The sequence below is a fragment of the Girardinichthys multiradiatus genome, chromosome 9, assembly GCF_021462225.1.
Source record: "Girardinichthys multiradiatus isolate DD_20200921_A chromosome 9, DD_fGirMul_XY1, whole genome shotgun sequence".
Classification (NCBI taxonomy): Eukaryota; Metazoa; Chordata; class Actinopteri; order Cyprinodontiformes; family Goodeidae; genus Girardinichthys; species Girardinichthys multiradiatus.
The window spans coordinates 3,996,864-4,138,615 of record NC_061802.1 but is presented as its reverse complement, the minus strand read 5'-3'; the positions used below and the strand labels follow the sequence as shown (position 1 = coordinate 4,138,615).

The 141,752-nt window shown below is 40.6% G+C and overlaps 8 protein-coding genes and 1 long non-coding RNA gene across 16 annotated transcripts; 5 read left to right on the top strand and 4 right to left on the bottom strand.

Annotated features, from left to right (window-relative positions):
* Positions 1–26,641: 26,641 nt before the first annotated feature.
* tut4 (terminal uridylyl transferase 4) lies at positions 26,642–49,116 on the bottom strand. 2 transcript variants are annotated; one of them, XM_047375138.1, is made up of 31 exons: positions 48,746–49,116; positions 44,953–45,460; positions 44,725–44,873; positions 44,169–44,285; positions 43,910–44,087; positions 43,732–43,820; positions 43,592–43,643; positions 43,411–43,480; positions 43,078–43,204; positions 41,812–41,931; positions 41,142–41,336; positions 38,401–38,575; positions 38,110–38,322; positions 37,832–38,034; positions 37,593–37,743; positions 37,329–37,415; positions 35,422–35,525; positions 35,278–35,335; positions 35,079–35,182; positions 34,894–34,983; positions 33,980–34,093; positions 33,830–33,907; positions 33,561–33,738; positions 33,431–33,478; positions 31,619–31,701; positions 31,405–31,520; positions 30,662–30,816; positions 30,258–30,355; positions 29,488–30,040; positions 27,259–27,429; positions 26,642–27,165 (listed from the first exon to the last, which is right to left on the bottom strand). In XM_047375138.1, the coding sequence occupies exons 2-31, from the start codon at positions 45,398–45,400 to the stop codon at positions 27,077–27,079; spliced, it is 4,413 nt and encodes a 1,470-aa protein (XP_047231094.1). In that variant the 5' UTR covers positions 45,401–45,460; positions 48,746–49,116; the 3' UTR covers positions 26,642–27,076. The 2 variants fall into 2 exon arrangements, with proteins under 2 accessions (XP_047231094.1, XP_047231093.1); XM_047375137.1 differs by having other exon boundaries at positions 37,832–38,322; positions 48,746–49,115.
* An 11,438-nt stretch (positions 49,117–60,554) lies between these two features.
* Positions 60,555–63,117, top strand: gpx7 (glutathione peroxidase 7). The gene is made up of 3 exons (XM_047375267.1): positions 60,555–60,766; positions 62,280–62,541; positions 62,709–63,117. The coding sequence occupies exons 1-3, from the start codon at positions 60,623–60,625 to the stop codon at positions 62,870–62,872; spliced, it is 570 nt and encodes a 189-aa protein (XP_047231223.1). The 5' UTR covers positions 60,555–60,622; the 3' UTR covers positions 62,873–63,117.
* Positions 63,118–63,319: 202 nt separating this feature from the next.
* On the bottom strand, positions 63,320–66,365 carry LOC124874072 (interferon-induced protein with tetratricopeptide repeats 1-like). 3 transcript variants are annotated; one of them, XM_047375262.1, is made up of 3 exons: positions 66,142–66,365; positions 65,944–66,056; positions 63,320–65,695 (listed from the first exon to the last, which is right to left on the bottom strand). In XM_047375262.1, the coding sequence occupies exons 2-3, from the start codon at positions 66,024–66,026 to the stop codon at positions 64,387–64,389; spliced, it is 1,392 nt and encodes a 463-aa protein (XP_047231218.1). In that variant the 5' UTR covers positions 66,027–66,056; positions 66,142–66,365; the 3' UTR covers positions 63,320–64,386. The 3 variants fall into 3 exon arrangements, with proteins under 3 accessions (XP_047231218.1, XP_047231219.1, XP_047231217.1); XM_047375263.1 differs by having other exon boundaries at positions 65,944–66,053; positions 66,142–66,176; XM_047375261.1 differs by having other exon boundaries at positions 65,944–66,364.
* A 5,208-nt stretch (positions 66,366–71,573) lies between these two features.
* reep6 (receptor accessory protein 6) lies at positions 71,574–81,795 on the top strand. Of its 3 annotated transcripts, none has more exons than XM_047375264.1 (8): positions 71,574–71,758; positions 73,755–73,848; positions 77,418–77,556; positions 78,171–78,339; positions 78,435–78,574; positions 79,353–79,375; positions 80,163–80,185; positions 81,181–81,795. In XM_047375264.1, the coding sequence occupies exons 1-6, from the start codon at positions 71,626–71,628 to the stop codon at positions 79,365–79,367; spliced, it is 690 nt and encodes a 229-aa protein (XP_047231220.1). In that variant the 5' UTR covers positions 71,574–71,625; the 3' UTR covers positions 79,368–79,375; positions 80,163–80,185; positions 81,181–81,795. The 3 variants fall into 3 exon arrangements, with proteins under 3 accessions (XP_047231220.1, XP_047231221.1, XP_047231222.1); XM_047375266.1 differs by lacking the exon at positions 71,574–71,758 and adding an exon at positions 72,820–72,952; XM_047375265.1 differs by lacking the exons at positions 79,353–79,375; positions 80,163–80,185 and having other exon boundaries at positions 71,575–71,758.
* c9h19orf25 (chromosome 9 C19orf25 homolog) lies at positions 81,634–84,142 on the bottom strand. Its single transcript, XM_047375268.1, has 3 exons — positions 83,984–84,142; positions 83,258–83,436; positions 81,634–82,168 (listed from the first exon to the last, which is right to left on the bottom strand). The coding sequence occupies exons 2-3, from the start codon at positions 83,397–83,399 to the stop codon at positions 81,987–81,989; spliced, it is 324 nt and encodes a 107-aa protein (XP_047231224.1). The 5' UTR covers positions 83,400–83,436; positions 83,984–84,142; the 3' UTR covers positions 81,634–81,986.
* A 2,567-nt stretch (positions 84,143–86,709) lies between these two features.
* On the bottom strand, positions 86,710–125,156 carry apc2 (APC regulator of WNT signaling pathway 2). 2 transcript variants are annotated; one of them, XM_047374895.1, is made up of 14 exons: positions 124,425–125,156; positions 113,978–114,139; positions 112,929–113,019; positions 111,125–111,503; positions 109,670–109,769; positions 109,477–109,584; positions 107,395–107,469; positions 98,658–98,756; positions 97,377–97,776; positions 96,683–96,787; positions 96,406–96,545; positions 95,701–95,895; positions 95,152–95,366; positions 86,710–95,014 (listed from the first exon to the last, which is right to left on the bottom strand). In XM_047374895.1, the coding sequence occupies exons 2-14, from the start codon at positions 114,116–114,118 to the stop codon at positions 89,485–89,487; spliced, it is 7,578 nt and encodes a 2,525-aa protein (XP_047230851.1). In that variant the 5' UTR covers positions 114,119–114,139; positions 124,425–125,156; the 3' UTR covers positions 86,710–89,484. The 2 variants fall into 2 exon arrangements, with proteins under 2 accessions (XP_047230851.1, XP_047230852.1); XM_047374896.1 differs by having other exon boundaries at positions 96,683–96,781.
* On the top strand, positions 98,716–107,319 carry LOC124873875 (E3 ubiquitin/ISG15 ligase TRIM25-like). 2 transcript variants are annotated; one of them, XM_047374898.1, is made up of 5 exons: positions 98,716–98,795; positions 104,022–104,807; positions 105,033–105,162; positions 105,258–105,295; positions 106,476–107,319. In XM_047374898.1, the coding sequence occupies exons 2-5, from the start codon at positions 104,126–104,128 to the stop codon at positions 107,024–107,026; spliced, it is 1,401 nt and encodes a 466-aa protein (XP_047230854.1). In that variant the 5' UTR covers positions 98,716–98,795; positions 104,022–104,125; the 3' UTR covers positions 107,027–107,319. The 2 variants fall into 2 exon arrangements, with proteins under 2 accessions (XP_047230854.1, XP_047230853.1); XM_047374897.1 differs by lacking the exon at positions 98,716–98,795 and adding an exon at positions 101,604–101,790.
* LOC124873876 lies at positions 123,687–125,301 on the top strand. Its single transcript, XR_007039652.1, has 2 exons — positions 123,687–124,126; positions 124,298–125,301. It is a non-coding gene; the product is annotated as an uncharacterized LOC124873876 (long non-coding RNA).
* Positions 125,302–130,767: 5,466 nt separating this feature from the next.
* diras1a (DIRAS family, GTP-binding RAS-like 1a) lies at positions 130,768–141,596 on the top strand. The gene is made up of 4 exons (XM_047375872.1): positions 130,768–131,008; positions 137,920–138,104; positions 138,409–138,579; positions 140,399–141,596. The coding sequence occupies exons 2-4, from the start codon at positions 137,967–137,969 to the stop codon at positions 140,687–140,689; spliced, it is 600 nt and encodes a 199-aa protein (XP_047231828.1). The 5' UTR covers positions 130,768–131,008; positions 137,920–137,966; the 3' UTR covers positions 140,690–141,596.
* The last annotated feature ends 156 nt before the right edge of the window (positions 141,597–141,752 follow it).

Here is a 141,752-nt window from a genome sequence, read left to right as displayed (position 1 = left end):
ATGGGTTTCACTTTGAATTAAGTTACATAAATAAGTGATCTTTTCAATAATATTCTAATTTATTGAATGTGACTATATATTGATTGGCTAATATTGACCAAATGTGAATTTAATATCCCAGAATGGAGTTGATCTGCTCTTCATCTAATGGGTTCAGATTGTTCAAAACTCTTAAATGAGTTGAGTGAATAAAGCTTTTAAAATTTAAATTTTTTTTTAATTATATCCTGACCCTGATGTTGACATTCTGGACCCCAGACCACTTTTTCATCAGCTGCACCTGCGATTGTGTTTCTGCTTTTGCAATTTACGGCAAACATTGAGCATGAGGATGAAAATTTCATGATATTTTTAAAGCATAGCAGCTTCAGTACAAAGTTCATTGTCAGTGCTCAAACCATCAGCGCTACTCATAAACAGCCTTCCATCGTTATTGTTTAGTTGCTGACGGATCAGCTCTCAGGAACCAGTTTTTCCAGTTTCAGCTATAAATTTCAAGTTGGATTGAAATCTGAACCGTTCAGCATTTCTAGAACAACAGTTTGAACGCCATTTGCTATGTGGACACATGTGTTACATCCTGCGTATCATCCTGAAAACCAATTTATCTTCAGCAAACCTACTTGGATTGATAGAATGAAAAAATTTCCACCTGGTCGTTTCCCAGACAGGTACTCCGACTTGGCCCGCTCCTTTACCTTCATCCCCATGTCATTAATCTGCTTGCATTTGTCAGCAATCCATCCTAATTGGACCCACAGTCTGGAAAATCTACACTTGGAGGCATTCTAATCAGATGCCCAAAACCACCTCAGGTGACCCCTTTTGAGACACTGAGGCCTTTCCTTTTGTTATTTTTTTTAAAGTGGGCCAACAGGAAGTGGGGTGGAGAGAGGCTGAAGACGTGCAGCACAGGTCTCCAGGGTTGGGACCAGAACCCTGGACCCACAGCCAGGATGAAAGGCACAAAGCTCCTCCTGAATCTGAAGTTTGGTAATCAGTTGAACCCTGTTTTCCAAAACTCTAGAGCAAACCTATCCAGGAAGGTTGAGAAGTCTGGTCCTTTGACAGCTGGAAAGATTTGGACCATCATGGCAGTCTGTTACTCTGCAGGTGTCATCACCATTACAATGTTTTTCCTTCAGTTTGTTTTCTTAAAATGTTTTATTGGGATGGCACCTGTTTGATCTTTAATTCTGGAAGCAATAAAATAATCACAAGAGAATTAAATGTAATCATTCAAACTGTATTGAATCAGAATATAGTATATTAACAGACTGTATGCACACAGTGACCTTCTTTGCTCCACTGAACGCAGTCAGCTCCTTTAAAGCCAAAAAGGGTAAAAAGTAGAGTCAGCACAGTTCCTTATACAAGTATGCACTAGGGGTGGGTCAGGAACTGAAAACAAAAACTCCCAATACCAAGCACACTCAGTGCTTCCTGAGCAAAACAACTCTTGGATGGTCACAAGCTTGGATTGAGTTGAGGCAAACATCTGGTTTAGGAGCAGATGGGCTCATATAGCCTCCTTCCAGAACATCTTTTGGGGGTGAAAACCTCTAGGATGTGTTTTACACACAACTGTCGACCCCCATGCAAACCTGGGAAGTCACTAGGACTCACGATGAGGGTTGCACTTTGATCTCCTCTTCTCCTTTAACCTAAAAAGAATTACTACATTCATCTAATAACTATTAAACACACGGAAGCTCATAAAAAATATTCTCACACACCAAACATTCCAGCATCATCTCCATGGCCACTGCAGATCCATGATTAATCACTTAATCCCATTTTCATCCAGTCATCCACAGCCTACGACTTAGGCCACTGGAACCTTGTTTAGTCCTGATAAGTTAACGTTGTACTTTTCTTTCACATGGAAAGTACTCCTGGATCAGTGCATCTGTGCTATTTTTAAGCTCTGTCTGCTTAAACTCCCATCATGGCAGATAGCCGCTCACCCTGAGCCTGGTTCTAGTTCTGCTGGAGGTTTCTTCCTGTTAAAAGGGAGTTTTTCCTCTCCACTGTCGCTACATGCATGCTCAGTATGAGGGATTGCTTCAAAGTCAACGCCGGTGACTGTCCACTGTCTCTACATGCTCATCCAGGAGGAGGGAATGCTGCAAGTCACTGATGCAATCTGCTGGGTTTCCTTAGTAAAACCTTTTCACCAATTTGAAAATTAAACTGAATTTGATAGAATAAATAAGAATGTATGTACCCGACTGGAAACCTGTATGATTCGATTGAATTTACTTTGTAAAGTGCCTTGAGACGACATGTGTTGTGAATTGGCACAATATAAATAAAACTCAATTGAATTGAAATAGATCATCATTTTTCTGGAAGGAAATCCCAAAGATACTTTATTGATACTTTATTGATCCCCGAGGGGAAATTAGAATTCCAGTACAACCCATCCAAACATACAGTACAGACCAAAAGTTTGGACACACCTTCTCATTCAAAGAGTTTTCTTTATTTTCATGACTATGAATATTGTAGCTTCACACTGAAGGCATCAAAACTATGAATTAACACGTGTGGAATTATATACTGAACAAAAAAGTGTGAAACAACTGAAAATATGTCTTATATTCTAGGTTCTACCTTTTGCTTTGATTACTTATCCGCACACTCTTGGCATTCTGTTGATGAACCTCAAGAGGTCGTCACCTGAAATGGTTTTCACTTCACAGGTGTGCCCTGTCAGGTTTAATAAGTTGGATTTCAAGGCTTATAAATGGGGTTGGGACCATCAGTTGTGTTGTGCAGGAGGTGGATACAGTACACAGCTGATAGTCCTACTGAATAGACTGTTAGAATTTGTATTATGGCAAGAAAAAAGCAGCTAAGTAAAGAAAAACGAGTGGCCATCATTACTTTAAGAAATGAAGGTCAGTCAGTCCGAACAATTGGGAAAACTTTGAAAGTGTCCCCAAGTGCAGTCGCAAAAACCATCAAACGCTACAAAGAAACTGGCTCACATGAGGACCGCCCCAGAAAAGGCAGACCAAGAGTCACCTCTGCTGCGGACGATAAGTTCATCCGAGTCCCAACCCCATTTATAAGGCTTGAAATCCCACTTATTAAACCTGACAGGGCACACCTGTGAAGTGAAAACCATTTCAGATGACGACCTCTTGAAGCTCATCAACAGAATACCAAGAGTGTGCGGAGCAGTAATCAAAGCAAAAGGTGGCTACTTTGAAGAACCTAGAATATAAGACATATTTTCAGTTGTTTCACACTTTTTTGTTCAGTATATAATTCCACATGTGTTAATTCATAGTTTTTATGCCTTCAGTGTGAAGCTACAATATTCATAGTCATGAAAATAAAGAAAACTCTTTGAATGAGAAGGTGTGTCCAAACGTTTGGTCTGTACTGTACATCATGACACAAGACAAGGGGGGGACAGGTCATCGAGGCTTTGCTGCCCACTCACAGGCGCTGCTCTTGCTAGATGAGATAAGAGACCACATTAGGTAAGTAGAGGAAAAAAATCATATTTCACACCTCATCCTTGGCAGGATACAGTTTGAGATTGCAAAAAACCTCAGCACAAAGAAGCAACATGTATGCAAAACAACATCATGCCGGGATCGGCATGTTTATATGAGCATGTGTGTTTGTGGAAGTAAGTCCAAGAAGCACTGTCCCAGAGGCCATTGTCCTTGATGGTTCGTTGGAGTGTTCATCAACCGGCCACAAAGTTCTGAGCAGCTCCACAGATGTCCTCAAGGAAGGGAGGGGGCAGAGCGTCTTGTTTACATAACTTCCAGAAGAAGTCGAAGATAACCAGCCATCAAGGCCGTGCAGGGGAGCCAGATTCAGAAAAACAATAATTATTTGGGTTAGGCTGACTCTTAATTTTCCGTCAGCCTTGAGAGTCTCGCTGGTGCTTCTCAAAGGCAAATCCAAACAGCCAAATTCCTGGTCTTTCTCCAGATCCAAGTGAACAATCCCATTTCATTCAGCAGATTTCTGACAGACCACAACAAACACAATCCGGTTTCTGCTCATTCGTTTTCCATTTCCAAGTCAGATTAAAGCATTTTCAGTCCTGGATGTGTTTCTTTCCATGTGGATGTTTTCTTTTTACAACAGGAGCATTTAGATTTTTTCAGAAACAGCTGACTGGTAGCAACCAACTTGTTTTGATGGCCTCTATATTGACTCTTGAAGGAGTTTTATAAGCTCTCCATTGCTTCAGGTGACAGCTCTTTTGCTGGTATTTGTTTCAGAATCACTAATTAAAAGCTGATACCAAATTTGTTTTCTCCTTTATTTAAAATGTAAGATGTTCAGATGTTAACATTTGGTTTTAAGGAAAGCTAGATGTTAATGATTTTTTATGAAAGGGGCTTTTTTGATTTACAAATACCTTTTGACATTTTTCCTATGTTAAAATTCTAGTACATCTAAAAATAATTAAATATTGTGAAAAAAAACTTCTATGCACTCAATACTTGGTTGGTGCCCCTTTTGCATGAATTACTACATCAGTGTGGCATAGCATGGAGCCCTGTGGTCCTGCTGAGGTGTAATGGAAGCTCAGAAGCTCTTCAGGTCATCTGCATTGTTGGGTCTGGTGTCTCTCATCTTCCTCTTGACGATATTCCATAGGTTCTCAATAGGGTTCTGGTCAGGCCGGTTTGCTGGCCAATCAAGCACAGTAACAATATGGTCACTGAACCAGCTTTTGGTACTTTTGGAAGAGTGGGTAGGTCCCAAGTCCTGCTGGGAAATAAAATCAGCATCTCTGTAAACCTGGTCAGCAGAAGGAAGCATAAAGTGCTCTAAAACCTCCTGGTAGATGTTTGTGTTGGCTGTGGACTTCAGAGCACCCAGTGGACCAGAACCAGCAGATGACATGGCACCCCAAATTATCACTGACTATGGAAATTTCACACTGGACTTCAAGCAACGTGGATTCTTCCTCCAGACTCTGGGGCCTTGATTTCCAAATGAGATGCAAACCGTACTTTCATCTTAAAACAGGACTTTGGACCAGTGAGGAACAGTCCAGTTCTTTTTGTCCTTAGCCTCAGTCCACTCCTTGTGACATTTGTTTACCAAACTTTTTCTTTCCTCTCAACTTTCTATGAATATGCTTGGATCCAGCAGTCTGTGAGCAACCAGTTTCTTTAGCATTGACCTTTAGTGGCTTCTCCTCCTTGTGGAGGGTATCTGTCCAGACAGCAGTCTTCTCTATGATTGTGTCGCCTTCTGACCCAGACTGAGACCATTTAGAGGCTCAGGAAACCTTTGCAGCTGTTTTGAGTTAATTAGTTGATTAGGGGGTGACACCAGGAGTACTGTTAGCTTCATAGCCTAAATTTTATTTGATTTTGACAAATATGACTTAGGTTAGGCAGTTAGGCAATCAGGCTAACAATATTTAGATTTTTCACGTTCAATATTCACGTTTTGTGACCCATATTCATCCAAATTACAAAAACTAAAGGCTTGAAATTTTCCCTCTGTGTGTGATGAATCTACTAACTTTTTCACTGTATTCTAATTGTTTTAGATCTACCTATAAGAAATTATGTTTGTGAAGGAAATTAATGTAGACATCAGACATACAGTAAACCCCATTCATAGCAGTAACAATAAGGTTTAACTGTCACTGGCTCACTTTGATGATGAAGAACACAATGCTATTAATTCATTTTTAAACTCACTGGTGCAATTAATAAATACAAGACATCAGCGTGCTGAAGTGATGAGAGGAATGACACTCTCTGCACTAATAACTGACAAAACACAAGAATGTATGAAGCATAGATGAGGACGTAGCATCTGGCCCTTTTACGCCTCATTGAGTTGATGGAATACTAATAAAAGCCATATGACAACAGCATACTAAGTGTGCAATTATTATTCAAAAATATTCCAGCACTGCATGGGGCAGAGACCTGTTTGAGGCTCCCAGGAAGGCGAAGTGACGGCTCTGTCTCTTCAGCAAAGAGATGTCCTTATTAACCTTTTTACCAAAGCTGCGTCGCTGACAACTTGGCAGGTACTGCGGAAGGAACAAAGTACACCCGACTGCTGTTTGTTGTCTCGCCACCTGACAACTGTCCTGACAGTGGATAAATAATCCTCTCTACAACCTCTGTCTTCTGAGCTGGGAGGCTAGAAGCAGCTGGTTGACTGAACAGAAGATTCATCTTATTCAGAGTGGTGAAGGATGGGTTTTCCTTTTATTTGCTTGTGTTCCCACTCTGTTACGTCCAAACTCTTTAGTTTACTGGACCCCCCAATAGGCAGGCGTGCGTGCGTGCGTGTGTGGGTGGGTTGGCCGGTGGGTCGGTCGGTCGGTCGGTCGGTCGGTCGGTCGGTCGGTAGGTAGGGACAAATATGGACAGTTGGACAAATAGATATTTTTAAATAAAAACTAAAAAGTGGATTAAAGATGGGTTAAAGATATGCTGTCTGGGGATCAGTAACGTGCAGTCAGGTGACGCAGTGCATCATCTGGAAAGTAAAATACTAGCATAGAAAAGAAAAAATCAATTTGTCCACTTGGCTGTTCTATAAACTTGTTTTCTGTATGATTTCAGCATTTTTATGCTGATTCAAAAATATGGGAGAAAAGCAATGTGAGGCAGTGAATAGCTGTGCCTCACCACCAATGGCGCTGTGTCAAACACACTGAATGAAGCAGGCAGTTGGTGCATGTCCATTGCTGCCTCTCTTTATACCACTAAATTACATGCTGGATTGGTCTGTCTAATATATTTAATGAATGTGTGTGACATAGTTAATACTACTACTACTACTACTACTTCTTTATTTATAAAGCACTTTAAAACAACAGTAGCTGCGGCAAAGTGCTGTACAGACAACAATCAAAATAAACATGCAAAAATATGAAAAAGACAACAAAAACAGTAAAACAACATAACAGAAGTAAGAGCAAAAGTCTCAACATGTGTTAAAAGTCAAAAAATAAAAGTGAGTCTTAAGATTAATTTTAAAAGAAGACAATAAAGGGGCACTTCTAATACAGGTCCTTCTCAAAAAATTAGCATATTGTGATAAAGTTAATTATTTTCTATAATGTAATGATGAAAATTTAATATTCATATATTTTAGATTCATTGCACACTAACTGAAATATTTCAGGTCTTTTATTGTCTTAATACGGATGATTGTGGCATACAGCTCATGAAAACCCAAAATTCCTATCTCACAAAATTAGCATATTTCATCCGACCAATAAAAGAAAAGTGTTTTTAATACAAAAAACGTCAACCTTCAAATAATCATGTACAGTTATGCACTCAATACTTGGTCGGGAATCCTTTTGCAGAAATGACTGCTTCAATGCGGCGTGGCATGGAGGCAATCAGCCTGTGGCACTGCTGAGGTCTTATGGAGGCCCAGGATGCTTCGATAGCGGCCTTTAGCTCATCCACAGTGTTGGGTCTTGAGTCTCTCAACGTTCTCTTCACAATATCCCACAGATTCTCTATGGGGTTCAGGTCAGGAGAGTTGGCAGGCCAATTGAGCACAGTGATACCATGGTCAGTAAACCATTTACCAGTGGTTTTGGCACTGTGAGCAGGTGCCAGGTCGTGCTGAAAAATTAAATCTTCATTTCCATAAAGCTTTTCAGCAGATGGAAGCATGAAGTGCTCCAAAATCTCCTGATAGCTAGCTGCATTGACCCTGCCCTTGATAAAACACAGTGGACCAACACCAGCAGCTGACACGGCACCCCAGACCATCACTGACTGTGGGTACTTGACACTGGACTTCTGGCATTTTGGCATTTCCTTCTCCCCAGTCTTCCTCCAGACTCTGGCACCTTGATTTCCGAATGACATGCAGAATTTGCTTTCATCCGAAAAAAGTACTTTGGACCACTGAGCAACAGTCCAGTGCTGCTTCTCTGTAGCCCAGGTCTGGGGAATGCGGCACCTGTAGCCCATTTCCTGCACACGCCTGTGCACGGTGGCTCTGGATGTTTCTACTCCAGACTCAGTCCACTGCTTCCGCAGGTCCCCCAAGGTCTGGAATTGGCCCTTCTCCACAATCTTCCTCAGGGTCCGGTCACCTCTTCTCGTTGTGCAGCGTTTTCTGCCACACTTTTTCCTTCCCACAGACTTCCCACTGAGGTGCCTTGATACAGCACTCTGGGAACAGCCTATTCGTTCAGAAATTTCTTTCTGTGTCTTACCCTCTTGCTTGAGGGTGTCAATAGTGGCCATCTGGACAGCAGTCAGGTCGGCAGTCTTACCCATGATTGGGGTTTTGAGTGATGAACCAGGCTGGGAGTTTTAAAGGCCTCAGGAATCTTTTGCAGGTGTTTAGAGTTAACTCGTTGATTCAGATGATTAGGTTCATAGCTCGTTTAGAGACCCTTTTAATGATATGCTAATTTTGTGAGATAGGAATTTTGGGTTTTCATGAGCTGTATGCCAAAATCATCCGTATTAAGACAATAAAAGACCTGAAATATTTCAGTTAGTGTGCAATGAATCTAAAATATATGAATGTTAAATTTTCATCATGACATTATGGAAAATAATGAACTTTATCACAATATGCTAATTTTTTGAGAAGGACCTGTATGTAATGGCAAAACGTTCCATAATTTGGGAGCGGCAACACTAAAAGCTCTATCTCCTCTAAGCTTTAGTTTAGACTTCGGTACTGTCAGGGTTTGGACGTTTTGGACTTTGTTTTTGGTTTTGTGTTTTTTGTTTACCTGTTTAGATGTTTCTTATTTGTGTTTTGCATTTATGTTAGTTGTGGTTTTCTGTTTTGGTTATCTTCTGCCCCACAGTGTGCTCTCCTCACTCCTAGTTCCCTTGGCGTTGCTTTCCTGTTTATTTTCTTAGAATGGTTTCCTTATTATGATTACTATTATTATTATAGTCCTCTGGTTCCTTAGCTGTGCTCTCGTTTATGTTCATGTTTGGAATTGGTTCCTTTGCACTCTCCTATTTATTAGTTTCTTTCCTGTTACTCCTCTCGTCATTAGTTGTCCTCCTTTAGTTATTAATTACTCAGTTTTAGTCCCCTTTACATTCATTGTCCCTCTTAGCCTTGTTTCCTCTAGTTTATCTTTATTCTCCAGTCCCTCCTTTTATAGGGTAGCTTAAGTTATTGTTTACTTTTATTCTAGTCCTCGTTTTCCTCCACTTCATTTTCAGTTTGTTCTATCAGTGTTGGTTTAGGTTTGTTTACTTTTGTAGTCAGGGTTTCCTTATGGTTTCTATTTTGCTAAGTCCTTAGATCTTAGGTTGTGTTATCTCCAGTTTCTCAGTTTCCTTTAGTTCATGTTTATTCTTGATTCTATGTTTTATTTTATTTTGGTTTATAGCTTCTTTTATGTCTGCTCACTGTCTTGTCATTTAGTTCTTTTCCTCATCCTTTAGTTTTATTAGGTTCACCTGCTCCCTTTGCCTCCTTGTCACACCTGTTCTAAGTTCCTTGATTACCTGCCTTTGTTCTCGCTCTGTATATCAGTTGGTTTTGTTTCATTGTTCTTCGCTGGTTCCTCCAATCACATTACCTGATTAAGTTCCGTGTTTGCTACGTTCCTGCAGTACAACTCAAGTAGGTTTGGTTTGGATTCATGCCTTGTACCTGCAGTGAGTTTTGCTTCATTTTGCTTCGACTTGTAAATCTCTGAATAAAGCTGGAGACTGTTTCAGAATGCTGCTGCCAAGCTCTTGTCTGCGCTTTGGTCCGACCCAAAACCACATTGTGACAGGTACCTCCAGGAGCAGCTGATCAGCTGATCTGAGGCAACGAGCGGGAGAATATGGGTGAAGCAGCTCAGAGAGGTAAAATGGGGCAAGACCATGTAAACTTTTAAAAACAAATAAAATAATCTTAAAATGAACCCTAAAATGCACAGGCAGCCAGTGGAGAGAAGCCACGATAGGGGTGATGTGCTCCCTCCTCCCGACTCCGGTTAAAAGCAGCGTTTTGGACCAACTGGAGACGCCTGAGGGAAGACTGACGAACTCCAAAGTAAACAGCGTTACAGTAATCAAGCCGAGTTGTAATGAAGGCATGAATTACTGTTTCAAAGCCTTGTCTAAAAAGAATTTGATTGATCTTTGCCAGCTGCCTAAGATGATAGAAACAGGACATGACCACTGCTCCAACCTGGCGATCTAACTTAAGATCACTGTCTATTATAAAACCCAAATTGGAAATTGTGTGCTTCAAATAAGACGTCAAGGGGCCAGATCAATAAGGGATGTTTCACAGGGGCTCCGGGGACAAAACACCATCACTTCTGTTTTCTTGTCATTAAAGTTTAGGAAATTTAAAGCCATCTAGGCTTTAATGTCTTCTCTTCTCTTCTGCTCTCGGTGGGGTCAGACGCTTTTCCACTCTCTCCTTGATCGTCCCCCATTTTTTGCCCTGCTTCAGCTTTTTGTCTGTTTTTCTTAGAGCCTCTGTTTGCATATCCTCCTAATGTTCATTATGGATTTGGTCAGCTGGTCTCTCAACGCAATCGATCAAATTTTCTCGACGGGAAGACAGGGTAAAGGGTAACCCTCTTGTCCAGATGGGACGTTCTTCTCCGGATACGCAATGAATTCCTGGCAGCAGTGGAAGATTGTGTGCCTGACAACAATGTCAGTCGAGGGCGTGGAAGATTTGTACATAATTGGATTTCTGACAACAGAATTTCTGCTTTTTGGAGTTGGCAGTTACCTGGCTTATCGAAAGATTCGTAAAACATCGACAGCTGTTAAAACAAGCACTCCAAAGCTGCCTGGGATGTTTGAAGGGATCTTTAGAGCTCTCAGCACTCAGACTGATATGTTAAGAGAGCAGAATCGCAAGCTGGACGCGATCCTTGAACAGAATCCCAGGCTGGCTGCGTTTCCCGGACTCAAAGGTGATATGATTTAATCTTGGAGAAAGTTGTTTTGCTCAGGATCTACTGAAAGTACCAGAAATTCGGCTGTTTGGATTTGAAATTGAGAATGCCAGTAAGACTTTGAAGGCAGGCGGAAAATCACAGCCAGCCTGAACCAAAACATTTATTGTTTGTCTAATTCAGGCGCCCCGATACGGCCTTCACAGGCTTCTTATCAAAACATTTCTCCTGGATGTTCTGTAAATACGACGCTCTGCCCCAGCAACCCCCCCTCATCTGTGAACTGAACTGTATGGCCGTTTGATAAAACTTCCATCTCTTTTTCAAGGACAATGGCACCTCCATCAGTGTTGACAGTCTAATTCTTTGCACACATGATCATACTTAAATATTGGCACCCTCACGAGTCCACCATGCCCCTGCAAAATCTTTGCTTATGTGTGTTGCTTTCCCATGCTCCTTATTTTTACCTAAATGTGGATATCATTTCTTCATTTCTTCTCCTTTTCATAGATTTTTTGATTTACCAGTGAAAGGAAAATAATACTAGTTTCTTAAAAATTGGAACAAAAGCTGTTTTTACACCAGTGACTCAGCTTCCTTAGTCAGAACTCAATGATTGCTTAGTTAAATTTCAATGGATGCAAATGACTGTTATTATTGGACTACAACTGCATTTATACCAGCGAACCCAAGAATCATTCTCTCTTAGCACAAGATGCTTTCCCCTACATAGAGGGAAAGCATCTATGATATAATTACCTCTCTAGAAAGATTGGTTTAGTACCAGCTCTTACCAGTAAAACCCAAAGGATTATTAATGTTTTCTGTATCATTGTATCATTGTTGGCCAGAGATCTTTAGATTTCTCGGAAGGATTGTGGTATCATTTGATTTGATTTTCTGTGTCTGTCTCCAGCAGTCTACGGGCGAGAGGCGGGGTACAGCCTGGACAGGTCACCAGTGAATCGCAGGGCAACACAGAGACACACAGGACAAACAACCATGAACACTAAAGATAAGATTATACACAGGTCTAGTTTTAATAAAAAAAGAGGTCTCAGCCAAAATCAAAAACTAATTTTAAATAATCAAATTTGACCTTATTTGAAACATTCTTTTAAATAATAATTAAAAGCTTTTAAAAATAATTGTTTCAATTAAGGTCCAAATTGAAATATGTGGCTCTGTTTTGGGTTCATTGTACATCCAACCCCAGAAGAGTCTGTGCCTCACCAGTCATGAACCCATCGCATGTCACTGGTGAGAATATAATTGGGTGTTTTTCTCTACTTTCCCCAGCTTGTCTGTCGCCATGAACAGTAATGCTTCATCTTGTTTGGCCTTTTGAGTCACTTTGGAAAGCTGGGGGCTCTTCGTGTCCACTGCAGAGGGGTCAGGAAAAAGCAATTTGCATTTTAACAGGAGGAAGAGAGCGAGCAGAGTGTCACTGCTGCTCGGGCTCCCTGAAGGGCGGAGCGGAGCCCTCACATCAAGTCTGACACCTTCTTAATAGAAAGCCATAACCATGCTGCAGGCTGAGAACAATGGAAACTCGATTTATGATGTTTTTAAACACATTAATTGTTTATGGCTCTGTTAATATAACATGGGTTGACCTAGTGAGGAGTCTCACTCAGTGTTGATCTAACTTTAACATCTTAAAAGAAACGTTTTTTAGAATAGCTATAAATGGACAATGATTCAATTCAATTCAAAGATACTTTATTGATCCCCGAGGGGAAATTCCCTTTAACAGTTTTGATGCATTTATCATCCACTCGGATAGCACGCAGTGTTAATTATGGAAACATATAGAACTTGTAGTAGAAGATGATGAAAATAAAAACAGGCAATAGTAACATTCAGAAAATGCTTTGTCATTTTGATTTAGTTGCAAGAAGCACGAACAGTGGACCTTTTGCATCATGACCGATGCAGCGGCCACAACAATATTGCAGATTCTCGTTGAAAATCCATGCTTTTATTTTCTATGTTCCTCCTCAGAATCACAGGGGGAAAGCACAGTCCATCAAGACCCACCACAGGACAATGAATAAACCTGTCCTGCACACACTCATGCACAAAGGCAATGTACAATCTCCAACTAACCTGTGTCTAAAACCCACACATGCATGCATGCAGGAAACATGCAACTCTACAAAGATTTTAACCCAGAACCTCCTTGCTTCAACGCAACAGTGCCACAAATATTTCAAGTATTTCTTGCATAATGTCTTCCAGTCCATGCATGACGCTCTAGCAGAACAGGAGACCTCTATCAGTGACAAACTGCTGTGTCCTAGGTGCGCAAGGAAGTGTTATTGCAGATGTTTTTATGCACAAATATACAAGCATACTGTTTTTAAAACTATCCAAATAAGTTGCACATCGCTTAGAACCTGAGTATGGTACTTTTAAATAACTGTAGTGTGTTTTCTTATGTTGTAAATTTGCCATTCCGATACAGTCTCTCATCTTCTTATCCCAAGCATTACATTGTTTTGTTGACTGTGTGTTAACCTGCATATGACAAATAAACCAAATAATAATAATACATAAATAAATATTTCTTATTTTTTGCTTAGTTATTGCTGGTGGTACACCTAAATTTCCCTATTGAGAAACATTAAAGGCTATTTCTATTATATTTTATTTTAGGTAGTGGTGAAATAAAGTGTCCTATGCTGTATGTAGATGAGCTACAGTTGGTCCTTGTAAACAACGGCACTAAGAAATGCAGCAGTGTGTCCCCAGATAAAATGAAATTTACATCATAGAACAAGAAATGCTTGTTTTTTCAGCTGCATTTCTGTCTCTTCTGCAGGTGAAAAAAAGTCTGAAGAAATTGAAAGAATGATCCAAAATGTTCCTGGTGTCACATTTTTGATTAATCATCGATGCTTTTTTTTTTTGCAGCACCAGTGGTCGTTTTTATTTTTGCTATTTGCAAGTAGGCAGACAGGAAGTTGGGTGAAGAGTATAAGTTGCACCTATGCAACAAACGCTACAGCTCCTTAAGCTTGCAAGCTTGATGGGCCTCTTGCTAAATATTTCTGATAAGATCTTTCTTGCTGTATGATGCTTTTTATAACCCCCTTTTAGCAGTAGAGTAACAAAACGTCTGGAGCATACAGAGACAGAGAACTTTGACCATTACTGTCTTTACAGCTGTTCTAGCTCATGGGTGTGAAACTCCACTCCTCTCCTCAAGGGTCAGTGACCTGCAACTTATTTTTGCTTCAAAACATTCGAATCAAATAATTAGGTCATCTGAAGGACTCTGTAGAACCTGGCTGCATGCTGAGGAGGTAATTAGGTCATTTAATTCTGGTGAATTGGACCAGGGACATACCTAAAAGTTGCAGAACACCGGACTTCGAGGACTGGAGTTTGACACCTGTGATCTAGAGGAACTGTAAAAGAAATAATGGTCAAAGATCCCAGTCTCTGTAAGCTCCAGGTCGTCCTGGGTCCTCTCTAGTGTTCTCCACTCTTTGCTGCAGTTCTCCAACAACAGAGTTGTCAGAGTTCAAGTGGTTTTGAAAATGTTATTGCTCTGACAATGGGTAGGTTGAAGTTATAAAGATCAACACCCATTTCCCTCACTTGAATGACATTTTCTCTTGTCTTTCCCATTTTGAGGCAGGAGTAAAATAAATAGGTCTCTGTGTCATATGATGTTAATACACCAGAGAAACTAGAAGTTACCAAATAAAAGTTCCTAGACAATGTTCAATTAAAACAAAGTGATTTATAAAAATTTTCTAGTTACATTTAATCTGAAGGAAATTTGGGGGTTAATGGTGGGCAGGTGAACCATTTTCTCCTCTGACAAGGACATTTCTTTACATCTGCTGAGCAGAAAGCGTTTATAAAAACGTTAAAAGACACCAGCACCTGGAAAAGAAGACGGATTGCTGATGGATCGCCCAGAATGCAGCAGGACATCTTGACATGTTGATTGATGTGTCTGTTTACACAAGTCGGTCAGGAGCTGCAGTCTCTGACATGCTCCAACCACATAGTTTCATTAAACACAGGTGAAGGCTAACCGGAAAGAGATTCATCATTCAGAGAACTTATTTAGCTTTTGTCCTTTTTTCTGCCAAATATCACAAACAGAGCTGGAGGCAGGTGCTGCCCCTTGCAGGAGACAGGACCCCTTTTGTCTGCCCGGTTTATTCAGTGTTTCCTCCTGCTTGTTCAATTTGTCTGCCTTATCTCAGCATGGGAGTCAATGTTTAGATAGACCGGACATCCTTTATCAGTCTGAAACAAACCTGATTTACAGCAGGAGTAAAAGCATCATTCCAGAGAAGAAGAGACTGTTGGGATGCCGGCACCTTCTCCTCCACCAGACGTCCTCAATCTTGCTCCGTAATCAGACAGCTGATCAGTTCAGCTTCCAAAAGATCATCCCAGACAAGTGCATAAATGAGGCCAACGACCAGATCGACTTGTTCAGTATAACAAGTCTTCCTTCCCGCAGTTTTCTCCTAATGTTGGAGCTGTTGTTCTTTTAAGAGCTTTGAGGAAGAGTTGGACAAGTAAAGCGTTTCCCTTAAAATATATTTAGCCTTTAAAAATACCAAATGATGAAGAGCCTCAGGTATTTTTTTGTCCCATTTATCTTGCATAAGGTGTCCAAACGTATGAGGGGTCCACATTGTCATATGTCCTTAGCTATGCTCTAAGGAAGAGGAGGAAGTGAAGTCAAGTCAAGTTTATTTATAAAGCGCTTTTCAGCAACAAGGCACTCAAGGCGCTGTACATAAGGAAAAACATTACAATGATACAGAAAATCAAACAACAGAAGTACTTTAAAAAAATAAAGAGAATAGAATGATGGATAAGAAAACGAAAGGAAAATTGAACTGAAAACTTAACTAATAATGTTTAGATGGCCCAGTCAAAGGCCACTCTAAACAAATACGTTTTTAATCTTAATTTAAAGCAACTTAGGGTTTCGGCGATTTTACAGTTTTCTGGGAGTTTATTCCAGATTAGTGGAGCATAAGAACTAAAAGCTGCTTCTCCATGTTTGGTTCTGGTTCTGGTTCTGCAGAGTAGATTTGAGCCAGAAGACCCGAGAGGTCTGGGTGGTTGAAACACTGACAACAAGTCTGTAATGTATTTTGGTGCTAAGCCATTCAGTGATTTATAAACTAACAGAAGTACTTTAAAGTCTATTCTCTGAGCTACAGGGAGCCAGTGTAGGGACTTTAGAACCGGGCCGATGTGCTCCACTTTCTTAGTTCTAGTGAGGACGCGGGCAGCAGCGTTCTGGATCAACTGCAGCTGTCTGATCCACTTTTTAGGCAGACCTGTGAAGACACCGTTGAAGTAATCAATTCTACTAAAGATGAATTGGTTTTTCAAGGTCCTGCTGAGACATTAGTCCTTTAATCCTGGAGATGTTTTTTAGGTGATAGAAGGCCGACCTTGTTACTGTCTTTATGTTCCTCTGAAGGTTCAGGTCTGAGTCCATCACTACACCCAGGTTTCCAGCCTGACTGGTGGTTTCTAGCTGTATTAACTGAAGCTGTGTGCTAACTTTTAAACGCTCTTCCTTTGATCCAAAAATTATTACTTCAGTTTTGTTTTGATTCAGCTGAAGAATATTTAGGCCCATCCATGCATTGATTTCTTCTAAGCATTTACCGAGCGCTTGAATGGGTTCATGGTCACCTGGTGACATCGTAACATATAGCAGTGTGTCGTCTGCATAGTTATGATAACTTATGCTGTTGTTTTTTAAATCCGAGTTTTGGGGAGCATGTAGATATTGAATAGGAGGGGCCCTAAGATGGATCCTTGGGGAACGCCACATGTGATTTTTGTGGTCTCTGATGTAAAGTTACCTACTGACACAAAAAAGTCCCTGTCCTTCAAGTTGGATTTAAACCAGTTGAGTGCTGTACCAGAAAGGCCGACCCAGTTTTCCAGGCGCTCTAATAAAATGATCAACAGTGTTGAATGCTGCACTAAGGTCCAATAATACCAGCACTGTGGTTCTTCCACAGTCTGCATTTATACGGATGTCATTGAACACCTTGACAAGAGCAGTCTCTGTACTGTGGTGAGCAGGAAGCCTGACTGGAAGACATCGAAGCGGTTGGTCGTTGTTAGGAAGTTGTTTAACTGCTGAAACACAGCTTTTTCAATAATCTTACTGATGAAGGGGAGGTTTGATATAGGCCTGTAGTTCTGTAGTAGCAGCTTGTCCAAGTTGCTCTTTTTCTATAGAGGTTTGATAATTGCTGTTTTCAGGGCCTGGGGGAAAACACCTGACAAAAGGGACGTGTTTATTATTTGTGTTAAATCAGATGTTATTACAGGCAAAGCTTTCTAAAGGAAAGCTGTGGGCAAAAGATTGAGACAGCAGGAAGAAGAGTTTAGTTGCTGTACGATTTCTTCTAAGATTTTGCAGTTTATTTGGTGAAATTGGAAAATTTTGTCAAAATCAGTTCTAGTTGGAGACAACTTTGGTACTGGAGTTGATGTGGATGTGCTGACTGCCTCTCTGATCTTTTGGGTTTTTTCAGTAAAGAATTTAGCAAATTCATTGCAGGCCCCGGTAGAGTGGAGTTCAGATGCTACAGTTACAGGAGGGTTTGTTAACCTGTCAACCGTGGCAAATAAAGCACGAGTATTGTTAATGTTTTTACTGATGATCTCAGAAAAGAAAGATTCCCTTGCATTTTTTAGTTGTAGGTCATATCTGTATTGTCTCTCTTTATAGTTCATATAATGAACCTGGAGTCCAGTCTTTCTCCACCTGCGTTCAGCTTTTCAACACTCCTTTTTTTTCACTTCTGACTGGTGGAGCACTTCTACATGGAGACATTTTCTTCCCAGAAACGACTTTCACTTTAATTGGACCAATTGAATCAATGATGTCTGAGATTTTAGAATGAAAGTTATCTACCAGTTCATCTACAGTGTTGCAGGGCAAAGTGGAGGTAGAAGAGTAAATCTGGTTAAAGGTTTCAGCAGCACCGTCCTAAAAGATGCGTTTTCTTATCATGTCTCTTTGGCAAACTGAGTCATTGCAGATGATGCTTTCAAAAATAACAGAAAAGTGGTCAGATAGAGCAACATCAGTTACAGACACCTTGGAAATGTTTAGACCCTTAGTGATGATCAAGTCCAAAATATGTCCCTGTTTGTGCGTTTGCTGTTTAACATGTTGAGTCAAACCAACATTTCTAAGAGTGTCACATAGATCTATTGGACTTCTGTCTTCAGGATTGTCCATGTGAATGTTGAAGTCTCCCACAATAATTAAACAGTCATAATCAACACATATCACAGATAAAAGCTCATTAAAATCACTGAAAAAGTTTGTTTTGGACTTAGGAGGCCTGTAAATACTCAAGAACATGTTTTGGACCGGACTCTTTACCTGGGGAGCCAAATATTCAAAAGAGTCAAATTTGCCCAGAAATACTTTTTTACACTCTAATAAATGTATTGTTGAATGGAGAAGAGGTCAGAACCATTTGGGTCCCGATCTTAAGAGCTCCTTTCTTGTTATCAGAATCCAGTAAAGCAAAAAGCGGGCTCAGTGGGGAGATGGAAGAGTTCTGTGCGGTCTGGGTCGGGGTCTGGGGTGAGGGGGGTTTAACGGGGATGTCGGTCTGGGTCTGGGTTTGGGGGGATGGGGGTATAACGGGGGGGGTCCACTTCTCCTGTGGATTTTGACGGGGAGACCTTTTGTGATGACCTCTCTTTCTCAGCCAACTGGCTGATTGTTTCTGCTGGAGCTGTTGGAGGCATCGTTATCATTGTTGTTGATACTCCATGTTTTCTGCTGAAGGTCGAAGCTGCTGGCGGATTATTTATTGAATAGAAGAGATTAGTTGTGAGACGTCTGGCTCCTGGCTTGTTCAAACAGAAACCATCTTGCTTGAAGAGTTGTCTGTTTTCCCAAAAAATATTAAAGTTGTCAATGAAGTTCACAGGTGTGGTGGCACATGTTTTTTTCAACCACTTATTAATCATCAGGAGTCTCAAAAAAACCTCATCTCCACAGAAAATCAGTGCAAAGGTTCCGCTGAGAAACACCTTGATATTGAGACCTCCAACAATATTCAGAAGACGAGTGAAATCCTCCTTCAGTCTTTCTGATTTTTTCTTAGCCACGTCATCCATGGCTCCACAGTGTATAATAAGGTTTTCTAGAGACGGGCGCTTTTCTGTGATTGTAAGAATATTCTCCGAGATATCGGAGACCACGTTACTGGTACCAATCATAACGTCTGTGTTTTTCTTGTTGCAGAAGTTTTTAATCCCATCCACAGCTGTGTTGCCCACTATTAGGGTTCTTGGTCCGGTGGAGTACTTTTTCTCTGGCAGTTTAGGAGAAAACTGTTTAGAATGAAGGTTGTTCTCAAACCTTTTATTGTTCTCAGAAGATGGATCATTTTCCTGGTTTTCATTCTGTAGTGGGGCAAATCTGTTTTGGAGGGAACTCCATTATTTCCAGCTGTCTCACTCCTATTAGTTATTGTGACAGCAGCTCGCTGTCGAAGTCTCCTTTTCCCAGGGGAAACGGGGGCATTTCTCTGTAATTCTGGCCATTCTAATTTATTCAATTGCTGAGATCTTCCAGTGAGTCGTCCACCTTGATTTTTTGGGCATGCCCCTAAAACATGCCAGGGGGGTCTGCCGGTAGGTTTATTCTCAGTGTTCTGATTGCCGGCTGAGTTGTTGAGCTGGCTGTCACTGTTTGGGATCACAGGCAGAGTTGAATCATCGTTGTACCTCATATTCACCTCCACATTCATTTCTAGTCCATGGATTTTCATCTCCAAAACAGCCAATTTCTGTAAAAGTTTGTCAAAGTCCTCTGTGGTGAAGGGAGGCATTTTATGCTGATAAGCTGGCATCAACTTGTCCTTCTTTCGAGTTCGATTATAAAAACATCAAAATCCTTTAGAATAAAATTAAATAAAAATAATAATAATCCTTGGGAGTCGCTGGTTAGAAGTAGTTTTAGTCCAATATTTCGGTAATTTTGGCTAAGAGATAAAAAGTTAGGAGTAAAAGATTGCAAGCAAGCAGGGAGCTTAGGAGAAAAGCGTCTCGAAGTGTTTTTTTCATGGTGAAAAATGCATGGATGTCCCTGGAAAGAATGTGGTACTGAAGGCAGCGTATGTTGCTCTCAAATCTCTACTGAACCTTTCTGCATTAATGCTGCCATCATGGTTGCAAAATGGGCGGTACCAAGGGCACTGATGCAGCCCGGTACCATCAGAACCAGGCTGTAGGGACTTAGGGCTAACAAAAGGCTTTTACTCCTTACTTTAAAAGAAGATCTGGAATACTGATGCGACTGACCACGGATATGATGGTGACTGTGACAGTGTAGTTTGACACAGGTTTCTCCTGTCCATGTGGTTCTATTAGCTGTTGAATGATGGTTCTTGATCTGGTTGGAGATCTCATCTTAGTGTTTGTTTCTTTGTCCTTTAAGCACTGAAACATCTCCTTTAATGCTTCGCTGATATCGGAAATGTCAAAACTCTAATTATTTCCATTTTGTTCTTAGGGGAAGATCAACTTTTAGGCAGTTCATGGATTTCCTGAAACATTGGTCTTCAAATTTGAGATCCTCCGAGCTTTGCTCCCCAAAGACTAATATACACCGGCTGGATTGACGGACTGATGGGTAGATGGATAAAGGGACAGATGGATAAATGTTGCTGCCTTTTAAAATGCAGGAATAGTTGTAAAGGGACATAATAAAGTTGAGAAGGTGATTGTTGTTGATTCTGTCTGCTATAAAATAAAACTAAAGAAAAAACTATTTTCTGCAATAATTTCCATACCATCTTCATCATTTTCTTCAGATTTGCTGTTGTACATGAGGTACAAAGTTAAATCAGCCCTCAGGATGATTGTTTCACACTGATGTCTCAGTTTCAGCGGGATGAAAGTATTTAACAGGTGAAAAAGGTTGACTGTTGTTATGACTGTAGGTTGGTGTGTCTTTAAATACCCAGTAATAAGAACTAAGGGCAATTACTCAGAACGTTGATATTTTTAATGAAAATTACCAAGTCAAGTACCAGGAATTAATAGCCAAACAGCTCCCAGTCTCTGCTGTGCATTCTGGGATTCAGAGTTTTTATCAGTCTCTTTTGTTTTTCTGTGTGCAGTTCAGTCCTTGTTCCTCCCATTGCTGGTTCCAACACTGTTTTGGAAAATGTTTGCTGGTTTTCTAGAGATATGAACTCATTGTAATTCTTTGCACTGCTCGTCTCCTGATAATGTTTGTGGGCTGCATGTTTGCTCTAACACAGCAGATGTTATTTTACCAGATCACAGGACGGGCCTTTGAGGACTCTCCTGTGGGTTTGGTGCCGACGCCTCTCCCCTCAGAGCTTCAGATGTCCTGTGGCAACACCTCTCGCTGCTCTTCTGATCATTCAGATCTGCACGTTGTGTTTGACTTTCACACATGAGCTGCGGCGGGACATTTAAAGGGGGATGCTGGCGTGTTAGGACTGAAAATCCCCAGAAGAAGGAGCGGTCATTTCCACAGCTATTAGGAGCATTTAACAACTTAATTTTCTGCAAATCAGATGTGGAGAATCCGATCTCCTGTGGTTGTACGTTGGCAGCGAGCTGGACTCAGAATAAAGCTGTGCTGTGCTTCACCTCCTGCTTTTTTAAAGATTAAAGTGCTGCAGACGTTACAGACTCAGCTTTCTCCTTCTGGTGTTGAATGTAATTAGGAAGTCTATCTCAAGCCACGCACCTTATCAAAGCTGTTTCCTTATCACTCCTGGAAATTTAATTAGGAGATTCCTTCTAATTAAAAGGTTTTGAAGAATTACGTTAACTGCAGCCAGATGATTCTCTTGTTAATTGTTGTCTAGAGAACATGTAGATGAGTTTGAGACAGCTACAATCTGAAACTGTGCCGTTTAAAAGCATATGTTTCTTAATTTTTAGGCATAAATTTGTTTAACAATAAGATAAGGGTGTTTTAAACCTCTGTGATAAAACGGTAATGCAGGAACAGTTTAATAGGAATGACCCAGTGATTTACCCATATCAGGTAGATATGGGGCTAAAAGACGAGGGCCATGATAAATGGATGGATGAACAGGTGGATGAACGGATGGATGGATAACTGGATGAACAAACGGATGGATGTAACAGATTTCCATAAATATCAGGTTGTGTTTTAAAAAGCCTTTTTTTGCTGTATAATAATCAAGTTAAGGCGTGACTAGTCTAAAGATACAAGATACTAAAGATCTTTAAATGAGCTCCATATTTCCTAGAAAATGAAATCTATGGTGCATATCACTGTTTTCTTACAGCTGTGGGACCATGCACCACCTGAGGCTACCAACTCCCTGTCGACTGGTCATGCAAATAGGCAATAGAAACTTGTTTGAGGCGCAGCTAACTTTTTATTTCTGCTTCATGGCAACCCCCCAGGCCATGCCGCCCGGGTTAGAAAGCCTTATCACCCGTATCGTCACCTTCCTAAAACAATGGCATGAATTCATTTTTTGTCCAAAATGATTTTTTTTTTTTTTTTGCCTAAATCATCTCCTCATGAAGCTAGTCACCTCCTGTAAAATTGTCTAAATCCTCAGTTGAGGAGGTCATGCAGACCCATGCCTGTCGTAAAATGGCTAATGTCAAGAGTGTGACTTACAGGCTTTTCGAAACGGCGACCACTTCAGAAAAAACCTACATCTGCTCAGCCACTGAAGCTATTTCGATAATTCAGGGCTCATCCTCTATTGGTAAGTGAGAATGATTACCACAATATAGGTTAGGCATTAAATATTACATAGATATTTGGTATTTTAATTCTTTCTTTCAGTCAGCATTTTTGTCCACAAAGTAGCTCCATTCATGAAGCCATTTAGCAAAGAGTGGAAGAGCTCCAGAACCTGTGGTTGTAACAAGTAATCGTTTTTATCAACTCTTCTTTTTTTTTTAAAGATTACTTCATCAACTGTTTTTCTTTTAAATTTCCACATTAAGTGATCTAATTGAGAAACATATGTAGCTTCATAAAAAGACCATAAGAAATGACTATGTCAACACTAATCTGTTATTACCTTTTTTAGGGTGAAATTGTTAATATTATATATATTCTGTAAAGTTTTTTTGTGAGTTAGGCCATTATTTTAGGACGGTGACGCTATGAAAAACAGGCAGCGCTAACATTTTTCTTCCAGTGTGATAAACCTTTTTTTCCTGAGGAATACTGCAGAAGTGTAAGTGTTGGAATGAGGACTGAGATGTCATACTTCAGCTGGTGCTAGATTTTAGTTTATTTTTCCTTTTTCAACTTGTGAAAGTGCATTGTGCAAAAACAGGTTAGAGAAAAATATTTACAAAAACAAGAAATAAAAAAATTAAAAGGTTCTGAAGGAAACGTGATTCAAAAACGTAAACAAACCACCATTAATTGGAGGTCAATCCCCGTTACAACACAACCCACACAAAATATTCATCAATACCATAAACCACACAACTATGATGAAAAAAAAATGGTTTGTTTACATAGACATGCATGTATTCTTTCCTAAAAATGGTTTGGCAACCCCAGACACCCCCAGGCAACGCACCTAAAATGGAACATCCCACAATCCATGCGTCTATATAAGGCTTTGGAGGCCTCCTGCTCTGGTTTGATATTCTACCTTGAAAAATACCTGCAGGTAGGATGGGTTACACCTTGACAAATACACTCTGAGACAGGGTTGCTGCTGTGCGAAATTCGGTTACAGTTTACTTTCACAAACTCACAAAATACTTGAAAGAAGCCAAGAAAACTGTGAGAAGACTCCATGTTTGATAACTGCTTTCAGATGAAGGCCAGCAGCACTGGAGGAACAGATCATTTGTCCTCCTGCCTGCAGGTTTAGATGTATTAGAGGTCACACTTCCTGACTCAAAAATAGCTTGTTCCCCAGAGCTGTGACCTCCATCATGTCCTCTGTACTCTGCTACAACTGACACACACTGCACTTTGCCTTTCCTATCGCTCCTTAATGTTTTAGTATGACTGATGTATTTGTTTTTATGTTTTTTTACACTGCTTAAAAAATAAAGGAACAATGTGAAAACACATCAGTTTCATTTGGAGAAATCCTGCCGGATGTCCTCATGGTTTGATGGGATTGAACCCAAAAACCAGTGTGAAAAAATGCTGCGACAGGCTTGTTCACTTGGCTGAAATTCTATTGCAACTGAAAATGGTAATCAGCAGTTTGTATGTACCAGATCTTCTTAATGCTTTTGTTCATCATCACTTTCCTATTCCGGTACACTTTGAGCTGAACATTAAGATAAAGGTGTCCTGAAATCTGAATTAATGGTTCACTTTCATCCCTGCTCCTGTTGGAAGGGGTCAATTTTATCCAGCAGAGTTAGATTCAGTTAACTGATTGCGATCTTTAAAAAGTGTGCCCTCTGGTGGTCGCTTGCGGTGCTACATTCACACATAAACCTTAAAATACGGTTTTAATTACAGATTATGCCTGACGGTTGTCACAACGTGCTTTATTTGAAAATAAATGCATACAACTAGAGAATCAAAGTATTTACTGACGAAGCGGCCCTGAGAAATGTTCTGTTATCTGTTATAAGGCCACACTTGGAATGCAATAAAGAATTATTTAAATTATAAACGCAAAATAAATGCAACGTTTTGTCTTAATAAACCTGGAAAATTGACAGGTGCTAGCTACATCGTTTCATTTGTGACTCACACACAGATTTATACTGCAGCTGTTAACTGGACGTGACTGATGTTAACCTCACCTTTCCTTGTTGCTTTCCAGAGAAAGTTATCCTGAGGCAGAAATCTGAGCCCTCTGCTGTCAGAGCTGGCGTCTGACTGGCAGCTCATCTACCCGAGGTCAACACAGGATGGAGCATCAGCTGATCCTTCATCTAAGGGGAATTTAAATCACCATCATCACCATCATCACCCACGTTCTCCAAATGTTTTCCTCTCAGAATCATCCCTATCCATATATATCCATATGAAGGAAACCTTCATAATATGAGCTATAACAACATTTAATTTCCCTTTGGGATTAATAAAGTATTTTTGAATTGAATTTGAATTGAATCATCTAGAAAAAGCCTGACCGGAGCCTTATCGATATAACTGATACCACAATTAACATGCAGGTTAGAATTGCTGGACTGATCTACGCTGGTGCAGATGAAGCACCTCCTACAGATCAACAAGTCATCTATGTTTTTGTTCTATTATTACAGAATCATTCTCATATGTTCCTAAATGCTCTAAATAATAAATAAAACAGCAGTCTGGAACCAAAGCACTCTTCAACACCTCGTTTTTCGAGCTCTTTTCTTTGAAGCTGATCTTTATTTGTATCAGTGCCACGCTAAGAACCTTTGAAGAGAGTACAGGGAGTTCACCACTCAGACTAGAACAGTTTTAGCTTCAAGTACTTACATTACCGAGGTCTCCTGCTGGATGGAGGGTGGATGAACATGACTGCCAGAAGAAATCTCCTGACTGGGAATGCTGAAGCATTCAAGCAGACAGCTGGTCCAGTTGATACACCAGTTTAAAACCAGTGTGGTTAATATTAGGATGCAGTGGGACGCTGAATGCTTTCACCCTGCAGACTGAAAAACAGACAGCGCCTTAAATACATACATGATGTATTTAAATGTTTGCTGTGGGGATTTGTACAGCAGTCAGCCTTTAATGTGGAACCTAAAAACCCAAAGACTGGAACAAGGCTTGATGCAACGTTTACAGAACAGGAAAGGGAATATAGTCTTGAAATTAAGCTATATTCTGGGTTTTAGACCTAAAAAAAACCTTGATTCAAGATCCATGTTTTCAGACTGCCTGTAGGAACCATGAAGATCAGTGGTGTGCAAGCTTGTCCCCATGCAGGCCGAAATTGTAATGTGGAAAGAACATGCAGGCCAAAACATTTGATTTTTAAATAAAAAGCAAAGATTTCACAGATATTTTTCTTTACTTTTACATGCTCAACAATAAACTAAACATTGAATATTTTAATGAAATAAAGAAAGTGGTCTGATTTTTGTTAGACCTGAAATATAGAAAGGGTTTTTTACCTTATTAAAATAAAGGATCATAATTTCTGAAAACTTTGGGTCAACGGTCATCGATTCGCCGCAGCAACAGGAAATGGGTCACTCTTTCTTCAGAAACCATTGCTGCAACTTTTCAACTGCCCGTTTGGGTCGGTGAAATTTGTACCATTCTTCATTTGGAGTCTGGGGGCCACACAAAATGATTCAGAGGGCCACAAATGGCCCCCGGCCCGCACTTTGGACTCTTCTGGTAAAGGATTGGCCAAACATCTAGTGAAGTTTCACATAAAACCTAAAACTTTGGACCTCGTTATTACATTTGTTAAATTATCACTTCTCGTTTTTTTTTTTTTTCCTACAATTTGGATTGTAAATAATTTATTTAATTCTGCCATCAAATGTAAAATTTTACATCAGCATTTAATAAAACGCTGCTGCTTGAGAGGTAATTTAAAATAAACCACTTCGATCATGGAGATTAAAACCTTTCTGTTTTGTCAGATGATGAGGAAGCTGAGGGTCACGGTGAGCAGAAGACACCTCTTCATCCTCCAAGTCTGCATTTCTGTTTCAGTTTTCAGATCCTGACCTGTTGTCCAATAAAGTTCCTGGTCTGTTTTTGTGAAAGTATTTCAGCATAATTACCTTTTCTGGTAATCAATAACGAGCCACACCAGATCTGTTTGCTTTTTTCTTTATTTTTTTGGAGTTTTTTCTTCATGTTTTCCTTTTTTTCCCCTTTTTTCTTGCTTTTGGAACTACATACTGACACGTTAGGGTGTTTTAGAAACAAACATCTACTCAAAGCCTTCATCTTTCAGCAAGCGAAGTATGAATACAGCTAATAAAAATAAAGGTTTACAATTTTTCCTCCTTACTTTACACATAAAATAAAAACACTTTTTTTTGGACCCCCTCAAAAATGGGGGTATTAAAATATTTGACATTTGTATCACAAATCAATGCAATGAGACCCAAAAATTAAAACGTATAAACTGTACAAAAATGATAAAATTCATTTTGTCATCTTCTTAAAATTGTCCATATGATCAATTGATTCAAAGAGTACATGAATATGTTCTATTATTGGCCAGAGATCAAATTAAAATGGGATTATTTCTTCTGCTGGATAAAATTCAGGTTGACTGGATGCCGAACATGAGGAACCAGTGGGAAGTTCGGATTTGGATGCACCACAGAACCTTTTAAATGAGAAAACAAAAAGCGGCAGAATCAGTACGACAGTACATGCTTTTCCCCCATCAGTGATCTGAAACCTGTTCCTCTGGTCTGACCTGGGCCCATGAAGGTTTTTCCAGCTTGGAAGTCTCCATTGCCCTGCTGGATGAAGTTCTGGGGCATCCTGTAGGGCCACGATGGAGAGAGGGTGTACTGGGGGGGTTTGTTGTGCTCCCATAATCGCGAGCTTTGGCTCCCACCTTCAAACTGGACTTGGTGGCCAGGTTCTGTGAAGAAAAACAAAAGTAGAAAAATAAAGAAATTTGGCTGCCTGTTTTTTTTTTCCTCTGCTGGCTTGTCTCTTCTCATCAATCTTTCCTTATATTCTCCCTCCAAGCATCTGTCTTTCTTATCTTCTTGATCAACAGTTTTTCTGGGTATCTGAACTGCTCTTTTCCACTTAGTTTTAATCCACAACCTCAACTGTTGAATCACTAGGGCATAAAAAGGTTCCTAAACTCAAGGAGGAACCAGCGCTACAGACAGCCTGCCACAAAGTTCAAGTTTCTTTGGTATTTTCTTAGATTCAACTAAAGTTACCACCATTTGAAAAGAAGAGCTATGAGGTGAAAACTTTGTCAGTCGATGATCCAGAGAAGGATGACGCATCTCTCAGGTCCGGTGTTAGCCACAGACAGCCAGCAAACTGACTTCAGTTGATGAAGTCTAAAACTCAAACAATGATAAAGTATTACATGCATGCAAAAGAACCGGTGCTTTGGTGGTACAGTGGGCCCAACCGGATACGGAGGCTGTAAGTCCTCGATGTGGATGTCTGGGGTTTGAATCCTAACCTCAGGACCTTTGCTGCATGTCTTCCCCAATCCTCTCTCTGCCCATTTCTTGTCTGAATAAAGGCCACTAAATATTATTTAAATAAAAATTACAAAGCTATTAAAAAACAAAATAAGCTAAAATCAATTTTAACTGAAAAATGCAAAAGCTGGAATGTTTGTGAGCGTGATTCATTAACTTGCTCAAATTTGAATGTGTCTTACAGACAGAACATAGCAAAAGTTTTAATGTCCCTCAAAATGTTTCTCATTTTGTCACGATACAACCACAAGGTTCAATGCATTTCTTTTGGGGAGCTGCAAAGATCAACAGCTCAGGTGGGACACCTACTGACAGGACAACTATTAGCAGTGCACTCCACCAATGTGGTCTTATGAAAGAGTGACAAGAAAAGAACCACTGCTGAAAGAAAGTCATTAGAAGTTTGTCAACTGAGACCAAAACTGAACTCCATGTGTGGTAGAAAACGTACACCATGAACAAAACATCCGTACAGTGAAAGAAAGGAGGGGCAGCATCATGCAGTGGGGATGCTTCCTTCAGCAGGGATGGAGGCGCGGGTCAGAGTTGATGGGAAGATGGATGGATGGAGCTAAATCCAGGGCAAACCTGGAAGAAAACCTGTTAGAGGCTGCAGAACACTCAAGACTTGGGTGGAGGTTCACCATAGCAGAACAACAACAGACAATGGTTTAGATCAAAGCATGTTCATGTGTCAGAATGGCCCAGTCAAAGTCCAAACCTAAATCCAACTGAGAATCTGTGACAAGACTGAGCCTGAGGCTGTTTTTTGTAAAGAAGAATGAGCAAACATTTCAGCCTCTAGATAAACAAAGCTGATAAAGACAGACCCCAGAAGAGTTGCTGCTGTAATCGCAGCCAAATGTGGTTCTACAAAGTATTGATTGACTCAGGGGAGCTGAAAACAAATGCAAGCCACAACTAAGATTTCTATTTGTAAAGACATTTGAAAAGCATGTATTTGTTTCCTTCCAACTCACAATTATTCACTACTTTGAGTCCGTCAAGCACCTAAAATCTGAATGAAATGCATTAAAGTTTATAGCTGTAACAAAAATAAATTCAAGGGGTGTAAATACTTCTGCAAGGCCCATTAAACAGACTAAAATCTGTTGGTCCAATAACCGGCACTCATTTTTCCTTCCTCTCCTTCTCCCTAAGAGCTTGTGGTGAGCAAGGCGTCATAAATATGCAGGAATATTTCAGACACGTCTCATCCGTCAGTCACTTCAGGGCGACTTAACTTGTCTGCAACAAACGCCTGGAAAAAGAAGCCAGCTTGCTGTCGTATGATTTCAGTCTCAAACTGATTGTTTTCTGACTGAACAAAGTCTAAAAAGACAAACCAGGACTTTTCTGTGAGCTGAGTCTCAGGAAAGTAGGTGTAGAATTAGCATGAAGGTGTTCTTTAAAGGTAGAGAAACATGGAGACAGACAGACCGTGCCACCAAACATCCCCCAGTGAATACCTGACTTCACCACCGTGCCGTTGCCCATCAGTGACCCAGGCTGGGCCATGTGGTTGTGCCAGAGCCCGTCCCGTCCCGGCCCCCCCACGCCTATTTGTCTCCCCGCCGGCTGGGCGAAGATGATGCTTGGGTCGTTCAGGTTCATGGAGCTGGAGCTGCCCCCCGTTCCTGTGGGGCTCCTGTTCCCCGACACAGAGCGCAGGGCGAACTTCAGCCCGGGCGGGGAGGGGACGGCGGCGGAGGGCGAAGTGAGGACAGGGCCATGGATGGGCCAGGCGGTGGAGGGGATGTGGACAGGGTGGTGAGGCTGCCCCTTAGATTGGTGGGAGGGAAGAAGCCCCAGTGCAGTGAGCGTCGCGGGATGAAACTGGCCCGGATGGGAGGTGGGAAAGCTGAAGAGAGGCAGCGGGACTTGGGTGTGGGCGAGCGGCTTCTGCGGACCAACACAACCGGTTTTACCGTGGGCGGTCTGAGGGGAGCCGGAGGAGAGGGGGGAGCACTGTGGGACAGCGGTGGGCTGTGGGGAGTAGGGCGGAGTCTGTCGACTGTCCGACTGTTGCCAGGAAGACAGAAAACAAAGGTCAGACATCAGACGAGTTGTAAGATGAGACGCTGTGCTGACCAGATAACGAACATTACTAATTATAGCAACATATCAGGTGGTGAAAAACTTAAATTAATCAGCAAACATCCAAGGACTGACAAAATCTACAGTTTCTCCTTTTCTTTACAGGAAAACTGACTGTTTGGGGTGTAACTAATGAACTCACACATTCAGAAGGTTGTCTGGTCCTTCCAGGAGAGTCGGCAGCAGCCTGAGGGATCGGGATGGATTGGGAGTTCGCCATACTTCGCACCATGTGAGGAACTAAGCCAGAAGAAGCAATACAAGCTCTTTACTCATTTCCAGTCCAACTGATAGACGCGACAATATAATCAGAGTCAGTTTTTAATGTCACTGTTGAAACAGATCAGAACACATCGATGTGACATGGATGTGGTGAATTAACGGACTCCAATTAACCATTATGTGGATGTGGAGAGAACCAGTACACTTCGAAACTGGTATCCATTTAGACAAGAGCCGCTGGTAGGGATGCACTGTACTGTAACATACTAAAGAGAAAATAATAAATGTTGTCATATTAAAATAAAAATGAAGTTCTCTGCTTACTCGGGGCCCCGGCGTTCCTCTGTTTGAGGTGGCGGTTCTCAGGACAGTCTCTTCGTACGTGACCCATGTCCCCACACTGGAAACAACGTCTGTCCTTTGGTTCCCGATCTTCCTCTTTGGTGTCCTCATCCTTCTCGTTTTCCTTCTTCTTGACCCTGCAGCAAAAACGGGGACAAAAAGCACAAATAAATGCCTGCGGTTTGTTTAGGTCCTTTTTCACCTGAGGGCGCCGACAGGTGTGGTAACTTAACAACAAATAAAAGTGTACTCCTGGATCAGGGGCCATCAGTTCTTTGTACAAGCGAAGCAGGTGTTTGGACTCCAGCAGGGCTGCCCGTTGTCACCGGTTCTGTTCATAACTTTTATGGACAGGATTTCTAGGGCAGCCAAGGACTGGAAGCGGTCTTGTTTGGGGACCAGTGGATTTCGTCTCTCATTTTTGCAGATGACGTAGTCCTGCTGGCCCCCTCTACCCAAGACCTACAGCATGCACGAGCTCTCCCTCGGAGGAGCTGGAGAAGGTGTCTGCGGAGAAGGAAGTCTGGGTGTCTCTACTGGGTCTGCTGCCCCTGCGACCTGGTCTGGGATAAAGTGGAGGACGACGACTTCGAGAACGAGGTTTTATCTTTCATGCATAATTTGATTAACTGAATTTTTTGTTATATTGCGGCTGCAGTTTGATATGAGATAAAATGCTGTTCTATCCCACTGTTGACAAAGGAACTAAAAGAAGAGGGGACAACCTGCGTCTCTTTGGACAGTCCTTCATGTAATGCCCGATCTTCCCACAGATCCTGCAGCACCGGTCGTTGGGCGCCAGCTCGCCGTCTGTCAACACCTTCGAGTCAAAAAAGTATTCCTGCAGAAACCAAAAGTAAGGCATGCACATTTAAAACAGCGGGAGGTCAGCAAATGTCATCATGTTATTTGAGAAAAACCGTGTCATGAAGGACGTACCACTTCAGTACCGGGGATGGGAAAAAAGGGCGTTCCAAACAGCTTGCGTCCGTTAATGAAGGCCTTCATGATGAAGTTGGTCACTGAAGGAGGAAAAATAAGGGTAGAATAGGGCAGCGGTCAAATCTTATGTGTGATCAACCAGCATGCAATGATTTGTAAAAAAAAGTTGTCCTGTGACTCCAGCTTTTGGTTTTTGTCTATCCTCATGCTGCTTGAGAGCAAAAGCTGAAGATGCTAAATGTACTTTCCCACAATTTTTGTTACACATCTGCACAGAACTACAATATTAATAGGTTTATCAGAATATATCTGATAAACCTGTCATCGGTGTTGAATTGGACCTCAGGTTCTGGTTCAAATCAAACCATTTTATGTCATTTGGAAATTAAGTTGACCAAACAAAAACCAGATGTGAGGTTCCTCAGGGCTCCGTTCTCAGGCCACTTTTATTCTACATCAAATTGGGTGACTACATTAAAATATATCCTGCCAAACCAATGCTAAAGATATTTTGGATTTCTGTGTCACCACAGAACCAGTAACTAAGACTAATTAATATCAATGAGTGGTTGGACCTGATTGATTTATTGTTGTCATTGTTTTCAGTCCCAAACACGTAAGGTTAGAGGATCAAGCACTCAGCTAAACTCAATGAGGCCTAAAAAATACCTAGGTGTAATTATGGACTCAACCAAAAAGTCTATTATTAAATAAATCAGCCTATTGCAACCTTAAAAATAATGTCAGATATAAGGAATTTATGTCAAGGACAAAGAAAAGAATAATGTAACAGTGTTTTACTGTTCTCTGTAAAAACAACAATCTGGCAGCTGCAGCTAATGTAAAATGTTGCATGACTCAACTGATTTTTGGATCTGAAAGGACTGCTTTTAAAAATCTCAGCCCACAAAGCACCAACTGTTCTCAGACCCGAGGTACCTGTCAGTTCTGACCCAACCTCTCAGGTTATCTAAGTTCTGTTTACTGAAAAACTAAACAATGGAAGGCCGCATTTTGTTCAACTGAAGAAACTGTTGGCTCCTTTAAAATCAAGACTGAAATCACTGTTGTTTAAAGCAGCTTTCTAGCAAAGGTAAAATCTTAAATTAAATTTTAATTTTGTTTCTTTTTATATGCAATACCCAAGTTTTAACATAGTTCAATTCAATTATTGTTGTTTTTCAATGAGTTAAAATTTTTCTGTAAAGCACTATGGATCATTTTGAATATGGATGATGCTCTATAAATAAACTTGCCTTACCTTTATTGTAATAATGTTGGTATAATATATAATACAAATAGAGTAATACATGTATATTATGTGCTATATATTGAGGCAAAAAAGGATAATTTGCTGCTAGAAATCTGTGAAAACATATTTGAAACATTAAGAACTGTGGGGGTTACTGCAATTTTATTCCTAAAATGTGTCTACAAACTAAACACATTTTATTTCCGTTTTTTCCCTGAAACGCCCTTAAAACTGGATTTTTGATGAAGATTAAAAGGTTAATTTCCTTCGATGTGCTAAATCTTTGGTTTTTACACACCAAACTTGGAATGTATCTGTGCTGCTTTAACAGGGACAGGCTGGTGGCTGTTTGGTGCATTTTTACTTTCCAGGACCTACCTCCAAAACATCTCAGATGATTTAAGGTTGCCATTGATGAACTGCAGATTTAATGTCTTAATTCAGACAGTAATGATTAAAAAAGGCGGTAAAGTGTTTTTTCTGAGTGGCTTTTGTTGCTCAGCATGTACATTATTTCATGAAATACCCAAACATATAAATGAGCCCTTAAGACTTACTTTTACGGGATACTCCAGCACCAAGATTATGATTCAAATCAAAGGGATCTGAGAAGAGAAAACTTGATTAATACATTTGTGAGCAGACATTTAGGCAGGAGATGCTGCTGAATCAGAGCTGCTCGAGCACCTTCGATAGCGATGCATTTACTAGTCCACTGCTTCTCGAACGTGGTGAGACGTTTCTGCTGACGGATGCTGATGACGTGCTCCTTGAAGTCAAATTCTTCCGTGTAAAACCGAAGCAGCCCGAGCCACAACTCCCCTATCGACTCTGTGTTGGGCTGGTGGTCGGAGAGGCGCTGACGCTGCGCAAGCAGAAGAAACAAACATCACAAATCTGAAGCCTGAAACCGTACGCCAGAGAAGAATCGTCAGCCTGCTGTTCCTTAACCTCACCAGCTTGTCGATGTCATCAAAAAAGAACGCGTTCCAGCCGTCTACCATCCGCTGAGGGACTGTCTTACCATCAAAAATCTGGAAAATATCTTGTTTAAACTCAAAGGAACACAACACTTCATGTTTCAGGCACTAATCAGAGGAGGGTACCTCCTGCAGGACGGGAATAACTGGCGGCTGTCTCTGCTGCAGGAAGTAAAGCACCATCAGGATGTAGGCGTAGGACGACAGGCTTCCTCTGGAGGCATCTCCAATGTCGCAGCGCTGTGAAGACAGACAGGTTAGTTTCCAGTAACTGCGGCACATTAGAAGACATCTGGATTTACACAAGTTAAGACAAATCTCTGAACAACTGCAAATGTCCAGAAGCAAGGCTGTGGCTGTCCACAGGGAATCAGTTTTAGTTCGCCCCGGACTGAGTAGGTTCTGACCAAAATCAAGACCTTCAAGCCGGACCAGGGAGCACAAATGATCTGCAAATGTTGGCCGCCTTTTGGAAGACTGACACAAGACAGGAATATTGTTCCGCTGCTACAGGTAGCAATGCTAATGATGCCAACTGTGCTAGTTGTAAAAGTTAGAAGCCGTCGCTCTTATTTGTTCTTTGCTCTGTGACTTAAATAAGAAGTAACAAAAACATGAGCAAGTATTTAAGTAAAAGGCAGAAGTAAAAGTTTCTGAACCCAATACCCGGTATCTGCAAAGGTCTAAATTCAAAAATCAGGATCTGGTTGGAATCCAAAAATCCTGGACTGGAGCGTCTCTACTAAAAAGCTGGCTCCATTAACAGAAACCAGCCAATTTAAAATGAACTCAACCAAGTCTGCAAAGAACAGTGGAAAACTATTCACCAGAATTTAGAGGCCGACATTAATAAGGAAAACACAGATCACGGATCATGACATGATGGTTTTTTTTCTTGGAATAAAAATAAAAATGAGTTGATTTCAGTCAGATTCCAGCATTACCAAGTATTTTCTTACGGATATTTGAGCGTTTTAGTATTTCCACACAATGAAATTGTGTTTTATCTGTTTTTAGTAAACTATTAAAGTTTGACACACCTTTGCGAAGACCTTCATTGTGTATCCCAGGAACTGGACCCGAGGATCCAAAGCTGCATACGTCGCCAGCATTCTGGTGTTGTGTTGAGCCTAAAGGGATGATTGCTCCAAATTAATTCCAACTGGAAACTTGGTAGAAGGTATAATGCTGTAAGATTAATGCAGATGATGCATCCCTCACTAACCAATGTGTTATAAAGGCTGATATCTGCTTCCAGACCGCTTTGTCTGTGTTCAAATTTCACAATAGGCACTTTAGCTGTGGTGATAGGCAGGATGTTCCTCAGACCTGAAGGTGAAGTGAAATTTGGGAGAACATCAGTGGTTCTTGTCACAAATTTCCAAAATTTAGGAAGCGCCAACGGGGCAATCAGCTCAACTCACCTGCATGCTTCTTTAGCACCTTTGCGAGACCTTCGATGATCTCCTTACAGTTCAGCTTCTGCAGAGAAATTAAAATTCAAACTAGATTATGACGCGTGATTGGCTGGTTTAATGAAACGTTTGTTCTGAGCGCAGTCTACCCACCTCCGCGGTCTCATGACCCTCCAGAGTCATGCAGATGTCGAGGTCACTGTCGCGGAAACCAAAACCATTCTTGGAAGAGCCAAATAAGCAGAGCTGGGCTTTATCTGCAGAATAAACGGATCAGAAAAGATGAGTCTTATTTGCACCTAAATGTACAATGATCAGCTGTAAGACTAGATTAATGAAGAGAAGGTTACAAGCAGTGTTTGTCACGTTGCAGCCAGGACGTTTCTAATTGGATTTGTTGGAAGAAGAAATATGTCCAAAGTTTAGGGAGAAACTCTGACCAGGTTCAGACTCTGATCTGGGTCGACACATTTCTAAGGCCTCAGATCTTCTGTGATGTTCTCAGGCTCCAGAAGTCCCAGTAAAAAAAACGAGTCAATCTGCTACTGGGTCATGGGTGGATTCTGATTTGCTGACCGGGTCAGGATCATTTCACCACCAAAACAGAAGAACCTGATTCAAAATCTGCTAGAGATAATAATGCTGCTGCATCAGTCTACAGGTACATCTAAATACATTAGAATATTGAAAATAGCTCAATATTTTGTGTCACTCATTTCAGAAAGTCAAACTCATATGTTGTATAGATTTATTACACAGACTGAAATATTTCAAGCCTTTAGTTCCTGTAATTCTGACCATTCAGTGTCTCAGAAAATTAGAATATTGTGAACTCCTGGTGTCACCTGCTAATCAGCTAATTAACTAAAAACATCTGCAAAGGTTTCCTGAGCGTCTAAATGGTCTCAGTCTGGGTCAGTAGGAGACACAATCATGGAGAAGACTGTGGACTGGACTGATGTCCAGTAGACAGTCATGGACACCCTCCGCAAGGAGGAGAAGCCACAAAAGGTCATTACTGAAGAAGTTGGTTGTTCACAGACTGCTGGATCCGAACATATTCAGAGAAAAATGAGTGGAAGGAAAACATTTGGAGGAAAAAGGCGCACCAGCAACAGGGATAACTGCAGCCTTGAGAGGATTGTCAAGCAAAATCTGGTCAAGAATTTGAGAGAGTTTCACAAGGTGTGAACTGAGGCTGGAGTCGGTACATCAAGAGCCACTAGGAGCAGATGGATCCTACAGATGGCCAACAAGCACCTCACCTGGACTAAGGAGAAAAAGAACTGGACTGTTCTTCAGTGGTCCAAAGTCCTTTTCAGATTAAAGTAAAGTTTGCATTTAATTCGGAAATAAAGGTCCCATAGTCTGGAGGAAAAGTGGAGAAGCGTAGAATTCACGTTTGGGAGCCATGTCATCTGCTGGTTCTGGTCCACTGGCTTCTATGAAGTCCACAGTCAATGCAGCCAACCTATCAGGAGGTTTTAGATGACCTGAATGCTGCTATCAAAGCAATCTGGGCTTCCATTACACCTCAGCAGAACCACAGGCTGATCACCACCCTGCCACACAGCATTGATGCTGTAATTAAAAGGAGCCCCAACCAAGTACTGAGTGGATAGAAATGAACATACTTTTCAGAAGCCTGACATTTCTGTTTCAAATATAATGTTTTATGAATCTGTAATATTCTATTTTCTGAGGTGCTGAATTTTGGGTTTTCATTCTGTCATAATCACCAAAATTACAAGAAATTAAGGCTGAGATATCTTATTCTATATGTAATGAATCTATAGGAGTTTCATTTAAAAAAAAAAAGAACTTTTGACGATATTCTAATTTGCTGAAGTCGCGTTAGCCTTAAATAGACGCAGTTACAGGTGGATGCACTTTGAAGGACCTGCAGTAGTAAATACAAGTTAGCGTAGATGTGTGTAACTTGGCTAGATGTTTACATGCATAGAAAAACACTCTCCAGATGTTCCCAATAAATGCATGTGTCCTCTCTCACGTCATGAAGCATAAGGTGAGATTTTTGTTCATGGTTGTAAAACACTCACCATTGTACTCCTTCCTTATGAACCTCTCCAGACCAGCCAGAATCTGCTCCCTCTTCTGCTGCTCAATATGTGAAGGTGAGAGTTCATCTGCAACAAACAGACTCAGTCACACGGAGCAAAACAGCAAACGCCTCAAATCTACACATCCTCCTGAAGTCCATGCACTATTTGAAAAGGGAATCATTTTAAGCGAAAGAAGTTTGGCGTCGGATGAAAGAAAGGAAGTATAGATATGAAGAGGGATAAATGCAGCGTTGTACGCACAATAGCAGAATCTGCAGAGCCCGTCCAGAATGTTCCTGAAGCGGTCGTTCATGGGAGGCAGAGGTTTCAGCTCGATTTTCTTAAAGTCTTCAGGACACTCGTCTTTCAGGTGGCCGTCCCGCTTGCAGATGCTGCACACGACAGTCGGAGGCTGGAAAAACAAATTCCATCCCTTTACTGGATCACACAGACAAACATGAAACGCTGCTTATTCTGAACCAGTGAAGTGTGGCATTTACCTTCCCACCAGTGAAAATCATCTTATCGAACACATAGTGCAGGTCATCCGATGCAGCAGGCCTATTCCTGTCCTCTTCTTCCTGCTCTTCCTCCTCACTGTCCAGCAGCCCGTTGGGGGAAGATGAAGGCTTGCCTCCATCATTCAGGACTATATCCATTATTCCAGCATCTAAGCTCTTCTCACCGGATCTCCCAGACAGATCTGAACCATCATCATCATCGCTGTCAAATTCGCCGTCCTCCTTTGACACCAGAACCCCCCTCTGACTTGTTTCACCTGTCTTGTTGTCCCCGTCTCTGTTCCCCTCAGCCTCGTCCAGTTTCACACCTTGTCCCCCTGTCGTCTTCTTCCTCTGATGTCCCCCGCCTGCACCTCTCTTCTGAGGACAAGCGAAGTATTTGTAGGTGGTCCGGAAGCGCTCCTGGATGTACTCGAATACCATCTGGCTGTTCAAGCTTCGTGCAACATTTCTCTTCGAGGCAAATGGATCTGGAAAAAGATGAAACGTGAATTCCTGAGACTCTTCCCGACCACTATGAGGGGTTCTGCGACTTAGTTCTTCCTTACCTTCAATAGCGAGCCTGCGACGGGGCCAGTTCTTCGCGTCCCTGGAGAGGAGCTCCTTCAGGCGGATGCTGATGATGTACTCCTCCAGAGCAAACTCCAGAGTGTAGAAACGTAAAAGCTCCAACCATAACTGGCCCAGCGACAGTCCTTTTCCAACATCCAGGGTTAAACGGCTCTATGAGAGAAAGTAGCTGGAGTCAGCCTGAACCAGAGACACAGACCTGAGTAAAATACGATAATCATGGTAAAATGAAAGTTCAGCTTCTAAGTGGAGGTTTTATTCACAAGAACACAGCAGGGAATCACCAGGTCACCAAGCATCCCTCAGCCAGTAGCACCACCATCAGCAACAATAACTCAGAGCTATCGCCCGTCGTCTTGAAGGACTCGCTGTTCTATGAACATTGCTTCAGTTCACTCAGGCGTGCTGACATTTGTTCCTGCACTGCTCTGTTAAGCCCCTACCACCTAGCGTTTAAATCAGGTTGAGGTCTGGACTTTGACTAGGCCATTGCAGCACCTTGCCGTACAGATGGTCTCACATTTTACATGAGGAAAACTTTGTAATACAGAGGAGTTCACGGTCATTTCAGAGATGATAAGGTGCCAGGTTCTGTGGCTGCCATACAAGCCCATATCATCATCCTTCCACCACCGTGCTCGACAGCTGGTGTAAGGTGGTTGTGCTGTCACACTGGGTCTTGTTTGTCCAAAAGGACATTATTCAAGAAGTCTTGTGTTTCATTCAGATCCAGCAAACCGAAGTCGGGCTGCCATATTGCTTTTAAAAGCAGGGGCTTTCTCCTTCAACCTCTCCAAACAAGCCATATGTGTTCAGTCCTTTCTCCAACTGCCCTGTCATAAACATTAACATTTAACATGCTAACTGACGCCTGTGGCCTAAGAAGCATTTTTCTGACCCTGGGGTGAATTTCCTGGGACATCCACCTCTGGGCAGATCAGCAGCTGTCTTAAATATTCTACACTTATATTAATTATATTTTCAAATGTAGAAAAAACAACTTAAAATAATTTTGAAATAATCTAATGATGCTTCCCAGATTGGTAAACAGCAACAGTTTCTCCTCCAAGGTCATTTGTGTTAACACACAGATGTTTGCTCCAGAAACTAACCGACCCTTATCTGTGTAAGAATAAGCCTCAGATTACTGATTCATCTGGACCTGCTGATGGATCACAGATCACAGGAGGACAACAGTTTAGTAAAATACCAGTAGGTGGCGCTAACCGAAGATTTTCTCACAGTTTGGACAGGTTATCTTTCCGTCCACTAAATTTAATCTGTCTGTTAAATATTTTATTGAGAAATGTCTAATTATTCAGTTAAGCCCCATTACCTTCATGTTCACCATGAGAACGGTTTGGTTTATTCCAGCAAGGGTCTTCATTATGTACTGAAAATATATCCTATATTTTTCTCACTAAGATTATAATTTGTTTATGTATTATAGCTGCTGCTGTTTTGCGTGTATGTTTATAATGTTGTCACAAATAAAGTCTTGTATCGTCTCGTCGTCTTCCGCTTATCCAGGACCGGGTCGCGGGGGCAGCAGACTCAACAGAGACGCCCAGACGTCCCTCTCTCCAGACACCTCCTCCAGTTCCTCCAGGGGGAGCCCAAGGCGTTCCCAGGCCAGCCAAGAGACATAGTCCCTCCAGCGTGTCCTGGGCCGTCCCCTGGGCCTCCTCCCGGTGGGACGTGCCTGGAACACCTCCTGAGGAAGGCGTCCAGGAGGCATCCGGTATAGATGCCCGAGCCACCTCAACTGGCTCCTCTCGAAGTGGAGGAGCAGCGGCTCTACTCCGAGCTCCTCCTGGATGGCCGAGATCCTCACCCTATCTCTAAGGGAGTGCCCGGCCACCCTACGGAGGAAGCTCATTTCAGCCGCTTGTATCCGGGATCTCGTTCTTTCGGTCATGACCCAAAGTTCATGGCCATAGGTGAGGGTAGGAACGTAGACCGACCGGTAAATCAAGAGCTTCGCTTTTCAGCTCAGCTCTCTCTTCACCACAACGGACCGGCACAGCGCCCCCATTACTGCGGCAGCCGCACCGATCCGTCCGTCGATCTCCCGCTCCATTCTTCCCTCACTCGTGAACAAGACCCCGAGATACTTAAACTCCTCCACTTGAGGCAGGAACTCCCCTCCAACCTGAAGAGGACAAGCCACCCTTTTCCGGTCGAGTACCATGGCCTCGGACTTGGAGGAGCTGATCCTCATCCCAGCCGCTTCACACTCGGCTGCGAACCACCACAGCGCATGCTGTAGGTCTTGGCTAGAGGGCGCCAGCAGGACCACGTCATCTGCAAAAAGAAGAGACGAAATCCTCTGGTCCCCAAAACCAGACCCCCTCTGGTCCTTGGCTGCGTCTAGAAATCCTGTCCATAAAAGTTATGAACAGGACACATAAAGCTTTCAAGAAAAAAAAATAAAAAGTCGGCTTGTAGCTGGTGCCGTTTTCCCAGCCTCTCTTTCATTGGCTGTCGGCAACACACCTTTGCCTTTGGGTCGGTTATCAGCTCAAACTACCCGGCTGCATCCAGATCCACCTCAGAAAGTTTGGACATGTTTGACTGAGGTCGGGTCAGGTCGGGTTCCCTCTCCCACTAACTAACTACCTACCTGTGCCAACTAACCAGAAATCCTGCAGACTGAGGCAGACTTCCCCGTCTTTTACCTGCATGTGAATGCGAGTTGATGGGTGCTTCACTAACTCACCAGGCCCTCTGCATGGTGAGCATCATCAGATTTTTTCTGCTCTGGTTTTGATCCTCCTTCTGCTTTGGCCTCGTTCCGGTTCTCCCCTCGGCCCTCCGTGGAGCTCGGGGGTCGGTGCTCCCACTTGACAAACATGTCCAGAAAAATTCCAGTGAGATGATACTCGTCTACTCGCTTCACGTCGAAGCCTTCGACCTGAAAGAGACAAATTAAATGCGTTAGTGGGGAAACCAGTTTGGCCTGCCTGAAAAATCAACCTTCCCTCTGCAGGTTTCCTGCATTCAGCTGTTAAAAAGGAAAACTGTTGTTTTGAAAGTTAGACAGATGACGTTTAAGAGCAAACATTTTTCATAATTTATTTGTTAAACTCAAGAATTTAAATAATTAATATATTCGCAAAATGCATTTATTTCCAGCAGCGTCAAACAGTTCTTACTTATTAATTCTGTGTTTGCAAAAGAGAGCTCAAAAAATGAGATTTCCTCAACAATTTAATCAATTATTAGATCTTTATTAGTTGTAAGAAGGAAGTGAGGGGTTTTCCCAGACCTCTGATGTGTTTTTATCTAAAGGTTTCTGGCAAAGCTTTAGATTTACAGCTAATGCACATTTTTACAATGTACCAAACTGCTGAGGAAACTGCTTTTAATAGGTGAACAGATGCACTCACCCAGGATCCCAGGTAGACGGGGAGGACGGGCTCCTTCCTCTGCTGCAGGAAGAAGATGACCATGAGGGCAAAGGAGTATGATGGGATGCCGCCTTCGGCCTGGCAGTCAATGTGACACAGCTGTATGCAAAAAAAACAACAAAAGTATTTCTTTTTAGGCCCCTGTTGAAAAGTTCACATTTAGTCTTTCTTTCATCGTCTGATTTTAAATTGATTGTATCGAGTGAACACTGAGTGCATCATTTAGTGACTTGTTTACAAGGTTTTATTTGCAGGCCCATGTGTTCTTGGTCCATTTTTGCTACACAACACAGCACCTCACCAGAGTTTTGGTTAAAATAATATAACCGAAGAAAAAAATGTTGAAGTTCATCAGTAAAGATTTCTGATCAATGAAGTCTCTGTGGCTTCAAGTTTATCTTCCACAATACCCCATCATTCTGTCAAGGTACCGGTTTACTGAAGCCGCCTGCAGCTGGACCTTTGGTACCGACAAAGTGAATCTGTTCCCGCCTCAGAGATGTTCACTGAAGCAGTCGTTGATTTATCAGAATTTCCTGTAATCTATGACAAGGAAGGACTGAAGTGATCAGATATCGCTGATGCAACTTAAATGAACTTCCTGGTTTATGGTGTGATGTTCACAAGTAGCTTAGAAACAACAGGAAGAAAGACAGGAAGAAAGACAGGAAGAAAGAAAGAAAGAAAGAAAGAGAGGAAGAAAGACAGAAAGAAAGAAAGAAAGAAAGAAAGAGAGGAAGAAAGACAGACAGAAAGAAAGAAAGAAATACATTTACTTCTTCACCTCATCTATAAGGCAGAGCCAGGACACCTTACTAGAAGAAGCTCATTTCAGCCAGTTTGAAGACAGAACCTGCTGCACCTGAAAAGGCCCTCACAGAGCAAGCTAAAAGCTCCCCAGAAAGAGAAAAGTCCCATGGTGGGACCAGTTTCACTGCTGATAGTCAAACTCTCCTGATTAAATGTGATCTCAATATACTTTTGGATCTTTGCAGCGGTGAAAGCTGCAGCTTCGATGCATCCATCTGCTGAGAGCTGGACTGCAGTTATACCAGGAAAACCTCCAAATTAATGCAGATGAGGTCCTGGTGCGTCTATTCATCTCCTGCTCCATCCTTCCATCATGAACAAGATACACAACATCCTCTACAAGACAGAAGCTCCTCCCTGAATCCGAAGGGATCATTCCACCTTTATTTGCTGTGAACTGTGATCATATCCAGCTGAGCAGTTTCTGAGCCTTACCCTAGCCCAGTAGCGGAAGGCCAGGACCAGAGGAACCAGTCTGGGCTCCAGTTTAGCCAGGGCAGCCAAATGATTGGTGGTGAGACATGCGACATCATTTCCTGCACTCACTTTACAAATCAGGCCACTGAGCAAAGAACAGAGACAAAGACAAAGAACAGAGAAATCAGAGGAAGGTAGATTTCTAGGAGGTGGACACTAACTGACCTGCAGGTCTCTAAAACACCTCAATCAAACTCTCAGCAGTCAGTTCATGGTGTGTCTTAGAAAAATTAGGTTGCAGGAAAAACCTCAAGGTCAAATACAGATTTACAGCCAGACGGCAGTACTGACCTGCTTCGATCCCGGCAAAACACAGCAGGAACTTTGGCATGAAAGTCCGACTCAACTTCTGAATATTCAGCTAAGAGGAAAACACTTTAGTTAAGTTAAATAGCATGGATCAAACCAGGATTAAAAAGCAAGTCTTTATATGAGTTTCAAAAAAGAAGGAAAGGAACAAATCCAAACTTACGTTGGTTTTTGAGGATTTCCAGCACCTGGATAAGGACTTCGGGTTGCGTCATCTGAACAGAGAAAGTAGAGACTGAGATGTCTGACTTGCTCATGTTGAACAAAAACACCAAACATGTGTAAAAGCAGAGGCAGACTGACTGTGGAGGGATAGGTGACATCAATGTTGATATCGCTCGTCTTGAAAGCGAACCGTGTGAGACACGAACCGTAGAGACGGAGAGAACAAGCTGGAGAAGCAAAGGTCAGATTTCAATCTCCTAACGGAAACATTAGATGAAGATGTTAGCATCAGGGTGTAGACGCTGCAGAGTCTAACCTGACAGGTGCTTCTTTATGATCTCCTCCATCCTCATCACAACAGCCTTCCGTTCTTCAAAGTCCTCCTCAGAGATCCCCTGCTGGCTGGCAGTTTCCAGGACGGCTGAATCCACCGCCTTCAGCTGGACAGCAGAGGGTGCCGGCAGGGCCCGAAGCTCCGTCTCCTCCTGCTTCTCCTGGAGTCAGCCCCACCAGAAGGTGTCAGATATCAAATAAATGACCCATACTTTTCACAGCTTAAAAAAACTGATACAAACCATCATGTTCTTCTTGTGCCGCTTCTCCTTGATGTGTTTGTAAGCCCCATGGACGTTCTCAATGTGCACAGAGCAGACTTTGCATAAGTATTGATAGTTTGGGTACTCAGGGGACGGCTGGGGAAAAGGAAGGGAAAGGCAGGTGGTTTATGTTGGGGATCAGGGTATTTACTTGGGATGCACAGTTAGCAGAAGACAAACTTTTCTAGGCTGAAGAACTAATTCGTATGTTGTACATCTACAAAACAATTGTTATCTAGAGATCCTGGCATAAGTAAACCAAAAAGAACAGCTGACGCATCTTTTAAATGCATTTGTATCCTGTTTGTTTAATATTATTGGTCGGGTGGATCTGCTGCCTCGTGGTACAAGGACTTAAAAAGGTTTTTAGAACAGCAAAGATCAGATCATTTCCATTTTGTCCTGAAACACGACCTCTTAAACCTGGAAGATGGACAGCTTTGTTTATTCCCCGACATGTATTCGAAATAATGAGTAAGATAAAGGATAAGACATGGCTGGCTAGAGCACAGATGAGGTCACTCCTGGGTCTTACTTTGACCAGCCGGTGGATGTGGTCTCTGAGGAGGCGCTCCTCGACCTGTCGCAGGCCCAGCTGCTGCTCTGTAAGTCCTTCCTCCTCAGCCAGCCTCACCTCCTCCCCCTCTTCAGCAGATGGATGCATCAGAGCTGCAGCTTTCACCGCTGCAAAGATCCAAAAGTATATTGAGATCACATTTAATCAGGAGAGTTTGACTATCAGCAATGAAACTGTGTAACCCACCATGGGACTTTTCTCTTGCTGGGGCCCCTGGGGAGATTTCAGCTTGCTCTGTGAGGGCCCTTTCAGGTGTAGCAGGTAAAACAGGAGTGTTTGTCTCTCTGTTTGCTGACGAGCTGCTGCCGCCTGCAGGATGAGGCGTTTTGGACTCAGGATGCTGAGGTTGAGAGTTCCCCACCTTCCCTTTGCCCCTCTCCCCTGAACTTGTTCTTCCAGTCAGCCTGGAGGGCCGTCCTCTCTTCTTGTCCTGGGAGTTGTCTGGAAAAGTGCTGCCTGGCCCGCGGCCCACCAGGCTGCCTGCGTTCCGCTCATCTTTGGCAGCGGTGAGGTTTTCTTTGCTGCGCGGCGTAGACTTGAAGCCCTCTTTGTTTGGCTTCTGGCTGCACGAAGCCTTCGCTCCTCTGGACTGAGACGGTTTGACCGCTTTCACTGAACTTACAGAGTCGTCCATCCCTCGGGTCCTGCGGCTGTTGACCCACCCGTCCCCAACACCAGGCAGGCCACCTAAAGGCTAGATAACGACACACCACAGAGGTGATTTTGATTTGTCTCTGAGTCTTGTTCTCAATGTTTCAGGTTCAAACTAAGATAATTTAGGACAATATAAATTTACATCAACAATTATATATGAATAAAAGTACAGAACATAAAAAATGCAATTACTATGCAAACTGATGGGGTGTTTTTTCTGCTTTGTCCCTTTTACTTTACTTTTAATTCTAGGGATGCACAATATTTTCTTTATTTTTTATTAAATTCATCCATCTTGATGGTATCTGTCGATGTTCGTCTTTCATTAACATACCGGCATAGGAGCCATAAATAAAACTGGGTCGATATTAACAACTGATGATTGAGTACGTATTTTTTTTTATGGGGGAGGGCACAGCCATGAAACAGAAGCAATGTCAGCTATGTGGTTGTTTATTCAGTATCAAAATGGTAGGGAAGTTTATATATCAGATATCAATATTGGGCCAAATTTTCATATCTGTGCATTCCTACTTAAAACCAGAGATGAACAAATAAATCAAAGGAAATGATAATCTGACCATTTCTATTGAGCAGCAGTTCAAATTTAATTCATGAAATGCAACAACATAAAGAGTTCCCACCCTTTGATGCATAAATGGGGATAATTCCTTTATTTTCTGTTGGATTCAAAACTACTACCTTTATCTAAGACGCTGCAGCACATTTTTTATGTGTCATAGTCACAAACAAATACTGAAATTAGTTGACATGGAATCAACAAGTCGGACCTAAAAAACAAAACAATAAAAAGGGATATTGGTATCGTCTTGGGTATCGGTCGGATCGTTGCATCGGTTTCTGATGTGACCTGGACAGCATGTTGGACCAAAGTGAGCTGGAATCCAGTTTACTCAAACCAGACTGTGACATTACTACACCGAAGCAACTGCACCAAAGAGAACAAGCTCTGATTGGTCATTGAATGATGCAGAAAATTGGCAAATCCAAGATTTCATTTCATCAATCAAGCAGTAAATGGCCTTAAAGAATAAAGAGCAATTAAACTATTACCATATGTGAACTTGATGTGTTTTTTACATTCCTTTATTGGTAGTTGAGAAAAAGTTACTTTTTTTTACTTCTTTACTTGAAATCCATAATGTCACACAATGCTTAAGCATGTTGTGTGTTTTGAAAATGATGAGGGCTCCGGTGGTAGGAGTTTGTCCTGTAACTGGTGGGTTGCCGGTTCAAACCCCCGCCCTGTCTGTCTCAGTCATTGTGTCCTTAGGCAAGACACTTCACCCTCCTTGCCTGCTGATGGTGGTCAGAGGACCCGGTGGAGCCGACTGTATGGCAGCCTGGCTTCTGTCAGTCTGCCCCAGGGCAGCTGTAGCTACACTGCTAGCTTACCACGGACAGTGTGTGACTGGGTGGATGACTGGGTGCTTTGGGGTCTCTGGGGACTTGATAAAACACAGGCCAGTAAATTTTCTTCCCCACAACTCAAATTTCAAAACAAATTGGTCACAAAGGTTTTTACATTGCAGGACGGTGCGTAAATTGACATAAATTACTTTAGTTGTTCAGAATCTGAAAGTTTTCTTTGCCTCTAATCACTGATCGATTGGTCCAAAAACCGAAGGATCTGATTTTTTTACCTTGTCATTTAACACATTTTTTTCCATCAATAAAAACATCATCAGTTTGTTTTCAGTGTAGTATAAATCAGCGAGCGTTAACAGACATGTGCTGTGATGTATAAAGGGGCCAAATCGTAATGTGATCCATTCAGTTACTATTACTTTCAAAACTTCTGACTTCAACAAGAAACCTGCAACACTTTTACGTTTCTGGTCAATGTTTTAAGCAGTAAAAAATAATAAAGCCAAACCAGGTGAAAATGTATTTATAGAGCAACACACAGCAGCACTAAAAATAAAAACAACTGAAGCTGCAGGCGTAAAAGTCACAAAGTTTTGTTTTATATAAAAATATAAATGTCAACACATGCATATAAAAACCTAACCAGATACTTCAGAGTTTTACTTTTGATCCATTTTTTAATATTTAGACTTCTCTTTCAGATCAATAGGAAGTGCATTTTATTTCATCACCACTGCTATATAAAAGGCAGCTTCTCCTGATGTGAACAAAGTAACGACCACTTCTAGTGGACCTGAGATGTTGCAGGTGAAAACCAAGTTAACATACACAGTCAGTATATTGCCAAACGTATTTCTACTTTTACATGTACATGAACTTTGATGACATCAATTATTAATCTATAAGGTCCAATTAGTTGCAAAAGCAACTTGAACTACTCTGTAAACGTCTTCCTCAAGGTTTAGGAGTGTGTTCAGAGTTAGAAGAGTAAACCCGAACCGCAGCCTCCACTCTTATGCCTCCCAAAGGTGTTCAGGGAGGTTGAGGTCAGGACTCTGAAGGCCGGTCTAGTTTCTCTGTACACCTGCAGCCATGGAAGTGACTGGGACACCTGGATTCGTTGATTTGGTGGTGGGACCCATAACTTTACACAATATAGAGTATCAGTAGCGCAGAGATTTAAGAATTGTGGCCCTTTGAAATTATTGACAGGAGAACCGAGTTCACTCTAATTAGATGAGGTGAGAAAACTGGAAGTGGTGGGTCAGAACTTAAAGAAAACAGGAAATTAGTCCCCAGTGATGCAACTGAGCGATGAAAACCACAGCCTTCAGTGATGACGTATCTGCACTGAGCAGTTTCTCTAGAAAGTTTGACAAAAAATTACAAACAGAGGTGGTTCAGAAGTTCAGGATAAGCTTCCACCTCCAAAACGTCTTTCTGTCTGTAAGAGATGTTGAAGACATTAGTAGTTTCATGTGTTAAAACAGCCTAAACAAAACTGATTTCCATGGAAACGAAAACGAAAGCAGCGACCGTTGATGGCTGACTGAAACAGACGTCATCTACGCGGATGGAGTAAAGCATCGGTGTGGTGCTAGGTAGCAGTTTTAACACCATCTGGGTTCATCTCGGTGTTTAGGACTGAAACTAAGAAGCAGTTCGTTGGAGACGGGGGGAAGCAGGAAGCGCTGGTTGTGGTCACAGATAATGTCTGGTCCACAAGAGCAACAAACACACCTAAAAGGAGACATTAAAAACAGAAAAGGTTTCCTGCTCATCTAGAACGGATTAAACCGACTCCTTAGAGACTCTTTGCGTAGCCGAGTTAGCTAACAGCTAACCGAAGCTAACTGTTATGTCCGGGTCGTAAATAACACCCAGCATCAGGTCACCTAAGAATCGGGAAGACCTTCAACATCACGAATAAACTTACTCTGAGCTCTAAAGCTGATCTGGGATTATTGTTTAGTTGGATCCATAGTTCTGTTTTACATGATGGTGTTCCAGTCCCACGGCCCTGATCCAAACAGCGACCACTGACGCCATGTTAATACATTACCCCGTTGCACTGTGGGAGTTAGCGTTGTGCTGATGGCGACCGAGCTGGCTTTTCGTGCCGACTCGGTTAGGGAGCCGACTTCTTCAGGTACGAAAAGGAGCCGTGTGCCACAGGACGTTTCGTTGTCGCATTGACAACCGATTAAGTAAAGTATTTTTTTTTACAGTCTGCTTCTCATCTGCTGCATTCTGCTAAAATCGCTGCAGACCCCACACACCCTGCACATAAACTGTTTAGAGTTTTACCTTCAGGCCGCCGCTACAGAGCACTGTTCACTAAAACCAGTTGCTACAGAGACAGTTTCTTCCCCCAGGCTGTTTCTCTGTTGAACATTCAATAGAGTACAAAACAACAGCATACAGATGTTGCAAATGCACCTTTTTATTATATATGTGTATATTGTACATTGTAAATATGTATATTCTGTAATGCAAAAACAAAACAAAAGAGCAAAGTGTACCGGAGTCAAATTCCTTGTTTGTATGTACGAACTTGGCAATAAAGCTGATTCTGATTCTGATTCTGATGTAGGTTCGGCAAGAAAGTGCAGATAATATTGATTTCCCACAACTTGTAATTGATACTAAGCGGTCAACTGTGTCCCAACATGCCAAAAAACTGCTCCGGGTTGGACTTTCGCAAATAGAATAAAAATTCCACATTTTACAAACAGTGTTACAAAAGCTCAGTATTTAGTTTAGTAAAAGCCTGCTACGTTTGGACTTGTCTAAGCTATGTGGGTTTTTATGGAGGACCGATCCTGAGAAAATATATACATTTCTTGATGAAAATGCATGTCTAAGGAAAAGGAAAAACAAAATATATACATTTCTTGATGAAAATGCATGTCTAAGAAAAAGGAAAAACAAAATATATACATTTCTTGATGAAAATGCATGTCTAAGGAAAAGGAAAAACAAAATATATACATTTCTTGATGAAAACGCATGTCTAAGGAAAAGGAAAAACAAAATATATACATTTCTTGATGAAAACGCATGTCTAAGGAAAAGGAAAAACAAAATATATACATTTCTTGATGAAAATGCATGTCTAAGAAAAAGGAAAAACAAAATATATACATTTCTTGATGAAAACGCATGTGTAAGGAAAAGGAAAAACAAAATATATACATTTCTTGATGAAAATGCATGTCTAAGGAAAAGGAAAAACAAAATATATACATTTCTTGATGAAAACGCATGTCTAAGGAAAAGGAAAAACAAAATATATACATTTCTTGATGAAAATGCATGTCTAAGAAAAAGGAAAAAACAAAATATATACATTTCTTGATGAAAATGCATGTCTAAGGAAAAGGAAAAACAAAATATATACATTTCTTGATGAAAATGCATGTCTAAGGAAAAGGAAAAACAAAATATATACATTTCTTGATGAAAATGCATGTCTAAGGAAAAGGAAAAACAAAATATATACATTTCTTGATGAAAACGCATGTCTAAGGAAAAGGAAAAACAAAATATATACATTTCTTGATGAAAACGCATGTCTAAGGAAAAGGAAAAACAAAATATATACATTTCTTGATGAAAATGCATGTCTAAGGAAAAGGAAAAACAAAATATATACATTTCTTGATGAAAATGCATGTCTAAGGAAAAGGAAAAACAAAATATATACATTTCTTGATGAAAATGCATGTGTAAGGAAAAGGAAAAACAAAATATATACATTTCTTGATGAAAATGCATGTGTAAGGAAAAGGAAAAACAAAATATATACATTTCTTGATGAAAATGCATGTCTAAGGAAAAGGAAAAACAAAATATATACATTTCTTGATGAAAATGCATGTCTAAGAAAAAGGAAAAACAAAATATATACATTTCTTGATGAAAAGGCATGTCTAAGGAAAAGGAAAAACAAAATATATACATTTCTTGATGAAAATGCATGTCTAAGGAAAAGGAAAAACAAAATATATACATTTCTTGATGAAAACGCATGTCTAAGGAAAAGGAAAAACAAAATATATACATTTCTTGATGAAAACGCATGTCTAAGGAAAAGGAAAAACAAAATATATACATTTCTTGATGAAAATGCATGTCTAAGAAAAAGGAAAAACAAAATATATACATTTCTTGATGAAAAGGCATGTCTAAGGAAAAGGAAAAACAAAATATATACATTTCTTGATGAAAACGCATGTGTAAGGAAAAGGAAAAACAAAATATATACATTTCTTGATGAAAACGCATGTCTAAGGAAAAGGAAAAACAAAATATATACATTTCTTGATGAAAATGCATGTCTAAGGAAAAGGAAAAACAAAATATATACATTTCTTGATGAAAATGCATGTCTAAGGAAAAGGAAAAACAAAATATATACATTTCTTGATGAAAAGGCATGTCTAAGGAAAAGGAAAAACAAAATATATACATTTCTTGATGAAAATGCATGTCTAAGGAAAAGGAAAAACAAAATATATACATTTCTTGATGAAAACGCATGTCTAAGGAAAAGGAAAAACAAAATATATACATTTCTTGATGAAAACGCATGTCTAAGGAAAAGGAAAAACAAAATATATACATTTCTTGATGAAAATGCATGTCTAAGGAAAAGGAAAAACAAAATATATACATTTCTTGATGAAAATGCATGTGTAAGGAAAAGGAAAAACAAAATATATACATTTCTTGATGAAAATGCATGTGTAAGGAAAAGGAAAAACAAAATATATACATTTCTTGATGAAAATGCATGTCTAAGGAAAAGGAAAAACAAAATATATACATTTCTTGATGAAAATGCATGTCTAAGGAAAAGGAAAAACAAAATATATACATTTCTTGATGAAAATGCATGTCTAAGGAAAAGGAAAAACAAAATATATACATTTCTTGATGAAAACGCATGTGTAAGGAAAAGGAAAAACAAAATATATACATTTCTTGATGAAAATGCATGTCTAAGGAAAAGGAAAAACAAAATATATACATTTCTTGATGAAAATGCATGTCTAAGGAAAAGGAAAAACAAAATATATACATTTCTTGATGAAAATGCATGTCTAAGGAAAAGGAAAAACAAAATATATACATTTCTTGATGAAAATGCATGTCTAAGGAAAAGGAAAAACAAAATATATACATTTCTTGATGAAAATGCATGTCTAAGGAAAAGGAAAAACAAAATATATACATTTCTTGATGAAAATGCATGTCTAAGGAAAAGGAAAAACAAAATATATACATTTCTTGATGAAAATGCATGTCTAAGAAAAAGGAAAAACAAAATATATACATTTCTTGATGAAAATGCATGTCTAAGGAAAAGGAAAAACAAAATATATACATTTCTTGATGAAAACGCATGTCTAAGGAAAAGGAAAAACAAAATATATACATTTCTTGATGAAAATGCATGTCTAAGGAAAAGGAAAAACAAAATATATACATTTCTTGATGAAAATGCATGTCTAAGGAAAAGGAAAAACAAAATATATACATTTCTTGATGAAAAGGCATGTCTAAGGAAAAGGAAAAACAAAATATATACATTTCTTGATGAAAATGCATGTCTAAGGAAAAGGAAAAACAAAATATATACATTTCTTGATGAAAAAGCATGTCTAAGGAAAAGGAAAAACAAAATATATACATTTCTTGATGAAAACGCATGTCTAAGGAAAAGGAAAAACAAAATATATACATTTCTTGATGAAAATGCATGTCTAAGAAAAAGGAAAAACAAAATATATACATTTCTTGATGAAAAGGCATGTCTAAGGAAAAGGAAAAACAAAATATATACATTTCTTGATGAAAATGCATGTGTAAGGAAAAGGAAAAACAAAATATATACATTTCTTGATGAAAACGCATGTCTAAGGAAAAGGAAAAACAAAATATATACATTTCTTGATGAAAATGCATGTGTAAGGAAAAGGAAAAACAAAATATATACATTTCTTGATGAAAATGCATGTCTAAGGAAAAGGAAAAACAAAATATATACATTTCTTGATGAAAAGGCATGTCTAAGGAAAAGGAAAAACAAAATATATACATTTCTTGATGAAAATGCATGTCTAAGGAAAAGGAAAAACAAAATATATACATTTCTTGATGAAAACGCATGTCTAAGGAAAAGGAAAAACAAAATATATACATTTCTTGATGAAAACGCATGTCTAAGGAAAAGGAAAAACAAAATATATACATTTCTTGATGAAAATGCATGTCTAAGGAAAAGGAAAAACAAAATATATACATTTCTTGATGAAAATGCATGTCTAAGGAAAAGGAAAAACAAAATATATACATTTCTTGATGAAAATGCATGTGTAAGGAAAAGGAAAAACAAAATATATACATTTCTTGATGAAAATGCATGTCTAAGGAAAAGGAAAAACAAAATATATACATTTCTTGATGAAAATGCATGTGTAAGGAAAAGGAAAAACAAAATATATACATTTCTTGATGAAAATGCATGTGTAAGGAAAAGGAAAAACAAAATATATACATTTCTTGATGAAAATGCATGTCTAAGGAAAAGGAAAAACAAAATATATACATTTCTTGATGAAAATGCATGTGTAAGGAAAAGGAAAAACAAAATATATACATTTCTTGATGAAAATGCATGTCTAAGGAAAAGGAAAAACAAAATATATACATTTCTTGATGAAAACGCATGTCTAAGGAAAAGGAAAAACAAAATATATACATTTCTTGATGAAAAGGCATGTCTAAGGAAAAGGAAAAACAAAATATATACATTTCTTGATGAAAATGCATGTCTAAGGAAAAGGAAAAACAAAATATATACATTTCTTGATGAAAATGCATGTGTAAGGAAAAGGAAAAACAAAATATATACATTTCTTGATGAAAATGCATGTCTAAGGAAAAGGAAAAACAAAATATATACATTTCTTGATGAAAAGGCATGTCTAAGGAAAAGGAAAAACAAAATATATACATTTCTTGATGAAAATGCATGTCTAAGGAAAAGGAAAAACAAAATATATACATTTCTTGATGAAAATGCATGTCTAAGGAAAAGGAAAAACAAAATATATACATTTCTTGATGAAAAGGCATGTCTAAGGAAAAGGAAAAACAAAATATATACATTTCTTGATGAAAAGGCATGTCTAAGGAAAAGGAAAAACAAAATATATACATTTCTTGATGAAAAAGCATGTCTAAGGAAAAGGAAAAACAAAATATATACATTTCTTGATGAAAACGCATGTCTAAGGAAAAGGAAAAACAAAATATATACATTTCTTGATGAAAAGGCATGTCTAAGGAAAAGGAAAAACAAAATATATACATTTCTTGATGAAAACGCATGTCTAAGGAAAAGGAAAAACAAAATATATACATTTCTTGATGAAAACGCATGTCTAAGGAAAAGGAAAAACAAAATATATACATTTCTTGATGAAAAGGCATGTCTAAGGAAAAGGAAAAACAAAATATATACATTTCTTGATGAAAATGCATGTCTAAGGAAAAGGAAAAACAAAATATATACATTTCTTGATGAAAATGCATGTGTAAGGAAAAGGAAAAACAAAATATATACATTTCTTGATGAAAACGCATGTCTAAGGAAAAGGAAAAACAAAATATATACATTTCTTGATGAAAATGCATGTGTAAGGAAAAGGAAAAACAAAATATATACATTTCTTGATGAAAATGCATGTGTAAGGAAAAGGAAAAACAAAATATATACATTTCTTGATGAAAATGCATGTGTAAGGAAAAGGAAAAACAAAATATATAAATTTCTTGATGAAAACGCATGTCTAAGGAAAAGGAAAAACAAAATATATACATTTCTTGATGAAAATGCATGTGTAAGGAAAAGGAAAAACAAAATATATACATTTCTTGATGAAAATGCATGTCTAAGGAAAAGGAAAAACAAAATATATACATTTCTTGATGAAAATGCATGTCTAAGAAAAGGAAAAACAAAATATATACATTTCTTGATGAAACGCATGTGTAAGGAAAAGGAAAAACAAAATATATACATTTCTTGATGAAAACTGCATGTCTAAGGAAAAGGAAAAACAAAATATATACATTTCTTGATGAAAATGCATGTGTAAGGAAAAGGAAAAACAAAATATATACATTTCTTGATGAAAATGCATGTCTAAGGAAAAGGAAAAACAAAATATATACATTTCTTGATGAAAATGCATGTGTAAGGAAAAGGAAAAACAAAATATATACATTTCTTGATGAAAATGCATGTCTAAGAAAAAGGAAAAACAAAATATATACATTTCTTGATGAAAATGCATGTCTAAGGAAAAGGAAAAACAAAATATATACATTTCTTGATGAAAATGCATGTCTAAGGAAAAGGAAAAACAAAATATATACATTTCTTGATGAAAATGCATGTCTAAGGAAAAGGAAAAACAAAATATATACATTTCTTGATGAAAATGCATGTGTAAGGAAAAGGAAAAACAAAATATATACATTTCTTGATGAAAATGCATGTGTAAGGAAAAGGAAAAACAAAATATATACATTTCTTGATGAAAACGCATGTGTAAGGAAAAGGAAAAACAAAATATATACATTTCTTGATGAAAATGCATGTCTAAGGAAAAGGAAAAACAAAATATATACATTTCTTGATGAAAATGCATGTGTAAGGAAAAGGAAAAACAAAATATATACATTTCTTGATGAAAATGCATGTCTAAGGAAAAGGAAAAACAAAATATATACATTTCTTGATGAAAATGCATGTCTAAGGAAAAGGAAAAACAAATATATACATTTCTTGATGAAAATGCATGTGTAAGGAAAAGGAAAAACAAAATATATAAATTTCTTGATGAAAATGCATGTCTAAGGAAAAGGAAAAACAAAATATATACATTTCTTGATGAAAACGCATGTCTAAGGAAAAGGAAAAACAAAATATATACATTTCTTGATGAAAACGCATGTCTAAGGAAAAGGAAAAACAAAATATATACATTTCTTGATGAAAACGCATGTCTAAGGAAAAGGAAAAACAAAATATATAAATTTCTTGATGAAAACGCATGTCTAAGGAAAAGAAAAAACAAAATATATACATTTCTTGATGAAAACGCATGTCTAAGGAAAAGGAAAAACAAAATATATACATTTCTTGATGAAAATGCATGTCTAAGGAAAAGGAAAAACAAAATATATACATTTCTTGATGAAAATGCATGTGTAAGGAAAAGGAAAAAACAAAATATATACATTTCTTGATGAAAATGCATGTCTAAGGAAAAGGAAAAACAAAATATATACATTTCTTGATGAAAACGCATGTGTAAGGAAAAGGAAAAACAAAATATATACATTTCTTGATGAAAATGCATGTGTAAGGAAAAGGAAAAACAAAATATATACATTTCTTGATGAAAACGCATGTCTAAGGAAAAGGAAAAGCAAAATATATACATTTCTTGATGAAAAGGCATGTCTAAGGAAAAGGAAAAACAAAATATATACATTTCTTGATGAAAATGCATGTGTAAGGAAAAGGAAAAACAAAATATATACATTTCTTGATGAAAATGCATGTCTAAGGAAAAGGAAAAACAAAATATATACATTTCTTGATGAAAATGCATGTCTAAGGAAAAGGAAAAACAAAATATATACATTTCTTGATGAAAACGCATGTCTAAGGAAAAGGAAAAACAAAATATATACATTTCTTGATGAAAAGGCATGTCTAAGGAAAAGGAAAAACAAAATATATACATTTCTTGATGAAAACGCATGTCTAAGGAAAAGGAAAAACAAAATATATACATTTCTTGATGAAAACGCATGTCTAAGGAAAAGGAAAAACAAAATATATACATTTCTTGATGAAAACGCATGTCTAAGGAAAAGGAAAAACAAAATATATACATTTCTTGATGAAAAGGCATGTCTAAGGAAAAGGAAAAACAAAATATATACATTTCTTGATGAAAATGCATGTCTAAGGAAAAGGAAAAACAAAATATATACATTTCTTGATGAAAATGCATGTCTAAGGAAAAGGAAAAACAAAATATATACATTTCTTGATGAAAATGCATGTGTAAGGAAAAGGAAAAACAAAATATATACATTTCTTGATGAAAATGCATGTCTAAGGAAAAGGAAAAACAAAATATATACATTTCTTGATGAAAACGCATGTGTAAGGAAAAGGAAAAACAAAATATATACATTTCTTGATGAAAAGGCATGTCTAAGGAAAAGGAAAAACAAAATATATACATTTCTTGATGAAAACGCATGTGTAAGGAAAAGGAAAAACAAAATATATACATTTCTTGATGAAAATGCATGTGTAAGGAAAAGGAAAAACAAAATATATACATTTCTTGATGAAAATGCATGTCTAAGGAAAAGGAAAAACAAAATATATACATTTCTTGATGAAAATGCATGTCTAAGGAAAAGGAAAAACAAAATATATACATTTCTTGATGAAAATGCATGTCTAAGGAAAAGGAAAAACAAAATATATACATTTCTTGATGAAAATGCATGTCTAAGGAAAAGGAAAAACAAAATATATACATTTCTTGATGAAAATGCATGTGTAAGGAAAAGGAAAAACAAAATATATACATTTCTTGATGAAAATGCATGTCTAAGGAAAAGGAAAAACAAAATATATACATTTCTTGATGAAAACGCATGTCTAAGGAAAAGGAAAAACAAAATATATACATTTCTTGATGAAAAGGCATGTCTAAGGAAAAGGAAAAACAAAATATATACATTTCTTGATGAAAACGCATGTGTAAGGAAAAGGAAAAACAAAATATATACATTTCTTGATGAAAATGCATGTGTAAGGAAAAGGAAAAAACAAAATATATACATTTCTTGATGAAAATGCATGTCTAAGGAAAAGGAAAAACAAAATATATACATTTCTTGATGAAAATGCATGTCTAAGGAAAAGGAAAAACAAAATATATACATTTCTTGATGAAAATGCATGTCTAAGGAAAAGGAAAAACAAAATATATACATTTCTTGATGAAAATGCATGTCTAAGGAAAAGGAAAAACAAAATATATACATTTCTTGATGAAAATGCATGTCTAAGGAAAAGGAAAAACAAAATATATACATTTCTTGATGAAAATGCATGTGTAAGGAAAAGGAAAAACAAAATATATACATTTCTTGATGAAAACGCATGTCTAAGGAAAAGGAAAAACAAAATATATACATTTCTTGATGAAAACGCATGTCTAAGGAAAAGGAAAAACAAAATATATACATTTCTTGATGAAAACGCATGTCTAAGGAAAAGGAAAAACAAAATATATACATTTCTTGATGAAAACGCATGTCTAAGGAAAAGGAAAAACAAAATATATACATTTCTTGATGAAAATGCATGTCTAAGGAAAAGGAAAAACAAAATATATACATTTCTTGATGAAAACGCATGTGTAAGGAAAAGGAAAAACAAAATATATACATTTCTTGATGAAAATGCATGTCTAAGGAAAAGGAAAAACAAAATATATACATTTCTTGATGAAAATGTATGTGTAAGGAAAAGGAAAAAACAAAATATATACATTTCTTGATGAAAACGCATGTGTAAGGAAAAGGAAAAACAAAATATATACATTTCTTGATGAAAACGCATGTCTAAGGAAAAGGAAAAACAAAATATATACATTTCTTGATGAAAATGCATGTCTAAGGAAAAGGAAAAACAAAATATATACATTTCTTGATGAAAACGCATGTCTAAGGAAAAGGAAAAACAAAATATATACATTTCTTGATGAAAACGCATGTCTAAGGAAAAGGAAAAACAAAATATATACATTTCTTGATGAAAATGCATGTCTAAGGAAAAGGAAAAACAAAATATATACATTTCTTGATGAAAAGGCATGTCTAAGGAAAAGGAAAAACAAAATATACACATTTCTTGATGAAAACGCATGTCTAAGGAAAAGGAAAAACAAAATATATACATTTCTTGATGAAAACGCATGTCTAAGGAAAAGGAAAAACAAAATATATACATTTCTTGATGAAAAAGCATGTCTAAGGAAAAGGAAAAACAAAATATATACATTTCTTGATGAAAACGCATGTCTAAGGAAAAGGAAAAACAAAATATATACATTTCTTGATGAAAACGCATGTCTAAGGAAAAGGAAAAACAAAATATATACATTTCTTGATGAAAACGCATGTCTAAGGAAAAGGAAAAACAAAATATATACATTTCTTGAGGAAAACGCATGTCTAAGGAAAAGGAAAAACAAAATATATACATTTCTTGATGAAAACGCATGTCTAAGGAAAAGGAAAAACAAAATATATACATTTCTTGATGAAAACGCATGTCTAAGGAAAAGGAAAAACAAAATATATACATTTCTTGATGAAAAGGCATGTCTAAGGAAAAGGAAAAACAAAATATATACATTTCTTGATGAAAATGCATGTCTAAGGAAAAGGAAAAACAAAATATATACATTTCTTGATGAAAATGCATGTCTAAGGAAAAGGAAAAACAAAATATATACATTTCTTGCTGAAAATGCATGTCTAAGGAAAAGGAAAAACAAAATATATACATTTCTTGATGAAAATGCATGTGTAAGGAAAAGGAAAAACAAAATATATACATTTCTTGATGAAAACGCATGTCTAAGGAAAAGGAAAAACAAAATATACATATTTCTGCTTTTATTTTTAATTTTGTCAGGATCGGTCCTCCAAAGGTTTTACGATGGATCCAATTAAATGTGATCTAAATAACCGAATCATTTTAGTTAGCATAGCTAAATGAATCGAATCCCAAGAAAGGACCGGAACTTTTATACAAAGTGGGCGTATTGATATGAAGACCGCTGTGTATTGCGCTGCGTTTAGGTACAGTTTGGAAAATAAACTACTGCATCAACTCCTACTTTTCATCTTAAAACAAAATGATACTACGAACGTTTAAACATAATGCTGGCGCAGGTTTGTTTTAGTTAACAACTGCAATTTGTTTCTATCACAACATTTAAACTTTAAGTTTTAGTTAAGTGTTTATTTACAGCAAAAATAATCTGATTCAAAAACGGTTTAAATTTTTGCTCACGTTAAAACAAGCAGAAATCAGTCTTGTGGGTATAAGACAAGACGGACAACTTTGAAGGGTAGCTTGGGACCAGTTGACCTCCGGTTCTGACGGTGTTAAAAACAAGTCGAAAGAATGATTAAACACAATAGCAACGAGTGTCACAATAAAGAGGAAATAACAAATGGGAACAGATTCATCACCATATCTATCTATCTATCTATCTATCTATCTATCTATCTATCTATCTATCTATCTATCTATCTATCTATCTATCTATCTATCTATCTATCTATCTATCTATCTATCTATCTATCTATCTATCTATCTATCTATCTATCTATCTATCTATCTATCTATCTATCTATCTATCTATCTATCTATCTATCTATCTATCTATCTATCTATCTATCTATCTATCTATCTATCTATCTATCTATCTATCTATCTATCTATCTATCTATCTATCTAAAATAAACATAATAATATAATAAAAAAGAAATAATACAAAGGTTATAGGAATCTTTTATTTTGTAGGCATTAGCAGGCACCGGAAGTCTTGTCCTGACTGTTCGTACCTTGACAGAGGTTCGGAGTTGGACTCTTCTCTCTCCTCTGTTGAGTTGTCGGTGTAGTTTTATGGTGAAGATGCTTCCCGCTGCGCTCTCCGTGACATTTTTATTATTACTGGGCCTGACAGAAAGCAAACAGAAAGACTTGTATACTTTTAAAGTGGTCAACAGCAGAGGGAAGCTGGTTTCTTTGGAGAAGTACCGCGGTTCGGTGAGTCCGGTTCAGTTTAAACGGACAGCCTTCTCACTCAGCTGCATGCCTGAATGTTGCATGTGAAAGCGTCCGTTGTCTGTAGATGTAACTAACAGTAGCTCCGCTGCGGTTCGGTTCGGTTCGGTTCGGCTGCAGCCTGTTCGGGTCGTCCCGGCCGGCTGCAGGGCAGCCTACGTGGCAGGAGGCCTGCAGCAGCTCCATAGATTCCATTCAAGCCAGGTACGGATCACCACATCTGTCCAAGCTTCACCTGCAAGCACAACACTAACTCCTACCCGGAACCATTTAGGAATAATTCACTTTGCAGGATTAAGTTTTGCACTTTTTATTCATTGCAATTTTAGATTTTTGTTACAAAATGCACATGTCAGATGAGGACTGTGAAGATAAGCAAACAAAAACAAAATCCAAGACAAAATATTTCATTCATTCATCAAATTTAAATACGTTTAAATTTAAGGCGAACAAAAAATTTAAAATAAAAAAAAATTTTCCATGTGGTTCCATTGCGGAGCTGCTTTGACTGTTAGTCTTGGCATGAGGTTGTTGCATGTTTTAACGTGTAATAACTGGAGTCTTTGCTTCTTTTCCAGCATTTAATGTGGTGTATAAACAGTTAGGTTCTGTTTTTACTGCTGCTTGAACAAATCTTTTATTTTCTCTTTAAATTGAAAGAAAAACATTGTTTTAAATGTTTTCTGTGTGGGGATGTGCTGGGTAGTTTTTAGCAGTCAGTATCTTTAGACCTCCAAACACTTTTTATGTCCACATGCAGCATAATTTGGAGATACTTTCATTTTGTAATTCCATCTGCTTTGTGAATCAACACCAATATTGTTTAATTGGCAGTGAAACAATGCCACAGCATGATGCTACCACCACCATGCTTAACAGTTTTAACAGTGCTCTTTGAAGACTGGCCTTGACTACTGCAAGCATTTTCTTGTCATTACGACCAAATAACTTGGGTCTTTGTCTTGTTATACCATAAAAGCTTTGTCCAGTAGCCATTTTGCTTTTTCATGCAGTCAGTTGCACATTTCAGTCCATCTTGAAGGTGTTAATTTCGAGGCAAGGGCTTTATTTCTGGTGCGCACCCTCTTGGTCCATATGGATTCAGTAACACAGGTGTTCCAGCAGCTTCCATGGATGTTCCTGGGTTGTTCCTGGGTTGTTTCTGAAGCATCTTAAACCAATGTCCTTTCATCTGAGCGTGACAGTTTGGGTCAGAAGGTTGAAACCCGGACACGGTTGGTTGTGATCCAGCAGGTAAATAATTTAAAACTGCTTTCGGAACAGATAAAGAAGGCCAGCACTAAGCTTCTGGGGTGATTTTCCCACAGCTTCTATCCTGATAAATTCAAACCCATGTAACTTATTCTTTAAAACAAAACAAAAACAACGAGGTCATATTTTGTACAGCCATCCACCCTGGAAAAACCTTTTCAGAATTGTAGTTCTTGCTGAGTCACATTCATTTGTCACTGATTTAGTGTTTCCGTGGACTCAGGTGTCACTGGTGGTGAACGTGGCCAGTGAGTGCGGCTACACGGAGGACCACTACAGGGACCTGCAGCAGCTGCAGCGCGACTTCGGCCCCCACCACTTCAACGTCCTGGCGTTCCCCTGCAACCAGTTCGGGCAGCAGGAGCCCGGCAGCGACAAGGAGATCGACAGCTTTGTGCGAAGAGTCTATGGAGTCTCCTTCCCTCTATTCAGCAAAATCGCCGTGGTTGGAACAGGAGCCAACAATGTCTACAAACACCTGGCAGGTGAGTCCGATATGGAAAGACCAACTGATCGCTTTGCTTCGATGACTCCGTTATTTATCCTTACTCATAAGAAAGAAAAGCATGAAATCTGTAATGTTTTAGGCATGTTTTTGAAATGTAAAAGCTCAACAATTTGTTCTGAACACTTCATGTCTTATTCTGTGCAGATGTGTCTGGAAAGGAGCCTGACTGGAACTTCTGGAAGTACCTCATCGATGTTAACGGTAAAGTGGTGGACGCTTGGGGGCCGAAGATTTCAGTCAAAGAGATCCGCCCAAAGATAGTTGAGATGGTGCGGCAGATAATACTGAAGAAGAAGGAAGAGCTTTAACTCGGCACTTTCTCCATAAACTGGACCCATTTGTTACCTTTCGGTCCTGACGGTAATTTCTCTTGACAGAAGCAGCTCCAGCTACTTTCTGAGCGCACTGATCAAACACAACTCCTGCTTTTTAAAAAACTGATGTCAGGTTCTGTTTTCAGGAATATTTAAAGCTGCAGTTTGTAACCAATGAGCTCCTTTTTAAATGGGGAGGGGGTATCTATTCTGAGTTATTCAATAAACCTTTACCGTGACTCGGAAGTTTCTACTGAGTTTGTTTTATACTCTGCATCATAAACTGTTTATTGACCCCATTTGAGCGAAAGACGTTCTCTGTCTTTTCAAGAGATTTCTCACCTAGCAATGCTTCAAACCCGTCCTATTAACTGCTGACTTGCAGGTTAGGATTAGATTTTTACATTGAAACTACCACAAAGCATAAGTGGAAGCAGAGTGTAAATTTAGTCATGAGACATTTTATTGACAAACACTATTAAAGGCTCGCAGGTGTTAATGCTGAATACTTAACTGCATGATATTGTGACATTAAGTCATTAAACATTTATTTGCTGTTAAATATGCTAAATGATATGTAAAAACGCATAACTTAAAAACAAACACCACATTAACACAAATAACAGAAAAGAGAGTGACCCAGAAAAAAATATTTGGGGATAAATAAATTAAGTTTCTGTAATTATTAATGACCATCAGTTTGAAAATAATAATAAATCAGTTAAATAAATTGAACATTTAGTTTATTTCATTGGGACTTAAAATAATTTCTTTTCCCTTTTTAGGAGATATATGCTTTTTGCTGCAACCTTTTTACTCCACTTGTATGCTTTTGACTCAAAACAATTGAGATGAGATGCAAATTATTTGTACCAGCGACCTCTGGTGGAGGGTCTAAGAATTCACTAAGGTTGCCGATTACTTCCTGAATAGTTTTATACGAAAATGTTTTTTAATTAAATGAACATGGATCATAACAGGCAGGTTTTGAGTGTGAGAATGAAATGAAAGATTGAATAAATTAGCGCAACGCTGTGTTTTTGATGCTGTAATAAAACTGAGGTCTTCAGTGTGTAATTTAAACAAAAATCTCTCAATTTTAGGCCATGATGTTTAAATGTCCATTTTTAATTGAAGCAAAAACAGTAACAACTTCTGAATGTAAACTGTCTTATAATATGAGAGCTTGCATGTGGTAACTTTGACGCAAGAATATTTTCCTGTTGGTAAAAGGAACAGTCAAAATGTAAATATCTGCAGGAAACATATGCATCGCTTGTTAAATCTGTGCAGAGTTTAGAGTCAGAAATAAGTGTAAAATAAGAGTGAAATCTCCATATCAGCTAAAAACCTACATCATTTCTTAGGATTTTTTGGTTTCTTGTATTTACCCAGTTTGTCCCACATTAAGGACCTAATACCTCTGAAACCTGCTGCAGTGAGTGCAAAACCCATCTCTCCCGTATCACAACACAGAACTTTATCTAGATTCTGTTTACTGTGGGCTCTCAGAATGACAAATTAACCAGGAAATCCTCTATATCTCTGCTCATTGGCTGCCGTTTCTCTTCACTAATCTTCTCCAGCCTTCTGATGCTGTCCTCCCGATAGAAGCTCTGGTGAGGTATCACTGCTGCCCTCTTGTAATATGTGATTGACTTGTTCCTCTCCTTCCGACTGTACTGCAAATATTTAGCGTAGAAGCTGCAAACCATCTGCTCTTCTTCAGGATCCAGGTCAGCTTCCAGCAGCTTCTCAAACAGCTCCTCAGCTTCAGCTCGCTGGTTTGATTTTGCATATATGTTCGCCAAAGATATTTGCATTTTAAGTGAAGAATGAGGGTAAAGAGCAATGGTCTCTTTATGAAGACTGACAGCTCTCTCAATCAGGTTGCGCTCAAGGTGATTGTTGCTCTGGGAGAAGACTTTCCTTTTGTAGCAGATTGCAGCACATCTCTTTATGTAGCGTGCATCCGGATGTCTTTCGAGAGCCTCTTCTGCTAAATCAAGAGCTTCATCCATGGATACGTAGATCCTGTAGAGCCTTAGTAAAGGCTTCATGCCGCTGTAGCTGCTGACTGGCTTTCTCAACACTCGTCTGGCCAATTTGTGTGCTTCATCCTGAATTCTTGCTCCCTTCTGAGCTCGTGCTTCCAGGTAAAGAGCAGTAAGGTACAAGTTTTCTGGGTCATGCTCTTTGGCTATTTTCACCTTCTCCAAGATATCAGAGTCCAGGTTTTCTTTGCGGTGCAAAAAGGCTTTTACTAATGCTAACACTCGGCTAGTTTGCCATTCCACCATGTCCGGCTGCATCCTGATAGCTCTCTGGAAGTAATCTACAGCCAGAAGCTTCTTATTGGTGCTGAACTTCATCACAGTCCAGGCTTTCTCAGCACAGATCTCCGGATGGGGGTCGTCCAGAGATGGTGACGGGTACTCACACACCAGGGCTTCAACCTTTGACAAGTATTCTCGAGTCTGTGCTTCCTCCCCCATTTGGTGGTGCAGCCAGGCCATATTTCCATAATTTACCACCAACCAGGGGCCCTCATCTGAGACGGTGTTCCTCAGCTGGCGGAAAGCCTCTGCAGCCCTGCAGAAGAAACCCCGAGCCTCTTCAATGAGGCCCAGCTGGTGGTGAATGAAGCCCTGGAGGTTAAAAATGTGACCCAGCCAGCAGTATCCCTCTTCTAAACCAATGTCCTCCAGCGTATCCTGGATACAGAGCAGTTTGGACCTGCTGATGTCCAGATCCCATGTGAAATGACACTCCAAGGACACTAGTTTCAATTCCAGGACTGACTCACTCCAAAAAGCGCTGAAATGTGATAAAAGGGTTAGACGTAAGATTATAGCACAGCAGCAAAATAGTGTTTAAATAAATATCTGAAGGAGAGAAGGTAAGGACAAAGTGGAAAGAAAATAAGAAATATAAGACAATGTAGGCTTAGAACTAGCAGAAGGACAACGGAGTAAAGAAGGCAAGAGAAATCTTTAAAGGGGGGATAAGAAAAAAGAAAATACAAAATCTGAAAGGGGTTAAGTAAGAAAAGAGAGACAACATACCTCATCCTGCAGCAGTTGTCCAGACGTAGTGGGTTTCTAAATAAGCTCAGCTTTCTGTTCTGCTTGTTTAGGTGCGGCACCATAAAAATATGTAACGTTCAACTCCTGTACTGCTGTGAATAATATCACACAAATCAGTGGTTGAGACTTTGTGGACTCTCTTTTCTCATAAATCAGAAACTGTAACATAGGACTCACCGATGAGTTGGTCCAATGACAGCAAGAACCTGCTGTCCAAAGCTGACTGAACTCTTTTTATCCTGGAATGAGGGAGGGTGCAATGAGTCAATCCGATCTGAAAGGCTAAAGTTCAGGCAGAGCTGTACATACTGCAGTCAAAGTCTTCTTTATATGCCAGCTCTAAATGACTTCACACAAGCTCACACTTATATTTCATACAAATATGAATCCCAGCAGCAAGATGTTCTCTTTACAAACCAAAAGACAACCAAAGTGCTGTACAGGTAAATAAAAAACTAAAGAAAGATAAGAAAGATAAAAACAACAAAATAAAACAGCAATAAGCAATAAAATTTAAGATTGATAATAAAAGGCAAAGAAGAAACAAGGACTGGCCTAATGGTCATGCTTTCTGCAATTAAAAGCCAGTTTAAAGATGGTTTTTTAAAAGAGATTTAAAATCAATAAAGTTCCAGCAGGCCTGACCCCAAGAGGGAGGCTGTTCTAGAGTCTAGGACCTGCGGCTGAAAAGGTTCTGTCTCCGCTGGTCAAGAGCCGAGTTCTGGGAACATTTAAGAGCTTCTGGTCTGGGGATGTATGGATGCAAAAGCTTGTTGAGATAAAGAGGTGCCAGACCATTTAAACATTTAAAAACTAAAAATGAAATCAAAAAAACATTTCTAAAAGAAACAGGCAGCCAATGGAGGGAATACAAAATATATATATAGCACTAATTCATAATGAAAAATGTTCTCAAGACACTGTAAAGTAAAGGTACACCAAAAATCCAATTATTTACAGTCTAGTTCAACCCAATTAATTTACTTGTACTCGTCGTCTTCCGCTTATCCGGGACCGGGTCGTGGGGCCAGCAGACTCAACAGAGACGCCCAGACGTCCCTCTCTCCAGACACCTCCTCCAGTTCCTCCAGGGGGAGCCCAAGGCGTTCCCAGGCCAACCGAGAGACATAGTCCCTCCAGCGTGTCCTGGGCCGTCCCCTGGGCCTCCTCCCGGGGGGACGTGCCTGGAACACCTCCCGAGGAAGGCGTCCAGGAGGCATCCGGTATAGATGCCCGAGCCACCTCAACTGGCTCCTCTCGATGTGGAGGAGCAGCGGCTCTACTCCGATCCCCTCCCCGATGGCCGAGCTCCTCACCCTATCTCTAAGGGAGTGCCCGGCCACCCTACGGAGGAAGCTCATTTCAGCCGCTTGTATCCGGGACCTCGTTCTTTCGGTCATGACCCAAAGTTCATGGCCATAGGTGAGGGTAGGAACGTAGACCGACCGGTAAATTGAGAGCTTTGCTTTTCAGCTCAGCTCTCTCTTCACCACAATGGACCGGCACAGCGCCCCCATTACTGCGGCAGCCGCACCGATCCGTCTGTCGATCTCCCGCTCCATTCTCCCCTCACTCGTGAACAACACCCCGAGATAGTTGAACTCCTCCACTTGAGGCAGGAACTCCCCTCCAACCTGAAGAGGACAAGCCACCCTTTCCTGGTTGGACTTGGAGGAGCTAATCTTCATCCCAGCCGCTTCACACTCGGCTGCAAACCGCCAAAGCGCATGCTGTAGGTCTTGGCTAGAGGGGGCCAGCAGGACCACATCATCTGCAAAAAGAAGAGACGAAATCCACTGGTCCCCAAACCAGACCCCCTCTGGCCCTTGGCTGCGTCTAGAAATCCTGTCCATAATAGTTATAATAATAATCATCTTTATTGGTCATTGCACATGTACATTACAATTAAATTTGTCCTCTGTATTTAACCCATCCCTTACAAGGAGCAGTGGGCTGCCATTGTGCAGTGCCCAGGGAGCATTCTGGGGCTAAGGGTCTTGCTCAGGAACCCAGAGTGGTAATCTGTGGGATACAAACCTGGCCCCTTGTGTCCCCTCTGGAACACAAACCTCCTATTCTAACCACTAGGCCACCACTCCCATGAACAGGACCAGTGACAAAGGGCAGCCCTGCCGGAGTCCAATATGCACCGGGAACAGGTCCGACTTAGTGCCGGCAATGCGGACCAAACTCCTGCTCCGCTCGTACAGGGACCAGATGGCCCCTAATAAAGGGCCCCCGATTCCATACTCCTGGAGCACCCCCCACAGGGCATCACGAGGGACACAGTCGAATGCCTTCTCCAGGTCCACAAAACACATGTGGACCGGTTGGGCAAACTCCCATGAACCCTCGAGTACCCTGTAGAATGTATAGAGCTGGCCCAGTGTTCCACGGCCGGGACAAAAACCACACTGTTCCTCCTGAAGCCGAGGTTCGACTATCGGTCGGACTCTCCTCTCCAATACCCTGGCGTAGGCCTTACCAGGGAGGCTGAGGAGTGTGATCCCCCTGTAGTTGGAACACACCCTCCGGTCCCCCTTCTTATGAAGGGGGACCACCACCCCAGTCTGCCAATCCAGAGGCACTGTCCCCGACCGCCACGCAATGTTGAAGAGGCATGTCAACCATGACAGCCCAACACCGCCACGCAATGTTGAAGAGGCATGTCAACCATGACAGCCCAACAACATCCAGAGACTTGAGGTACTCAAGGCTGTCCGGATCTCACCCCCGAAGCCTTGCCACCGCGGAGCTTTTTAACCACCTCGGTGACTTCAGCCTGGGTGATGAAAGAGTCCAACCCCGAGTCCCCAGCCTCTGTTTCCACCAGGGAATGCGTGATGGCAGGATTGAGGAGATCATCAAAGTACTCCTTCCACCGTCCGATAATGTCCTCAGTTGAGGTCAGCAGCCTCCCACCCCCACTATAAACAGTGTTGGCGAAGCACTGCTTCCCCTCCTGAGGCGCCGGACGGTTTGCCAGAATCGCTTCGAGGCCAACCGGTAGTCCTTCTCCATGGCCTCACCGAACTCCTCCCAGGCCTGAGTTTTTGCCTCTGCCACAGCCCAGGCCGCAGCACGCTTGGCCTCACGGTACCCGTCAGCCGCCTCAGGAGCCAACCACAGCCGATAGGACTCCTTCTTCAGCTTGACAGCGTCCCTTACTGCCGGTGTCCACCACCGGGTTCTGGGATTGCCGCCGCGACAGGCACCGCAGACCTTACGGCCGCAGCTACGGGCAGCAGTATCGACAATAGATGCGGAGAACATGGTCCACTCGGACTCTATGTCTCCAACATCCCCCGGGATCTGGTCAAAGCTCTCCCGGAGGTGGGAGTTGAATACATCCCTGGCCGAGGGCCCCGCCAGGCGTTCCCAGCAGACCCTCACTATGCGCTTGGGCCTGCCAAGTCTGTCCGGCTTTCTCCTCCTCCAGCGGATCCAACTCACCACCAGATGGTGATCAGTGGACAGCTCAGCCCCTCTCTTCACCCGAGTGTCCAAAACATGCGGCCGATGATGATACAACAACAAAGTCGATCATTGACCTCCTGCCTAGGGTGTCCTGGTGCCAAGTGCACTGATGGACACCCTTATGTTTGAACATGGTGTTCATTATGGACAATCCGTGACTAGCACAGAAGTCCAATAACAAAACACCGCTTGGATTCAGATCGGGGAGGCCATTCCTCCCAATCACGCCTCTCCAGGCATCACTGTCGTTTCCCACGTGGGCGTTGAAGTCCCAATTAATTTAATTTACCACAATTAACAGATCCATTGTGCTCAGATTCAAACTCAACTCCACATACATACAAAGTCCATACATTCATATTCAGTATAGTTCAGTTAAATCAAATTATCAAACAAACTTAATATTGTTCAGTTCATATGAGTGAATATAAAAAGCAAATCTATAAAATAAAATACTGCACAAATCTTCAGTTCAGCTCAGTCTTACATGCAGAACATGCACAATATGGCAGACAGCATTAGAGAGGAACAGATCATTATAAATCAGAAGAAACCTCCAGCAAAACCAGGCTCAGGGTGGGCAGTTTGTTTAAAAAAACCTAATTAAATAGAAGGAACACAAAGACTTTGCTACATGCTAACCACACTACTTGATGTCTAGGAGTTATAGTTATTAAATTTACTAAGCATAATAATTACGCTACATTCTAATTAAGCAAACTAACTGAGCAACATGTTGCCTAAGCATAAAAACTACATGCATACTAAGCATGATACACTTACTGCATGCAAATTAGGCATGGGGACGTTATTCAGAAATAAAGAAGAATGCTATCTACATGCTAATTACATGCTGACTATCAAAATTATGCTATTAATGCTAAGTGTTGTCTGGGCGTTATAACTTTGTGATATGGTAACCCACCATGAGAAGTTAACGAGACACCATTTAAGCATGATAAAGATCTTAATATGCAAAGAAGTGTGCTGTCTCTACTAAATGCTAAAACAACATAACTGTACTATATGCTAAATATGCACACTAACTAACTTTACACCATGCTAATTAAGATTGATAACCTTCCCACATGCTAACTAAGCTTCGTGACCAAAAAGAATAATAACTCACATAATAACACTAACAGTACTAATTTTGCTACAAATATAAGATAAGAAAAGAAAGGAAAGAATGTAAAGTTTTTTTCAACATAAATGCTCAGAAATATTTTTTTGCAGATTTTTGTTTACTTTAAGCAAATGTAGTCCCATGGACTATAAATGGAAAGAAAATGTGCTTCATCCATCCAGTCATCCACCAGTGTAACCCCATTGCTGTATAACTACAGGACCCAGCTTACTCAACCCAGCTCATGAACATGCCTTTGCAAAAATAGAAAATTATAAGCCCTGTCTTTAGGAGTAGAAAGGGTGTTTGATTCATGGTCAAAAACTGGGAGCTGCTTTCACAAGAGAGAACTTAAACATCTACCTCCCATTCTACTGGTTCCAAAATATTTCAGCTTCTGACCCACAAAATAACAGATGAGACTTGTGACCACTTCTACTACAAGCACTTCTTCTGAGTTAAAACATGGTAAAATAACAAAACAAACAGGATCAACAGTCTATTGTAGGTATTGTGTTTTAGCTCTTCTAACATTTATAGAACAAATATGCTTTACCATTTGTATTTTTGTTATTTATTTTAACTTCTGCTGACAAAATTAAACAAAGTAATAAGATGGTCTCAAGACCCCACGTGTTGATTTAAAACCATAGGTGAGGTCACAACCCCAACTTTGGAAACCACTACTTCAGGAAACACAAGGAAGACCTCCATTTGTAAATCAGAGGAATATATAGTGGTCTTTGTTATAAATAACTCCAACCTTTCACACTGGTACAGGAATCCAAAGTAATGCCCTAGACAGTAGGTTTCATCGACTCCTGCACAATCTAATCTGAAGTTGGAAATAATACCCAGCAGTTTTGTCACCAGTAAGGTATTAAAAAGGTCTAACTTTTGTATTTACTGGCTAATGCTCACGTGATCCACCTCCCTCCGTCATAGCTTTACCTCTTGATTAAAGCAGATTGTTTCTGACAGAGGATTATCTCTCAGCTTTTCGGTTGCCTCCACCACAGGTTTCTCCTCTGCTATTTCAGAGGATATCACCGAGGAACATGGGCCTGTTGAACATCTTCACTTCCATCAAGGACAGAGCCGAAAAGTTTCTCAATGAGAAGAATGTGGTCACAGATATTCTGGGGAAGGTGGAGGAGAAGACTGGAATCAAGAAGAAGTTCATCGCCATAGGTAAACTAGAAGCTGTTGGTTAATCTGCTTTGTTCAATTACAAAAATAACTTCTGGATATAGATAGGCACCAGCTCCCCCGCGACCCACTATGGAATAAGCGGTAGAAAATGACTGACTGACTGACTTCTGGATGATTCAATATTATGGTTAGATTCAGTTACACTTTACCTGAACACTATGAATGTGGAATAAGCATTTGTTGTTTGTACCTTTAATTAATGCTTAATTGTTCTTGTCCCCAACTAAACATGCTATCTATGCTACATGCTAACCAAGTATGGCAACTTTGCTGCTTGCTAACTAAGAATGCTAAACATGCTACATACTTAAGTACAATAACTGTACCACATGTAAACTATCTATGCTAAATATGTTACTATGCCATGTGCTAAATATGATGAATATACCATATGCTAACTAAATATTACAACTTTGCTGAATGATAATTAACCATGCTAAGATACATAAAGTGACATTACAAACTATATTTGACTGTTTTGTATTGTAGCATGGATTAAATTGGAATTTAAGCAATCATTTTTTTTTTTTCAAATGGTATGTTGGTGGATATGAACTGGAATGTTGAGGGTTTCAAAATGACATTTGTTGTTGATTGGTTCAAAGCTGAACAGATTGCTTTACCTACCCTACCCTAACCCTTTTTGGCACAATCCCAATCACCTCCACTATTTATTGTACATAAGTTACCTTTATTCTATTATTATGACTTGTACCCTACTTGTGTGAAGCTGCTGTAACAAGTGAATTTTTCCATTGTGAGATCAATACTCTATCTTATCTTAACAAACGAGGAACAGAAATATTTAAAAAATTGTCATCAAGTTTTGCAGAAGCCATAAAATAGCTGATAAATGTGAACCAGGTGTATTGAGGCATTTAAAGTGAAAACCTTTATGGCAGGACCATTACCAGAACAAGATTCAGGGAAACACAGACGTCAGAGTGCTCTCTGAGAGTCAGCTCTCTATGAAAATCCTGTGAGCGTTAAACAGCAGCGTACTGAGCCTGAAGTGGATCAATGACACAGTGAGCGGAACATGATGTCAGCATGTGGTGCCTGGCGGCTGCTGTCTCCCACTCTGAACAGTGGTGTTAAAGCAGATTATCCATAGAGACAGGCAGCAGAGCAGGACGGCCTCCATGACTGAACAGCAACGTAAGCTGATCAGAGGTAGGAAGGATTTCTCACTACTTATTGTCCATGAGTACGCTGCAAGTTGCTTTTTCTTTACTTTTATACAGCTTTGGTTTAGGGTTCGAACATCTGCAAAACCAAAGTTCTGTCTTCAAACAAAAAACAATAGGACCATTTACAGCTGTCTTTGCACGTTTAGCTTGTTGCCAGTAGTGCATTTCGCTATGAAGTCCCTAGACTTTCAAAGGTGTGGTGAATAAGCAACTGGTGTGGAGCACCTATAAGAAAGCATAAGAAGTAACATGGAGAAGCAGTTAATTACAGGGTCCTTAGAAGATGATGTGTGTGCGCTCAGCTTTAATCAGTGGACAATCCCCATGGATTTTATTATGTATCATCGTTTAAAGCATATCCAGAGAAGCTTCACTTGTAAAGCACCATTTGCTTAGCTGTATAAAAATATTGTTGGGGAACATTTTCAAGATATACTGTAGGTGGCATACTTTGGTATCCATGCCCACCCACTCACCGATCGATCCATCCATCCATCTCATCTTTACCCACTCATACGTGCAGGGGAGCTGGTGCCTATCTCCAGCTGTCATTGGGTGAGAGGCGGGGTACTCCATGAACAGGTCGCCACTCCATCACAGGACACATATACTTTATATGTTATGATTACTAAATCCTGTAGTTGTTTGACAAAAACGGTTTGAGAGCAAAATTATTGCACAGAAAGCATTAAAACCCAGGATATGGCTGGTTTTGAACTGAAGACAGCGATGGTTTTTAAACCCATGTCAGATGTAATGTGTTTCTTCTGTGCATCTTTGTTCAGGAGCTGTCTCACTGACTGGACTTTATCTGGTATATGGGTATGGTGCTTCGCTCCTCTGCAACCTGATTGGCTTCGTCTATCCAGCATATTATTCGTGAGTTTTCCTCCTTCCGTTTTTCTGTTGATGCTCTGACACAACATGCCAGTGTGAAGGCCTATTTATCTTAAAGTGGCAAGGTCTCATATTAGCCAGGTTACATCCAAGTGATGATTTTAGCAGATCATTTTTAACAGAAGAATGTTATATAATAGGATGAATGTGCACTATATTTAATCTGTGACATCTTTGATTGAGGTTCAGAGGAATTTATAAACTGCATTTGATTATACTGTAATTCCTACATTATTGCTAATTGTGTTTCTTTCATTACAAGGCTGGTATGTCCATTTTACTGTAAAGCTGTTTAGCATGTAAGCTCATAACTGGTAGAAACTAAATAAAACCAGCACCTTCTCTTGAACAAGGAACAATAAGTGTATTATATGAATGTAGGAGACTGTGTTTTCTCTATTGCCCTAAAATAATGAATGCCAAGGAAAAAACCCCGCAAGCTTCTGCATCAAACATCCATTCTTCTGGGCCTTTGGGATTTGGTAGCTTATAAGCTTAAAAAACTGTAGGAAAACCACTGCCTCACCTTCACACTACAATATCAATCTTTAGTTGTATGGGCACAAGGTGTGCTCTCATTGTTTCCCTCTGGAAAACCCTTCTACAACTGTAGAGGCAAGTGTCATGCTTCATCTTCCTTGAATATGTGACGATCGGTGATCGGTTTAGCTAACATAGCATAACAGGTTCATACATATGACTCCACATCCTCCTGAACTAAAGATGGCTTTGCCTTTTGTTTGAATATCTTTAAGGAATCTGCATGAAGATATCTCTAGATGTCTGAACAGGATTGAAAATGAAGATAAGTGGCAATTTCCTCATAATTTTGAAAGCAAACCTTGCTTGTTAAATGGAAAAGTTTCCCATTCAAAACACTGAAGAAGACATGCGGTTGAACCCTGATATGAAGAAAAGCCAACTGTCCTTTATTCATAAACCATTCTAAAAACAATAACATAAAACAAATAAATAAATAAAAAGCACACCAACATATGAAAGTATAAAAACAATATTTGTTGTCACACTGGGGGATAAAGACGAATGAAAAAAAGTGTTTTCAAAGATTTAAAAGCCTTGAAGGAGCAAAACGTTGCAGACTTGAGGTCTTGCAACATCAATAGATCACTCACCTCTTGACTTATTATATTTTTGGATTTCTAATAGCATCTGATCCACTTTTAAAAAGAAATCTTCTGTTCAAAATGTGGAAAAGAGATCTAACGAAGATGCGTATTAATATCTACACATCTCTACAGGGTGCTCGAGGGTTCATGAGAGTTTGCCCAACTGGTCCATATGTGATTTATGGACCTGGAGAAGGCATTTGACCGTGTCCCTTGTGGTACCCTTTGGGGGGCGCTCCAGGAGTATGAAGTCCATGGGCCTTTATTAGGGGCCATCCGCTGTCCCAGCGGAGCAGGAGTTTGGTCCGCATTGCTGGCACTAAGTCGGACCTGTTCCCGGTGTATGTTGGACTCCGGCAGGGCTGCCCTTTGTCATCAGTCCTGTTCATAATATTCATGGACAGGATTTCTAGACGCTGTCGAGGGCCGGAGGGGTCTGGTTTGGGGACCAGTGGATTTGCAGATGACGTGGTCCTGCTGGCCCCCTCTAGCCAAGACCTACAGCATGCGCTGGGGTGGTTCGTAGCCGAGTGTGAAGCGGCTGGGATGAAGATCAGCTCCTCCAAGTCCGAGGCCATGGTTCTCGACCGGGAAAGGGTGGCTTGTCCTCTTCAGGTTGGAGGGGAGTTCCTGCCTCAAGTGGAGGAGTTCAAGTATCTTGGGGTCTTGTTCACGAATGAGGGAAGAATGGAGCGGGAGATCGACAGACGGATCGGTGCGGCTGCCGCAGTAATGGGGGCGCTGTGCCGGTCCATTGTGGTGAAGAGAGAGCTGAGCCGAAAAGCGAACTCTCGATTTACCGGTCGGTCTATGTTCCTACCCTCACCTATGGCCATGAACTTTGGATCATGACCAAAAGAACAAAAACCGGGATATAAGCGGCTGAAATGAGCTTCCTCCACAGGGTGGCTGGGCACTCCTTTAGAGATAGGGAGTGCCCAGCCACTGCTCCTCCACATGGAGAGGAGTCACTCTACTATGTCTGCTGCCCCCACGACCCGGTCCCAGATAAAGCTGAAAATGACGAGTACAAGTACAAGAGTGAGTAAAATAAAAATCCGTCTTTTTTTTGTTTTGCAAAATAGAAAAGATAATTTGCTTTCAAAAGACGTCAACATGAAGACATTAATTGATGTCTAATCAAGCTTAACATTTATCATCTGTGTTTTGGCTGATTCCGTACAAGAAATATGGGATGGACAAAATAAATTCTAACTTTGCACCCATTTTTCAGGCTAAATAAGCCCAATGACTGGTTGGTCTGAAATAGCCATAAAAGATTTCCCTTGGCATTCAGAGTTTAGGGAGATCGTATGCATTCAAACATGTTTTCTAATGAAGGTTTTTATTTGTGCAACAAATGTATTGAGATCAAAACTGGCAGAAGATTATAGAAACAGTTTTCAATCAGCAATTTCCCACTGCTCAGACATTTTATGCTGTATTTGGAGATGAGGGCTGGTGATGAACTTTCACCTTTAGGGTTCCTGTTTTAGGTGATCTAGAAAAATGCAAGAGAGGATGTAGGATGCAAAGGTGTAGCTTTACTGGATTTCTGAGTTTATTTTAATTTTAATAACCACCTTGTGTCCTCAGCTGGGTTTTCCAGCATCAAACAATAACAGGTTCTTACCGTCTCTAAGAAATCTCAGATGTAATAACTGAATGTTTGTAGCCAAAAATACATTTGATCAGAAAGAACCTGCTGGTATGTGAGTGAACTGATAAATAAAATCTTTTTTTTTTTTTTAACACAACCAGAAATACATTTTGTAACAATTATAATAGGAAAAATACTCACACATATAATCAAACCTTCATATTCTGTTCAAAAAGGAGCAGGAAGAAGAAGCATTTGAGTAATACAGTATATATATTACACATTTCCATCTAGAATATCTAAATACTTTTTCACATTATAAATATTTCTAGCCATAATTACAATTATCCAGTCTGCACTGTTCACACCTATACAATAATTTATTATTACAGTCTGTAGCATCTAAACCTATATCTATAGACATTCTCCTGTAAGATATCCATAATTCCTCATTGAAAATGCACCAAAACAACCAAACGATATCCCATCATTTTTTCATTGTACGTAATCCTTTACATATATCACGCATCCAATCATATTTATTGTCCAGTACAGCTAACAGTACGTTACCCAGATCCCCACTGTGCACCTAAAACTCTGTTACATGCATGCACTTTGGAAATATATTTTTTAACATGAGTTTTTAATTAATTTTCATTCACACAGCATCAGGAAGCAGTTTTCACAATCACAGAAACATATGTTGAACCTTGTCTACTAACGTTTCCACCAGCTGTTTCCTTCAGTCCCGTCTGAGTTGGGCTTTAAGTAAATGTCTTATTCAGTAGCGGCCCCCTTTTAAAACATGTTCTGGTTTTCTGCAGAATTAAAGCGATTGAAAGTCCCTGCAAAGAAGACGACACAAAATGGTTGACGTACTGGGTGGTGTACGGTGTCTTCAGCCTGGGCGAGTTCTTCTCTGATATTTTCCTCTACTGGTTCCCATTTTACTACGCCTTTAAGGTGAGAACGCATCCAGGGAGCAATGACAGGGGCCCAACTTCTATTCCTCTGTCTGCTGAGTGGTCAGATTGGAAAGAAGATGTCATAAACCAACACTTTCATCGTGTGTCATGCAAATACAGCTCCTAAGTTTGTGTGGCCGCCAACCGCAGTTCAACACTGGTACAAATTTGTCCCTCCAGCAAACGAAGCTGATGCAAATTGAAACTTTTTTAGATTTTCAGTGACTAATTTATATCTTCTTAAATGGAAAATGTATTTTTTTTTAATCAGCCACGTTTTGTTGCTTTCGTTTTAATATCATAGTATCATATCACATCCAGCGACTCTACTTAAAAACAGACTTGGGCAGACTTGTTCCTTCAACTAAATACAGCAAAGGTTCTCCTTTTTGCTGCTGCAAAAAAAACTAAAAACATTTTCCAGACCAATAAAATAGAAAACATTCGACCTAAAAGGTTAAAAAACTGTACACCTTTTCTTTCATTAAGGCAAACCTCTGAGATTTTTTTCTGAACTAGAATAAGTACTTTTTTCTGGGAACTGGAAGTGGATGTAAAGTCCTAGAAACGGAGGACAATAATTCAGGATATATTCCTTATGTTTGCTTCCAGTGTTTGTTCTTGTTGTGGTGCATGGCTCCGATGTCGTGGAATGGCTCCCAGATCATTTACAACAAAGTGGTTCGGCCCCTCTTCCTCCGCCATGAGGCCACGGTGGACAACATGGTCAGTGACCTCAGCGGGAAGGCCATGAACGTCGCTGAGAACCTCACCAGAGAAGGTAGGACAGCCCAACACAAGTAGGACCAGTAGAAATCCATTCACTCCTATTTGTGGAAGTTAACACTTCTTCTTCATCATCATCTTCTTCCTCAGTCCTATCTACTCTGGTGAAGAATAAAACTCTGGTGACACCAATGCCACCTGTTGCCCAGGCTAAGAGTTTACCAAGTTCATCTGGACAAACATCAAATGCTAGAGTTGCTCCATGTGAGCCGAGCGCAGAAGAACGAAGAGTAAGTAGAACCCGTTTCCTCATGTTCTTCCTCAGCTTGTTTGGTCCTCACAGAACTGGGAGGAGTTTACTGCAGCTTTGAATGATAGATGCAGTTTTGCTAGCATGGAATACACACAGAAAAACTGCTTCGGTACCGGCCTGTTGGGAGCTGATGTTTGTGGTTTGGGTTTCTGAATTTTATTCCTACCAGAGTTACACGGACAGTACATCGGCAGAAAGCATGCTGGGTTAGGTACCGACTGTAGAACCTGTCCTGGCTCACAGAACAAGAGCTTTTAAGATTCCATGTTTTACTTCTTCATTGAAACGTTTATATTTTTTCCAGCCATGATGGTTATAATATTTTTGTGCATTGTTTTAGAAATATTTTAGATTTTAATGAATTTGTTGAAATGCATTATGAAATGCTTTCATTTCAAAGATATTTGTTCTTAATCTAAAATTGTATTGGGACATGCTTTTACTTTTTCCATTTTATTAATGATTTTGGGTCCTTTAAGGTTCTAAAATATTTTATTTGCCTTTGTAATGTTCTAGAGTATTTTTCTTCCTTTTTAAACTTTATTTTCTAGCCACTAAAGTCAAGTTGTAAATCACCTTTTGAGGATAAGCTGCTGTTGCTGGGGCAGTTATAGAAAACCTGCATAAATCATGAAACTTTCAGTCCTCCGTACAGAGAATTATTAATATTTTTACGTTAATTAACTTTTGATAAACATGTAAGAAACTTTTTTGCATAAATCTTGTAATCCCATGGTTTTTGTCACCTTTCCCAGCCTTTTCTTGGGTGACCAGGGTGGTAAGCGATCTGGTTTTAGCTTGAACAGATTAGTAAACGTAAAGAACATGTGGTGTGGTCAGAAAGAACTGGTTTAATGTTGGAACGACAGAGTGGGGTTCGTCTTTAGTGATGCAGAGATGAACCTCCTCCTGAATACATGTTTCTCTTCTGTAGACCAGAACTCCAACGACACCTGACGGGTCCTCTTACTGTTTAATGCCAGAACCGCTCCTGCATTTTATTTGGGCTTTAAATCTTTTCCAACTGTTAGCAGAAAGCTTAAAAGGCATAACATGTCTATTTTAGACATAGATTAGTCAGGTGGAGTTACATTTAACAATGTTTTGTTAAACCAGAGCCATTTTTCACATGAACACAAGTTTCTTTTGTGAGAAAGGTCCAAACATTAGCAGCAATAGTTTGGAGAACAAAGCAGAACCACATGTGACCTCTGCAGCACACTAGAAACTAACATTCAGGCTCACCAGCAAACCAGTATGCTCCCCCACGTAACATTATCAGTTACCATTAATGCTCCCAAAACCTGTTGTACATCATTTCAGTCTTCCAGGTTTCTCAGAAGGACGTTTGCAGGTAAAAGAAACAAAATAATCCTGCTCTTCATGTGGAAAACGGCTCTGGTAGCTTTAAATGGGCTTTGCTATCTGCTGAGAGGAACCTTATAGAGCCAGAATCTCAGAAGCTGAGCATAGTGTGTGAGTGTAAAGGCTTCTGTTTCTTCTCACTTAAATGGTTCTTATTTTACATTTTTGCTTATGTGTTTTGTTGTTTGCCTGCACTTCAGAAAGAACTTGGTGTAGATTGATGGTAAGTCATTAATCAAAGTTGCATTGCTTTCCAATAAACTGAAAATCAGGTCTGCATGATGGTTTCACGGATAACATTATAGAAAGTCGCAGGTTCAAGGGTCAGTGTGGAGTCAATCATGGTAAACAAATTTTAGGGTTTTATTTATCAGAACATAATAAAAATGATTCTAGGTTCTTGAATTATATATATATGCAAGATAAAGTGTGCAAAAACAATACATTTGGTATTTTAAAAATCCATTATTGAATATTGGACCAAGATAACATTAGTTATTTTGGTCCAATATTTAATACATATTTAAAACAGTTTGCAAAAGATTATTTTTATGTCCTGAGGAAGAAAAAGCTCAAACCAACCTTGTCCTGTGTGAAGAATACAGGCAGGCTTGGAAAGCTTTCTCTCTCTTAAACGAAATCCTTTTTCTAACTGAATTGCTGATTCACTCTAGTCGTTGCCTGATGTAAAAATGTGTTTGTCCAAAACATTTATGTGTGACAAAAAACAAAAATGTGGGAAATCTGTAAGGGAAAAATCATTTTCATAGCACTGTTTTTACCTGATTAGTTTCCGCTGCTACTTTCCCTCTTAAATCCTATTTGAAGCAACAAAGTGAGAATTAGCAGTTTCTGCATTATGGCTTTTTGGCTGAATGAGCATCCTAATTATGGTGTTCCATGACCTAAAACAAAGATTTGGCTGCCAACCAGCAGGTGGCAGTGCCATCCACATTAACAGGGTATCGAGTCAATTTTAACCCAAAGAAAAAAGATGGGTCATTAAAACATTTTAAAATCTGAGTTTCATGCCAGTCAAAGAGAAAAACCTTTATAAGGTAACAGTATGTTAGAAAGCTGCAACACGCTGGTCCCGTCTGTTTTTCTTGATCCATTTGATCCCCAAATAGTTGCATTTAAACACTATTGTTGACATTTAGAGCAACATTTGTAGAAATCCACAAAATTAATAAAGAATTTCTTGTTTGTGTTTTGCAGTCAGTCAGATAGCAGCAGAGGAAGAGGAGGAGGTTCTGTGAGGAAAAGGAGAGAGAGATGTTTTTGCCCTTCATCTTGAAACATCCAAACAGAAAGTGCTCCTTATGTTCCAGAGACTCGAGGCCATATTTCTGTAGAACAGGAAGTCTCGTTTAACAGTCTTGTGTTCGATCTGAATTTATGTTTGGAGCTAATTTGTTTGTTCTTTAGATGTAAAACTCCTGAAACTTGATCCATGTGAACCCAGTCTGGTCCACAAGCTGCAAGTCAGAACTTCAGGACATGGAATACAAAATCAAATCCTATGACTTGTGGTTCCTGTTCATTCACAAAAAGTTCAGTTCAGTTTAGATGAACCGAATCCACAAAAAACAAACCAGTTCACGCTCATTTCTTGTTTTTCACATAAATAAAAGTAAAGCAGTAAAGATCAGGATGAAAAATCCTACAACCTTATTTTCATCATCAGTTTTATTTTTGTTTTCATATATTTATTTTATGTACACTGCTTTATGCTTGAACTTTATTTAATATTCATTTAAAAAATAAAAAGAATAGAGTTCTGCACATACATGAAAATCCAATATTGAAATAAATGAATATTCTTTCTCAATATATTTTGTCATTTTTATTTGTTTTGCACTTCATGACCATTCACATGTCTTAGATGTGAGGTCAAAGGTCAGCCAACATTGTTTGTCCCACTGCATCTGACTCAAAGGCCCCTGCACAGCTCTGTCAGGGTTTCCATGGGAAGAGTTCAGTGAAAGTGTCCCGAGAGAAGAACCAGAGTCTCAAATGTTGAGTCAGCAAACTTGACCCATGACCTCCTCCACCGTTGTATACAGCTTTTCCCCCGCCGCCTGCAGTTCTTCCCTCCGTTTCTGCAAATGACCCTGAGCCTCCTTCTGTTGATCGTTCAGCTCCAAATACCGACGACACTGCTGGAAACGCAGCTCCGCCTCGCTGTATGCAGGCCGGGACGAGTCTTAACACAGAAGGTGCAAATATATATATATATCAGCAGGTTGGTCAGAAAATGGTGGAACCAAACAAACATCTCAGGAATTTATAGGGATCTTCTACCTATTAATAAGGTGCATGCTGTAACCCAACTGTCTCTGTAGTTAAGAAAAAAGGCTGATGCTGAAACAAATGAATCTGAAATGATGTAAGCGTTGTTTTGATGTGTGAATAAAAAAAAAACTTTCATCTGTGTCCCTGAATGTTTTCAAAGTAGAGATGCAGCAATAAATCAGCCAGGGGTCTGAATCAGTAAATTTCCTCTCTGACTGGTGATTGGCAGATCAAATAAAAGAATAAAAATTATAATACTAACAACAACAACAATAATAGTAACTTTTTGATGGTTTGGTTCATTAAATACATCAAAACTAAAAACTCCCACTATTACCGATCGATCGGCCGGTCGATTCATCAGCCCCGATTTCCTTACTTTTTGGTTGATTGGCCGATTCTTAATGTGAAACTGATCTTATCCACCAAACTTATCTACTTGTCTAATCTGTGGTGCAAGTTCTGTTTCTTTTTAAAATGTGAAAAATGAAAGACTAAATGAAATGCAAAGCTCTAAACTTTTCATTTGAATTTAAGAGCATTGCCTCATGTGCAGTTAAAACAAGGTTGTATAGTTTCACAGGTATTGTTCAATGTTTTTCAATAAAAATAAGTTTGGAACATTGAAAGTGTATTATGACCTTGTAACACCTGACAGCGTCAGTTCTAAATTAAAATCAGTAGCGGCCAAAATCAAAATTGGCAGGTCAGGCTTTTTTTAAGATCGGTGTTCAGCCAGAAAACTGATCAGTGCACCGCTTTTATAATGCCTTCATTTTCTGACCCAAAACAACTACATCCCTCAAAGGCCTGTGTGACATTCTTCTCTTTTATTCACTATATTCCTAAAGAAAAAAGACCAGATTAGGAAGGTCTGACCTCAAAGGAAACCAGAAATCAGTATCAGACAGGAACAGCATGATGTCTCTATAGTAGTAGCACAGCTAGAAGTGTAAAAGATGAATAAATAGTTTGTTTAATGTCTTCTGTGTGGACTCGCCTTGTTCAGTTTTCTCCAGGATGCTGAAAACCAGATCATCAGGAGCAGCTTTTTTGATGTCCTCCAGGATCTGATCCACAGTGGGTAGCTCAGGTCGGCTGGGCAGAACCACCCGTTTCTTATTTTTAGAGCCAATATTCATTTTCACAAGCAGTGGTCCACCATCTCCATCTGAAACACTGAATAAATAAAGAACTTAAAAACAGAACAACAGTGCCTCCAGCTTTCGTGCAGTTAACCTGATTACCAAAGCGATGCATTTTTGCCTGCATACATTTCGTTCTGCAGAATAAAGGAGTCGGAATAATTTGACACTTTCTAAAACCGAGGTACCGAAAATGTGAAATCGTTATTCACACCTGGTTTAACCAAGACTATAGATATTTCTTTTTTCTTTTTTTTCTTTTTTATGTTGTTGCAAGATTCCGTAAAACAAAATCTATCCAGGTATATTATAGTTGTCAAGTTACCAGCTAATCCATTTTCCAGTCGCCCCCGCAGCAACACAGAGGAAAACAAAGCTAATAGACCAGCCTAGTAGTAAAATTATAAGCCGAATTTTTGAACGAAGACGTAAAGTAAACCGTAAGATATTGTTGAATGTAGTAATTAACGTAACGTTAGGTAACAACAGATTATAGTTTGGTTCTGCAAATAATTAAATGAAGTTCTGCTTTATGTTTTAAACCACCACAGCAAACCGCAGCCTTATTTTTCAGAGCTTACCCAGGTGTATGGGTCTTTTGAAAGCTTTCCGATACGTTTTGGGTCTGGCTCAGCCCGCCAGCAGCGTATTTTTCCTACTTTATACAGAAAAACGAGCCGAGTCTGAAGAACACAAGCTAGCAATCACGACACCGGAAGCCACGCGTAACCAGCCGTGCGTCATGGCGTCACATGCCACGTCAGTAGTACAATGATGACGCTCAACAAAAGAAATCAAATTGCATAAATGATCACTTTGCATCAATACCTTTACTATTTTAATTCCGATTCATTCGGTCAAAATGAAAGTGTTGCACGCATTAGGCATAACATAATGACCATTGACAGGTGACGTAAATATCCCTGATTATCTTTTATCTCAGCAGGAATACATTTATCCTCAAAGTTGAGGTGTGAGAAGCAGGGCCCATATTGTGATGGCTGGATGAGGGCATGTTCAATAATGCAATTCGTGTAGGGTGTTCCTGGACTTTAGTGGTCGATATCTATTGAAATGGTACAAAGAGTGAACAGTAGTAAGCCCGCAACAAGGTGACAGTCATGATGCACATCACCTCAAATTGTTAAATAAAGTAATGTGGGTTCTAATGGAAAGTTGTTAAAATACATGCAGACCGGACAATGTGCCTATGCAGGCCCCAGTCTACTTTTGAAAGCACCAGCAATGGGCAAGTAAGCATCAGAAATGTGTGAAGTCATGGAGTGTGAAATGTCATGGAAGAAGTTACCTGGTTATCACTCCATGCAGAAAGAGCCCAGGGAGGGATTTCAACCTGGGATCTTCTTGCTGCAAGGCAGCAGCAGTAACCACTGCAAATCTTGCAGCCCAGTTTTATGATTTAATGTAATGGAAATCATCAAACATGGAAATAATTAGTTCATTACTGTGGCTATCCCTACATTACATACACCCTATACATATGAGAGCCATGCTGGATTTTTAGCGTCAGACAGGTGAGGAACCCGTGACTTTCAAAGTCACGATTCCAACTACATGGGGGAATCAGGTAAACGTGAAACTTCTCAGTCCTGATGTCATGTCCTAATGATTCTTCTTCATCACAAAACCCACATTTTCATCCCTGGAAGGATGTTGGGTCATTAGTCTTTCTTCTTCAAGATTGAGTCTAGAAAAACCTACATGAACATTGGCAGAACATTGGCATTAACTTTAATTATTGTAATCACCAACATATTAGTGTTTTTTCTGTTTTGTTTACCTAACTTGTAAATATAAAACTGCAGTAACCCAGGTGTTAACCTTGCATTTATTACATCTATTTGAAACAAAGACAACGCAGCAGTTTAAGGAATCCCATTACTTTTTATTGTAATGAAGAAATTTATAATGACAAGCTTCTGTTTTTTTGCATGTTTAACACAGCACTGTGATGCTTCTGAGACCTTGTTCACGTACTGACTGAGAAATGTTGATGCAGTTCAGCTACAAACTGGTCTCGGGCCAGGTGTGAACAAGACCACCAGCAGCGTTGGTGAAGAAAAAATCAGGACCCAAACAGAGCCGTTCTGGTCCTAAGGAGATGTTCAGTTGTTTCTCCACATTTAATACAATCCAACCTGACTTGCTTTGTCAGAAACTCCAGAAGGCTCAGGTGGAGGCCTCAACAATCTCCTGGATTAAAGACTACCTGACAAACAGACCACAGTTTATGAGACTGAAGGGTTGTGAGTCTAACCAGGTAGTCAGCAGCACAGGAGCACCACAGGGAACTGTACTCTCACCATTCCTTTTCACTCTGTACACCTCAGACTTCCAGTACAAGACAGACTCCTGTCATCTGCAGAAATACTCGGATGATTCTGCAGTCGTGGGGTGGATCAGAGATGGACAAGAACCTGAGTACAGGATGGTGGTGGACCGCTTTGTGGCATGGTGTGGAAACAATCATCTCATGTTGAACGTGACTAAAACAAAGGAGATGATTGTAGATTTTAAGAGAAACAGGAATAAGTCAAACACTATTTCTATCATGGGAGAAGAAGTGGAGGTGGTGGAGGAGTATAAATACCTCGGTGTTCACCTGGACAACAGACTAGAGTGGAGATGCAACTGTGAAGACATCTACAAGAAGGGACAGAGCAGACTGTACTTCTTGAGGAAGCTTAGGTCCTTTGGTGTTTGCAGCAAGATGCTGCATATCTTCTATAAGTCTGTTGTGGAAAGTCTGATCTCTTCTACCATCATCTCCTGGGGAAGCAGCATCAGAACCAGGGACTTAAAAAAGCTAAACAAGCTGATAAAAAAGGCTGGTTCTGTTCTGGGGACTCCTCTGGAACCTCTGGAGATCATTGTGGAAAGACGGATTCTTCATAAAATGAAGAACATTATGGAGAACTCTGAGCATCCTCTTCATCAGACTGTCCTACAGCAACAGAGTGTCTTCAGTCAGAGGCTTCTTCAGATCTGCTGTAAGACGGAGCGCTACAGGAGATCCTTCCTGCCCACAGCCATCAGCATCTACAACGGCTCTTTGAAGAAACCTACATAATATGAGCTATAACAACATTTAATTTCCCTTTGGGATTAATAAAGTATTTTTGAATTGAATTGAATTGAATTGAGTGTGGCGGGCGGAGGTTATCTGACCTTTTTAAATAATGCTACAGAAGTACAATAGGGTGGTTTTGGTATAACAGCCCCTTAACGTGGATTAACTTGATTCTTCCATTGACCTCTTCAAGCACGAGGAAAAGTACAACTACAGTGAATTTTCATTGTCTTTATAATCACCACCTATCGCTACTTTTACAGCAACACATTTAAGCAGATATTAACATGTACAGAGTTGCAGAGAAGAACTCTAATGAAGACCACCAAAAGACCTGTAGTATCAGGAACAAAGTTGGACCATAAAGCAGTCAGCAGAGGTAATATATCGTAATTGTAACTTAAGAGTAGTGTCCTAACAGTGAAAGATTGTGTAGGTTTCAGCCTCAGAATATGGTAGCCTATTGTGATGCTTGTCGTTACCTGATAGCTGCAACCTGTCTTGAGTCACACATTCAGTTATGCCATTAAAGTAAATTAACATCAACTGTATTATGCGAACGACTAGCCTGTATAATTGTATTCCAGTGACTCATTAGTTTAAACATTCTGGTCATTAGCAACTTCATGGGAATACAAACCCTATTCATGATAACGTTGAGCCAAGGGAGTGTGTAGTCCAGTGAACAAGTGTGCTATTTATTAGCATTACCATGGTAATTGAAAGCATATTCATGCCAATGTCAAGGATATTGAATGTGTAATACACAAACACGCAAGTTATTTCCCTGCATACATTCACAGCCGAAGGAGTGTGTGGTCCAATAAGTCATTAGCCTAAATATGCTAGTTATTAGCATTTCAACGCTAACTAAAAGCCTATTTATGCTATTTATTAGCATAGCTATGCTAACCAAAAGCCTTTTCATGCCCATGTCTAGCCTATGGAATGTGTAATACAGTGGAATTTTAGCCAAATTATGCTAGTAATTAACATTACAATGTTAACCACTATGGCTGTGATGCTTACAAATAAACCAGAACCATATTAGTTTATTGGCTGGCACTTTCATGAGTGATGGAAACAGAGTCCTAGTTGCAGACCTTTTGTTTTGCCTGAGTTTCATGAAAATGAATACACAAGCTTCTCCTTAGCTTCACTGCAGAATGAGAAGGAGAACAGGCACAAGGGAAGAGCTCAGTAGAATGAACATTAAGTGATTATTTGACTTTATTGACTTTATTGCCTTATGTGAATTTCTAGAATGCAGTGGTCGAAGGGGGCGTAGTCATTTTAAGAAGCCTGCGACTAAAAAGACTAAATGTCTGACAACATATCCAGCCTTAGATGTCTCTGCTTACTGCTCATCAGTCTTAACTTTGTACCTTCTCCCGTGGGTAAAGCCAAACCACCACTGATATATTCTTGACATACTCAATAGCAAACAGTACCTGAAAATATCAGCAAAATCAAATATCCCAATGCATTCACAGATGCCTGTGGCTATGTTGTTCATCAATGTACAGTTTGCATTTTTACATGTTTTTGCGTCACAAAAATACAGATGACATTAGACTTGGAAAATATTTCCCTTCTGAATTACATAATGGCATTATTCAGTACCTGCGATGTCTACAGGTGTATGTACACAGTAAGTATACAATGAGCATGCTGTCAGCAGTTAACACTCAGCAGGTTTTAGTATATGTGTTATGTACAATACTGATTCAGAAACAGAATTGTAGAATGCAACAGAAACAGACACTACATTTTTGTATTTTGTGGTAAAATAAACATGGTGCAGTTTCTGACATTGGAAACATTTGTGGTAAGGGCTTACTTTAAAGTAAAATGATCATCCACTCAGTCTAAGTGAAGCAGAAATCAGGACCTGTTTGAGCTACTCTGCATCATACTATTGAAATCAGAACTCCGCAAAATTCAGGGTTAATTATTGATCTCGGCAGCAATGTGACCTTAATATGACTGGTAAATACAGATATTGTGCAATCAAGAGAAGATCAATGTATGCCAATACTGTGGAAATCAATTATTTGTATTTATGAGGTGAGATTTATCCACAGCACCTACTCTAATATATTATGGCTGAAGGTGTTTTCAAAACAGTTTTTGTTATACTTAAAAACAGAAGTTGGCCTAGTTTTTACATCAACTTTGAACTTGTCGCAATGCTTTATGCCTTGGTCTTTCATGTATCATGTCTATGGCTATGTTAAGTTGCCTACATACATCCAAAGTTGTTTCAACAAATTCATAAGAAAAGAATAAAATTGTAATGTCCACCTGTGTACAGCTTGAGTACAAATAGACATTTGTAACAGCAGTGATGTATTCATTTGGAGAAATGTCTCATCACAAATGACCTCTATACGTCTACTGGTGCTGGAGCATCTTAGGTGTCAAGTGGTCAAAAGCTTTGATTTCCAATGCGTTAAAAAATACTTTACAAATTCTTGTGTGTGTGTGTGTCTCGTTGGTGAGAATTTGCATTTGTCTTTAGTCCAGCACAGTTTGAACCTTCTCAGCCAACTGAGCAGGCATTGAAAACTTTGCATAACATTGTTCAAATTGATTGTTTCCAAGAGACAGTTTGTGATTTATGTGCTGGAAAAAGTTCGTTGTCTTTTAAGCTTCGACTACAGTTCTATCAGGCAATGATTAATCTACAAATACAAAAAAAAGTATAAAAAAAATGCAATTTCCTGGAAAGATGTGTTCTGAAGGGCATCACTAAATATTTTTCGTGGTCCATTTGGGCCAGTCTGTCTCCATGCATACATCCAACTTCGTAGGAACGGTAAATGGAAGCTATGATCGGTTGTTCAGAGAAACAAACTTAGAATTAAATGTATGGGGCAGGATAAAGGGTAAATTTCTGAGGTATAGGACCAGCACACTTGTTCCATTTTAGTGCTGAGCTCCGGTCTCCAGCCATTCATGCTGATTAGTAATATACCAAATACCCTACAACTACATTTTCTCCTCAGCTTTTTCAGTCATTATAGCCATCTGGCTTTGCGGGTCTTGCAGGCAGCAGGCCATGGGACTGGGGATGTAATTAAATGGAGTGACTCTGGCAGCCTTGCTCGGGGATCCCTGACGGAAAGTGACAACTCCACCAACATGGCTGTCTGATGTACCAGTAGTGCTGAAGCTCTTCAATGAACCATCTGAATCTGCATCCTGATGGTTACTGCCAGAGGCAGCACTGAATTTCCTAAGTAGAGCCAGTCTCGCCTCTTCCTCAGAGATCACTGGTGCTGTTTCAGCTGTCAGAGAAGTGCTTGAGTTAGTCTTGTCATTGGATAAATCTTCTGTCTGGACTGTTGCGTCAGTTGTCTTACGAGATGCAAGCACTATTGTTGGCAGTTTTCCTGGAAGCGCGGGTGGCTTTGGCTTCTCCCCGTCAGGGGAAGGCACCAGAGGTAATGCATTGGCTGGCAGAGTGCTTTTCAAGATCTGAGGTACATCTTCATCCCTGATTCTCCGCCAAGTAACTCCAATATTCCGTCGCGATGTGGATCTCTGCCCTTTCTTCTTTGTGTCATCCTCGCTTTTTGCTCTTCCACTTGAATCAGATGATGACGAGCGCAGCGAAGAACGGCTGGTAACCCGACTGAGTAAATTTATGCTTGGCGATGAAGCATGACGCTTAAAGATGTCTTGGTCCTGTTGGTGCCTGACTCCAGAGATTCTGCTGGCCGCACTTCGCTGGGCTACCCTGCAGGGACTTTCAGAACTAGTTCTTCGTGCTGGCCGTCTTGCAGCAAGATCTCTTTCGCTGGATGTTGCTCTTGACAAAGTTGTAGTCTGCTTTTGAAGGCCAGGACTTGGCCTTTGGGCTTGCTGAACTTTTCCAGGATCTTTTACCTGCACTCTTTTTGGGGCTTGCACTGCAACCTTTAGCTCCTGACAACGTGATGAGCACAGGAACACAGCCGAAGTTCCAGGAGCTGCCCTTCGAGGGGATCTGTTTTGTGATCCTGGTGTATTGTGAGGAGAGCCATCTCGTCTAAATGCTGTCCTTGATTCCTTAATAAAAGTCAGCTGTCTCAGAAATCCATTTCGATCGGATTCACCACTGCTTGAATGAACAGACGTCATCCTAACCATGTCATATCGATTGGCTGGTGACAGTCTTTTGCCGTTAATCTGATTACTTCGTTTAGGTGAGGTTTGGTTAGTTACCAGTGGTGATAGAGGCCGGGGCTGCCGGGCTGAGTTCTGCATAAAAGGTATGCGGACGGGTGACTTCTGAGTTTTAGGTGGGGGAGATTTCTCATTTTTATTAACAACAGGAGAACGTCCTTTTCTTTCAGGGGGGCTACTGGCAGGAGAGCTACTACTTGATGAGCAAGTATTTTTCTGGACTGAATTACTTGTCTGAGTTGGGGATGTTATTTTCCTCTGTGACTGCTTGGATGGTGTGGAGCTCTGTGATGATCCAGAGGATGAGCTTTTTGGTATCCTTGGAGGTGGAGTAGAGCTCCTCTTTGGAAGAGACAGTTCTGTGTCTTGGGGCTGGCCTAGTCTGTGAAGGCTCTTTGACCTGTGTTGAGCAAGGTTTGGGTTCTTTGGAGCATCTGTCTTGCTTGGCATTTTTCTTTGAGGAGGTCTTTGTGATGGAGCCGTCACTTGCTGTGGTGTGTAGGTCACTGTCCTGCCTCTAAACACAACTGGTAAGTTGGGAATTGGCTTTCGTTGTGCAAAATCTAGAGGTTTATTTGCCTTTTTCTCTTTCGCAAACTTCTTTTCTTTAGGTGTAAAGCTGGATGCAGACATAAAAGACAGAACTGACTCTGTCTCTTCAGATGATGGCTCATGAGATTTTGAGGCTTGCAGCCCAGTGACAACACAGTTAGCACCTTCCTGTATGGCTCTCCACTCAACACTGTTGAGGTCAGAATCATTATCCCATCCTGTATCATCACTGTCCATTTCTTCATTCATGTCCCACCTGTCAGAGTCCTTTTGTTTATGACTATTTTCTGTTTTCTTCTTCCTAGCAGTAATTTTCCGTCTCTGCTTGGGCATAGCAGAGGTTATGCATTTTTGCAGAAGGTCATCCTCTGAGTCCATGCTGACAGAGCTCGGTGAGCTTTGTTCTTCATACTGACAGTGCATGGTAACACCCTTTGTTTGTTGTGCCATATTGAGGGTTTTATTGTGTCTGTTTTTAAACCACATTTGCTGGGCTTTTGATTTATGTTCATCAAATTCAGCATCACTGAGTGAACTGACTGAGGAGCTGAGTGAGTAACATGCCAGGGACTCGTCCCGTAAAAGATTTTGTTTTAATCTCTGAAATCCTCTGGGCTTTCCCTGGGAATTATCTATCCGGCCTATATTTGTCATGCTTCGGGACAGAGTGCTTCTATTTGCTTCCTTCATCTGTTTTCTGCTTGCTCGTTTGATTACGTCTTCATTGTTGTCACCATAGAAATCGTTACTGTCCTCTGAAGAATGCGTCATTTGTCGAAACATTTTGTTTTCTTTTTGTGTTTTAGAGTTGATGTTACCTTCTGTGTTTTGTTTTATAACTGGCAGGTCCAATTTCCTGTAGGAGCCTTGACCTTGCTGCCTAGTCTGTTGATTAGGAGATCGATCCCGATTTTTTAGGCTAGCCACTCGGTCAGCTACCTCTTTGCTCTGCATCAGCAGCTTCTGAGTGGGAATCACATGTTTGGCGGTTCGGCTCATTTGTATCTCAGGTGGGTAGTGTGTCCCGTGTGGTTTGTGGAAGTGTGAAAATATCCTCAAGTCTTCAATCCTCTTTGCATCATTGTCCATCAGATCCTGTTTGCTTAGGCCTTTAGCTGTGCAGTCTTTAGCCCCCCTGTTCTTTAGGGGATACTGAAGAGTTTCATCACTTAAAGATGTTGTGCTAGAGAAGTTAACAGGTGTACCCTCTGCAGAGTCTGTAAAGGAAGAATCGTCCAACCTCAAGTCTTTTTGTTGGTATATATTTCTCCTTCTAGAACAAATTTGGGTTTTACCATTTGGAAGCACGTTAAATTGGAGTTGCATTGGTTTTCGGATCTGGGACTTGAGTAGGTTGGAGGGAATTGTAGTCACCAGGGAAGATCTTACTTTCCTAAACTTTGAAGGCATTGCTGAGTTGATGCATTCCTTCAGGATTTCTATGTCTTCCTCTGAGTTGCCCTCGCTGTATCGTTCCCCGTTGTCGAACCCTTCTTCATCCTCATCTGGGTATGGGAGAGTCTCGTCATTTTGGAGTAGCGGGGTTAATTTCAACTCCACGTCTTTCTGGATGTAGTGCTCGTGAAGAGGCAAAGCACTCAAGCTGGAAGCACAAGAGAAGTTTTCTGTGGGTTTTTCAACTGTAAAATAGATCATGGTTTCCAGATCGGGAAGGTTGAACCTCTCCTTGGAATCTGTGATCTCTATGAACTTCCGCAGGCTGTTTTCCCACTGTCCTGGCATCCCTGTGATCTGTGTCTCTGGTACATTGGACTCAACACAGCATGGAGTTTTACTCCGACTAGGAGGCATAGTTTGGCCTGGGCTGTCTGGAAGATCACTGGGACTTATTGTTCCATCAATCATCTCACTACATGGATCACTTTGGATTGAACTGGCAATGGAGGGAGACTCAAAACTGCCCAGTGAGCTTACAGAGCTACAGCGGCTTAGAACTAGAGGTGTATCATGGATATAGTTCTCAGAGGAACTGGATGGAGATCTGTCTTCATTTATAGCAGGTGAAGCTCCCCTAAGGAAAACCTTTTCCTTTTTGGGAGTACGAGAGATCTCAATGGGATTTTTCTCTTTGCTGGGCAGGGTTTTTGAGTCTGTCATCAGCAACTGGCTGTCGCTCAGATCCTCTAAAGTTTCATCTTCTTGCATTTTCTTCACTTCTTCGCCATCATCCACCTCAATTATCTCCAAAGATGAGTCACTCTCCAGCTCATTCTCACTTTGTCCGTCCAGCCCACCGTCACCAGAAGAGAGTGAGGACAGTGAGCTGCAGCGAGAGAAGCAGATTGGAGTGTTTTCCACTGAATATTTCTGGACAGTTTCCATTGTCCCAACTGTTGGACTTCTGGTGGAATTCATTGGAGAAAATTTTGTAATACTTCCACCAGTCATTGCAGTGGGCACCCATGCTTGCCTCCTCATCGCCTGAGCAGCCTGAACATTGATGGCTGTCTTTGCAACCCCAAATTTTGCCACACTCTGAATGAGTGGGACCTGTTGATAACTAGGAGAAAGTTTAATCGATGTCATGCTTACATCAGAAGATACTTTAGTGGACGCACTGACAGGTGTTTGTACTGGTGGTTCTTGGTTCTTTTCGATGTCTGTGTTGCTGAGCTCCACGAGGTCCATAACTTTATTATCCATTGAATCTCTTTCTGGAATATCCAGCTGGTTAGTCTGATTCAGAACAGCAGATCCTACATTGAGATGTTCCTGATGGGCCACTTTGAGGTCAAGTTGGTTGGGTCGTTGTTGTTGGATTGGTAGAGCCTTTGGAGCAGGTCGAACTTGGTCTTTGCTGCCACAGTATCCATCACTGGTGCTGCCACTGTTCAGGCTATCTGTTGACACACTTGTGTGGGTGGTTTTGAGTCGTAAAAGGGCGTGTGCTCTGTTGAGGCGTCCTCTGTAGGCTAAGCTGCTCACATCAGACAGACGGCAAGGGGAACATGAATTTGCTCGGGCTTCGTTAAGCTCATTCTGTCCATAAGGCCAGTCTGCCAGGTGGTCCTCAGAGCTGAGGCTAAAACTGTCCTCAGAGGATGTGTGCATGGTGATATCGTCCACTAGTCTGTCGATTTTTGCAACTGTGTTGGTAATCTTCTTTGCGAGCTTCTCTGCTGCAGCAGAGACCACATCATCAGGAGGAGCATGTTTCTTCTCCACCATCTGAGGCAAGTCTGTATCTCTCTCAGGCTCATTATCCCTCCTAGGGGTCTGATTTTGCACAAAGTTAGAGTTGGTAAGATACATGGGCAGCATAGAGAAGCTACCAGTATCCAAGCTGCTGGAGTTATTGGGGGCTTCGTCATCATCAAAGCAACCAGAATCAGAGGCATAATCCTTTGCCAGACTCTCAATGTGCCTAAGAGGTTTGTTGAGGCTCAGATGCTTGGAGCTCTGTTTCTCAAGTGTATCAAAGGTCTCAGCTAGGTGTTTGGCATTCAGCTCAGCTTCAAAAGCTTTCTGTTTCCTCATATAGAGGGAGGGCACACAGGAGCCAGGGGAGAGCACTGCAGTATCCTTGTATTTCAAAGGTCGATTTGTGAGGAGGTTCCTTAAAGCTGCAGCACTGCCCATGGCAATCATCTTGTGTTTCGAGTGGATGAGGTTGCGCAGCATGCTAACTGCCCCTAGGTCCCATAGCAGCTCCTGGTCTTTGGGACTCCTGGCTGAAAGGTTCCAGAGAGTCCCGCAGGCATTGCTCACTATGGTCAAGCTGTGAGAGCGCAGGTGCTGCAGTAGAGTCTGGAGACAGTTGTGGTCCCGCAAGATTTGTCTGCGCAAAAAGAAACAGCCAGACTTATGTCAGCTATTATTTTTACAGATACTAAAGTAAAGCATGGTAGAAACACTTTTTTCTAGAACAGTGAATAAAAATACCCTAAAATTGAGAAGAAATGTGTTTTAACCCACCTGTAGTCCTCTCGGGTGGCAATCAGACTCGACACGTTTCGAAGTATCCCACCTCCGCTTTCAATGATGGCGAGCGAGTTAGTCTGACAGCGGTAGGTCAGCGTGCTGACCAGGAAACCCAAAGATCCGTCCACCGAACAGATCGCCACTTTGTTGTCAATGTTGTGGGCTGAGAGGTTCCACAGAGCACTCAGAACACTCTTTAAAGTTGACTCCTGTTGAATGAGCAAAAGAAAAAAGTATATTGTTCTCGACACAAGAACTGCAGGAAACGTCAAAAAAGGTTAAACCTTTAACTCCTTTGTCTACAGATTAGGTTTGCATGTCAATAACTAAACTTCACCAACAAAAACAGCAAAATAAAGTGATGTTGCTGTGATGTGGCAGTGCTTTAACCCCTTTCAATAAACGCAAAGTGATAAAAGAAATAAGAAAAAACTAGGTTACAACTCTGAGCCAGGATGCTGGTCACAGGATTTAAATTCTGCAGCTCTTTTTGGTATTTCTGAACCTGCTCCTTTCCCATTTGGGTCGTTTAGTTTTCTGTACCTTGGTTGCCTGCAGGGCACAGGTCATGAGTGCAGACACACAGCTGATGTCTCTCAGAACTCTCTTGGTGCTGATGTCGGCCCTCCAGGAGAGGTTCCTCATGATGCTGGAGACCACCTGATGAAGCTCCTCGCTGTCTGAGGACAGCTGGGCAACCAGAGCCTGGAGACAGCTCTTCCTCGAACACAGGGTGGCCTGCAGGAGGAGGGTGCCAGCGTGAGTGACAGACAAGCTAACGCTTCTGATACATTAAATACTGCTATCCCATTAAAAATAACAAGGTTCCTACACATTACATGCTGAAATTCTTTACTTTTCTGGCTCAAATTAGCAGTCCCACATTTAATTAGTTCACCATGAATTTACTTATTTATTTTATTGAGTTCAGGCTTTATTTAGGAAGCCTGTAAAAACCAAAGACTAAAAGGGTGGACTGATGGATGCAGACAGGGTATAAAGTCTGGAAATACAAATTTTACTTTATACTCTTATTTTCTTTTACCATAGGTATCCTGACCTGGAACTACAGTCAGATTCCATACTTTTCCAGCCTGCATAGGAACTCCACAGTGAGGTGCTAAAACCTTTCTTCTCAGGACTGTTTTCTTATGGATAAAACAAAGAACTGCAGGCCTTGTTAGACTGGGATTTAAGGGATCCCAGCCCCGCCTGCCTGTCTTCACCACCGCCACTGTTTGACCGTACCTTATTGACGACGTCGCCGAAGGTGAGGTTGGTCACAGCCATCCCAGCATAGCGGCGCAGAGCCATGTTGATGGGGTCACTCTGCATGCCATACATATCCTGTTCAAGGTGGATGAGATCTGCCACCACCTGCAGACAACCTGAAAAACAACAACACACTCTGAACTAAAAACTCACAACTACAGCTTAACACTAGCTACTTGTTGCTAGTATATGTCCTCCATTTTGTCCCAGATGCAAAGAATTATAGAATGACTAGCATAAGGCAAACACAAACCTAATTCATTCATAGCGCGTCTGTATTCCTCTTCGAAGGACATCTTCATGATGGCACACATTGCCTGACAGATCTGAGGGTCCACAAGTTCAGGAATATCTGCACCTCAGTGACAAAGTAAACAGAGGTAAGCTTAAATCAAGGCAAAGGTTTTTGTATCAAATACTTAAAAGGAGAATCTGGGAGTCATATAATCCGGTTTGTTGGTGCTGGGCAGCAATTTAATCTGTCTTTTTTTAATCCTGAATGTAATTTGATCAAATTTTAGGACTGGTCAGAACATTTTATATGAAGATGTAAAACATTTGCAGCCTTGGCCCAGCCATTCTGGAAGCAGGTCCCTGTGCCTACGTGGGGTTTCTTCTGTGCAAGTTATGCTAATCAGGGACTTTCAATTAGCTGTGAGTGTGTGTGCACAGTTGTGTGTCTCCATGCAGCCCTGCAGTGGAGTGGTGATCTGTCCAGGGTTGGTACCGCTGGAGATTGGTATGAACATTACATCCCCAGCCCCACGGTTATAATTGCTAACAATTACCAAATGCAGAACCTGTGCTGAAACATTAATAAAGATTTAATTGGTTAATAGTTAGTTAATGAGCATTAGGGTAATTGTTTTTCTATTAAGTCATATGGGTCTAAATGGAGCCACAGAATTCCAGTAACATGTGGTTCTTGTGAGTATTTCTAAGCTCACCAGAGGTTTTGGTCCCTCCGGGTGATGGCGTCACTGCATGATTCTCAAGCCAGTCCCAGCCACTGTCGCAGTAGGTCCGGATCTGCTCCAGCAGGTGCAGGACCCGCATCTCCCGGTGGGCCTGACCTTCATCCTGCTGCGAGAAGATGATGTTGTGGAGGGCAGCGCTCGCTCTGGATTTGGTGTCTCGGCTGCAGCCAGTTGAGGTGCCACCACCTGTCGTCTCCCCCGGAACGCCACCAGGAACTTCGTGCAAGATCTGAACAAGCAAGGGGACACAGCCAGATTTTCTCATGGCGATGCAGCTATCCTGAGAGCTGGACAGGGCCAGAAGAGTCCGGGACATCTCATCCTTGTCCCTGTTCGCCAGCATGGAGAGCAGCCAGAAGACCATCTCCACCTGAGGGGGATCATAAACAAAATTAAAACTGGAGATGCACCGATAAATGGGCTGGTGACCGTAAGCAGATGGTTTACAGCTTGATCGGTCCAGACTAGTGACAAGCCAATCAGAAATTAAAAAATAAGAATGTTTTTAGTTCAGAAGCAACTGTGGCAGGGGCTATCAGGTGGTAATGAAATAAATTTCATTCAGGCTGTGAGAGAGCGAGAGAGAGCAAACCTTCAGCAGAGAAAGGAAGGCTGAAAGCAGTGAAACCTTTTGTTTAACAGCATTTAACCTCCATCTGTTATTCTAGGTCAGGGTTCTCCAACTCCAGCCCTCAGAAGCAACTGTCTCCAACTTTTAGATGCATCCCTGTTCAAAACACACGTGAACAATATGGATGACTAATTACTAGTCCCCTGCAGAACTTGATGGCATGAGGAGTAATCCAGCCATCTGAGTCAGGTTTGTTGGAGCAGAGATGAAACTAAAGGTTGCAGGACAGAGTTTGTGACCAAGAAATACACACAGATTCATGTTTTAGTAATGCTAGTCAAATTAACTGTGCTTTATCACATATATAAGACATTAAAGCCAGTTTAAATTCCAACTTCGTAATCACTTAACTCAGTCAACCCTTAAAATTCACTCAAAACTATATCATATCAGGTGTTCTGGAATGGCTGCTCATCAGAAAAGGTCTAAACATCCTTTCTATTAATCAATAAGGCCATTAAAATGTTTCATTTTGAAGAGATTTAGTGTCTGATTAAATTAAGAACCAGCTCTTGTCCGAGGATTTAATGTGAACTTGTGAATCATCCTTCATGTCTATATATTCTGTTTTTCTGACCCTGTAATCATGCAAACCCAGAATCTAGGTGAGGAGATATTACCTTGCTGCCTCCGTCTGCAGCTTCAGCTCCTGCAGCTGCAGACGACGATGAGCCGCTGTTCTCTGGTTCTCCAGCGGGAGGCTTCTCAGCTCCAGACAGCTGCACACGAAAAGAGAAGAAGAGGGCATGAGTCACACGGTGACCCAGTTTCATTCCTTTGCCAGTTCTGCTTTGTTTGTAGAAGGAGGTTTAGAAAGTGGTAGAAATTCAGTTTTTGTTAAAACTGTCACCAGCTAGACACTGCTGCAGGTTCTCTGACTGCAGGAGTTTATTTTATTTAAAGCTGATGCAGAAAACCAAAATGTTCATGTGACAAAGAAATCAGTACACAGTTTGAGTTGTGTGTTTTTGTAAATCTGACAGCTCGTCTTTGCAGGTGAATACAGCCTGAAAATGCTCAGCTTCTTACATAAGAAAACTAGTGGCGCATGCTCTTAAGATCTCTCTGTGAACCTCATTCACATCCTAATTCCAGACATTTGAACCCGTGTGCAAACACCACATTCTTCAGGACCATAAAGACCAAGTCCTGACACACACAGACGAGAATAAAACACCGCTTCATTTGGATTCACAGGATAAAATCCTCAGTGATTTGTATCAAAGCTTTCACTCCCCCACCCTTGCCTCCATCTCATCACCATGGCAACGCCTCTGGCTGTGAAGTGTGTGTGTGGGAGAGCTGTAAATGAAGACAGCACTGACAAAGAGCTGAGATATTGTGTGTTCTCCTCCCGTTTAACAAAGGAAACCTAGATGTCTGCCGTCGGACTGCCAGTCCAAACTGCCTCCATTAAGACGAGGGCTGCAGCAGCCTTAGCAACGAGGAGCCGACAAAATGGAGGCCAGCGAGCAGAGCCCCCTGTTTGCTGTAACAGAGGATGAAGATGAATTTATTTCAATTTGTGTTGAAGTTTGAGAGAATGTCGTTTTCTATTAAATGTTTGGATCACTTACCAAAAGTTGTCTAAAAATGAGTCAAGTCAAAATGGTTCTGCAGTGAGACCTGTAGTGGAATTTTCTTATCAAAGTGGGAGAGAAGTTGACTCACAAGAGAAAATCCGGACGTTGTCTTTATAAAATTTATTCAAAGGCAGTCAGCGTTTGAATGACTCTGTCACTGAGCAAGTCAGTTAAGCAGAGCCACGAACACCAGTCCCACACATGTATTTATACTTAACATGACAGTGTTATCTCAACTTCAAAGAGTCTGTGTTTTATGGCCCTAGACCCTCCTCGGGTCAGAGGTAACAAAGTTATCTACGAGCAGACCATCTGCTCTTCCTGAGACATCACCCTAAAGGATGAGTTTCCACCATTAAACCTCCTGATAATGGATTTACAGACCAATTCCTCTAGGTAACAAAACACAGAGGTCAAAGGGGAGAGAGGTAAGGGAAGTTCAGAGCATTAAAAATAATTTTTCACAACAGACCGAACCAAAACCAGTCAGAATACGGATCACTGGTCCACAGACTTGGCATACTTACATTGACTTGAGTGGGAAAAATGAAGTGAACGTCTCTGGCATGTGATGGGGTAAACTGAACTGTTGCCACTGTTGTGGTGCAAGCAATAAAAGCCCTAAGAACGCCCGTGTTTCGCCATGCAGTCCTGTGTGGGCCACTACTTTCATAAATGCAAATAAACATTCCTGCAACTTTCACTGTGTTTTATATGCACAGCAGCCATATTGCCTTTGGGCTTGGAGTGTCAGAAATCCGACTTTAGGGCGGGTTCTGTCGGATAGTTTGTCCGATGTACAAATAAAACACACTTCTCTTATAATAAAAACAATCTGTCACGTGAAAGAACCATGGAGTTCAGTCAGCATGACTTTGCTTAGCCCCCTGACATTTAAACTGTACGTCTGGCAGCATTTTTGGGATCCGGTAGAATAAAATAAACTGAGATATAATGTATTATAAGTCCTATAGTGGTCAAACATGAACTGAATTATTTTATCCAGCTTAAAGATCCTTCAAAGCCCACTTCATTACTTCATTACTTGTTAAAACCTGTTAAAACTGCAGTAGGGAGTTCTGAGAAAACAGTGGACTTGGCCAGAAAATTTGAACAAGCACATCTTACAGGTCCCTCCATCTTGCTCTCTGCTGTGCTACAGCCCTCCCTCCACAGCGAAGCCAGCCGTGAACGTGCAGTAGCTTTTTGTCTTCTTCTGTTTAACCGTCTTTGTTTTCTGAGCAGGTGCCACTCAACAAATTGGCACCTTTCCTGCGATGTTAGGTTGCTTCTCCGCCATTAACACAGCCCCTTAGCACAGCTGCAACACACCAGCAATCTTGAGCTTAAACGACGGTACACGATGTGCGGGGGAGGGGTGTGAGCAGTGCGTACATGAGCGTGATTCCTCTTGGTTCTGATTGGTTGTTTCTGACCGGGAGCGGTGGATTTCTGCAAATGGCAGTAGGACCACTGGGAGGAGCCAGAGGAGCTTGATTTTTTCATGGATCATCTGTCATATTCTACTGTCAGGACATAGTGCCAGTTTCAACAAATATGTAAAAAAATATTTTTAAATAGTTAGGCAGCTTTAAACCTTTATTTGTGAAAATATAAAATTAAATGATTGTTTTATACATTTTCTTTGGCCATGCTGCTGAAGTCGGCATCTGATTCACATTCTATGCTTTGATGCTAAACTAAAGGGCTATTTGACTGTTTTTTAACAAAGACGTTGGACTGCACTGGATTGTCTAGTTCAAGACCTAAAACATTTAACCAGTGGTGTCCAAAGTGTTACCAAAGGACCACTTTGCTTACTAAATTGGTTATATTTCTGTGTATGATGGGGAACCTAAAGGGGCCTACCTACTGAAACTGCCCGAGGCCATTCACAAGTTAAACCCAGCCCTGATCCAAACATATGTTAAATTTGTCTTCTTTTCAAAGCAGAAACTAGAACTGCAGCTTCCTTTAGCCAATGACGTCCTCCTGTGTCAGACTAAAATATGGAGCCAAACAGGTTGGATGACAGCAGAGATAAACTGAGTGACAGAAAGTTTCTGAGAGAGACGCTGGTTCCAGTTCTGGTGTCAGTTAAATGGAGGTCTGAACTGCTGCCTTTTGGTTTTTAAATGAAGGATGAAGAAAAAAGGCGACTGAAGCAGCTGTGAGTATCTGACACGCTCCTATGGTTGCTGACATTTAACTCTTAACAAGCCTGAACACGATCAGAGGTTTACAGAAACTCCTGAACACACCTTCTGCTTTCAGTGTGACGACGTCATGCTATTTTTAAGTTTCATGATGTTCTTCTGGTAAAATCTGTTAATCTGATGGCTTATCAATGTGAAAAAAGAATAAGGCTGTTGAAATTGACACACATTGTGGTATGATCACTGACAAATGTTAGACTTGGTATAATATAAGGTGTTTTAAAGACTGACTCATTTTTAGCATACTGCCTCAAATCCTGACAAATACCTGATAGGTTTGATTATTTCTGATGACCGATGAAAGTAACCGAATCACAGTATTAAAAGGAAAGATGCACTCAAAGCTTCTATTTTGACAATAAATTGTTGATTATTTGGAGTTCTCTTCCTATGACTGATGGCTAAATGATCTGAGCTGGCTGCCAAAATATTTATGAAAACTTCAAATGTGGAATAATTTGTGACTTACAATCTTACAATTTGCTTTTGTTTTCTTAATGAACACTAAACCCATACTTGGAGACACTAAAGCATAAAGAGTGACATCCATTTTATTTTTCGAATTCTTGCAAGGTCTGTTCTGACCAGGATCACACCGTTCACTAGCAGGAGATGGAGGTTCATTATTGGGGTGGTAGTATATCAGGGACTAGGGTGGAGCATGGTGGCAGCAATGGCAGCGTAGATTGGTCAGAGAATCTGAAGCAGCACTGGTCATTCTGGCTCCATGCCACCCGAACACACACCAGGATAGCAGCTCTCTTAGTAAGTTTACAACCCGTAATTTCAATTTCCCAGGTCCACACTTTCCTGGATAAAGGTCCTGGTGTTGGGGTTGGACTTTCAGATTATCCCGGGGTCATTGAGGGGTGGGGCTGTGTGCTGAGCAACGATGATTTGTGGACCCTTTCTTGCAGACTTCCGCTCACCCACCATATTTAAGACTTGCGTGTTGTTGTTTTCTACTTTATATGAGATTCACATTTGAGCGCCGTGTTTGTGATCGAGAAAGGATCAAATGGAGAGGACACACGATTGGTGGACAAATGATGAGGTTCAAGCTCGTTTAAGCATTGTTGCTGATGAAGACTTTGAGTCGGCAACACAAACTGATAGGATGTACTCCAAAATTGCTGAAAAAAGAAATCTTATTACCGCCACTCGCCGGACTGGAGGTGTAGTGCAGTTTTATTTACAACTTTCCCGTATGTCACTAGGCTGATGTAAATAAATTTTCCATGGCCTTTCAGACCCATGGAAACAGAAAGAACACAAATTACCCAGGATTCCTTTTACTCAGGTAAAACAATTCCAGTTATTTAAACCCAGGGACTTTAGGGTGAAAAAGGGCTATTGTTGAGATTCTGGGACCACAGCTGCTGTGCAACCTGCATCTGTGCAATGGAAACTTAAATTGAAAGGATCTCAACATGCAGCTGTTAACAGCCAACCGACGCCACAAACATCTTGCCATGTTCAGGCCCTTTTTTACATAGCAATTGGTATGGGCTGAACCTCCTACAGGAGCAGGGCTCCCAGGGGAGGAGTACAAACCTTCAAATTGCGTTCAGGGTGTGATGTGTTGCTGGTAGACCAAAGGAAGCTGTGAGTTTTCAAGGCAGCAATATACTTGTTAGTCTTGGCATCATATTTACTGAGGAGGACGGAAGATGAGGAGACCAAGAAGAAGGAGGTGCAAGCAGGGGACTGATGGCTTTATAATGATTTTTTAAGAGTTGCACCATGACTCTTAAAATACTTCAGGCTTTAGAGCTTCAGCATAATCAGCTCATAGTGGTCAGTGAAAACTCCACTCATTGCGTTTTTGTGTGCTTGGCTCCTTCTGGCTGCACCTGCTAAGGTATCCTCACAAAGGTGCAAAGGACGACCATAGGCTGGTGGGAAAGGAACCTTAGCTGATGTCCACATCACTGTAAAACATGACTGTGGCTCAAGGTCCTTGGAAAATTTGAACATTTCCACCAAAACATTCCAACAGGATCAGTTTTTATTTGCATTTGAGCTATTTTTCTATAGATTTATGTAAAAGCATAGAAAACACAGCATGCTACAATCATAGGGCAATGCTTTGGCTTAATCATTCCACTTCAACGCTAATATTCCACGTATTTGTTAACGTGCAATCAATATTTATCACTAATTCCGCACATTTCTCATTGACTAGAACTCCATGCTGACTTCAAATTTCAAAGCACATCTCCAAAGAACCTGCAAAGAGGAGCTGAAAAACAAGACAATAAATATAGAAGAACAGAAGGTGTCAAAAAAATGAGCGCTCCTAAGGATCCGTCACATAAAAGTGACCAGAAGCAGCTAGAAACACAGCAGGATGATGACCTCAGGCCAGAGGAGCCAAACAGTAAAGACGACCAGGGAAAAGATTTTCCTAAAATGGGTCAAACAGCAAAAACAGCGATCAGTCCCCTGACTCTGATCAAAGAGGAAGTGAAGAAAATGTTCAAGGACAAGGATACCGATCCGAAACCGAGCCAATCGGCGGAGAAGATTACCAGCCCTTTGTCTCTTCTTAAAGAAGACTTTAATAGTTTAAAAGAGGAACTCTCCAATGTTTTTAGAATTGGTCGTTCAAGAGACCCAGAGAACAAGAATGTAGCAGAGAAGGACAACTCCAGGAACAACCCCAGGATAAACGTCTCCAGAGCAGATGAACCTTATAATAGTCTCTTCAGACAGGAGAAACCTTGCCAAAAGACTGCTCAAACAAATCACACAGAGGAAGCAAAAAGGAGCCAAGCAGAGTTAGAAATCAGTTCAATAAAACAAACCAAAGAAACTGAAAAAAGTGAGAAATCAAACAACACAAAATACAGTCTGAATAAATCTGAGGTCAGTCAGCTGCCTGCTTGTTGTTCTGAGGAGAAAACCGAGAAGACCAAGACGTTGGCTCCAACACGAAGTGAGACGATGTTTGCATCAAAAACAGCTACAGGTATGACTCAGAATAAGCTCTGAATCTATTAACAGTAAATCTGCAGTATTATTGCTGCAAATGTGATGTTACATGCACATTTGTGTAAAGTAAAAACCAACAGATGCTTAACAGATAAATTATTTCCTACAAATGCAAGCTAGCATGCATGTTTCAGAGACCTGTCTGCACTTCTGTTCAGTTTGAATTCGAGTCCAGTGCATCTAATGCCATCTTGTTCTGCAGCTCTTCAAAGCGAGGAGACTAAAAACTGTCGGCACAGCTCCCCTGATGCACCGGAGGAAGAGGAGGGTAAACCTTTAGAAAAGGCTCTATCCACTGAAACCAGTTTATTCCCTGTGAGAACTAACCTGAGGTGAGTTAAGCTATCCACACTTTTTTAATAAGGTCTGCCACACTTGACAGGCTTCATCTGATGTTTTTATCCTGGCAACTGTTTCTTATTTGCAGTAATCAGCCAACAGAAGACTTGTGGTCTCTGAAAAACTGTAAGTTAAGTTGGATTTCATATATTTCTTTTTTACGTTACTTTTTGGTTTAATAAACCTAACAATGTCATCTGCATAGAGTTCTGACTTTAGATCAGACTCAGCATTCCTTTCACAGACCTTACAGGTACCTTTTTAGGAACTTGCAGGTTAGTTTTCAGATCCTGCAGGTTACTTTCCAGCAGAGGTAAGGATTCGAGTCATGTGACTGGGAATCAAGTTCAGACAAATGTAATTACCTCACATGATAAAATCACGAAAGACTTGGGTCTTCACTTGGACTTCCACACTAATGACTCATGACTACGGCCATTTCACTTGAAAATATTCGATATCTTACAGCAAGCATAAAAAGTGTTACAATGGATCCGAGCCTTGGTGTGGAATCCAGCCAGCTGTGCGCCTCGTCCCATTGCTGCAACATACACATTGTATCTCTTATGTTGTTTACCTGCTTTTCTTCTTCATCCTATAATGACCTCAAAGAAGCCAACCATGGATGAGAGGAGCTCCCTTCTAGGGCTATCAATGAGGTGGGCGCAGAGTTGGATAAAGAAAACAGAAAAGAAAAAGTGCGCAGTATCTCCCAAATAGTCGTAGCAATCCTGCATAATTCTGCACAATAATGCTGAGGAACCTTCAGGCAGAAGCAAACTCAAGCCTTTGAGTCTGGTGTTGGACTGTGGAATGCTCTTAGATACGGAGCATCCCGCAGTTTCTCCCCCTAAGTCCTAATGTGTTTTTTCTCAAAATCTAGAAATAAATAATCATTACTCTGTGGTCAAATGACTTGTTTAAGATTCAAAAATTAAAGGTTTAAGACTTGGACTTGCATCTCTTGATTTTGGAAGTCAGGACTTTCATGTATTTATTTGGAACTCCTGGAAAGACCTGAGACTTGTGTGTGACTTGCGAAACAGTGACTTGATCTCAAGGTTTTACAGGTTATCAGGCTGATTGTTTTGTGTTTTTTGTGTTTAAATCTGCAATTATTCCAAAATGTTAAATTTTGAAAATGGAATTTTTCGACTGAACAAGATTCCTTTTCAGGAACTGAATTGATAATTAGGTGGGATCAAACTGTAGACTTTGCATAAAAAGAAGAGATTTTCAAGCTTTTTAGCAAAAATTTGCCATCAGAAGCTCATGAAATGTTTTTTTGTTCTTGTTTTACCATCAGCTGCCATTTACCTGACCTTTGACCCCAACACGGCCAACTCAGAGCTCCGCTTAACAAACGGCAACAGAAAGGCAACTCGAGACTGGTTAAAACTTCGATCTGTGCACCACCAGGAGCGATTTGAGCAATGCCCCCAGGTTCTGTGCAGAGAAGGGCTTCTGGACGTAGCTTACTGGGAGGTGTTGTGGACTGGCGGCGTTGACATTGGTGTTACTGACAACAGTATTTCCAGAGACACGGTGAGCTGCCTGCTGGGACACAACGAGCGGTCCTGGAGTCTGGAGTGCTCCAACGGATTCTACACGCCATGCCACAACAACAGAAGATTCCAGTCCTCCTCACCTGAACCCTTCAGCAATAGGGTTGGGGTTTACCTCAACTGCTCTGCTGGAATGCTGTCCTTTTTCTGCATTTCCCAGGATGCAATGGTTCACCTGCACACTTTCACCTTCACTTTCAGAGAGCCGCTATACCCATGTTTCTGGGTTTGGGCCAATAACGGCTCGGTGACACTGTGCCAGGTGGAGCTAGACTGGGAGCGACTTCTGTAGTGAGACTCTCACGGTGCGACTGAAAGACCGTCATTCACTCTTCTGTTACAGCTGAGTGATTGATGTGGGCATTAATCTATCAATAAATGTACTTCTTTCACTGAAGATACAATACGTATGAACCAAAAAAGTGTTGTTTTAAGGTTACATGACAAAGTGTAAATGTATTTAAAAAGAATTTAATTTAATTTTAATGGAAATAATGAAGAATATCTTATTAATTAGGTCATATTTACATGGTATTCTCTGCATGCAGTCGGAAACCTTTATAAAGCTGCCTTTGAACAATCGACCACCACTGTGTTTTTGGTTCTGGATCTGCTTGTGTGCTGTTTTATGAGTGTGTTACTGTGTACAGCCTGTCTGACCTGTAGCTGGCTCTCCTGACTCCCTCGGGCTTCCTGAAGCTCTTTTTCCAGCTGCTCCAGGCGAGCTGCACGCATCTGCAACGCATAAACCGCATTGAAACTACTTAGAAATGTCACCAGCAGCTTTTACTGTCAACTCTAACTGTGTAATCTGCCGTTATTTTATTAATATTTTTTACTTTGCAGCTGCACCAAGAGCTTCTTTCATTCAAGAACTAATGTACAGTAGCAGTAAAATGAACAGACAAAATGGCGGACCCCTTTGCCAGGGATGTATTCAACTCTCACCTCCGGGAGAGCTTTGACCAGATTCCGAGGGATGTTGGATACATAGAGTCCGAATGGACCATGTTCTCCACATGTATTGTCGATGCTGCTGCCCGTAGCTGTGGCCGTAAGGTCTGCGGTGCCTGTCGCGGCGGCAATCCCCAAACCCGGTGGTGGACACCGGCAGTAAGGGATGCTGTCAAGCTGAAGAAGGAGTCCTATCGGCTGTGGTTGGCTTGTGGGACTCCTGAAGAGGCTGACGGGTACCGTGAGACGGGTACCAAGAGTGCCGCGGCCCGGGCCGTGGCAGAGGCAAAAACTCGGACCTGGGAGGAGTTCGGTGAGGCCATGGAGAAGGACTACCGGTTGGCCCCGAAGCGATTCTGGCAAACCATCCGGCGCCTCAGGAGGGGGAAGCAGTGCTTCGCCAACACTGTTTACAGTGGGGGTGGGGAGCTGCTGACCTCGACTGGGGACATTATCGGCCGGAGAAAGGAGTACTTCGAGGATCTCCTCAATCCTGCCATCACGCATTCCCTGGTGGAAACAGAGGCTGGGGACTCGGGGTTGGACTCTTTCATCACCCAGGCTGAAGTCACCGAGGTGGTTAAAAAGCTCCGCGGTGGCAAGGCTTCGGGGTTGGATGAGATCTGCCCTGAGTACCTCAAGTCTTTGGATGTTGTGGGGCTGTCATGGTTGACACGCCTCTTCAACATTGCATGGCGGACGGGTTGGTTCGCATTGCCGGCACTAAATCGGACCTGTTCCTGGTGCATGTTGGACTCCGGTAGGGTTGCCCTTTGTCACCGGTCCTGTTCAGAACTTTTATTGACAGGATTTCTAGGCGCAGCCAAGGGCCAGAGGGGGTCTGGTTTGGGGACCAGAGGATTTCGTCTCTTCTTTTTGCAGATGATGTGGTCCTGCTGGCCCCATCTAGCCAAGACCTACAGCATGCACTGGGGCAGTTCGCAGCCGAGTGTGAAGCGGCTGGGATGAAGATCAGCTCCTCCAAGGCTTTGGTTCTCGACCGGAAAAGGGTGGCTTGTCCTCTTCAGGTTGGAGGGAAGTTCCTGCCTCAAGTGGAGGAATTTAAGTATCTCGGGGTCTTGTTCACGAGTGAGGGAAGAATGGAGCGGGAGATCGACAGATGGATCGGTGCGGCTGCCACAGTAATGGGGGCGCTGTGCTGGTCCGTTGTGGTGAAGAGAGAGCTGAGCCGAAAAGCGAAGCTCTCGATTTACCGGTCGGTCTATGTTCCTACCCTCACCTATGGCCATGAACTTTGGGTCATGAACAAAAGAACGAGATCCCGGATACAAGCGGCTGAAATGAGCTTCCTCCGTAGGGTGGCCGGGCACTCCCTTAGAGATAGGGTGAGGATCTCGGCCATCCAGGAGGGGCTCGGAGTAGAGCCGCTGCTCCTCCACATTGATAGGAGCCAGTTGAGGTGGCTCGGGCATCTATACCGGATGCCTCCTGGGCTCCTTCCTCGGGAGGTGTTCCAGGCATGTCCCACCGGGAGGAGGCCCAGGGGACGGCCCAGGACACGCTGGAGGGACTATGTCTCTCGGCTGGCCTGGGAACGCCTTGGGCTCCCCCCTGAGGAGCTGTAGGAGGTGTCTGGGGAGAGGGACGTCTGGGCGTCTCTGCTAAGTGTGCTGCCCCCGCAACCCGGTCCCGGATAAGTGGAAGACGACGAGTATGAGTACGACGAGTACAAAATGGCCTGATTTCCATTCTTAATACAGGTGTTAAATCTTTACCTTTCTGCTTTTCCTAATTGATGAATTCTGCAGCATCTGCCAGAGGTCTCACCTGAGTTCTGTGCACCATCTCATTGCTGGCTAAGTAGTGATCCGCAATTAAAGATCGATGGACTTTATCCTCCAGATTCTGTCGGATTAGATCTAACTGCAGAGAAATCTGCAGCAGCACACAGAGGTCACAGGTTAAATACTGATTGTAACATCAAGCAAGCAGTGGTCTCCGCTTAATGTTTTGTTCTCACCTCATCGATGCGTGGCAGCTGTGCCAGCCTGTGACATGTATGGGAGAGGACCTCCAGGCGTTCCCGTTCCTCACGGTCAATCTCTCCCAGCAAAAGGTTCCTACAGAGATTTAGATCCCACTGTTAACCTACTTCTTAGCTAGTAACGTCCTGTTACACTATGTAGCTAGACTACACCTAAGATGCTACAAAATTATGAAACTTACAACACTTATGCATGTAGTCCTTTTTGCCATTCCCTATCTTTCATTTTCATTTTTTTAGTTGACCAGAGTTCATTTTAACTGTTAACAAGCTGTAATGCTAAGTAGATGCTAGCAAGCCAGCAACTTAGCAGAAAAAAGACTTTATGTCAATAACTGTTTAATTTTTTTCAAAGTTGCTCAGTTGATTTATTTTATGTCATCCTCTTTCTGTTTTCTGTAATTTAATCTAACAGGGTTTTTAAAATTTCTATCAAACAGTGATGTTAAGTAGTAGTTAGCTGGTAGCTGTCACCTCCTGTCTCCATTTGCTGTTCTTTGGGCGACTGGAGTTCTTTTTAGCTGTGAACTAGTTAGTAGAACTAGCAGCTAGCTAGCTAGCTACATAGTCAGCATACAAAGCTTTACTCATTTTTATATTTTGTTTAAATCCATCCATCCATCCATCCCTCCCTCCATCCATCCATCCATCCCTCCCTCCCTCCATCCATCCATCCATACCTGCTTCTATCTACAGGGTCATGGAAGAGCTGGTGCCTACCTTCAGTAGGGAGCAGTAGAGAAAAGTGGGGTACATTTTGGACAGGTTGCCAGTCCATGTCAGACTTAAGTATTTCATTTTTTAAATAATTGTGTAAAACATTTGTGCAACCAATGGCTTTGTTTTCATTCTTGATCTGGGTTTCTGGATCTTTAATCTAGCAGAGCTCTTAGCTGTTAACCAACTGATTTGCTGCCTAGCTAGCTAGTTAGCTAGTAACTTTAAAACATGCCACCAATCTAATTTTCAATTTTTGCAAAGCTTAAACTAAGTTATTCTTTCACAAAATGCATATCATTTCAGAATTTGTTGTTTAGACTATTGGTGTACCCTGGCTCTTGACCATTTACTCATAGACATAGTTTCCAGTCCCTTTGCCACCCTGACCAATTATTAAGGATATAATTAATAGATATATGTGATAATTATATCTTCTGCATCCAAAGTTTATGTCCCTGAAATACATTTTTTTTTCTTTGAAAATTGTTTTTAATGTTACCAACAAACTATCACTTTCAAAGCCAACTCTGGTAATTATTCAATACAAATGAAGAATAATACAGAGACGAGGCAAATATGTTATTTCAACATTAGGTTTTGGTGAGAAAAGTTAATTTTGGAATTAAGTTAAAAAAAACATGTTTTTGATTTTTATTTGAAGCTCAAATGTTCAAAATATTGGATGAAGCTTGGTAGCATTCCTCCACTGACCTCTCCTTGTACAGCTCCTCAAAGTGATGGTCACTCAACCGCCCATCTCCTTCACTAATCACAGCTGTCTGGGGTGGAGCTCCATCCAGTAAGTGATTTGGCAGCATGATGGCGGCCTCCCCAGTAGACACCATGCTTTGGCGAGACGCCGCTCGGAGCGGGCTCCTGGCTCTGTTCACCGCAGCCATAGATGAGGAGGAGGAGCAGCAGGAAGATGGAGGCAGAGCCAAGTGATCCTCTAGTTCCACACTTCCACTCAAACCTGGCCCGGCACCTGTGATGCTTCTCATGCCTGGCCCTCCCAGACCAGAGGTTAGAAGCCTCAGGTTGTGAGGTTGGTGTTTGAGTTCATAGTAGTTGGTGAGGTCCATGTAGAGCTCTAAAGAACAAGGAGAAAATTAAATAATCATCAGATCATTCCTTTATTCTTCATTTGAAGAACTTGTTAGTTGAATAGATTTTAGCATTAGCTAACTGCTATTTAAAATTCATCTGACACTGGTGCATGAAAAAAATGTTGAACAAAACCTGCTGCAGATGCAGAAAATATAGACATCACATTTAAACAAACATTACTGCAAAAAGTAGGAGAAAAATGTGTTGAAAATGACAATGTTGACAGTTTTTTGTGGACACAAAACCAGACAAACCTAATGTGTTTGTTAGCAATGGCTAACATTTATTTTCAATAATTGCTCTATAGTAATAAATGATGTACAATTTAACAGCAAAGAAGACATCAGGGTTTGAGTCTTAAAAGTCTAAGAGCCAAATGCCAAAAGATGCGCTAGAATCTACATTTTTTGCAAATATGTTGCTCCAACTGTCAGCTCTATATGTGCACTTTATTCACACAGCAAATTGCTTTGTTATATGATGATGAATTTACACATATCAGCTTCAGCAGATGTGAGTGATTTGTTCACCTTTGGTGGTCAATTTGTTGTCATCTTTTCACAATCTAAACAATGTCAGACAGTTTTTAAAGGAAGAAAGGCTAACTTATATTTTCAGTGGTCGTGTCAATCTGACCGTTTTTGTCCTAGATGTGATTTATGAGCTACGGTTGGAGGGGGTCTCTAAATACATGCATAATAGCTCTTTAAAACTGGGCAAACAGCGTGAACAAAGAGATTGAAGAGTTTTATCTTAGAAACAGATCCTCTATTGTGTGGGCTTTGGGAATTAAATGCATGCATAAAATCTGTTTTGTGTGCCTTTATGGAAATTAACTGTTAAATGGACTGAAATTATATTTTTATTTATATGTTTCTAGTCATACTGACCACTCCAAGTTTTAACGTTCACAGAAGTGCACACATTAGTACACAGATACGCAGATTGGTAGGGAACTTGGTGTTACGTTGTCTTATATGAGATAGTCCCACACATCATCCTCTCTGAGGTTAAAGGTGAAATAAACAACCAATCTGTTCTGGCTCAGTTCAGTTTTAAAGCTGCTTTTTATTTCCTTTAATATTAAGCTCGAGTCAGTTGATGCATTAATTTCATTTATCTGATTATTTCATTTCACTTATGTCACAGACAGAAAACAGCTTTCTGCTTTTAATATCTGTACAGCTTAATTGGATTCAGGTTCAGATGATTTAATTGGGATATACTGAGTCATAACGATGCCCAGCCAGTTGCAGCCAATCAGTTTAACTGATTAACTCAATCCTTTCCTGTAGAAATGAAAAGTGGTCCCAGTAGAGTTCTCAGCATTTGACAGTGTGTTTGTGTGTGCTAGAGGGAGTTGAAGAGGTAAACATTTTCTTTACAAGAGTGAAAAATGGAATCAGACCTTTGAGCTGGTGCAGCACGTCAGTTCTCCCAGATGAGGCCAGGTTTCCTGCCTCCTGCTCCAGTTTACTCTGCAGCTGCTTCAACATCTCCTGCATTCAAATGGAGGAAACCCAGAGTTAAGCAATTTTCTAATCCGGCTAAAAACAAAGGAGTCAGGAGTCAACCATGCCTGTGCTGTATCACCAACATCGCCTCAACCTAAGCAAAAGTAAAAATAAATTTTGCACATTAAACAGAAACAATCCTTTCTCTTGCAGTCTCACCTCCTGCAGGTACATGCTGAACAGATGTACCTGCATGTGTGCCTGCTGCCTCTTTGCTGTTTGCACATCTTCAGTCTGATAAAACTAAAGCTGGATAATCCAGCTGCTCAGCATCTGCACACGTGACTCTGCACATGCATGTGAGTGTGCCTGGAGCTGACACACTGGAGCCATTAATCTAGCAGGATTAATGGCTTTTTTTTACTGTCAGATTTTGTTTTTTGGATTTCACACTAAAAATAAAAATATAAAACCTAATTTGTTAAGAAAATATGCTTACATTCAAATAAATATGAGCATGACGTTTGAGTTGACAGCAGCCACTAAAATAATGTGTACTTAAAGTACATTATTATTAAACTAATACCATTTTCTGACTAGAACACATACTTAAGCATCTGTGGTCAATTTGCATCAATGGAACAAGTAAATGTACTTTAACCATGAAAGAAGAAAATGTGCTGCAGGTTCCTTGATATAAAGATCAGTTTTGAACACAGCAGAAAATGAAAGGATAATAAGATTTTTCCCCAATTAGACATATATTTATTCTTACTGAAGTCAAAACAAAGTACACCAGAGAACAGGCTGTTCAATGACCTCTAACCCCTGACCCTGGACTAAACAGATTTCTGATTATCGATGCATTTAATGAACATCATTTTCAGTATATGAAGTCAATCAAAGGAAAAATGGCTGTATCTCTAAGTTAGAGTATTCCAATTTTGTAAAATAATGAAATCAGTATATCTCAGGTCCAGCAGCTTGTCAGATCCTCACTCACCTTCATGCCAAATGTCTCTGTCTCCAGTTTGCACAGGTGGTGTGAGTTGTCCTCCAGCTCTCTCCTCAGGTGGGAGTTCTCCTTCCGGAGAACCTCCACCTGGAGGGCCAGATGGTCATAGGAAACCACGGCGTTGGCCATGTTCACCAGCTACAGCGCCCCCTGCAGGATGAGAACAAAAAGGCAGGTTTACACATAATAAACAGCCGCTCTTGAAAAGCACTCAGCTGATTACTACCTTTCCAGGATTAAAAAGTCAAATTTCTATCAGCTTACTCTGATAATAATGGAAACAGGGACATTTGTATTTAAATAAAACTGTCTGCGAAATGCCAGAATAATCAGAGAAAGAACTTTATTAGATTAAGATTTTTTTTTTTACTTTCTTTAAATTCAGAAGTTTACATACAGATCCCTAGTATTTGAAAGAATTGCCTTTTCAATTCCTTTTTTGGTCAAACATTTGTGTATCACTTCACAAACGTCTCACTGTAGTTTGCTGGAATTGCGACCCATTCCTCCCGGCAGAACTTGTTTAACTGGGTCAGGTTTGTAGGCTGCCTTGCTCACACACACCTTTTTAGCTCGACCAACAAATTCTTCACGGGACTGACATCAGGAGTTTATGATGGCCGATCCAAAGCACTGACTTTGTTCTCTTTGAGACACTTTAACAAATTTTGTGGTATAAAGACACATTTGTGTCCAAGCTTTAACTTCCTGGTTGATGTCTGGAGATGTTGAGTAAATATCTCCTCATAATGTCCTTTCCTCATTATGCCATCTATTGTTTCAAGTGCACCAGTCTCTCGTGCACCAAGGCACCCCACAGCATAACCCCACCACCCCTGTACGTAACAGTTAAGATGGTGTTTTCTGGTTTACAAGCTTCCTCTTTTTGTTTTGTCTCATTTAATGCCAGACAGTGAGACAAAAAGGTTGTGTGTCTGTCTACAAAGTGTATGTAACTATCTGTTGTCAAGTGTGAATATGCAGCAGCTCTGGAAACGTGCTTCATGAATGAGGGTCTTCACTTGCATACAAGTTACTGTGTTTGAGGGTCACCTAATACTGCAGAGCTCAGCTACTGTGTGTGTCTCTCATGTCCCCCATCAAAGACCTTGGATATATTGATGTTCACCATTGCCATGACAACAGTGCAGCATCCCTGCCTCATTTCTATGGTAACACGTTTACACGTTTACATCAAGTCTTTGCCAGTGCCTTTCCGCTCTCTCTAACACACAGGCATACACACGCACACACACACACACACACACACACACACACACACACACACACACAGAGCTGCAGTCTTTGCAAAGCGTCACTGTCATCTGGACAAAGCCAGCAGCACCGTGAGGATCATCAGTCAGTCAGTCAGTCATTTTCTACCGCTTATTCCATAGTGGGTCGCGGGGAAGCTGGTGCGTATCTCCAGCAGTCTATGGGAAAGAGACAGGGTACACCCTGGACAGGTTGCCAGTCCATCGCAGGGCAACACACAAACAACCATGCACACACTCATTCATACACCTAAGGGCAATTTAGACTGATCAATTAACCTAACAGGATCATGTTCTTTGATTTCTTCAGAACATTTAATACAATCCAACCTGATTTGCTTTGTCAGAAACTCTAGAAGACTCAGGTGGAGGCCTCAACAATCTTCTGGATCAAAGACTACCTGACAAACAGACCACAGTTTGTGAGACTGAAGGGTTGTGAGTCTAACCAGGTAGTCAGCAGCACAGGAGCACCACAGGGGACGGTACTCTCACCATTCCTTTACACTCTGTACACCTCAGACTTCCAGTACAAGACAGACTCCTGTCATCTGCAGAAATACTCAGATGATTCTGTAGATGTGGGGTGGATCAGAGATGGACAAGAAGCTGAGTACTGGGAGCTGGTGGAGCGTTTTGTGGCATGGTGTGGAAACAATAATTTCATCTTGATTGTGAATAAAACAAAGGAGATGATTGTAGATTTTAAGAGAAACAGGAATAGGAAAACTATTTCTATCATGGGAGAAGAAGTGGAGGTGGTGGAGGAGAATAAATACCTCGGTGTTCATCTGGACAACAGACTGGAGTGGAGATGAAACTATGAAGCCATCTACAAGAAGGGACAGAGCAGACTGTACTTCTTGAGGAAGCTTAGGACCTTCGGTGTTTTCAGCAAGATGCTGCATATCTTCTATAAGTCTGTTGTGGAGAGTGAGATCCCTTCTGCCATCATCTGCTGGAGAAGCAGCATCAGAGCCACATCTTCAACCACAGAAGCATCCCAAGGAGACCAAATGCCTACACAGTCCCAGTCATATGAGAAGTCCCAGTAACATCCCAGTAATGGAAATCCAACTGCCTGAAAGAGCTTCAGGTTTAAGTACAACCCTCTTCATCATCTTCAGAGGAATGCAAACAGCAGCAGACAGAAAAAAAACACTTTGATTTTAAATGCAGTCTGCTGCTGCATGGATCTTCAAACAAGACTACTAAACCTACTGATGTGGTGCCATTTTCCTACCCCCTTCATACTACTCCTCTTGATCTCCTTCTTTGGGTGCAGTTGCCATGGCAACCATGCATTCTCATGGGAGGACACAGAGATGGAGGATGGGAGGATGTAGAGGCGGGGCAGCTGGAGGGAGTGATCGACACTCTTTGTTTACGGACACATGAAGACTCACTTTAAACGCAGGTTAGAAAGCCTCAAAATCTGATTTCAGGCATAAGAAAAATAAAATGACCAACATACAAATAAATCCCACTCATCCTAAAATGAAAAGTTAGTCATTTTACACAGTAGGGGAGTGTAGGACACTAACATAAAATTCCTGTGGAGGTCTTTAACATGATGCATCATGGTTTTACAGCAATGCAGGCAGGTCTTAAATCACACCTAAACTGAAACCTGACAGCAGCGAAGCATGCCAGGGGCTGCAGCTGCTCTCCTCTGGCTTCAGGTCAGCTGTCCCAGAAAACAGAACTCTGTTCTGATTGGACATGCTTGAAGCATCTCTAAGCTTATTATCTTAATTAGCTGTACAGGATGTAATCTATCCTCCACTGTGACAATTTGTACCTGCATTTAATGATGGACCTTTTGTTGTCTAAATGCGGATCAATGAGCAGTTTACCAGATTTCTAACACATTGGGTTGGTTGTCAGTACATGTTGCTGTAGTATCTTCTTGTCTCATATTAGGACAAAATATCAGTTACGATATCTGTAGATGTTAATCCAATTTTACCTCTGTCTTTTCTGTGGTTCCTTTATAACAAAGTGGTCGTTTTGGACCACTTTCACCTAAACCAGCTGAGTGTCAGGTAGCTGAGACTCCAACTGACCAAGCAGACATTTTGATGGCCTGCAGAGCACGAATGCTTGGAATATTAAATATAATGCTCTAATAATAGTGCATCCAAACAGAGCTTTAGAATATTAATACTGGACACATGGTACTATGGTACTGGAATGATTCCAAATACACTCATCAGCCACTTTATTAGGTACACCTGTCTAACTGCTCGTTAACGCAAATTTCTAATCAGCCAATCACATGGCAGCAACTCAATGCATTTAGGCATGTAGACAAAGTTAAGACGATCTGCTGCAGTTCAAACCAAGCATCAAAATGGGGAAGAAAGGTGATTTAAGTGACTTTGAACGTGGCATGGTTGTTGGTGCCAGACGGGCTGGTCTGAGTATTTCAGAAACTGTTGATCTACTGGGATTTTCACGCACCACCATTTCTAGGGTTTACAGAGAATGGTCCGAAAAAGAGAAAATATCCAGTGAGCGGCAGTTCTGTGCATGGGCACAGAGGAGAATAACCACTCGTTACAACCAAGGCATGCAGAAGAGCATCTCTGAACGCACAACACGTCGAACCTTGAGGCAGATGGGCTACAGCAGCAGAAGACCACACCGGGTGCCACTCCTGTCAGCTAAGAACAGGAAACTGAGGCTACAATTAGCACAGGCTCAACAAAATTGGACAACAGAAGACTGGAAAAACGTTGCCTGGTCTGATGAGTCTCGATTTCTGCTGCGACATTCGGATGGTAGGGTCATAATTTGGTGTCAACAACATGAAAGCATGGATCCATCCTGCCTTGTATCAACGGTTCATACTGGTGTTGGTGGTGTAATGGTGTGGGGGATATTTTCTTGGCACACTTTGGGCCCCTTAGTACCAATTGAGCATCGTGTCAACGCCACAACCTACCTGAGTATTGTTGCTGACCATGTCCATCCCTTTATGACCACAGTGTACCCATCTTCTGATGGTTACTTCCAGCATGATAACGCGCCACGTCATAAAGCACGAATCATCTCAGATGGTTTCTTGAACATGACAATGAGTTCACTGTATTCAAATGGTCTCCAAAGTCACCAGATCTCAATCCAATAGAGCACCTTTGGGATGTGGTGGAACGGGAGATTCACATCATGGATGTTCAGCCGACAAATCTGCAGCATCTGTGTGATGCTATCAAGTCAATATGGACCAAACTCTCTGAGGAATGTTTCCAGTACCTTGTTGAATCTATGCCACGAAGGATTAAGGCAGTTCTGAAGGCAAAAGGGGTCCAACCCAGTACTAGCAAGGTGTACCTAATATAATATATTTATTACTGAAGACAAAATAAAAATTCCTTTGGCTACGTTTTGCTCTGAATTATTATCTAAGGGTTGCATATGAAATATTTTAGTGTTACTACATAATAATTTATTATTTTTACAATTTTTGAATAATAATAATTGTAATTTTTATAATTAAACAATTCAATTACATTCAATTGAGTTTATTATTATTCAGTTTTTATTTATATAGTGAAGAATTCACAACAATATTGCCTCAAGACGCTTTAAAATAACATTTTTAAAATCAATCAATTCAATCCAATCAGGCAGATTAAAGGTCGGTTACATGTCTTCCAATATGGTAATTAAATTATTTAACCAGTCAGTCAGTCATTTTCTACCGCTTCTTCCATAGTGGGTCGGGGGGTAGCTGGTGCGTATCTCCAGCACTCTATGGGCGAGAGGCAGGGTACACCATGGACAGGTTGCCAGTCCATCACAGGGCAACACACAAACAATTATTCAACCAAGTTTAGTTTATTATTTGAATTGGTTGGAAAGTTTTCTATCTAAGGAAACCCAGCAGATTGCATCCAGTCAGTGACTTGCAGCATTCACTCCTCCTGGATGAGCATGTAGAGACAGTGGAGAGGAAAACCCCACTTTAACAGGAAGGAACCTCCAGCAGAACCAGAACCTGGCCCACTGTGAGTGGCCAGCCTTCAACAGACTGGAGGTTTGAGAAGACAGATCATACACACAACAAACACAGAAGCACTGATCCAGGAGTACTTTCTATGTTAGAGAAAAGCAAAAGGTTAATGGCAGTACTTGCTCCTTTGGTGGCTTTATTTAGGACAAGAACAATATTATACACTGTGTTTCTGGGAATTTTTATTTTAGTTTTTTAATCACATGTTTTGTTTCATGTTGTATTTATTTATTCACCATCTAATGGAAAATACTTTGTGAATCTGAAGAACCTTGTGTTGTTAGGGCATCCTAGCATTACATTAAACCTTAAAATTAATTTAAATAGAACTGTATGTCAAGCTTTTTACATTTGTTTCCTCAAAAATTCCACTCCGTATATACTGGTGACAATAATATGATCTGGACTCTCATGTAGCATCTAATCCTCTATATCTATGGTAAACACCGTCTCTGTCCTGAACTCTCGGCCCTGTAGAGTCTCGCCTGCCAGGGCTCCTGCCTTTCATTAGCTCTTCATCTTTTTGAAAGTTGGATCTTTGCATTATGCCTCCTTCCAGCATGGGTTCTTTTGCAGCTTCTAGTCTTAACATTTAGTCAGTTAAACTCATAAGTTTGAAAGGATAACTCCAAAATGTCCTTATTTTCAACGCCAAACATCAGGCAAACCTTCTCCCTGCAGCTTTACTAAGCACATGTGAAATGGAGAGCACAAATTTAGCCTGATTCATGGAGAAATAAGGCAAGACGACATAAAGTCTTATTTAAAAACAAACGTTATTTAGGAGTCATTTCAGTGAGTTTTGTAGCTATGAGCTGAGTGACTCAAACATCATCAGCCTTTCTGACTGATTGTAACCTGAAAGTGACTCCATCTGAGACCCAGCAGGAGCTGCGGGAGGAGCAGCTGGACGAGCAGATGGAGGAATCTTCTAGTGTCCATTCATGCACCACAACAAAGAGCCACATCCTGGCTGCAGCAGCAAACAGCTTAGTTCTGACTGCTGTTGTTGTCCACAGCAGGAAGGAGAGGTAAAAATGCTGCTGCGTCACGAAGGCAGCTGATGAGGAGCAAACATGGAACCTGATGGAAATCGAAATGATTGACTGGATGATGCTGTGTCCGTTAGAGGTCATGCAGAAACATGAGCCTCCATGCCAAGCCAGTCTGTCACATTAAAAAGACAGTTTCTTGTTATCTAACCATTCAACATGACTGGTCAAAGACCTTAAAGCTGCAGCATCCCAAACAGCCAGAGGGACGATGTTTGAAGGTCAGGGGTGACACTCGCTTTGACATTTATGTAACATTTCAGCAGCTCCACTTCCTAACATTTTTACAGCTCAGAGAGGAGAAACATGTTTCCTCTGAAGAATGCCATGTGTCTGTTTGATGGACACCTGGTAACGTCCTGAACAATGAGGTCTTTTCCTCCATCTTTCTTTTATTTCAAACATTTTGTAGTTTAGAGTCCTTCCCATAACGACTGAAGCCACAGATTCTCCCACCGCTCTCAGGGAGCCACTTTTTCCTCTGTCTGAAGTGGCAAACATCATTATATTATAGATCCATAAAACCTATAAAAAGCGTAAAAGAATTCAACCATAATCTTCCTTTCCATTCTTAAAGCAGTTGAGTAATTCTTAAGAACCAAAAAGCGTATGTCTCTCTTAGAAAAAGGAAATGCAGACCATATGTGGACAATGGCATGTCTAATGGACTTTAAGACATATAAAACTCGCCGTTTTTCTGATAAAAAAAAGACATTTTAACTGGAATATGTCAAATCAATGGGGGCAGCTTACAGGTAACGCACATCCATGTAGGAAAGGTGGGTGAGCTCTGTGGAAGTAAACACAGGTAGGGAGGATAGATTTCTCCTTTGGGAACACTTTTTGTATAAGGATTAGGAAACAACGGAAATCTTGGGTTTATGGGAAGGATCAGCTTTAAAGGGAAGGGAGAAGACCCCAACACTGTTAATACTACAACTACAGCTGATAGCTAAAGCAGGGAGTTAACAGCCAGACCACCAAGGCAATTCTGGTTTAGCAAACACAGTGGTGGCAGTGTGATGGTCTGGGGCTGCTATGCTGCATTATCCCCACAGTGACTTGTCGAAATAAATGGAACCATGAATTCTGCTTTCTAGCAGTGAATCCTGAAGAAGCTTATCCGGCTATCAGTTTTTTACCTGGTTATACAGCAGGGGACTGATATAGAACACACCAGCACGTTATTTGGGGTAGTCTAGTCAAAGTCTGAACTTAAATCAAGTTGACATCTATTGGTGTGATGATTTTATTTTTCTGTTCTTAGTGATGTGACCTTAAACAGGCCATTAATGCTCTAAAACCTTGCAATGATGCTGAATTAAAACAATTTGGCAAAGAAGAGTAGACCAAAACCGCACCACAGTGATGGAAAAGACTGCCTTGGCAGTTATCGGGCTTAGGGGGTAATTACTTTTTCACCTAGGGCCATTCAGAAGATGCTTTTATCCAACTGGAAATGAAGGAAACTCACTTCTATTTCCATCGCCGGTCTGCATGTGGTCCAAACGATCAGGACTGATTCTGGGTTCTAAACCTTCTTCAGGATTAAGTTGGTACAAAAAGATGTATGGATGTGCAGATTTTCATCGAAATGTATATCTTGATTTTACTCTGTCCTTTTAGCGTTTGATAAATCTATATTTATCAGAATTGTCAGTTTGTCTAAAGGTTCTGCAGGGTAATGATCTCTGACATGAACAAAGCACAGATATCCTTGCTGCAGAGTTGTAGATGAATTGTCAAAACAAGGTCCTGAACAGAAAACTTTAGAATAAACATTTATTATGAGTCCGATGCTTTCAGGCTGTTACTCTGTGGTTCTATCTGATCAGTTTCTGTCTCTCTTTAGAAATGAGCTGTATCGCCTGTTGCTTGGGCCCCACCAGGCGCACCGAGTCACCACAGTCCCTCCATTCGGATCAGCTCTAACAATAAAACAGCAGGGAGCTCCTGCAGACACACCCTTTACTTTTTCCTATATGTAGTCGATCAGCTCTGTTCTCACTGAGAATTTCTTTTCTGATGTTTGTGAAGAAAACAGATCCACAGCCACGCCCTCCATGTCTGTCTGCGGCCTGCATCACAGTCGGGTTCTGCAAAAACAAAACTTCAGCTCATCTCCTGCAAACCTTCTGCAGAATCTGATCAAGTGTTGTTTTTTTAGGCATCAAATCGCAGAATATTACCCACAGATTCCTGCACAGAACTGGAATTTACATTCCTTTCTTTCTATGGAATTCCAACTCTTTTTCCTCATCATTAAATATGAGAGAAAAGCATTGGCACAGAGCTGCCAACCAGACATAGCCGAGTGAAATGTTAGCATTATAAAAAGAAACCATTTAGCCTAAAACATGATAAAGTAAAAGACCATTTGTAAACTCCAATAACTGGGGAAAAAAATAGACCTTTTGGTGGTGACACCAAGAAAAGCTCCAAATCCATACCTAAACAAGCAGGATCACCCACCTATTACTCAAATTATTCACATTTGAAAATCCCTGCAACAATAAATCCTACAATATTCTGTTGACTGACTTATTTTTAGTCTTTTCTTCAAGCACTTGACAGCAGCTGTTTAACGCTGTTCAGAACTGTAACGTCTCTTGACTCCACCAAAATAACTCAGTTGTGTTTGAGCCTCATCCCACTGCTGTTATGACCGCTGAATTGAAAATACGTCTCTGCATAACCATAACCATAATCAGGGGCGCAAGTCAATATTTTTGGGCTGACAGCATGGATGGTTTAGAGGACCAGTTAGGGAGGGAGGGCAGAGATGGTTTGGACATGTGCAGCAGGGCGACAGTGGTGGAAAAAAGGATGTTGGATGTGGAAGTGCCAGAGTTTAGGGACAGAGAAGGTTCATAGTGGAGGGTGACTGGTGTGACAGTAAAGGACGGTGGGGCAAGAGTGGAAGAGGAAGCAGATGGTGCTCAGTAGCGCCCCCTAAAGGGGGAGAAAAACGGCATGATGCATGATGATTGATTAAACGTGGACTCAATATTTCTACTTTTACGCCTCAGAGACTCGCTCAGTAAAACAGAAAATTATTTTTAAAACCTAAATTCAGATTTGCCTTCAACTCAAAGGGATTAAAATGATCCTGATTGAGTCAGAATCCTGGGATTAGACGCAACGAGAACAATTTATACCTCATCTGCATTTATTCTTGAGGCATTTATTCAGTATTTATCATGGAATCATCAATGCATCTCCCGTTGATATGGGTTCTGTGCTAAACTCCACGATTTCACCATAAAAATGCAAAATATGAACAAAGTTTAAGAACAATTTTATTTTTTTATAGAAAGGATCACAAAGATGATAAAAATGGAGTCCACACAGTGTTAACCTATAAGAAAAAACAGCCCATAACACAACAAATCAGCAAACAAAAGGCCTGTAGAACCAGTCTGCAGCATGTTTCTGTGACAATAATCAGCCAGCAGAATCACTTCATATTCATCAGCAGAATGGACCAGCGAACCCAGCAGAACCAGCACAGTCTGGCACCGACCGCAGCAGAGGCTGAAAATGACCAACCAGGCGGAAAAAACGCATTCAGCATTGCCCTCAGCTCAATGTGACCTGAAGGTGGAAAAGGTTGAATCCAAACAGAATCCGAACGGAACCAAATGAAAATCTGAAGTGCTTTTATTTCTCCGCTCATATTTTGGACATTTGACCTGATTTTAGCTGCTGCTGGTTGTTTTTTCCCCTCTGACGACATCTATGAAATAATGAGCTCCTCCATCCTCCATCCAGCCCGCATAAAGGAGAAAACCAGGTCGAACCCGAACCTCTCTGAAAACCCCGCAATTTAATTAATAACCCTTAAAAACAGGATCCAAATTACTTTTTTGTTTTGTTTTACAAAAACACCTGGGCATTAAATACGAATCAAATGTTTTAATCAATTCAGCTCATGTGTGATCTGCCTCATTCTATCGCCATTCAGGAGCTGAACCGAACCTATTCGAACCGAGCCAAGCCAAAAGGATCGTTCCGGACTGAAAACGCGGAACACAATGGTGGGATAGAGAAATGAGATCTATGAGAGAAAACAAGGAGCGGTCGGTCCTTACCTCATGACTCCGAGAAGAGCTGAAGATCAGTGACGAAGAGGAGAGAGGAGAGATGAGATGAGAGGGAAGAAGAAGAGGAGGGGGGTGAATTTATTTAATCTGCTGTTCTCTAAAAAAAAAAACTGCGGTTTTCTTTTAAAATCACATCTAAATATAACAAAAAGCATATAAACGCAGTCGGATTAAAACAGTCTGATCATTTCTGCTTAAAACGTCATTAGAATTATAGCGAGCTGCTGAATTTTCTTCTCATTGCTATAGTATTTCCCCACCACAAGAGGGCGCTGAAGTCTGGCAGTCCAAAGTATTCGCAGTCAATTATGCCACCTGTTGGCGGAAATGGTGTAATACAGCCATAAACATCTATTGCAATGTTCATATCTTGAAGACCTTTAATTCTATCTGTTAGAGAAAATAATTGATTAGATAAGTTGAGTTACCACGCAGATGACACACAGCTCTACATTACAATATGACCAGGTGACCATGAACGTATTCAAGGTATAGAACCAGAACCAAACATGGAGAAGCAGCATGAATCGCACAGTTCTTTTAAATAAAAGGGAGTAGGAAACATTTGATGAAGTCTTGTGCTTCATTTAGAGTTGTTTTTGTTAACTGAAACATCATTCATCTCAGCCTGTAGCCCAATATTTCTTTACTGTCCTTAATCAGGCCCCTGCAGTGTGTGCTTTTTTCCATATGATTTATTCATGTATTTATTCATTTGAAGAAACATACACAATGAGCTACCACAACATTTGATTTCCCTTTGGGATTAATAAAGTATTTTTGAATTGAATTGAATTGAATGTAAAGCATTTGAATTGTCTTGTTACTGAAATGTGTTCTTCAAATAAAATTGCCTTGCCTTGAATTTTGATGTTTTTGCTTCTGATTTAATTATTTCTTGGAAGTGTCTTCACATCTTTTGGTAATATGTTTTTATATGGTTTTATTGTTACTAATAATACTGTTTTCATGACTGTTTAGGGTTTTATCTTTTTATTTTCATGTAATTTCATGTAATTTTGGAACTGTCACTACGATAATCTTTTTAGCTTCACAATGACAAAAAATTTCCACTTTGAGTGGTTGAGAAATAGAAAGATTAATATTGTTACATTGTAGATACTGGTGAAAACTGGCCTCCTCGGTCATGTATCGACTTTGTATAATAAGTAGACAAAATGATTATTTCATTTTAATATAGTGAAATTATTTTATTATATATGTTTTAATATTCATTATTAGTTTAGTTTTATATTTGCCAATTTGTATAGAGATTTTGTGTTAGAAAATACCTCACTTTGCACAGTTTATGGAAGTAGTTCATAGTTTTGAGACTTTACATGCATGAAAAGTGTTTGATACCACTTTGATTGTACCATATCCAAAACAGAGACTCATTCAACATACGAACGAATGCTAAAACAGTTTACTGAGTGCAACTTGTGCATCTTTTTCCTGATGTTTTCCTTTCCATTCATAAGCTTGGATACGGCACTCTGTGACCACCCAGCTTATAAGCCTCCTTGTTGAGGGTTTAATATATATGTATTTATACATACATATGTATATATGTATTTAATATATAGTATATATATATATATATATGCTATAAAAATCAAAAATAACAAAACAAATGCTTGAAATTGAATTAAAAAAATTGAATTAAAAATACTTTAATAATCATAAAGGGAAATTAAATGTTATAGCTCATATTTTGCAGTTTTCTTCAAAGAGTTGTTGTAGATAGTGATGGCTGTGGGCAGGAAGGATCTCCTGTAGCGCTCCGTCTTACAGCAGATCTGAAGAAGCCTCTGACTGAAGACACTCATGGCCATGAGGCAGACACCCTGTCTACTTTTAAGGCTAGGCTTAAAACTTTCCTTTTTGATAAAGCTTATAGTTAGAGTGGCTTAGTTTATCAGGGAGGGAGCCTTCCTCCCTCCCTGTTGGTTGGAGTAAGGGGGAGTCAGATTTAGCCTAAACCGGCTCAGTTATGGTTGAGGTGCAAACACACCCTCCATTTCTGCTACCTGTATGACCCCTTCTCTTTTCCAATGGTTATAATCAGTCTGACAGAGGGAGGTATCCCAATCCTTGTGGTTTTTAGTATAACAATGACCATCAGTGGGACCCTTTGTGGGGTTCCTTGAGACGACATTGTTGTAATAAGCGCCGTTTAACTAAATAATCTGAACTGAAACTATCTGTATAGTTATGCTACTATAGGCTTAGGCAGCGGGAGGACATAATGACCACTTTCACCCTCTTCACTACATTCTCACACTACTCTCCAATTTTGCATTATTTGCTGTTATTTCAGCTTTTAACTTTGTTCTCTCTTTTCTCTTCCTAGAAGCTACACCTGGCCTGACTCTGTGTCTGCCTGTGACACCTTTCTGGAGAGGGGCATCGTCCGAGCTTCTGCTGGCAACAACTTAATGCTCACCCTCTACCGATGATCCACATGGCCCTGTCTTTTAATGTTTGACCATTTCTCTCTCCTAGACATGGCTACTGACTGAGCTTCTACTGTAACTAACTCTATGTGCTCTCTTTCAGACTCTAACCTTGAAAACTGGCTCAGAGTTTATCTGTTCTTTCTTTCTAGGTGAAACGACTAAAGGAGCTACATCCATTAACATTTACTTTTCCTTCCCATAGAAAGTACTCCTAGATCAGTGCTTCTTTGTTCTCTTTGTGTCTCTGCTCGGTTCTCTCAAACCCCCAGTCGGTCGTGGCAGATGGCCGCTCATACTGAGCCTGGTTCTGGTTCTGCTGGAGGTTTCTTCCTGTTAAAAGGGAGTTTTTCCTCTCCACTGTCGCTACATGCATGCTCAGTATGAGGGATTGCTGCAAAGTCAACACCAGTGACTGTCCACTGTCTCTACATGCTCATCCAGGAGGAGGGAATGCTGCAAGTCACTGACTGGATGCAATCTGCTGGGTTTCCTTAGATAGAAAAACTTTTTATCCAATTTGAATAAATAACTGATAAGCAAACTGAAATATATCAATGTGTTTTCCATTTGGATTGAATTACTAAAATAAATGAACTTTCAATGACTGTTGTCTGATGTAGGTCTAATTCACTGAAGTGAACCCGTAGATCTTCTTTTAGTTCTTGTGTTTCATGTATCAGCAAAAATAAAAATGAATAGAATCCATGGTGTCATTATTTAGATTAACCCAGAATAGAAATGTATCTCCTAGACTAAGAACATCACATGATCCAACATCTTACAGATCCATCTTTAGCATCAGAACATTTGTTGTGCTTGACAGCTGATATGAGGTGTTGACATGCTATGTTAGATTTTCTCCAATCTAGGCGCTGTACATCTAGACCCAAACATCTCGGGTTTTGTCTCATTTGTCCAGTAGACATTTTTCAGAAGTCTTGTTCTTCATTCAGGTATCATTTTTAAGTCCATAGCTGTGCTGCCATGTTCTTGGAAAGGTTTTACCCCCATCCAAACATGCCATACTTGTCAGTCTTTATTTAATTGTCTTTAACATGACTGAGGCGTGTTGAATGTTTTTAGTTTGTGACAAAGCTCAGTGCTATCTGAGAGACAGTATCAGGGCATCTAAGCTTTGGTGAGATATTTTCACCACCTTAACCATGTATACACAACAGTAGACTTCTGACTTCAGTCTAAATTGACTTCTTTAAAATAATTTACAGTGGTGTTTAAGTGTTTTCATAATATGTAAAAGTTAGGTAGAGATTTAGATTTCTTTGCTGTGGTTCAGAGGTGTGAAACTCCAGTCCTCGAGGGCTGGTGTCCTGCCACGTTTTGATGTGTCCCAAGTCCAACACACCTGAATCAAAGGACTGAATGACCTCTCATACACTGAAGTTCTACAAAGTCCTGCTAATGACCTAATTATGTGATTCAGGTGTGTTGACAGAGAGACACATCTTACAGTTGCAGGACCCCGGTCCTAGAGGACAGGAGTCTCACGCCTAGGCTGTAGTTTATTGTTTATAGTGCTCCTTCATTACCAAAGGAGCGTGACAAATGATCAAATGTCCAGAATGTTTATTTAAACATTAGTCAATATCATATATTTGAGTTTTATATCTGTGACATTTTTTGTATTTATACAAATAATGCTATATAATCAAAAAAAATTTATTTTAAATATGTAAACAATTATAAATATGGCACAAAAAATAAAAACTAGCATAGCTTGATGTAATTACAGAGAATATGGCCCCATGACTTAGGTTGCATGTGAATGAATCGGAAGATCAAGGTACAATTCCACTTTGGACAGATGGGACCAAAGCAGAGATGTATGGCTATATTGCACAGGACCATGTTTGGTGTGAACCAGCCACTTCAAACCGACTGTCAGGCACGGAGGTGTAAGAGTGATGATTTGGGCTTGTTTTGCTGCCACTAGACCTGGGTACCCTGCAGTCACTGAGTCCACCCTAAACTCCTCTGTGTAACAAACAGGGCAGGCCGAAGGTCGTATGGGGCTTTAATGTTCAGAATATCACCACCACTAACAGCATTTTAATATTTTAACATTTTAACAACATTTTAATACAGATTTGGTGGAAGATTTGGGCCACGTTTAACTAGCTGAGCAATCATGGATATTATTAGCTGAGATGTATTTGTGAACAAACTGAGTTCAAACACTGTGTTAAAATCAAACATTCATGGGAGGCTCCAAGCAGCAGCTGAGATTACTGATGCCTTGGGCCGGCTCTGAAAACAAAGTATGTCAGGGTCAAATGAATGGATATCTGTCTGACAGCTGAAGCTCGGCCTAGGCCGGGTCATCAACAGAACTATGATCCCAAACACAGAATGGCACAAAAACAAAATTATTTAAGGTTAGAATGACCTAGTCAAAGTTCAGAGCACAATCTGACTGAAATACTGCACTGTGACCTTCTGGGAGATGTGTAGAAACATATCTCGGCAAAACTCAGTTAATTTAAATCCCATGTCAAAGTTTGTCAGGATTTCTCCAGAACTAAATGAAAAAGTTCTACAGAAAACCTTTATGAAGTGTTAATTTTCTTAAATGTGGATATAAAGAGGATTTACTTTCTTACTGTTTTAACTGCTCCTGTCTTTTTTTAGTCTATAAATCCTAAAATCCTCTCCTTATGCTCCTCACCACAAACAAAAGCTTTTAATTTGTTCATGGACCCCTTTTCAGTTTAAAGTTATAACGAAGTCCTCCTGTTACATTTATCCATTCAAACATTAGGTCATGGCGAACAATTAATAAATCATTTGCTGCAAAGGTTTTCACATTCTGCCACAAAACATCAGAACAGAGTCACAAAATAAAAAATCTCTCAGCATCATGATGTGTCTTGGGCTTTTCTTCAGAGAATTAGACCACAGTGTTCTTGTCGGCTAAGTTGGTGTTTTGCAATCTGTTTAATCTAGCAATACAGACAAAAATTATTTATTGTTCTATGTTTGTGAAAAATATAACCGAACTGTTAAATAACTGTTTATTTTTCAGAAAAATCATAGTTCAAGTGTTTAAAAAAAAAGAAAACTATGTGATTCATGCGTTTCATAATTTTTTCTCCTGCTGACGTGTTTGAGTGACGCTGAGTTGAAGGTGTGAAAGAAAATATATTTTTATCAAGAAAGAGGAAGATGGTGAAAGTGAGACTTCCGGTTGGTAGCAGCGCACAGCCTTCAAACTAAAAGTCCCATACACTAAATGTATGTATTTGTTTTATTTATTGGGACTAAATGCTTCTGGACAATAACGTCAGATCCATCAAAGCCGTCCTGTGAGCTAATGTTTCTTTTTTTTTTTTTTTTATCTTGTTAACTTTTTAGCTTTTGTCTGATGGTGGGGATTTTATATGCAAGGATGACCTTATTATCATTATTATTATTATTATTATTAGTGCGTGCGTTTGCTTTTTCTTAATTTGTAGTGCACATCAATTAATTAACTAGTTATTTGATTTTGGTGATATTTATTGTGTTTTAATCTGTTTCTTGTTTTATGTAAGCTTGTGTTCTTTCATTTTGAGACTTTTTTACAGGCGAACATCATTAATGATAATAATAATGTGTATTTTTATGCACATTTATGTTATTTTTATTGTGTGATTTTTAAGAATTATTGTTTTATTATGGTCATCACAGAATCATAATGAAGGATTAGTACATGTTTTATAAGTATTGTCTTAAACTCCTCTGATATTGGCTTAATAATAATAATAATTGTTTTAAATCATCATAATAATAATATTCGTTTATTTTGTATGTAATGTAATGCAGTGAAGGCTTTTATTCTGGAAAAAACCCCCAAAGAAAACCGGCTGAAGTCTTGTTTCTTCTGTGTTTGCCAGCTGAGCAGGGGAAGGAGGTGATGGAGAAGGGAGTAGGAGGAGGAAGAGGAGGGTTGGAGTGAAGCGACCAGCAGCAGGTCTGACGATGATGGTGATGATGATGGGAATGTGAGTCAGACGGCGGAGGATTCGGGATGCTCACAGACGCTCCGGACTAAACGACTAAACGACCCACATAGCCTACAGGGAGAGAACCCCAGAGGATCCGGCGAATACACGCACGGTGAGTCCGCAAACATCACACCCACACCGCAGAGACACGCACCAGAAAGTCCATCCATCATCCGCGGGCAGGAGGACTGGCAGCGGCTCGGATTGGTTCTAAAGTCCGGCTCGGTACTGATCAGGTTCTGTGTGTGTCTGTGTTTGCGTGTTTATGTAATGGGAGTGGGTGCACGTGTCCAGCTGTGCGCGTGCACGAGCCGTCCTTACTATGGAGCGCAGTCACGCAGATTAACATGATGTAAGGAGATAATGAGCCTGTGGAGCTGCGGCTGATTGAAACTGAGAACAAAGCTGTGTGTGTGTGTGTGTGTGTGTGTGTGTGTGTGTGTGTGTGTGTGTGTGTGTGTGAACACAACTGCAGTGACATTTTTAAAACAGCGGAATAGCATCAGTTTCCTTCAGATATCCTGTTAGTTGAGAACAGACTCACCCACACAAGAAATTGACATTTACTGTTTTTTATTTTTTTTCTGTCAATTATCCTGTGCTAAAAATAACATCAATGGGGTTGGAAAATAAAATCAGTAAAGTATAAAAACGTATCCTCTTAAAACCTTTTCTGATCGGTTTTATAGAAATTAACGCTCTTTAAAGTTCCACTGTGCAACAGTACAGATCATCTGCATTTTATGTTTTCTTTTTTCATCTTGTGAGAACAAGCAGCAGCCAAAAAGCCTGGGAGAGACTAAAGCCTTTTAAATCCTTTTGCAGCTGCTGGAGTTTTTCCACACATTTTCACTGAGGGTGAAGTAGGAATAAAGTCTGATCATAGCACAAATAATATGTGCCAGCTGGGAAATGGAGTTTAAACGAAAATTCAACATGGAAGACTCACCACCCCGTCTCCTCCAATCACTCCTCAATGGCTGCTCCAATCAACGGCAGGTCCGCACTCCTCCTCGGCCAATCATCTCCCAGGGCATCACTTTTAAAGACCTTCTGCATGGAAGACACCGCTCTTCTGCCGAGCTTTGACCTTCCTCCACCTCTTCTCCACCATGGGCTCCCAACTCCTTCCATACCAAGGCCTACACCACCACCAGGATCGGATCCCGGGGGGAAGACATACCTAATCATCATCCTAAGATGTTTATTCAAACTCATTTCATCCTCACCGTTTACGTCTTCCTCAGGGGTCCGAGCGCCAAAGAAATAATCTCTTTAACCGTCTTCTTGTTGTTTCTCCATTATGTGAGTCTTCCCAGGTTGAAATGGGATTTGAACATTTCAGACAAAAATGATTTTTAGCAACAACATAAGATTAATCTATTCTTATCTGCAGTCCGGTAGGGGGTGTCCCAGGTCCAATAGGAAAACCCTGTATCCTCTCCCTGGTGACACTCTACAGATCTTTCATGGATATCCATGGATATCCCAGGCCAGAAAGGACATACAATCATTTTAGTAACTTCTGGATCTACTCCAGCATCTCCTCGTGTTGCGATATTCTCAGAAATCCTCTAAAGAAATTAATTACTAAGGCAAGAACCAACTGACACTAATACAGAGTAATAAACAGTATATGGCAAGACCTTATGGAACATAATAAACAGCAGGAACACAAAAAAAACCCGAAACCTCACACCTATGGGTCATGATAGTTTCGAGGAGGTTTCCTGATCAGATGAACCTCATCTGACTACTTCTGATGCAGAGAGGCAGCAGCAGCTCTACTCTGAGCTCCCCCTTGATGATGGGGCATCATCCCCTTGCAGGGGAGGATGCAATGAGTGAATGTACCTGTACTACCAGCTCTGTTATTCACTGGACCGAATACTTTTATAACTGCAGAACAGTCATGTGACCATTAGTATTATTATTATACTGTTATTATCTTCTGGGGCTGGCATGATGGAGCTAGAAAGCATCCAGTATGCATTATTCCAGGAAAGTAGACACAAAATGGATTAAATAGTTGGAGCTTCCAGTTTGTGAGCGTGTGAACTGTCTGCTGTTTGTGTCCTGTCTCGTGTTAGAGAGCTGGGAAATTACAGAACTTGTGCTAATTATTCCATACTAAAAATAAGCTGTGAATAGTTTACCTGTTAGGTTGCTGCTTGGAACTGGATATTATTTGGGTTGTTTTAAAACTTGCATTTTAGTGAGAAATTAAAGAAATAAAATTAATCTTTAAGTCTCAGATTTGAATTGAATTAGTTCATAATACAATACACATATTAACGACTAACCATGACATTAATAAAGTTAACCTGACTAACTAAAATACCCTGATTTACTCAAGATGATTATTTGGATTATTATTATTGCTATGATATTTTCATTCAGGCCTGCAGAGGCCTGGTAATGAGCCATTCATTTGACTGAGGTGTGTTGAACAAGGAATGCATCTAAAAACTGCAGGAAACCAGCTCTCAAGGTCTGGACTTGGCCACTCCTGCTGTAGTCTCTTCCTGCCACCTGGTTAAGGCATTCCATGCTGGCTTTCCCTGCCAGAATCTTGCACCCAGCTGGATCCAAGGCCACCACCCTAGGTACTAACCCTCCCTGGACCTCGGCCTTCCTCCTACAGTCTTAGAGTGATGGACTTTGGGTGAAACCTTCTATGCATTGCAAGGAGCTTCCTTCTCTTGATATCAGTGGCTTCTATCTCCTCCTTTGGCAATGTTAGAATTCCTGCAGGGTATCTGATGACTGGTGGGGTGTGGGTATTAATGGCTTGGACTTTGTTTTTACCAGTCCGTTGGCTTCCTAGGACCTGTCTTACTTTTTGCAGGTACTTGGTTGTAGCTGACTTTGTGCTGCCTTATCAAGGCATCATCCCAAGGCATTTGTAATTGTGCCTTCCAATAGTTCAAGCCCTTCGACCAACAGGGGCTTACGAGTACAGAAAGAGACCGACAAACACAACCACTGGAGCAGGTGTGATTTTTATGGGGAAAGAAGGAGAAAACAAACTTGATCTATAGCAGCAGAACTCCAGAGTTAGCTCAGGGAAACCTTCATCAAAAGGAAAGGTTTTAATCCTGCTCTTAAAATAGATCAAATGCTTGCCTCTTCTGTTAGATATATTTTATCAGAGCAGTTTTGATAAGGGAGGCTGAAGAAGGATGAATGCAGAAGAAACATGTCTTAGAAGCCTGTTTTATAAGAGATTTGAACAAGGTTCGTTAAATTGATCTCAAAGGTTACATTAATACCATCCAGAGTGACTGTTTCACCCAGCTAGTCGGTTCTGGTTTGGGAAGGAGAAAACTGTCACAAAGCTGCAGATTCATTGGTTGCAGCAGAACTTCCTGTTCCTTGTTTTATCTCTTTCTCCTGAGATGTACTGTGGGCTGTCAACCCCACCTGCTTAGCTGGTGTGACATTTGGTCAAGTAATAATAAAAGAAAATAATAATAAAATGAATGTATCTAAAGATAGTAAGATAGTAGTTCTGGCATTTTTTTTATCAGAACCTTAAACACGTCATTAATGGATGAATATGGAAACAGTGAAGTGAATCTGTTGATGTATGCTAATAGTTCCACTAAAGAATAAAAAGTTACATTGCTGTGAAGAAACATTTGCCCACATAGATTTCTTCAGATTTGGCTTTGCTGTCACACTTAGATGTCTTAGACACAATTTAACATCAGACAAAGATAACCTGAATAAATACGAAATGCAGTTTTGCGAAATAAAAGCTATCCAAACCAACCTGGTCTCTGTGTAGAAATATAAATGTTCCCCTTGTTTAATCATGAATCAACTGGCTAGTCAAATTTTTTTGTTCAATTTCACATAGCGGGACTCCCGGCCGGGGGTCTTTCTGCATGGAGTTTGCATGTTGTCCCTGTGCATGCGTGGGTTCTCTCCGGGTACTCCGGCTTCCTCCCACAGTCCAAAGACATGCCTGTTAGGTTCATTGGTCTCTCTACATTGTCCTTAGTCATGTCTGTGTTGCCTTGCGATGGACTGGCGACCTGTCCAGGGTGAACCCCACCTCCTGCCCATAGACTGCTGGAGATAGGCATCAGCTCCCCCACGACCCACTATGGAAGAAGACGTAGAAAATGACTAGAGAACAAAAACAACCGAGAGGAAACAGATCCATAAAGAAACTCAAACACCTTGAAGACGTAGAAAATGTGATGAATTTCACATAGCTATACCCAGGCCTGTTTGCTACCAGAAAACATCAGGAAGAAGGCCAGATGAGCAGATGAGATCCGACGTTGCTGACATTTATCAGTTTGGAAAGGCTTTCAAAACTATTTCTAAAGCTTTGAGAACCAGAGAACTGCAGTGAGAACCATTACCTACAAATGGAGAAAACATGGAAAAGTGAAGAACCTTCCCAGGAGTGGCTGGCCTACCAACGTAACTCCAAGACAGCATCCATAAATCATCCAGGACATCATAAAGGAACCTCTAACAACATTTAACAGCTTCTGTTTAGGTCAGAGTTTACAATTCAATAATAAGGTAAAAAGTGGGCAAACAAAGCATCCATGGGATTGCACCGCATCCAAAACCACTGCTGACCAAGAGGAACACAACGGCCTGACTCATATTTACCAAAAACCATGATGATCCCCACAACGTTTGTGAAAATGTTTGGTGGACCAACGAGAGAAAAGAGGAACTTTTTATTACGACCATCACACCCACAGTCAAACGTGGTGGTGGTAGTGTGATGATATGGGGATGCTTTGCTGCTTCAGGACATGGACGACTTGCTGTAATTGATGGAACCATGAATTCTGAGGACTTGGGTTTTGTAACAGAACAAGTATCTGTAGCACACCAGCAAGTGCAACAATGAATAGGCTAAAGAAATGGCCTAGTCCAAGTCTGGACTCAAATCAGTTGAGGATGCTGTAGCATGACCTTATATAGGCGGTTCATACTCAGAAACTATTAACTTTCATTGAATTAGAGCAATTCGGCAATTTTTATATTTTTTCAGGTTATTATTGATATTAAAATAAGTTTGATTATCTAAAACATTTGGGCAAATACTTTTTCGTGAAACTGGAGACCGTTTCTACAAAATCTTAAAGATTTTTAAAGGTTTTGACTGATGATTTATTTGGTCATACTGTTGAATATGCCTTGGATAAGCATTGGACTTAGTTATACTTTTGTGAGTCTTTCAGGTTCTATAACCTTTATCGCTGTGTTTTATAATAGTGCTGTTCTGAGCTTCTGTCATTTCGCCGGGACATCCTTGTAATTTAAATTTTAAATACCCATTGGGTCTTTCCTGGTTAAAACAAGTAGATTAAAAAAAACTATAGAAAATAAATCAGCACACACACAGATAAAAAACAACTTGGATCTTATTTGAAGACGATTTCTGGAAGATCCAGCATTTCCACAGAAAATATAAGGCTTGATCTGGATGTGTGTCTGCAGCCCCCGTGATGCTGGTCCACTCGCCGGTGTTTTCCCTGCTGCCTGCCTCCGCAGAGGAAGTGATGTCAGATGTGGGCAGGCAGGTAACCATGGTAATGGCCCTGCTGGTGATGAAATGTTTGTGCTGCTCTTTCAGTGCATAAATCTCTCTGCAGTCCATCTCTGTCGCTTTTGGTGCCTCCTCGGAGGGCAGTAACCACGGCGACGGAGCAACCCCCCTCTCACTCACATTGTAATGCCGCCACGGCTGTAAACACTCAGGATGCTATCAGGAGGCAGGTGTGTGTGTGGCTGACTGCAGGGAACAATCACCGACCTGCTGACTGGTGAGAGTCTGTGGAGCAGATAAGGAGGTTGGTGACGTCAGTGAGGAGCGTAGGAGAACCTGGCCTGACACAAAACACCAAAGTTCAGAAATATTTTCCACAGCATGACACATGAATGTAATTTAGCATAGAAACATGTTTTAGGGTAAATCTGATCAAAAAAAGAAAAACATACCAATGTAAACATAAAATGCTGCCTGAGCCCTGAATGAAATCCTGCCTGTCGTGGTTTTCACCATCCATGAAACTGGTCTCTGTTCTGTCTGTAGACATGTTTCATTATGATCAAATCTGCCCCGCTTCCTTTTTATCTGCTCCACTTTCTGTCCTCAAACGTTCCTCAGCCTCACTCTGATCCACCTTTAAAGAGCCTTTAAAAAGTGCTCAGAATCCCGCTTCAGCACATTTCGTCACGTTACAAACGCAAACTGCAAATTAAAAACTGCATTATATTGGGATAATATGAGACAGATCAATAGAAAGTAGTGCATAATTGGAAAGGTGGATGGATTGGAAGGAGAGCATCAGCTTTCATATTTGCCACAGATTCTCAGCTGGATTTAGGTCTGGACTTTGACTAGGCCATTCTAAGACATGAATATGCTCTGGTTTAAACCATTACATTGGAGGTGAACCTCCGTCCCAGTTTCAAGTTATTTTCAGCTAATAACAGTTTTCTTTCAGGATTGTCCTGGATTTAGCTTCTCCTCTAAACAGAGCACCTTCTTCTACGTGTTTGCTGTGTGCCCTACATGGCTTGTGGCAAACTGCAAACGTGACTTCCAATAGAGCCAGATTTATAGAGTGCATGACAAAAAGCTGTATTGTTGACAGATTCTCCCACCTGAGCTGTGGATCTCTGCAGGTCCTCCAGAGTTACAAGTTGCCTCCTGGCTGCTTCTCTGATTAATCCTCTCCTTGCTCGGCTTGTAAGTTTAGGTGGATGTCCCTATAGTTCAGCAGTTGGTCAATCCTCTCTCCGTGTTCAGATGATGGATTGAACGGAGCTCTGGGGGATGTTGTTTTAGAACCTAAACCTGCTTTAAAATACCCCACAGCTTTCCCTCTGACCTGTCAGCTGTTGTCCTTGGTCTTCATGATGCCGTTTCTTTACTACACAGATGGAAACTGTTTACTATTTACGTGATTTCTGAAGGCAATCAGTTGCTCTGGACTTTTAGCAACATTAAATTAACTGTCTGTTGTCATCTTGTCTCATCAGCATACAGGTGATTGTTCCAGAGTGGCAGGAGGACTTCAGCTCCCAGAATGCCTGAGCAGAGTAATGACTACCGGGTGGTAGTGTTTGGAGCTGGTGGGGTGGGGAAGAGTTCGCTTGTTCTTCGGTTTGTTAAAGGCACCTTCAGAGACACCTACATCCCCACAGTGGAGGACACCTACAGACAAGTGAGACACAAGTGGAACATGTCTGATTGCTTGTTCAGAAAAAAGGATTTAAAATGAAGTCTGTCCACTTGGAGGCAAAATATTGCGAGACGAGGGCTGATTGCAAATTAAACAAAGCAGCACTTCCCTTAATAAGTGACCTCCTATTAATTAGTTTAGTAAAATTCTGATTGAATCAACAAAGTTTTAAAAATATTTGGTTTAAAAAGAATGAAGATCTGCAGAAACCTGGTGTTGCAAAGATACATCTGACCCAGTTATTATTGCTTGACCAAAATGAAACAGATGCCTGTCGTCTCTGCAGGTGATCAGCTGTGACAAGAGCGTCTGCACGCTTCAGATCACCGACACAACAGGAAGTCACCAGTTCCCCGCCATGCAGCGGCTGTCCATCTCCAAAGGCCACGCCTTCATCCTGGTCTTCTCCATTACCAGCCGCCAATCCCTGGAGGAGCTCAAACCCATCTACCAACAGGTCCGTCTCCGCCTCTTCTGGAAAACAGGGACCTCAGAGGGGTGGTTTGTTCCACGCAGCATATTTTAAATGTATTTCAGCGCCAGAGAAAAGCTTTTTAGCAAAAGATTCAGAGACCATATTGTTAAAAAAGGTTCTCTTGAGATACCACCTCAACAGTTTTCAGAATTTGCACAATACAAAAGCACCATTAATCAACCTCCAATTGTTTTACTGCAGTTTTAAGATGATACAAGAAATGTGAACAATTTCAAAACTTTTATCACCTTTAAATGACATATATGCTATATATTATAGGAAACTACAAATCTGAAATGGGTGGAAATAAAAAGCTTGGAATAAACTTTTTGCATACATGTAAGCACCTTTAAACTAACACTTTGCTGAAGCACCTTTTGATTCACTGTCATCATTCAGTCAGACTTGGTAATATTTAGAAACTCTACTTTGCAAAAATTCTCCAAGTCAGTCGGATGATTTAGGAACTGTTTTTCAAGAAAACTGTCTACACCTAGCAACGGGGTCAACCACACCTCCTCACTAAGATAGGAATCTCTGTCTCCTCGCTCAGAGTTGCTCTCAGCAGTGAACTGAATCACTCTGAAGCTGAAAATCCTTAGGAGGAATTTTTAGGCTAAGTTAGGAGCTCCCTGAACTCTACCATAAACTCCAATTTAGCAAAGTTTTTCTGCAAAGCAGGGGAACAAAATATTACATTTCTCTTAAATGGAACTTCGGGACAACATACTGTATATAAAGGAAATAAGACTGGCCCTAGGATGGATCATTGAGGAACTCCACAACTAAGAGGGCTGGGGCTGAGGATAAGTATCTGTCTGGACTGAGAAGCTCCTATTTGTTAATCAAGATTTGAACTGATGAGCAGTTCCCTTAATGCCCACACATTGCTCAAGCCATGATAGCAGGATCTACAATGTTGAACGTTGCACTTAGATCTAAAAACATCTGAAAAGCAGTTGTTCCTGAATCAACAGTTATTATAAAGGTCATAAAAAGAAACATAAGAGTAGTTACAGTACAGTGAAACTCTTCAGAAATACAGTTTTCATCTAAAAAGCTTAGCATATATGCCATAAGGCAGTGGTGTTTTGCAGGACCAACATCCAAACAGGAGTGTGGGAGCCGCATGGTGAGTAGAAACATTTTAATGATGATGATGATAGAACTGGTAAACTTACAAGGAACAGCTGGACATGGAACATAGACAGAGAGACAGTAGGATTCAGTGGTGAGGTGTGAAAACCGGAGAGTTAAACACAGAAGCTGGGTGTAGAAATGACCAATGAACCAGAACAGCTGAGCAGATGGAAGGTGGAGCAGCTGGTGGCAGGGAGAATGCAGAGGAACTGAAGGAGGAAGGCTAATTAACACAGACGAACAGGAATACAGAGAAGTCCATGGAAGTAACAGAAATATCTAAACACAAGAATGAACCAAGAATCTGATCTACAATAAATGAACTACAACAGCAACTAGAGAACAAAAACAACCGAGAGGAAACAGATCCATAAAGAAACTCAAACACCTTGAGATCATGTATATGAGATCATAAATATATCCTTCTGACTAATACCTTCTGAAAAATGAGATCCTTTTGATCTTGTGTAACCAATCTGCACACTATGAATTAAGCTAAAGGATGAAACTGAACAAATGTCAGGAAACTCTTGCAACAACAGCAACTCTTCTGGAGGACTGAATGTTGAAATTAAGCCAAAAGGTGCTTTAATAAAAGAAAACCATAGCCATTCTTAGTTAATGTTTGTGTCTAATTATACCCGACATTCTGACTCTGCAGATTCTGGCCATCAAAGGGAGTGTGGAGTCCATTCCCATCATGCTCGTGGGCAACAAGAGTGATGAGACAGCCCAGCGCGAGGTGGAGATGAAAGTGGGAGAGGCTCAGGCCACATCCTGGAAGTGCGCCTTCATGGAGACGTCAGCAAAGACGAACACCAACGTGAAGGAACTCTTCCAGGAGCTGCTGGCGCTGGAGAAGAAGCGGGACATGAGCCTGAGCATTGACGGGAAACGCTCGGGGAAACAGAAACGAGCTGACAAACTGAAGGGGAAGTGCAGCGTTATGTAGGGGGGGAGAGGAAGACTTGCCATGGATAGATCTACAGAGGAGGTGGTTCACCTTCATGTTTCAGAACCGGGAAGCCCAGATAAACAAAATGCCTGTAACCTACTGAGACAGTGGAACCTGGAACATTTACACCAGGCCTGAACTTGACTGTGTTTGTGGTCAGTACATATTCCTTTAGAACCTGATTAGCTACCACACTAACCCTATAACAACAGAAACACTTATTTTAATAGAAATCTGGACCTTAAGATCTCATACCACCAATGTTTCAATGGTTTCTAAATGTTGCTGGAGATGAACATACTTTAGGGTTATATAATTTGGTGTTTTCTGTTCCTTTTTGACATTAATGACAGAGTCAATGCATCGGTTATACAGCATGCACCTTAATATTAAGGCTCAAACTGCACTCTGAGGCTGCAAGCTGTTTCGAACTAATTACTGACCATAACTCATTTGTGTGCTTTTATCTCTTTACTGGCTGCTTGTATCGCATGAGAAAAAGGAGGAGATCTGGGAATTCTGATGCAACACATTAACTGTTTCTGGGCCAGGCTCAGCACCAAAACCGGGACCAGAAGTTACATGGGAGGTTAAGAGTTTAGAACACCAAAGGTCAGCTCTTGGCAGAAATGCAATGTAATATTTATAACGTGGTTTTGTTGGTGTAGAAAAAAGTGTCATTGTAGTTACTTCAGAGATGTACTGACCAGAGTTTCCGTTTTTCTTTGAGGTTGAACATGCTTATTCCAGTTTTGGCTGATTGTAATGTTCTCATGCAGGAGTCTCCAACTCCATTCCTCAAAGACTGGCGTTCTGCAACTTGTAGACATGTCCCTGGTTTTCTCACCTGAATAAAATGGCTGTATTGCCTCCTCAGGACGCATTCAAGCTCTTCAAAACTTTGCTAATGAGCTAATTATTTGGAGATGCATCTAAAACTTCAGGACACCAGCTCTGAAGGAGTTTCAGTTCCCTGTTCTAAGGACTCCGACACATTCAGTTTCATTTGTGCAAACTTTGATTTCATTCAACAATTCAATGTAACAAACGATGACCATAA

Bases quoted from the DNA above. Each gene is read 5' to 3' on its own strand.
- tut4 (XM_047375137.1), bottom strand. From the start codon at position 45,400: ATGGACGACTCTGTAAGTTCAGTGAAAGCGGTCAAACCGTCTCAGTCC. The intron at 34,094-34,893 runs GTGTGTCAAACT...CTGTCTTCACAG, and splicing joins CAATGAAGGTCTTCGCAAAG to CGCTGCGACATTGGAGATGC. The intron at 33,908-33,979 runs GTACCCTCCTCT...GATATTTTCCAG, and splicing joins TTATTCCCGTCCTGCAGGAG to ATTTTTGATGGTAAGACAGT.
- gpx7 (XM_047375267.1), top strand. From the start codon at position 60,623: ATGGTGAAGATGCTTCCCGCTGCGCTCTCCGTGACATTTTTATTATTA. The intron at 60,767-62,279 runs GTGAGTCCGGTT...CCGTGGACTCAG, and splicing joins TGGAGAAGTACCGCGGTTCG to GTGTCACTGGTGGTGAACGT. The intron at 62,542-62,708 runs GTGAGTCCGATA...TATTCTGTGCAG, and splicing joins TGTCTACAAACACCTGGCAG to ATGTGTCTGGAAAGGAGCCT.
- LOC124874072 (XM_047375262.1), bottom strand. From the start codon at position 66,026: ATGGTGCCGCACCTAAACAAGCAGAACAGAAAGCTGAGCTTATTTAGA. The intron at 65,696-65,943 runs GTATGTTGTCTC...ATCACATTTCAG, and splicing joins GACAACTGCTGCAGGATGAG to CGCTTTTTGGAGTGAGTCAG.
- reep6 (XM_047375264.1), top strand. From the start codon at position 71,626: ATGGGCCTGTTGAACATCTTCACTTCCATCAAGGACAGAGCCGAAAAG. The intron at 77,557-78,170 runs GTGAGAACGCAT...GTTTGCTTCCAG, and splicing joins CATTTTACTACGCCTTTAAG to TGTTTGTTCTTGTTGTGGTG. The intron at 78,340-78,434 runs GTAGGACAGCCC...CTTCTTCCTCAG, and splicing joins TGAGAACCTCACCAGAGAAG to TCCTATCTACTCTGGTGAAG.
- c9h19orf25 (XM_047375268.1), bottom strand. From the start codon at position 83,399: ATGAATATTGGCTCTAAAAATAAGAAACGGGTGGTTCTGCCCAGCCGA. The intron at 82,169-83,257 runs GCGAGTCCACAC...TTCTGTGTTAAG, and splicing joins CCTGGAGAAAACTGAACAAG to ACTCGTCCCGGCCTGCATAC.
- LOC124873875 (XM_047374898.1), top strand. From the start codon at position 104,126: ATGAGCGCTCCTAAGGATCCGTCACATAAAAGTGACCAGAAGCAGCTA. The intron at 105,163-105,257 runs GTGAGTTAAGCT...TCTTATTTGCAG, and splicing joins CCTGTGAGAACTAACCTGAG to TAATCAGCCAACAGAAGACT. The intron at 105,296-106,475 runs GTAAGTTAAGTT...TTTTACCATCAG, and splicing joins CTTGTGGTCTCTGAAAAACT to CTGCCATTTACCTGACCTTT.
- apc2 (XM_047374895.1), bottom strand. From the start codon at position 114,118: ATGGCCAACGCCGTGGTTTCCTATGACCATCTGGCCCTCCAGGTGGAG. The intron at 96,546-96,682 runs GTTTGTGTTTGC...GTTGTTTTTCAG, and splicing joins ACGCGCTATGAATGAATTAG to GTTGTCTGCAGGTGGTGGCA. The intron at 95,367-95,700 runs GTACAGAAAACT...CTCATTCAACAG, and splicing joins GTGCCCTGCAGGCAACCAAG to GAGTCAACTTTAAAGAGTGT.
- diras1a (XM_047375872.1), top strand. From the start codon at position 137,967: ATGCCTGAGCAGAGTAATGACTACCGGGTGGTAGTGTTTGGAGCTGGT. The intron at 138,105-138,408 runs GTGAGACACAAG...TCGTCTCTGCAG, and splicing joins TGGAGGACACCTACAGACAA to GTGATCAGCTGTGACAAGAG. The intron at 138,580-140,398 runs GTCCGTCTCCGC...CTGACTCTGCAG, and splicing joins TCAAACCCATCTACCAACAG to ATTCTGGCCATCAAAGGGAG.